This window comes from Gambusia affinis, linkage group LG22 (assembly GCF_019740435.1).
Source record: "Gambusia affinis linkage group LG22, SWU_Gaff_1.0, whole genome shotgun sequence".
NCBI classification, from domain to species: Eukaryota; Metazoa; Chordata; class Actinopteri; order Cyprinodontiformes; family Poeciliidae; genus Gambusia; species Gambusia affinis.
Genome location: NC_057889.1, coordinates 7,076,397 through 7,198,292, shown reverse-complemented (window position 1 = coordinate 7,198,292; position 121,896 = coordinate 7,076,397). Strand labels below are relative to the sequence as shown.

Genomic DNA, 121,896 nt, shown 5'->3' with positions numbered 1-121,896 from the left:
TCCTTTAGGCCATATAACTGAGCAAATTAGTGATGATGCTTACCCTGTTTTTACCAGTGATATTCAGCTGTGCTGCTCATTTAAGCCACATGAGGTTCACAAACTGTCCTCTTTGTTTAACCAGTTAACAAACATTAAGTAGTGGTTGAATAATCTACTTACAGATAAAGCCAGATTTTGACACCGGACAGTGGCATGTATAACAATAAACAGCAATTGAGTGACTCAGACTCAAAAAAATGTACATTTGATTAAGCTTTTTGTCTAGAACATAATTTAAAATACATTGTAAAAACATCTCAAAACTTATATTAAGGGTGTCAACTAGTGAACCTGAATGACATGTTTACTTGCTCCTACAAGAAGGGCCTTGCTTGTCTTCAAGCTGTCAAAAACTCTGCTGCAAGAGTGCTGGCTTGCTCACAAAGATGAACTTGTATAACTTCTATTTTAAAGTTACTACACTGGTTCCCAATCCGATCTAGGTGTCAATTAAAATTTTTAGTCTTAACTCTTCAGAGCTATGAGGAGGAGACTAGATCCTATCCTATTTACCAACCAGTTTACCCAATTTAGATGAATGGAATGTCTATAGAATAAGTCATGCTTGAAGTTACATATATAGCAGTAGAACCTACACAAGTGGGAAAGAATTGATAAATGTATAGTTCTATCCTATCCATCAATCTATTTCTGCATCTGCCTAATCTTTTCAGTAGTCAAGAGACACAGGACAGGTCATCAGTCCATCACTGGGCAAGATGGATTGCATAGGGAAAAACATATTGGACCAGAGGGAAAAATGTGTTTGTTTCTCAAGTTTATTTGATTTGTGGTTATCAAAGACAATGCCCAAGAAATTAAGTTATGAAAAAAGCCTTCATGGTGGAGAGGTTTGATATGACATAGCACTTTAAAAAAACAACAACATATGTTTATTTTAAATCTTAAAACAGCAAAGTAAAAAAGAGGAAAACAAACGACAAGGGTGGAGGCAGAAAAAATGCCTAAAAAGGACATAATCGTCATTGGAGTGCTTCTTTTTGGTGAGCCTCGGGACGGCTCGTGTATCGGTGCACCATGAGTTTATCACTCTTCATACAACCTAATCATTGTTTGTTATCGCTAGCAGTGGAGTGACAGGTGTTCGTGGTTTGATCTAAGTGCTAAGGGCCGATCAGAGTCCCCACTGCCGCTACCCGAACACTGTTCACTCAGATATACAAAAAACAATAACCAGGCACATGGTCATGACATGGCCCCTTAGACTTAAACCTCACACACAGGCACACATGATCACACACATCCTTCTGTGCTTTTCACTCTCTCTCTCACACACGCACACACACACTGTACAGTATACAATGCACAAGCCCCAGACGCACAAAATTAAGACTGTTAAAAACACTCAATAAAAGCACAACATGGTTTCAGTAAAATTAATTGCACGTGATGACATGAAATGGAGGAAGCACGGTGAGATGACGAGAAGCATGGCAAGAAGAGGATACATTCAGTAAACAAAAGACAAAGAAAAATACATGAGGAAAAACAAGGCAAGATTAGAATCAAAACCACTGGAAAGAATTAAATAAAAATCAAAACACATAATTTGATTTTTTTTGTTTTGTTTCTTCAGTCATTGATTCGAAGCTCGTACTGGGGCGTGCCAGGCTTACAGTAGTCCCAGTTTCATTTCAGGACGGACAGCTCAGCCCGCTTGCGTGGAGATCTTAATTGTTTTTTCTTTCTTTGTTTTAAAAATCAATGTTCACGTCTACGTATCTCTACAAACCCGACGTCAACACGTCAGGTGGGGGGCACTGGGGAGAGGGAGCAGTGGTAGGGTGCAAGTCTTCCATGACCTGATGTATGCACAGGCATTTACAAAAGTGCACGCCCTCACACACGCATTCGCAGATACACACACTCGCGCACACACATACAGAGTGCATTTTGTTCCTATCACCCCTGGGTGCAGGCTTTTTCTTTTCTTCTCAGCTTAGCGCAGCATGTACGCCTCTTTCTTCTGTACAAAAAAAGGCAGCCTCCTTCCCTGGAACCGGAGACTACATGTTTCTCCATACTCTTTTTTTGCTTCCTACTATCTTCTTTTTACTTGTTTTGAGAGTTGAGCAGTTTGTCTGCCTCGGGGTACAGTGGGTACTTCACCGTCTCAATTTTCTCCTTGACCTTGTAGGAGGGGTAGAGGCCTGTGCGTCCCAGCTTGCGGTTGATGCCTTTGGAGTATCCGTCCCAGTGGTTGCCGGCCACGCCGATCACGTCGCCAGGCTCCAGCGGAATGTCCTCGCTGTTGCGTGGCTGGTGCGGGTAGATGGCGATCTGATTGTGGGCGTTCTGACCTCCGAAATAGTAGATGTCATCTAGGGAGTAGAAATAAGAGGAGGCGTCCGGATGGAGTGTCTGCATGATCTCATAGGCTACACGGCAAACCTGACAAAAAAAGAAAAAAAAAAAAAAACACAAGCAAGGATTATTTTTACAGTGTAAAAAGGTGCTTTTAAAAAATAGTTAAATAGTGACCTGCAAAATAATTAATACTTTTTAAACTTTTCCACATTTTGTCACAATACAACAACGAGCTTTAATAAATTAATACCGAACTGCTTAGCACCACAATACATTAAAAATCTGCTGTTGTTGTATCAACCTACCAGACCCCTCAGGTCTTCTGGTTCTGGTCATCTCCAGAACCAGAACCAAATGAGGAGAACCAGCATTCAGCTTCTATGCACCACAAATCTGGAACATACTTCCAGAAAACTGCAAAACAGCTGAAACACTGACTTCCTTTAAATCTTGACTAAAAACCCACCGGTTTAGAGTTGTATTTGAAACGTAAAATCAAAATCAAATCAAATTTTATTTGTATTGCACATTTCAGCAGCAAGGCATTTCAAAGTGCTTTACATCAAATCAAACACAAAACACAATGCAACATAGAATCAACAATCAGAACACCAAGTCAGATTCCATCAATAAATTTGTAATTGATTACGTTTCAAATACAACTCTAAACAAGTGGGCTTTTAGTTCAGATTTAAAGGAAGTCAGCGTTTCGGCTGTTTTACAGTTTTCTGGAAGTTTGTTCCAGATTTGTGGTACATAGATGCTAAATGCTGCTTCTCCTCATTTGGTTCTGGTTCTGGGGATGCAGAGCAGACCAGATTTTTGATTTTGATTTGATTTACTCCACGCCATTGTTCGATGCTTGGATGGGTTCATAGTCACCTGGTGACATCGTAATGTAGAGCTGTGTATCATCTGTGTACTTATGGTAACTTATCTGATTTGTCATAAAGGATTATGTAAATATTAAATAGAAACACCACCAGGACTGAACCCCACATGTGACTTCTAAATTTTAGTTAATCTCAATAATTTCTGCGAACTGCTGTTGTGGTTGTAACATGACAAAGGGTGAAAAAGGTCAAGTGGTATGAATACTTTAGCAAAGCACTGTATAGTGCAGTCATGGCAACGTGGAGTCTCCATTTCTTTCTATAGAGTAGAGGGATAACATACAATGAGCTAAGCACCTTACTCTGTGAGATCTTTGATGTAGGTTTATAAACCAGGATTATACGCTGGCATCAAGGAGCCTTCACTTTATTTTTAGGATTGGAATAAGGCCTTTGCACTTCACATACAAATTTGCAATAAACACGACTTAGGAAGCCAAAATAATCAAAGGGGTGATGCGACATCAAAGCTGTAGTAAATGGGGTAATTGTTTCTGCTCTTTGAAACGTGAGGGAAAATAGGACAATGATGTTGTTGAAAATCACGAGTGTCTTTAATGAAGTCGTTCCAGTTTGGCTTGTGACAAAGTAGAAAACATCCACTGTTGCTATTTTTCACAGCTGTAAAATATTTTCTGTCAGCAGAAGTTATCAGAAAACAAAATGCACATCAGATTACTTTTTCAGTGTAAAAATTAATGCATATGATTTTCAAAATCATACATTTCTGGGCAATTTGCTCTCTAAAGCTGCAAAAAAAATTGCTACCTATCAACCAAATTTATTGTTTTTCATATTACACGACTTTCAATTAAATTTTTAATAAACTCCATTAAGAAATGCTATATAATAGCATGCACAGTTATTTTTCAAGCCAAGAGTCAACTGCTGAGAGCAAACCTGTGAGGAGAACGTGCAGACCAGGAAGTCCGTCTGAGACAGGAAGTGGATGTCCAGAATGACGCCTCTCAGTGAGTTCTCGGTGTAACGGTTGTGAAGGCCCGCTGACCACGAGATGGAGTTATCGCTGATGAACTCATAGTCTGGATACCTGAGGGCAGAAACAAACAAATTAAGATGAAGAGTGCTTTTTAAGATGGTTTAGCCTACTTGATGTCATCAGTCAGGTTGTGTTTAAGTGATTTCTTGATTTTACAGGAATGGGTGTTGCTATTTTACTGAAAACTTTTGAAACTTAGTCACTTAAGCCACCCACAATTATACAAGTGGGGCAATCATATTTTCACTCAGTGTTGTAGGTAGTTTTATCTCTAATAAAAAGCGATCATCATCAAAAAACACATTTTTATATTCATCCAACCTATCTTTGAAAATTTGAAGTGTGACAAAAAAAAGCAACAAAAAAAACAAAACAGATATGTAAGGGAGAATACTTTTTCACTGCACTTTAGCTGTGATTACAAAGACACAAAGACTCACTTTGTCTTAGCTTCCTGCAGCAAGGAGGGATCGTCTGTGGCCAAATAAACCCGCTTCTTGTCAAGATTGACGCGTCTGGCTAGAAGCTGGAATTGTTCCTCCACGTGCTTCATGTACTCCTCTATTGGATGGAAGGCTGCCTCTGTGCCCACCTTATCCGTCCTCCTAACATGGACCCTGCAAAATCAAAAACACACATGAATGGGTGTTGCTATTTTACTGAAAACACTTGAAACTTAGTCACTTAAGCCACCCACAATTACACAAGTGGGGCAACCATATTTTCACTCAGTGGTGAGCACTGCAGGTCACAGATAATTTCGACGAAGTCATTGATACTTTGATGTTTTTTCAAAAGAAAAACAAAAAGTCAAACATGTGAATTAATATTTTAAATTTAGTAAGTTAAATAAAGTTGTTTGTTGTATAATGCGTCCACTCTGAAAAGAATTGCCCAAAAAAGATTATTAAAAGAAAAAGGTTAATGATTGATCTTGCCAGCTCATCAGCACTGCACTTCTACCTTGGATTCCAAACTAAAGTGCCAAAACAGCAGGTTGCTTTTCATGCCAAAATACAATCAAATAATTAAGTTTTGTCATCGATTTCTCCTTTTATTTAATATAATGTGCTGATTCCTGAAGTAGAATTAAAACTTTTGAAAAATTTTGTTTTATACTGCCTGTCTACAAAAACCTGTATTGTTTCTTTTTTTCTAGTACATTGTGATAATTACAGTTGAGTTCAACACAAATACTTATTGTGGTACAATACAAAGAAGTCCTCACGCTATAAAGAGTAATGTTTTGGTGCAATTATTTTTAGGCATAAATCTATTTTAATTTTTAATACAAAAAGTGAGACATGGTAAAAGAGATTTTGCTTGTAAGAACCTTTTTTTTTTAAAAAAAATATTAGTCAAGGTGATGGAAGATTTGTGCGACAGCAGTCACATTATTTGTTGAATGGAAAAAATTATAAATGATTTCATTAACAACTAAAATAAACAAATACTACTAACAATACTTTTTATAACAAATTTATGTCCGATCATGATTTCTTGGTTAATGTCAAGTTGTCATAACAAAGACATTTTGAATAATGTCAACTTTGTATTAAAAGTGTCATAATTTACCGAATGACACTTTATGACAACAGTCTTAAATTTTAATGAAGACTTCCTCATGTTCATGGCAGGTGTTATGTCATGTTTATGACGGTGTCATGACCGTCTTATTCACAACCCGTCAAATAAAGTGTTACCAAAAGGACTAAGGCACCATAACATTAATGCTTTAAGCTTCCTTTCCTGGAATCTTTTTTTTTTTTAATTCTCCAGCTGTTTTAATTAAATAAAAACCCACTGAAGTTACCCACTATAAATGATTTTATTTTTGCAGTAGGAGAGCTATAGGAGAAAAACAAAGATATGAGGAAACTGTGGCAAAGCAGGGAATTATAGTAGAAATCATAGGGAGATTCAAAGACAAAGGAAAGAAAAGAAATAATGAGCCCAGTTGTCATTCTTTTTAGCATCCTGTTCAATGCTTCCAGGGAAGAAGGAGAAAAACAGAGAAATCATGGTCACAGATTTACATGTGAGGATAAGAGCGCAGCTTGAAAACATAAAAAGACAAGAACTCCCTCTCTGGCACAGAAACATCCCTTAAAGTGATGGAGGATGAAACAAAATTTCTTTCTATCCTGAATTATTCAATGACGAAACCAGCTGCCACTAAATCTGCATTGTGACATTTAGATTCGGGGAGCAAATGAAATTTCCAAATCTGAGAGATCTCCCATTTAAGTCGGAAAACCGAGCAAGCATTTTCACATTTAACCCTATACGAGCTGTCCAACCTTTCCATCAACCAAGTATTTGTACAGACATCTAGAGTTAGGAAACTCGCAGAGCAGTGACGCAAAAAAAATATTTTACCAACCAGCAGAGTGAATGGGAAAGACATTCTAGTAGCTAACTGGGGCTAATTGGGGCCTGTTCTCTTAATTTTGAAACAAGTTGTGATTTTCTTGGTATCATTTTCCAGTTTGACCACCCAACACTGTCCTGGATTAGTCTGGCGAGAAGATTATTTGAAAGTGGAGATGGAGATTTGGAGGTAGTTGTCCTTCCTAATTAAAAACCACTTTGTGAAATGCAGCAGGGAAACAGCTCCACTACGTGACGCAGTAAGGGCCATGTTTTTCGGTTTTAAAGACTCCTTGTATCTTAGCGTTCTGACACATGTTCCCTTTCAATATTTTTTTTTTTACTTTTCCAGACCAGATTTTGCTGGCAGATTTTCAAATGTTTTGGACATTTAAGACCGATTTAGATTTTCCTTGACATTGCTTAAAGTTTTGTAGTTTAAAGTAGTAGTATTGAACACTATTTATTTTACAGTTTGTGATCTTTGATACTTTTTCTGAAAAAAAAGTGGAGTCTTAATGTTTTGTTTGCTGGCATCTAAGCCAGACCTAGTTTTCAAACGAAAGATGCAGCTGAATAAATAAAGAGCACTAAAATGGCTCTTACTTGATTCCTCAGTGTGCTTTTAGCTTTGGGTTTCCAGTCAGTAACTCAAGAAACAAAATAGTGATGGATGAAAGATTAAACTACAGTTGTGCTGTGGAAAGTATAAGAAAAATGATGTCATTACAATAACTAATATAAAACACACAATGTTTGTAGAAAACTTGATTTTCAGAAGCTATAAGGCCTGGGTGGAAGAAAGTCTGAAATCTCCAACATTTTCCAAACTTTTCGAGAACTGGAAGGGAATACTTTCTTGACACAATAAACATTCTTGCTATTGGGGCCAAATAGTTCAATCTTTGTCTTCTCTGGCCGAAAGCAGTTTCTTCAGAAGCCAGTCATCTTTTACATGCAACTAGCAGCAACTTTCTCTTTAAAGCATGGTCTACATTTTTGGCCAGCAGCCTCTTGGCTTATGGCAAAGTTAAACATTCTTTACTGAAGACAATGACAATGATGTTCAATAGGTTTCCAGCAAGCAAACACTTGCACGTTTCCCCTCTGGGAACAGCAAAATCCATCCACTGGGTCAACGATCCATTGGAACATCTTGTGTGAGGAAATCCTCAGAGGGGCAAAGAATTGTTGTCTTTTATCTGTTTGGGTTTTTTTTTTCCAACTGTTTAACAGATCGCAAAGACTTCTTTTGCTGTGTTGCATCCACAGCGGTTAAAAAAAAAAACTCAGGCAAAAGCACAAAAAAGTGCCTCAAAGGTTCAAAGAAAAAGAATAAACAAGCTGTTCCTAATTTCTTCTTCTGGCAGGAGATCAATCAGTGCCTGTTCAAGGATGCTCTGATTTATTTACGTGGCAAACACAAGCCAGAGAATGGAGGTGAGAACAGAAGGTTGAGTGGGTGACACGGATGTTGGAGTGTTTCATTTGGTCTCTCTGTCTGTGATCGGACAGAGGTCCTGACATCAGGCTTTGTGAGGAGCCCTCCCTCCTGCTCACCTCCTTCTTTCATGTCTGCATTTCTTTGTTCCTGTGAAACCTTTTTTTTTTCCAGCCCTGTTCTCCGTCTGTCAGAGCAACAGAGGCCATAGTGACGCACCGCGCAGCTTTCGGCTACTCCGCTCCCCCTCTGCTTTCTCCTTCGAACACAACGGCTCTCTTCCACTCCGCCACTACAGTGATTCAATTCATCCCCGTCTATTCATACAGTATTGGCAAGGCAGGGCGATGCTCACGGTGGGCGTAAAAGCATACATTAATGGCATCAAACACGCCCACACAAGGCACAGCAAGTGCTGATTCTGGCAGACTGTGACAATAGCACATAGACTGAATAAATTATTTGTTGGAGACTGACCTCGGGGCTCTGGCTGTCGATCAGAAGCCAGCAGAGGGGACAACAGAAACTCAGGGAAACTTGGCTTTCCATACCGCAGCCTCCATTAGAGTTCCCGTCTTTAGAAAAACAGCTCATAATTACATACACACGAGCAATAAACTCATTGCTTATGCAACATGTGCTTTGACATCAAAACATGCCAGAGCTGTTATTAAGACGCTTCCTCATTGCGTAAAATTATAGATAATGGGGAATTAAAAGAGCAGCCAAAGTAAAGTGTTTTAATAAGCTGTCAAGGTTGCAAGGAGTCGAAAGAGGAGCAGCAATGATTGGACAATTGTAGCACTTCCAACACATATTCTCAGTCTGAGACGGCACAAGTCAATTCAAATGCCCCACTGCTTTCAACTGAATTGGCATATGGCGACTTGAAAGGAGGGAAAACATGATTCAGAATATGCCAGCACAGGGAGCCATCAAGCCTGCAGTGATGCACCTGATTTTGCCATGTTTGTTCCAGTCATGTTTTTGAGATTTTTATTTAATCTGTTTCCCCCGGGAAGTTGAGCTCACAGTTTTTGTGAAATTATTGTTATTTGTGTGTGTTCATTTCACAAATAAACTCAAGATGTTCTGGAAAAAAAGAAAAGAAAAAAAAAGAATCACAATTCTGTTTTATCATCCAAGTCAAAATATTAACAGTTTTGTGGAAATGATATCTGTAGGGGAAGGGGAATTGCTGAAATTGCTCATCTTATTTCATTGCAAATCAGACTTCTGACTTGGAAAGTTGGAGTTACCATACCAACCTTAAGTTTATATGTATTATGGCTGTCATGCAGAGAAAACATAGCTAAAAGCATATTTCTTTGGTTTTTGTTTTTTCTTTCGATGCAGACAGTTGGGAGCAGTATCTTATTATCAGCTTCTGTTGCAACTAGCTGTTAGCAGAAGAAGTCAAAAACGTTTTATGAGCCGTAGCAGCCAGCCACCATCAGCTAATCACATAATCTATGACGTCTGCCCTTATTATCTATTCAAATCATAATTATTAGTCAACATATTTTGTATGTATTTCTTAAGAATTTCTTTAACAATTTGCAATTGTTGTACCAACGTATATGAGGAGAGTGGGCAAGTTGCAGTCATGATGACACTTAATAAGTCATTTGTTCATTAAGGAGGATTGCCTCCAGTTGTGTTTAGCTCCAGCTATTGACTTGTTGTGTATGAACTTCAGTTTAGGAACAGACATGGAAAATAAAACAGCTGCTTCACTACCAAATGAGCCACGTACACCAGACTAGGAGGCGTGTTTGTATGCTAACGTTTTATTTCACACCCCATAATAAAGGTGCAATGAATCATGAACATCAACACCTAATGGGCCATATGAAAAGGCAGAGCCATCCTGAGTTTTTTTAAGCTACTAAATGAACTCTATGAAGTAAGAAATGTTTCTCACATGTTTTCTTAAATAAATATACTGTATATGGAAACTTCTGGACCCATGTTTGATAGACTTCCTCAGTCCCTGCAAGCTGAAGTACAAATTTTGTACAGCTGACCAAATAAATCTTACTTATTCTGTTCTAATCAGATTTAATTGTGCAGATGATAGTAGTTAAATGAATTGAATGCAGAAGCTCCTCTTTATTACAACGGAAAGTAATTTTGAAAAAGATTTGTGGATAGATTAATAAATGGAAAAAGTACATAATGATTAGACAATTAGGTGGTCATAAGTGGAGGATTATGCGTAGCTTCGAAAAACAAACAAGATTGAAACAATTACTAACTGGAACCAGAACCTCAAACAAACATAGGGGCCATCTTATTTCTGACTGCCTGTGTTTCCGTCTAGTGGCAGACAACATGATGTTTTATGCGAGTTAAATATTCAGACATAGAAGCTTCATTTGTTCTCTTTTTACACCAGCATACAAAATTAGAATCTAAATAATGGATTCAAACAAGAAAACTCAGAAGGCGAGATATTTTTATTTAAATCTGCAGCTCCAATCACACTGAACACACCAAACTGATGAACACACAGAGAAATCTTACCTGCTCGTAACCACACTGGGCACAGGGAGAATGCAAGCGTGTTTTTGACTGAAACAGCACTTTCTCCCTGGGTATTTTGGCTAGCATTACACTGCACCAAATTGTTGCACGTTGGATCTGTGCTGACGGAAGCTCCTAGTTTATGGCTGCAGCTCGGGTCTAAAGGGAGCGGCCCAGAGAGAGTGATGGCGATGTCTGGGACTTGTGTGAGTCAGCTGAAAGACTTTGGGGGCAAAATGTCGTCCTATATCTCTCGACACCCTCTCCATCAAACCAAGCCTGTCCTCCTGTTGCCTGATCTTCACATTGCTTCTGTGGTTTACTTTGAGTTCAACCTTTACATCCTCCACATTGTTTTTAGATGCACACCTGCTTTTTCTTGCAGCGTGACCTCAGTGCGAAGTGGCACTACTGAAAGCCAAATAACGAAAGATAGAAGCTTTATTCTACACCCAAATGATTTCTTTTAGTAACCCCTCTTCAGGTGACATGGATAGAAAAAAGGAGGGCTATGTGTTGTGTGTTAGGAGTTGTACAAAGGAAAGCACGAAGCACAGTGATAGTAATGTGGAAAACTGCGAGAGTTAGAGGAATATAGGTACAACATGATGCCTGGGGAACATAAGAGAGACTGTGGAAAATATTTGAACAACCCTGAAGGAAAGTGAACAACTGAAGACAGAGGAACGATCACAAATGAGGAGATGTGAGGGACAGGGTTTGGTCGGAGAGGATGGGAGACCAAACCCCCTTTATGTCTTCATCTAAGGGCACAGATAAAGACATAAAGCAGCAACATGAAAGTAAAACAAGACAGTTAAGATAAGACACAGGTAAACCTTTTAAAAAACATTCTACACTAAGTCTAAGCATTTGTTTTAAATATCTTCCTCAAACAAACAGACAGAGTTAGTCTTATGGGATTCTGCAGAAACTTAAAACTACCTGAAAGGACCTGAAAGTCACCCGAAAGACTTCCCAGTGTCTGACAGTTAACCAGTCATCATGCTTATTGCCTTCTTAAGGTAAATCCCGTACCATCTGCAACACGCTTCAATGTGTGCTAGAAAAACTGCAAAGTCTTTCTGATTTCAGATTTAAAATGCTGCTAAAGAAAAATATCATGACTGGAGAAAACGTTAGCTGACAGAATATAAGAGTCGGTTGCCGCAGCCTGATGGGGATTTGCTGAAACGTAAACAAGTAAACAGCTAAAAAATGTACAAGCTGTTTAAGAGAGTGCTGCTCTCAAAATTGGTCTGCAGTATTTTGATAGGGAGCTCTTCAAGTTCACAGTCCATCATATAACTTTTGATGGACTATGAACAACAAGTGAGTTGGAGCTCACTCGCTGAACTGGACCAAGTAAGTTTAAAACAGTGGTGAACTCCTGTAGACAGCCCAGTCCAAACAGAGCAGTAATGAGACATATAAAATAAACCCTACTATGTAGTATTATCTGAACTTTTTATCTAAATTTAATGTGTGTAGTTTCATAAAAGTGATATCCAGACAATTAGTCAACATAATTTGCAATATGGAAATGCATGTAAACTGTGCAAAACCTATTTATAAGTAAGATAATTTTTTTTATTTGATTATATATTATACATAATACCACTATCAACCAAACATATTCGATGATTTATTGATCCACAGATTTTACTAACCTTTTGATAAAAAAAAAGAAAAAAAGATTAAATTAAAACGAAAATATTACATGTGTAGATTATAGGATTTCCTGTGTAATATTATATGAATGAATAACTTTCCAAAAAGAATAATCTTCTAATCTAATTTAAAATACAATAAAATAAAAATAGATATCTTCACACAGTCTGATATTTTTGGACTATTTTTGTGTTTTATGTTTTTATTAAGAAATGAAGATCTTTCAAACTAATGCCCAGCGTTTTAAACTCAGAATTAATTTAAACAAACAAAAAAAAATAAAAGGTTTATTCCATAAACAGTAGACTTTAGTAAAGAATACCACTCTTTTGTTGTGTCTTGCTATAAACAGACTTATCTGTGGGCTGAATTTAGTACAAAAGAGCACATACTGCATGTATTTGAAACTATATTTAGCTATGAAAAAAAAGTATTTGATAGAACATAATTGCGTGTGTGGGATCATTTCAAAATAAACAACAAATACACAGATATAGATCTTTTTGTGTTGAATATTTTCTGGATTATAGAGGTCATTGAAACAAAGTGAGACTACTTTGATTAGATGAATAATGCTTAATAATAGCACAAATTGATAAATGCACTGTGATGCTCTGGCTTTTCGAAACATTGGTTGACAGCGAAGGAAATGAAGCAAACAGTTCGCCTTAATTAACAGCCGCCATTGAAGATAAAAGAACAGATGCCAGGCCACTGCATCTAATAAAAAGTGTAGTTTCCTTGTCTCGTCCAATTTCACTTAATTTGAAACAGCCTCTAGCATTTAATTCTGCAAGGTCTTAGATAAACTGAAGGAGCTGATTTGATATGAGGTCACTGAGGGCAACAGCAAAAACAAGAAATGATCAAACAAGCTGCTTTTAAAAGATAAATAAATAAAAACCTCTGAGTGATGAGTACAGAGTGATGAAATTTCTTTAAACTAGTTGATTTGCATGAGCATAAGCTGAGAATACTCCGGCAATGCAGCAATACAAAGCAAAACCCTATAATGAGTAACATTTCTGTTTCTCTCCTCTAATAGTAAAGGAATTCTACTGTAAAGGAATACCATAGTAACTGACACTTTTGTAACCACTGAATTAAAGCAAGGCCGCAAACATAAAAAAGAGAGAGCTAAGTGTCCTTACCCGATGATGGGATGTTTGAAGCCCAGCTTGGCGGTGGTCTGCTGGATCTCCTTTTCCAGCCACGCCTGAGGGCGAACAAGATACTTGACGAACTGCGACACCCACCACACAGACGGGTCGCCATGCAGACGCTGCAGGCGCGGGGCCAGGTCCTCCGGGATTGCCAGAGGTAAGTAGGGGGGCCGAGGGTGTAGACTGTCCACAATGGGCAACTCCACAACTTGAACATCCTTATCATGAGCCTCCCCTAGATGGGAAAACATACAAAATAATTGATAAGGCTAAAGAAAATCAATGTTTTTGGACCCATAAAGGTGACCTATGACATCTGACGCTAAGATATTAGCAATGCCAACAATGACCAATCTTATCCACCAATCAGCCATTGTCCAGTCACACTTTTTAAAGTTCCCATTGAACTGCTGTTCAAAGAAGAGGCACGTCATCAGCTCTGTGAAACCTTATAACTCAGCCGTTTCATTTTCATTACTTAGACTTATAATTTTAACATCCTTCCAGAAGTCCAAAGTTATATGATGGACTGTGAACTTGGAAAAAAAAAAAAAAATAAATCTGGATTTTTGGATAATGTACATAAATGTTGGGTAACATTATCATTTTCAGATGATTTGGGTATGAAATTTTCTGTTTTGTTAAAAGGCAGCTGTAGTCAAATTTAAAGAGATGAGCAAGTTGCCCATTAGGGAAACTCCAGAGGAAAAAAAAAAGTTACACAAAAACAGCTGAAACACTGTTTATCACATTTTATGATGTTTTGCAGCAACATTTGATCCTAATTTTGTCTTCAAACAGTTAACTAGAACAGAACTGAGTTACATTACAAGCCGATTTATGGAGTCGCATTGGTGAGTACACAATACTATGGAATAGTGCTGCATTATCTTACTCCTCTTTAAAGCCACAAATTCATCAATTTTATTCCCTTTTAGAAACGGACTGGGACTTGGTGGCTGCAAATGTCTAATTTTGGAGAACTATTTGGTGTCATGGACAGAAAAACATCTTTTAAGTTTAAAACATCAAAATCTTTGGTAATCTTTAAATAGTTGTCATAATGAGGTTTTAGAGTTATAAATGTTTTTAATTTGTCATAACTAGCAGAAATGGTTAAAAATAATTAACCATGTAACCATAATCAGGTTTCATGACTTTCACCTGCCCTTTCTCAAAGGCTACAATTACCTTTCAGTCCACTTAAATAGGAAAAGGAAGTGGTGGTTTGTGGACCAACACTGGATGATCCAAAGGTTGAGTCCTGCTTGGAAGCAGCCCCAAGAAGAAGGGTTGACAAGAGCTGATTATGAAGGTCAGTCCTCTGGACCTCACAACTGCCTGAACTGCCAGACCTCCCTGACCATCAAGGCCAACTGTGCACCCAAATACATAAATGCAGAAGCTGTGCACCTGCGTGTCAGAACAAAGGTTACAAGCATGTACAAGCCTGCAAACTGCATGTATCTACACACACTAATTTATAAAAATGTGCACATGTGGGAAAAAACAAGTCTTGTGAACTACAATGAATGTGGTCAGACATTGATAAGTTGTGTTGGTTCAAATAAAAATGGCAACAAACAGAAATTGCATTCACACTCTCAAACTCACACAAAGAGCTCCAGCTAATCACATCTCCCCAGAAGGGATGTGCCTGGCAGACACAACCTTCACTCCATTTCAGTCTTAAACCCCGAGCTAGGTTTGCTGGCATGTGTGTGTGTGTGTGTGTGTATGTGTATAAAACCCTTGAATTATGTAAAAAGACAAGTTTTGAGGCCTGTGCTCTGTCAGACTAAAGTGACTTTCGTAACTGCCATACACAGGCTCTAGCACAGCTGCAAACACAGCCTCCATAAGACGCTTCCAAATAAATGGCATAATGACTCGTTAAAAAAGGCCTTTCACAGAAAAAGAGTAACTTAAAAAATATGCTAAAAACAACTTGAAGAAAAAAGGCTTGGATTTGTGTGTGTGCGCCGGAGTATGAACTGAATATAAATTAGAACAAGCATTAAATATTGAACAGAAAAAATATTCCCAGGCTCGTCTTTGCTTATATAACAACATTGGCATGATTCATAGAAGGGGGAACGGGCATATTTTGATGCCTGCTTTCCTTGGCACAGATGTAGAGATATGAAGTATGTCTGCTTTTCACTGCTACTTAATTAGATCACAAAGCCTCTCTCAAGTATGTCTTAACTGCACAACCTCGGCATATGTTTTCTGAAACAGCCTCTTCCGATGCATATGGATCTGAACTAAAAGAAAAGTTCCTGTATGGTATTTGGAGTCTAAGATGTGTACTGGCCCTAATACATTTTTCATAAGAGACTATGAAACTGGAGAACCCAGAGTGACACCATCAAGACACAAAGTGCTGAGCTTCTCCATTCATAATACATTTGAGACAGAATTTTTGATCTTTGAGATCTCTTGTTTCAGCCTTTGCATGTCAGGGAACATTATGTTTCGCCTTCTGCTCTCAGCATCACGCACAATGCAGAAATATTTTCACAAAGAAGTGCACTTTCTTGGACAAATTATCTTTTTGGTCAGCCAGTCACAGTTTTAAAGATAAACTGGGTTTCTATATGTGAATTTGAACTTAGCCAGAGAAGGAACATCTAGTTGTTCTAATCTGTGCTTCAAAGATGCAGAAATATGCAGAAATAAGGCAACAGGACTAGATCTGGGCATTAACATTTATTATTAGATCACCAAACTCCCAGCATTGTGCTATTCAAGTTTCTATATTTTCGTCATGGCTTCTAACAAACATTAATAGGACAAAGGAATGGAAAACACTCCATCGGCATTGTCATCTATCACCCAGAAGCAAACACTATATTGTAGAAAACCTCTAATAAAATCCGTATTTCCTCTAAAGAAGCTTAATTTGGGTAAGATTTGTTTCTGACTGGAAATAGGAAGGAGTCTCTCAAAACCTAATTAAACATTGTATTAAAGCAATCAAACAACAAAGTTTTTATTACAATTCCTTAAAGCAATGGAATGTTAAATGTTTATACCCTTTTGAACAATTAAAGGAAAAATCAGTACTGACATCATCATAATAAAAGTTTTGTATTGGCTAATTATGGTCAATTGAAATGATTACCTTAAAAATATGTGTACCAGATTAATGGAATTTTTTTTTTTTGTCTAGTCAGTTGACAATTCAAAGCAAGTTTTCTTTACAGCTTATAGTAATTTCAGAAGAGATTTGGTAACATGACTCCAAATGGTGAGATATATCTGTAAAAATAGCTACTTTCCCCATTATGAGTTATGTCTTCCGAGCCAAGAGAGCTAAACGAGCATCATAAACAGAATAGATGAAAATAGAGTGGCCCACAAAGTTCACACGGTCTGTAAACAAAAAGACACACAATAATTTTCGACCATTTATCTCCAGTACCGTACAAGGTTTAAGCAAATGGGTATGAAATGGTTTGTTTACAGGTTAGACATTATTGTCGGAGGGGATGAAATGGTATTGCATAGGGTGTGAAATGGAGGAATAAACTGGGGACGGGGGCAAACTGCCCTGCAGCTTCAACCTGTTTTTCTTTTAAAAAGATTAAAGAATATAAAAGTGTAGTTATCAAAATGAAAAGGCCTGGAGGAAGTACCTCTTCACAGCATGAATGCAAAGTAGTATTCCAAAAGCTGTCAAATGAGGATAGTTGTGCTTTTCCCCTTAAAAATGCCTCAATATTTCAAATAGTGTTGCGGCAATCAATGAGCCGATGAAAGAAAATCACCAGCCCTCCCTTTCATCGGCTGTGACTGGTGATGTGTTCTGTGGGTCAAATAATTCTTCCTTGTAGTCATTAAATGCATCAAAACTGAAAACTTGTTTTTGTTTTATTTGTTTCCATCAGTCAGGCAAACAGCATGATTTGTAGCACAATTTCATTAGAGGCAAATGTTTGGGACATATTCTTCAATGCTTCAATGCATACATTGGGATTTAATTCACTTAATTTATAGCGCTGCTTTACAACAAATAACCTCTCAAGGCATTTAACAAAACAGAATCAAGACATCACAATCAATATGCAGAAATGTAGACGATTCAATTCGACTTTAAGTCAGCTGCATGCATTCCAAAGTGGCATAAATTAGAAAAGTTTCGTTTGTTGATCCAGTTAGTCATTGAGTCACTGACTTGCAGCAATCTGGTGATTCTTTCATTTCTGTTAGATTCAAGGAACCTTAAGGACTTTTCTTCTTTTAGGTCAGTATGTATTTTTGATTTAATTCTCGAATTAAAACTAGTTGGCCAAAGTAGGAATCAGAAATTTTACTCTATTAAATAAGATCAAATAAATTTATGTTAAGGCAGAGAGTTTTTACTTCAGGGCTTTAAATATTGCATAAATAATATTTTTTAAGTGTTCATACTATTATACACTGCTCAAGCTTTCATGAACCACAATCATTTTCCAACTGTCCAACAGAATTAGTAGTTTATATACATCTGAAGATGTTCTTGAGGTGTATATCCCTAAACAGGCCTTTAGATTTCATTTTTCAAAAGCTCTGACTCGTATCCGTCTTACAGAAATTGACACACTGACACATGCAGCCAAAGCAACTTGCTTTGTTCATTGTGAGATAATGATTGGATGGTCAAGTGACAAGCCAAACACTGAAATGAATGCAGGGCATCTCCAGTGACTCATCTGGGCTCAACAACTTTAAAGTATGATACTTCCAACTCATTTTTAAAACTGAAAAAGTATTTTGGATTTAGGATGAAGACGTCAAAGAACATATGCGGTTCTATTTATAACATGTAGCACTCCATTATCCTGGATGGCTGAGGATCTGCACCAACCTTTCTAAAGACAATAAAATGAAGCAAACTCATTTTTGTATTTGACCAGCCCATCACTAATCTATATGTCCTTGTCCAGCGGTTAGGTTTTCATTTGGAATTATATTATTTTCCACTTTTTTTTAGCCCACAAGCCATTTAACCTCTGCGGTGGAGCAAATCTGACTTGAGGGTTATGTTTGTGTGAATGTGCATTTCTTGAAATTTTTTGTTTTCCCTCCTTCCTCCATTTCGCATTTGCAAGAAGAAAATCAGAGGCTCCAATAATAGCTCCATCGCTATCTTTGTCTTTATATTCTCCTCCTCCCCTAAAGCAATATGTTTTCTTGACAGAAATACCATGTCACAGACACACATAGCATGCATCTTCTTTTGGTCTGTAAGCGTCTCAGATCCCAAGAGAAGCACTTAAAAGAGAGCAGGCTATCCATGTTATGATTTGTGGAGAAATTGGAATTTTGCTGGTTTGAGGTATTAGGCTCCAGAAAAGTTCACTCCCTATGTAAGCATAAACAACATGAAAAACAACATTAAAGGCACATTTTATATAAATACAAAGGAAAGGTTGTGTTTTGGTTTCAGTAATACAGCATAGAATAAATTCTATAACCTACAAGTCACAGAAACAAACCAATAATGACAGTTTTTACATTAAAAAGCCTGTATTTATAGTGTTATCCTATATATTCAAACACTAATCCATCATTGTGAATCTCTTGTTGGGCGTGAATTATATTATATGGCACATATGGGTTTTAAAATGTAGCTTTTAATACACCACACTCACATACGCACATAAATGGGAAGACGGGAAATGCATTAAAAAGCAAAAAAGGACATATGAAAGGCAAGAAAATATGAGAGAAAAGGCAATGGGAGAGCAGGAGATAAGAAGAGGCAGCCCAGGAGAGCACAAGTCAAATGAAGCAATATGATAAAAATATAGAGCTGAAAGAATTCAAAGATGAGCGCAGAGAAGCTATGAGAGAGAAAATAATTGAGGTAAAAGGCCGCACTAAATGCTTAAGATCATAAGTGGACTCTGTAAATTAGTGCTTTGAATTTGTTCGGCGTATTGAAATAAATATACATGTAAAAATGTGTAACAACGGAAACTTGTAAAATATTATGTTACAAAAACAAACTTGTATTTTGTCAGGACTCTCTGTGATAAGCCAGCGCAACATAGAGCAGAACTGTGAGGTGAATAAAATGTATAATTTTTAACCTTTTTCACACTTATAAAACAGAAAATGTAGCAAGTATTTGTGTTCAAGTCCCTTTATTGTGACAGTGTTAAATAAACCAAGTGCCACCAATTGCCCCAGATGTCACAAAACTAAAAAATCCACAGAAACCTAAAATTCTTCCAGAACTTATTTGGAAAATAGCCTGAGTTTAATCAGAAGGGATGAATTTACTTTAATCGAAATTATTTCATTGTAACTGTTAGTATCTTCAGGGTTGTTAACCTTCTTCAAGTTGAACCTTTGACAATGTTCCGAGTCTTTTGCAGTCAAAGTATGAAAGCGCTGAGGCCTTTTCAGAACAGCTGTAGTTATACTGATATTAAATTCCACAAAGCTGAACTTTATTTACCAGCTAGATTACTTATATTTGTAAAACAATTTAGAAATCATGCAACCTTTTCCTTCCACATATGGTACTTTGTGACTATTTGTCACAAAATCTCAATAAAATGACATGAATACTTTTGAGAAACACTGTATTATAATGAGGACTGAAATTGAGTGCAGAACTAGAGGTAATTTATTAAGTTTTTATTTCCATGTGTTCATTTCTTTTGTCGTGGCTTATAGAGCGGGAAAATCCCACTCACACAAACACCATTTACTGTTCCTCAGCCAACACGGGCAGTGAAGCAGAACAGAGAAACAAAATCTTATAAACCCATTTCTATCCTGGGGAACTCTATTGGCACGCCCACTCCTGCCTGTAAAAGTTTAAAGCTTTTACTGCTGCTACAGCATTTCTCTGGAACATACACAGAGAGACCTGAGCGATATACACTGAACACATGAAGGTGTTGTAAGTGCTGGACAGAGCTGCAGGCCTTTAGCAAAAAATAAAACCTATGGCTAGTTTAAGGTTATTTTTTGTTTTTTTGCAAAATGAAAAAGTGATGGTCAGTGGTTGCATAAAAGCTACAGATATGCTGCAAATATAAAAGCGACAAGACACCAGTGTGCAATATGGGCTGGGAGATATTTGCGAGAAGTTGATAAAAAGCTGTGTCTTCTTTTCAAAGTTCAAATTTACTACTTTCTAAAAATGGGAGCGAATGATAATAAATATGATTCAAGTAAACTACCAGCATCTGTCTGAGTCACTAACCGCAACAGACAACCAAACAACCATCACGACTGAAACAGTAATGATATCTCTGCTTTTTACTCAGCGGGATGCAACCTCACTGCTCAGCATGCACACAAGTCCATATACAGCTTGTGCAACAGAGGCATGTTTTTCTGTCATCTCGCCTCCCTGTGGCCCCTCGGTTGGTGCATAAACTACTTTTTTGCGTCAGACACTCTCATGAGACCTAAAATGAAATGAATAAAAAGCAATTAAATAGGAAAGATAAAAGCATAGAGCTCGCCTTCTTTGCAGAAAATAAAATTAAATTACAAGCATGTCAGTGACAGAGGGATGCGAACGTCTGGGATTAGCAGCTAATTTAAAGGTGAAAATAAATTCATAAGCATTTTAAGTAACGGTGCAAAAAAAGTTGAGTGAGCATCCCGGTTACTACGGAAACTTGATGACCCCAAGATGTCTCTCTTTTCTGCAGCTCTCCAACTCTGAACTTTAGAGTTTTTTCATCTACTGTATGTTTTCACTGTGAGCGGTGACAAGACAAGACTTGAGTCCTTGTCCAGTTTTGTTTTTGCTCGTTTTAAAAACTGTTTACAGTAGCCATTTTCTTTAGGCCATTTCATGACTCTTTAAGATCTAAACACATCTACCTTCCTTGAATGGGATGTATGGTTGTCTTCACCAATTTGAAGAGAAGAGTGGGACAACGCTCCTACAGTAAAATACTAATTTACTTTTAACCCATCTTTAGCTGGGGTGTTAATAATGGTGCAGAGCACTGTACATCAACCATGAAATTGCAGAACCCCCAACATAACAAAACCTAATTTAACGCATATAACTTTATGCTTCTTGTGCTGTTTATTAAATGGATTTTTTTTGTTTACAGTAAAGACTTATTTGAATAAAAGACATGATGTTTTAATGGTGGAGAACAAGGAAATTAAAAACTTTGATGAATTTTTAACCTTCACCAAACACAAATAGGAGTCCTGCCAACAACACAAGGCCGTGCTGACATGACTGGGCTGCTGCATGTATGAGCGAGAGGGAGAAATGTAACAAGGAACCTCAGTTTAAAAATATATTGTGCTCAGAACCTGCATTAATGGACATTTACTTAGACCAATACTAAAAAAAACTCGTAATAGAAACATGACAAATTTAAAGGTACATACCAGACACATACCAGTGATATGTGTCTGATATACCAGACACATATCACTGACTGCATGTTCATAATTTATTAGAGAAGAAATATGTGAAAAAGTAGTTTCAAGTAAAAAAAAAAAACACTGTCTCAATACTCCGGATGACATTAACTATTGATGTCAAAATGGATTTTTGGCAGAAATATGTTTACGTTGCCCAGCAGCAGCTTTTAATGTGAAAATATAAGAGCCATCAGTGAATTTGTGCTCCAGTCCAGGGACTGCAACTGAGAAAAACACGCAGAATTAAAACTTCATAAGCCTGCTATGATTGGTGGAATTTATTTCTGCTAAACCTGTGCTGAAATGGATATGAATGTAGGGAAAGGATTAATCGACTCAGTTGAAAACTGCAAGCATAAACAAGACAGAAGGGCAGCAGTTGTGTTTACAGGAAATACATCCCAAATTATTTGTTTTTGGGTTTTTCTGCAATAAAGCCATTACAAAGTAACCTCATCCTGCGTTGCAGCAACAATCAAACTTTACTTTTACGTGAGAACAATAGGTCAGGAACATTTTTTAGATGGAGCTATTCCAAAAAAGATAATTAGGTAACTTATCATAATTACTGCTGTCAGGGCCAATGGTAGAGCAGAGGTGGCCCAAGGTTAAATGGGGCCCTAGGCAAATTATTATGTAGCAGAGGTGGGACCAAGTCACTCTTTTGCAAGTCTCATGTCTTTGTCCTCAAGTCTCAAATAAAGACGGTCAAGTCAAGTCAAGACAGGCAAAAGTCGAGTGAAGTCTCAAGTCAGGAGCTTGGAATTTCAAGTCCTTCTGAGTCCTTTTTTTAAACAATGTTCCAATTATGCTAAATGTAAATAATATACCATGTGGTCTTTTTAAAATCCAACATGCAACGCACTCATTGCACATGAAGCACAGTGGTTTTGAATTTAGATGTGATGGTAAAATAAATATCTGTCAGTCCAAGTGGGGTTAAATCTACAGCCAATTTCACATCTCAGTATTGATAAAAATATGTTGCCTGAATCAAACTTGCCAGAATCACTAACCAAGACACAAAATAATGTGCTGCATTACCATCCAGAAACACTCAGAACTACCCCACAGCACCACGTTCAGGATCCTTTTCAAACAAAAGTATTTTCAAGTAAACAGCTTCAAGCCATTGATGTGAAAGTCAAAGTCAAGTCTCAAGTCTTGATTTTAATGACTCAAGTCCCCAACTTTGTTATTTAGGGGCCTTTCTCCCTGTTAAGAACATCACTACCACTAACAGCATTTCACTTCATATATATATTTGGTGGAATTTTTAGAAACACTTTGAAGATGTTTAATGGACCAAGCTGGAATGCAATCAGTGATAATTGGTTATTATTTGCTGAGATGAATTTGAAGCTCAATCACAAAGATTAAACTCATAGCATCAGACTGTAGCTATGGCAACACAACAATCAACCTATGAATATAATTTTTTTTGTGCTTTAGGAAGTAAACTTGCTAATCCATTGAATCTTAAATTTAAATGTTAAACAATTGTCAAATTTTTCTACAATGAAACCAATAAATCAAATTCAATTATACATAAATACTCTCATTCTCAAGAAACGTGTGAAAACCCAAGGACTTAGCAGCTGCTTAGTTCACTTTGCCGTTAGCGCTGCGCTAGTGCTAACTGCAGCTCATGGTGCGACCGTGTCACTGGAGATGTACCCACCTGACCAGTGTCCAGTGGAAGCCCCGGACCGGTCAGTGCATGTGTTGCTGACGGGTAGAAAGACGGTCTCCCAGCCGCCGGGGGCGTAGCGCCAGTTGTGCGACTCCAGGATGAGCGTGCGCTGAGTGCCGTACGCGATCATGAAGCAGTAGACGACGTGGTGGAGCTGGCAGCCGTAACCGCAGCCCTTGTTGATGTTACACACCAGCTTTCTCGCCTTACTGCAATCTGGGGGATTCTGGGAGAAAAAGGAGAAAGTGTTTCAACATTTTTTTATAGCTCAATTTTCACCTTGAGTTTCTTAGAAGACTGATCTCTGACACGCAATAACACACGGCTCATATTGTTTTATTAGTTTTCATTGGCAGTCTCGTACTGAACTCTGAATTTTATGTTGCCCACTCATGATTTTCCCCTAGTTTGTCTTTTAAAAATACCTCTTCCATTTGTCTCTTTATTCAATCATTCTGCTTTACTGAAAAAGGAGAAAGAGGCTAAACTTTTTATTTTGTTGTAATCAAAAAGCCCCTTTTATTTAAAGACATGCAAATTGGTCAATGCTGTCTTTCTTCAACAAAAAAGCAATTCCAGGGATAATTTTCCATCAAAGTGTGTTGAAGATCCCAAAAGGAAAGAACGAAGGAATAAAGCAAGAAGGATTGGGGGAACGGAAGGGAAAAATGAAGGAAGGAAGTCATCTAAAATTGAACGACAAAAAAATTGAAGATGAAGAACGCAAGATAAAAAGATTTGAGGGGTGAAAGAACGAATGAAAGGAATCAAAAGAAAAAAGAAAGAAGAACGAAAGGATAGATGGATGGACAGACAGATTGATGAACAGCAAGATAGATCAATGAATGGATGAAAAGACAGATAGAGAGATTAACGGGTCTGCATTTTTCTTAACCAAAAATGGGAAATTGAGTGTCAGAGGAGATCCGCATATTTCTTCCCACTCTGTTGTACTTTTTTGTCTTTGTTAATCCCAGTCTGGAGAATACCTCAATCAAATTCCAGACTTCAAATCTGTGTAGGAACCCACATATCCACTAGAGTTATTCATTCCTGAAGAATATAGAGCTATTTAATCTATATTTGGCTTTTGTTTGGGTGATATTCAATAAAAGATAGAGTGCTCTTTAGCAGCTGTTGTGGAAAATTACTGATTGCTTTCAAAATAGGCTGAATGCCACTGACAGACACTGACTAATTTCCAGGTCTAGTCGTTTCCGGTGATTTGTTAACAAGAAAAAATAAAAAAATAAAGAACAGTGCCAGCTCTATCCTTTAATCTTTTCATTGTTGCTTTTGTTTTCTCTTATTCACTTTTTCAGTGCTGCTTTTACTTCGCTGTCGTTCTCTTAAGCTAATTCTTAAGCCATCCCTCTGCTCTCTCGGCTTCCTATCTTTTAATGTCCTTTGTTTCTTCCTCCTTCCCATTTCTCGATGCTCTCTCTCTCAATTCATCAGCTCAAAAATTAGCTGCAATGTTATGCAGTTTGAAGGGAAGAATACCGAATAAGAGGGGCTTGGAGAGGGAACAATAAACTGTCTATTTTACGTACAGAACAAGTGGAACGCAACAGATTGATGCACGCTATGTCACTGACGAGTTGCCGCGCGGGTTGTGATCCACTCGGCAGCCGATCCGAGCGACTGGAAGCCAACCGGCTTCCTAAACAGCAATTATTTGCTGATGGGAGTGTTTTCCTCATTAGGCTGCTGCAGCTGTGGATAGTTCAGAGTAATCAGGCCGCCCAACACCCACCGGCTAACGCTGCCTATCACACGCTAGCAGGAGAAGTAAAGGGGAAAACAGGAGAGGAAAAAAAGAGAGGAAAAATAAGGAGAGATTAAAGTTTTAAAAAGGATGGTATTTAAAAAGAAGCAAATTGGCAAAAGAGGACAGGAAGCTGGCCAAAACTGATTAACGCTTCTCTTTCTCAATAACTCAAAGTGTCCCTTTTTGCCGTGTCCCGCAAAAAGGGACACGGCAACCCACACAGGTATTTCCTTCTATTTCCAGAATCCCAGTTCACCATAAGCCCCATGGGTGTAAAATAACCCACTAAAATCTACAGTCAGTGGCATCTGATTACAAACGACCTTCTCAAAGCTTGCTTTCTCTATAGAGAGGCATGCGTGAGGTCATTTTATGGTACGAGTCGTGCCGAGACGAAGCCGCCGTCACTGGAACCTGGTGTTGTTAATGGTGGAGCTGGAATGGCTCAGAGGATAATGACGCCAGCTGTGTGCACGGGCAGCGTACTGTAGGTTAAGTACCTCTTTAAATGTTCTTCTCACATATTAACATCCAGGGTCAGTAGCAGAGCGCTTCGGGTTCGGGCAGACCACAGAGTCATTGTTGGTTAAGGAGTGATGGCTGAAACCAACTGAATATGACAGAATAATAACCCCAGGTAATTATCCACAGTGCTCCCCCTATCCACTCACTTCAAGATGCTTAAAGTGAATGTAGGATGTTTTCTGTGCTCCCACTGACAAAAGGCCTTGAGTAGTAAAAGAACGGTTCACCACTGCTGGTATATTCATATCAGGCTCTGTATTCTTATTGGTGTTATTTTAAAAATAAAAAATAACACCAGTAGTGCAACAGTGACAGATTTCACCAAAGTTTTAATGAGCAATATAAAAAAATTAAAAAAATTCAAATACAAAAATCTTAATGACATTGAACCTATTTTGTTGACAGTTTATGGGCAATTGATTTTTTTCAGCAACAGAAAGTCGATGTGGTTTTAGTCTGATGCTCATTAGAAAGTTCCTCATTTTTAAAGTCAATTTCAAAATACAAAGTAAAATGTTAAATACGCATATTCCTACAGTGGATTGAATAGACCAAAAGATGACTTTATACATAGATGAGAACAATAATTAACAAATAGATGAATTGATCACAATCATAATCATCATGAGACATTTAGATTTTAGAAAAAAAGCACCATATGTGTAAGAACATCCTACTTTCCAACTAACAAAGTTAAATGTTATACCACACATATAACAAAGTTATATGGTATAACATGTCTGGTATAACAAAGCTATACCAGAACTATATTTCTGGTTCAGATATTAACTGAACCAGAAATATAGTCCAAGGGCTGGACAGAAAAGAGTGAAACAGCAGCTAAAACCCAACACTTCACTTGTTATGGTTTACTAATATGCTCCTGTTTTTTCCCCTCCATCATCTCTAACAAGAAAAAATTGTCACCATTTTTATAAGTGATGACAGAAATGTTTAAGAGCACCTTATTAATTTGATCTGGAGAAAATACGTCCAACTTCATTCTGCAAAGAAACATTTTTTTTTTCCGTCTCCAGTCATTTGTACATCTCTCTGACTGTGGTAAAAAAAAGCTTTTTAATAACCACATTAATACAGAACTGAAACACTGCAAGAATAATCACCAGCCGCCTGCTCATGTAGTTCTGCTTCTACGGTGCAGTGTGTGCGTATACAACTTTTTAAAGGTAATAAATACAGAGAAAATGTGAACCAATTATTTTGTTTATAAGTAAAAATATCCTAATAAGTTCCAGGGCTATTCAAAAACCACCCAGAGCTGAAGCTGGTCTAACAAAACCTAATTCCATTGAGCTTTTAGTGGCTAATTTAGATCACCCCTGATGGCCAAAAATGATACCAATCAAAGTCTTAACAATTAAGATAAAGGTTGCTGTACATGTTGTAAGATGTGTAAATGAAGAAGAAAAAAAACATTCAATAGTTTTAAAACATTAAACTGTTAATTTAATTAGAAATGGTACAAAACCAACAGGTCGAGTGCAACAACCTTTCTGCTTTTATGAGCAATTTACACTTAATCACATTGTTTTAAATAGACCTTCTACAAGTTTAGAGACTGGTGTGCTTGTTTAAATTAAATTTAGCGCTAGGACAAGCTTCAGTTTTTGGCTCTGGTTTGTACACAATGACCCTCTGCTAAACCCACCTGGTTTATTTTGGAAGCTGTGCAAATCTGCTAACGTAAACAGGATGTCAAATACATGAGAAAGATGAAAAGAATGAGGTCAGTTTTCAAAATAGAATCCGGCACTATGTACCATGTGCCCAAATGTAACAATAACTGGTTGGTCAAGGGCTTTTATGCTATTATGTTTATTAGAGGTCTGACATCGGAAGATCCCAGGATGCTGCATGACACCACAGAAAGCTGCTTTAATAAAAGCCGAGGAGACAAGGTGTTACAATTAACAAAAAGAAGGTGTTTGGGGCGTGAAAAGCAAGTTATCAAGTTATTAGATACCACAGTCATTTTACCCAAATGCCCTCAATTTGACAAAAAACAGCCAATACATTGTTTCCTTTTATGTTGATGGTTTCTGTTTCTTGCTATAACAATCTCTAGCTCCTTTTCTAAATGCTTTTTTTTTTTTTCTTTCCCCGCCAGGGGGTCTTTTGTGGGCTCTAGTGTCCCTTATATGACAGTAGGCTGACAGGAAAGGGGGAAGGGGAGGGAGGAAGACATGCAGCAAATCTCAGCCGGGTCCGGGAATCGAACCCGTGACGGCCGAGGACTCAAGGCCTCCAAAAATGTGGGCTGCGCTATCCCCTACGCCACCACAGCACGCCCCTCCTTTTCTAAATGCTTTAAACATTTTTCTGATCACACTTTTTATACTGAGAAAAAAGAAAGGAAACATGTCAGCTGAATTTCACAGTAATCCACTTTCCTTGTGTATTTATCCTTTTCTCTTTTCTGAGTAACATATACTGAGCCACATCTTAACAGCATTTACGATGGCCAAACCACATTTTTACTTCAGATGTCTACACCAAGTACAAATTCCAGAGATTTTCAGACTAAAATTTACAGCTTTTGCAGTCTTCTGTTTACAGCTCAAAATAAATAAAAAAAAAATATATAAAAAAAAGTTAACCATAAGCTTGTAGCAATGACTTCTACAGCCGATAGTGGAATGAAGGAAAACCCTCAGAGGGACTGAGAGGAAGACACGAGGAAGAAGGGCAGGTAGAAAACAATGAAGACAAGGATGTAGGGACATTAAAACAGCAAGGGAGAAGGACAAAGAACGAGAGAAGAACATATGAAAAGGATGATAGGACACAGGGGAAATAAACATGAGGAAGGGCAAAAGAGAGGGAATTAAGAACTAAATAAGGAAAGACACAGGTAAGATAAGAGGGGTTGTCATAAAGGAGGGAAGGAAGAACACAAGAAAGATGACAAGGAATAAGGTGAAGCAGTAAGAAAAGATATCCACTAGGAAGAACTGAAACAAAAGAAGGCAGCAATAAAAGACACAAGGATGAAAGAAAATAAATGTAGGACAGAGGTTAAAGTCCTGAAATCCTAATATTTTTCCATCCTCTGATAAACCTTTCCCTATTTTTCCAAAGTGTAAAAGAGCAAAATTGAATTCCATGATTTCCAGACAGCACTGAAACCATACTCATAACCTGTTTTAATTCTCTTTTTAAATCAAAATAAATATTTTTTTCAAAACGTTCTTGCAACACTTCACTGGTTGTCATCATGTAATCATGTATTCTTCGAACTAAGCAATGACAAAAGCTCCGACTATGGCATGATGCCATGAGAACTGTGTCGCTGATGAGAAAGCACAACAAAGCTGTGATTTGACTCATTGTTACCGGGCGCATTTTGTCTGTGATGAATTATCGCTGGGAAAATAACCACGGAGGCAATGAAGATACAAAAAATAAACAAGACAGTAATAAATATCAGAGTAAAAAAAAAAAAACAACAAAAAAAAACAAACAACTGAGCTCCATCTGAAGAAGCTGTGGCTGCTGGATGAAGCGAGTGGACAGATGGAGTTAGTTATGGGAGGAAAGAAAAGGAAAGCTGATGCAGGTGGCAGCGACAGCAGTGTAAGAAGGAGGAGCCTGTCTGTCTCTGTGCACATATAGATGTACGGAACTGCATGAGCGAGCCAAACACGCACACACACACGCGCGCGGACACGCACACACATGTGTGTATACAGGCTATCGCTTTGCATTTAAGCACGAGCATCAATCTTATGGCTCAACTTCAATAACAGTTGCTTGTAGGTGCGGGTGAATCCGTCTGTGCGGGACGGCGTGCACATGAGGGTGTGTGTGATGAATTAGTGATGGCAGCTGGTAGAGCAGTGTGATCCCTCAGCAGTGGTGACAGCAGCTGTTAGTGGTGCCGTCTCCGCCCAGCCAGACTGACTGGGTCCTCTTCATCAAACACACCGGCTCATTAATGCTGCAGGACCCGCTGCCGCAACGCACCGCCTCGTTCGAAGAGCCTGCGGCGGCAGAGTCGGCGAAGAGAAGCGGGGCTGCTCGGGCCAGGGAATGAGTCCTGAATATCATATATGTATACTGAATGCGTGTGTGTGTGTGTGTGTGTGTGTTTTTTTAACATGCAGCAACATGGCTGACTGGGCATGGGAGTATTTGCCTTTAAACTGCATAGACATTTCAGTGTGTGCATGTCTGCAGATGTGTCATTCCAACTGTCTTTCGGAATGTGAGCGTGTGTGCGCGTTTGACTCGAAAACGCTGACAAATAACAAGAATCCCGCTTGTCAGTTCCCACAGCTGAAATTGGCTGCTTTCATTCTTTTTACCTGCTACTTGTGGAAACTGACGCTGGCAGATAAAGATGGTGCAAATGAGACAAAAGAAAAAAAAAAAAGCGGAAAAATGCGTATGCGTACCCGTCCATGTGAGGCAGACACTTGGATGAATGCTAACAATGTAGCTTTGTCTAAATGTATCTGCGCGGAGGAGAATACGGGCCAGCTGGCCTGAGCAGCAGGTGTGTCTGTAGGTACCTGTAGGTAGGTGATTCTGTTCTGGACCAGATCTGACAGGTCTTTAGCCTCCTTTATTCTCCATTCGCCAACTCCATCTGCCTGGCTGAGGTAGTATAAATCTGTCATGATGGATCTGTAGAAACAATCACACATTTTCAATCAATGAGATCACTTTGTAAACCAACATCCGAATATAAACACAGTCTGAATAAAGATGATTTTTTTTCTATAAAACATGTCATGCTTATTTTGCTTTCTAGGATAAACACACAACCCAAAATTTTCAGTATGACTTTAGTAATTAAGTTAGTACAATCTAAACAGATTAAAAAGCATATGGCCTTTTATTCTGGATAGGCAAACAGTATAGGTACCTGTATTTGTTTTTATTAAGTAAAGTGTATTCTCAACAAGAACTATTGAACAAAGAAATGCCCCCATCTTAATCTAATACTTTGTTAATTCCTGATCTATAGCTCTGGCTACAGAAAATGTAAAGAAAAAGACAGAACACATTTCATGTAAAATTGCACACAAAAACAAAATGAAGAGAAAAGGAGGCTGCTTGCTACTAGTTACCAGATGGTAAGTGTCACCAGAATATTGCTGAAGGGTAATAGTTTAGGTAGCAGTGAGGTTAAAGGTGAAAAGCTAAATGCAACTGTGTTGTGGATACAATCAAAAGTTACAAACAAACATGATGAGTTATGTAACCACCAGGGCAGGAGAACGCTGCATCCACATACAGGTCTGTTTATCAAGCTTGTTGTTTATTTGAGCATCTGATTACTTTGAGAGTAGTGTTTGTGCTGGTGTAGATTACCAAATGCAAATATAAACTGTGAAATTGCAGTTCAGAAACAGATAAACAGATGGCAATACCTGCTTCAGTAACCGGTGTACGTATCGGTATGAAAACAGCCATGAGCTCGACTTTCATTATGATAAGCAGCCATGTGGAGCTGCTTTGTTCCTGGATTTTATTTCAAATCTAACTTTTCGCCAATGGAGCATGTTTCGTGTGAATGAAGGTGATAGACGATCTTAGCCACAAGCTCTCATTCGCTGGTGTTTAATCACCCAGCGCACAAACACTGCACCCTGGTGAGGCCGTGGGAAGTTAAACAGAAAGAAATAAAAAAATAAAAAAATAGAGTTACAAGCAGAGGGCTAGCTGTCTGGAGGGAAACATTGCTAAATTTACTTGGTGTTATTATTAACTAATAAATATTAACACACTCTTTCTACATAAACTGCACAATACGGCTTTAGAACTGGCAACTTTATGGGGTGAAACCACCTTTTCCCCTGCAGCTGTTTTACATCTCACTGTAACGGAACAATTTTATTAAGTCCAGAGCTCCACTTTACAAGATAATTTTGACCTTTGAGAAATTACTAGCCCTAGAAATAATCACTCTGGTGTAAAGTTCCAATATCTTTGAACTGTTTTCTCACAATAAGTACAGTAAGGCCTCTGTATGAATAAATCACAGGAACAATAGTCTGCCTGTGCAAGCAGCTTACTCGCATGCTCTGCTGCTTGCTGTTCTCTGAACCTGACAACAGCAGAGGCAAAATAAAAAAGACTTATACCTACTGCATGGGGGGAAATACCTCGCTTTGGTCTTGTAGCATTATGTAGAGCTTACCCAATAGGTCACAGTGCTGTTTTTCACAAGCAGAGTTTCAAAGGTGCAAAGTTCCACTATTTGCAAGACTAAGTGAACTGAACGGAGACATTCAGTGCATTTAGTTAGAGGAATGTGAGACATGGAAAATTAGTTATGAAAAGTGTGTTTTTCTTGTTATGTTTTTCGTTTTTGTTTTGAAAAGCAACTTGTCTGGAACCTCAAATAAAATATTTTGTTTTTTACTTTCAGAACAAAGCAATTTCAAATCATTTACTGAAGTCCTACTGTAAAGAATGTGACTTATAATTACAATAACTATTGCAAATGTATCTCAGTATCGGTGTACGCAATATTAACATTGCCAAAAACTGCTTGGATTGCAATAAATATGAAATTATTGTAGAAATGTCAGGCTATCTGGGGTCTGTGGTTGCCATAAACCCATTGGCTTCTGTGATTAGCATAATAAATATAAACATGTGTTTGTTTATTATAAACTATATTGTTTATGCACAAACATTAAGCATTGGATGTCTCTCTATTATCCATATTATCAACAACGAACATGTAACAGCATGACATGACTGAGAATTAGACTAACATTTTATAACATTCAGCTGGACCAAAAGGAGATCAGAACCAAATAAATCAAAACAGAGTGTAATGCAAAGGTTTCAGGAAAAAAAACCAATTTGTGAGCTTAACTTTTAAGCCAGACCTTAATATACCTGATATAAAAATACATATAATCTATTGGTTTTTTTAAAATCTTGCATAAAGTCGGGTTAAACCTTTACTGTTAGCAAGGATTACTACTTTTCCTATTCGTTAAAAGCCAGGATCATGAGCAGAAGACATTTTTAGCAAATATGTGTATTGCTTTCTTCAAATTGAAATAAATAAATAAATAAATAAATAAAATTCTGTAATGAAGATTACAATATCCTTTAAAAAATAAGGCGAGCTTCAGATATGTTGATATATTTCAAGGCCTTCAAATCATTCCTGGTTTTGAACATTTCAAGACTCAATTCCTACATGATATTTATAGATTTGGAGACAACCTATGCATCTATGATGCTGATTGACAACAACAGCTTCTCCCTGGCTCCTGAGCTGTATTTTGGATTAAGTCTGCCATCTACATCCCACTGACAGCAAATCCGAGTGCATGTCACACACTGCCTAACGTCGTGGCCATCCACTCTCAGACATGCCCGAGACTTCTGATATATGCAGCTAAGGGCAAACACATCACACACTCAGACACACCCATGCAAGCTTAATTTATTACTCACTTCTCGACCCAAATCAGTCACATCCTGTGCGACGGAGAACTCTTATACATGTATTCAGCAGCGCATGTAAATACACCCACACACACACACACACACAGCAGAAGAAATGCACTGTCTCATTTCAGCAGTGTGCCATTGTGAAGAGTGTCTTTCTAAGCTAACTTAGACAGTATCATCACTCATTGTAACATTCTGAAGCAGCAGGCACGGTGTGTGTGTGTGCGTGTGTGTGGTGTGTAAATGGATCTAAAAAATTTTCGCACAAGGGAACCATCACAAGCCCAGTGTGGTAAGGAGCACACCTGGCTGGCCGCAAAACGGAGCAAGAAGGAATCAGCCGACGAGCCCTGTGGGATCTGGCTCCGAGACCGAGAACGTATACGCAGCATTGAAGCTGAGTTTGTGACCACAAATATTTATGACCACAACATAAATATTTGTGGTCATTCATATGTGCAGCGTGGAGGCCACTCATACACTTTGGTTGTGCATTTCTATGCAAGGTTAGGACCGGACATGCAAATACAGAGTTTCAGGTTGCGATTACAGCAAGACTATAAGCAGATCATGTGAGAGAAAACAGACAGGAAAGGTGGGGGACGAAAGGCATTGTCCTAAAGTTAAACATATGACTTTCATATGGCATTTCTCATACTGTTTATTGTTTCTTTTATAATAAAATTTAGATTCATCATTGCTTCAATAAATTAAAAACTAAACTAACAGCATCATTTTTAGAATTTTCTCCTTTGTTTGTTTAGCAAGAACACCATAAACATCAGTAAATTCGAAAGTATGACTTTGATGTGGTTCAGTGATATAAGTCACACTTCTTTACGTAAGTAAGTTTCAAATGTTGATTAAATGTTTGATGCAATATATAATTTCTGGCTCATGTGGTCACCAAAATCAGAGAAGCAATATTTTTTTTAACCATAATTTTTACTGGTATCACAATAGATAAAATATCGCAATATTGCACAAATCTACTTTCACAAACAGAAGCAAGTTCTTAAGCTGCTTAGCAAGCTTGAAATACTACCCTGCTATTTTTGGGCCTCACAGTAACAAGAAATAAACTTTTTATCGATACAATTTACGGCACACTTCTTCAATAAATAAGTGGCGTGAGATAACACACATTCTGTCAGCCACAAATTTTAATTTATTTTAATCGGTTTTAAAAATAAAAACCGATTACAGTTTCCTTCTGTGACAGGCCAACAAAAGGAAGTGCCTGATTACGGAGTGGATTGAACTTTTGCAGAAGCAGCTCCAAGTCTGTTAGGTGTGTCTAAACCAGTTCCAGACTTCTTCAAAAGTCTGAAAAACACTCAATCTCTGTCAGGTTGGATAAAAACAGAGTCAGAGAGCAGCAGCTTTCAAATCAGAAAAAATTGTGTAGTCGTCCCAGGCTGGTCCTGATTTTATTTAGGAGCATCAGAGTAAAAAGGGTTGAATAGTAATGAATACTAATTTTTTCAGATTTTGACTGTAGAAAAATTTCTGCAAACCATTTATCTTCTTCCTTCCACTTCACAGTGATGTTTCATAATCATTAAAAATAAAATATATAACGATTTTTGGCTGAAACAAAGTAAATGTGAAGCTCTTCAAAGTATGAAAAGTTTTTAGGCTTCAGTATAAAATTGCTTTCTTGTAGACAATTTGAACTAAACTGGTTCAGTTACAAACTGAAGTCTTTTTCTTATAATGGTATTACAGCTCTTAGATCCCAAGGTTTGTTTTAATTAACACTCCAAATGCTAAGTGACGGTTAGCATACAGCTAAGGAATCTCTACGAACACAGAATCACTACACATTACTTCTATCAGATTTACATATGTTTCTCTGCTTTCCAGCTGTGAACATCAACATTATTTCCATATCCGAAAAGAAGAATGAGCCCAAAAAGCGGCTCGTAATGAAACAACTGATTCCGCTGGAAAAGCAGGAAAATCCTTTCATACTTCAATTTTAGAGCTCCATTTCTATTTTACTCAGGAAAACACTCCAGACCAAGGCTGTACTCAGAACACAGCATGCCCTATCCTGAGCAGAATGTAAAAGAAGAAGTTTAACATTTCTTCTTTTTACTGCTTTCAATTCTCCCATTTATATTGGTCATGACTTCCTTATCACCCATAAGTTAATCAAAAAAAGAGGGAGACATGGTAAGTAAATACAAAAAGGATATTTTGCCACATCAGCTTGTCTGTGTGTATGTGGTGGTTAATCTCTTTTTTGGAAAGCTACTTAGGCAGCGATGCCTGAGACAATAGGTCCTGCAAACTGCCTCAGGAAGGATTACATCTAGGAATATGACACCTACTTTTCCTTCTGCAGCTAATTTCAGGTGACTCAGAGGGCGTGTTCAGGATTTTTGTCCTTTGTTATTCTGAAAGGAGCACATGCTGCTGAGCAGTCTTAGAGCTGCCAGGATCCAAATCAAGTCCTAACAGAGAAGAAGCAATTTTGGCTGATGTTTTTTTTTTTAATTATTATTATTATTATTATTATGAATGTGGGAAGGGGTTTTTTTGTCTTTAAATAAAACAGAAACAGAAACTGGTGTTTGGGAGGGTAGTTTTTAAGAAAGATAATACTGTTTAAAAGATATTCGAATTTGGAAAATTTGAGTATTTTCATGTATTTCCTTAAAAATTTTAGCAAAACTGTATCCATCTGGTAATAAGTGACTTTCCTGCAGGAAAACAAAAGCTTCAGATAAAAATATATGTAATGCAAATATATTGATATAAATAATTCATAGTTCCCTTGAAAAGACATGGTTATCCCCCAATGTTTTTCTTTCCACAAAGTACTTTAACAATAAATTTTGTTCCATAGAGCTTTGGGATTAATGAGTGTCTCTGCTGGCACGTTTAAGCTATCTTAAGTGTTTAGCTAAAGATAATTTATTTAGGAAAATAAATTATTAGGTTTTCTGTTTATAAAGCAAAACACTGCAAACTTTCTATCTGCATCCATCAAACTGGCTTCATTCACCTGTAGATTTATTCTATAATATATTTTTTTGTGTTTTTCTACTGCTTATTTTGAGTCATGAATAACTGAACTATAGAGGGGGCTCTCTTCACATCATGCAGAGGACATTGTCAGAGTAACTGCAAGTTACTTTATGGAAAAAAGATTTATATTTTAGATTAATTAAATGCTATGTTCTGCTATTAATCATTTTCTTGTGATGGCTTTTTTACTTTCAGACATTTTTAAGCCTTTTATTATCCAATAACCTGTTAATACAGGGACACAAGTCCATATCAGGCTGCTAGTCCCACAAAGTCATTTTGTTCTTGGTGGCTGTGACAAGAAAAAGCCATGTTTTTTCACACTGGAAAAACTCGTATCGTACATTAGAGTCTAAAACTCAATTAAATCAGACTTGTTTCTCTAGTTTCAAGGACAACACAATGGCTATTGTATATTCCTATAGACCTACTTGATGCATCTTATCAGGATGCTATTTGAGACAAAAAACAGGGCAACACTTTCAACATTTATTGCTAACAAATAGCTAAAAAATATGCCATCTTTTGCTGCACTTACACCAAGGAGGATTATAGAGGAGTGTTTGTAAACGCTGCCCTCAGGGCTCACTGTCCTGCTTGTTTTAGGTGTTTTCTTGCTGCCACACATGTAACTAAAATGCAAACAGACTTCTTTGTGATGAAGAAGAAGCACATCTAACACAGGGCTGATAAATACTGTTTAATCGGCGAATGGAAAGTTTAAGCCCGTTCTTTGCAAAACAGCTCAAGCTCAGTTAGACTGAGTCAAGTTAATCCATGAATAACAGTTTTCAAGCTTTTGCAAAGATTATTAGCTAAACATCTATCCTTGTAGAATTTGTAGAAACAAACTTTGTAGTGCTCTCTTGCACAATGACAAAATAAATTCTGATTCTGATTGTCACAAGTCTTTTTCAGACTTTTCTTTCAGTACTGCTCAAGAAAAGCACCTCAAGAGCATGATGCTGCTACTACTGTTCTCCACGGTGGGGTTGGTAGCTTCAAGGTGGTGCGTAATGTTGGATTAACCAACAGCAATATAAAATAAGAAATTTGTGGAATGAACTGCTACAAGGAGCATGGGCCTCCTGTGTGTCTCATTAATGTTTTCAATCTTTCAAATTAGAAATAAATAAAACAAACCAAACAATTTGAGAAACACAAACCTAGAGAATTGTATATTGCTTGAGGGAACTACGTGCAAACTGAGCTTAAAAGGAATAAAGAAGTTCCGACTTCCCTAACTCAGAGGCTGCTGCACATGCTCACCTCTCCTGATGTCCCAGGTCCTGCAGGAGTGTGTCAGCATATTTCTGCCTCTCGCTGTTTTCCACATTGGAAAGCCTCTTCACCTCGCTCCGCACAAAGTACCAGAACTCCTTGACGCCGTTCTCCACCTTCCTGCGCAGCTCCTCCTGCGTGGGGCCAGGCCCTGCCGGGAAAGTAGGGAGGAGAGAACGCCGGGGTTTTATAACACTTTGAAGCGGCCGGTGCGATCAAAGAGAATGAACCAATAACGCAGACTCAAATGCAGACTGAAGAAATGAAATACGTTCTCAAAAGATTCTGATTATAGTGGATAAATAACCTCTCGCCAGTAAACGTGCCGATGGGAACACTGACCCCAGGTTACTTTGACCTCGTTAGGAAGCACTTGATCACTGCTTTTGTGCATAATCTCTCTCATGTTTTTCACACACAGGAAATTTATACCCCTTTTGAGCCCAGACAATGTGGAGCAGCCAACAAGGGTACTGCATGTGCCTGCCCTGGTTTCTGTTGAGAGAAACAGAATGGAAAAGAACAGAGCAACGCGGAGAACAGCCTCAAGCAGCAGAAGTTGGAGGTGGTGGAGATGGTAAAGCTCTTCTTTTTTTTTTTTTAAACCTTCTATCTCAGACACTCTCCTCACTTTAGCCACTGTGCTTGTGGAAAAAGCTGGAGGGTATTTTTAGCTTTTTCTCCCCCTGCAGCATGATGGAAAAACTGACCCTCCACTGCCCTCTACGCTCACATGTCCTTTTTTATTTTCTTCCCGTCTCTTTTCTTCCCTCTCAGTCTCTTATTTTGCCGGCGGGGGGATTCACACTGCTCCCACTTCATTCACACGTTTCCCCCATTCACCTGACAGCTTTCCTGCCCCTTTGACCACTGCTTAGAGTAGCAAGTACACACATATAACCCGGCCCCATTGACGCTGTGGCTCCACCGTCATCATTGTTGTCGTCAGGCTGCAGCAGGTTGAACACTGGCCTGAACTGACATCATCCCTGCAGGCAAAACCTCACACAAGCAGCTGAGAGGTTTCACACCATATCTAGATTCATATCGTGAGCCCACACACACTTACAATACGCTCAATATGCTCCAACTTTGTGCCAAACCCCATCTTGCAGCCGATTTGAGTGAGCCTATTTTAAGTTTCATTATTCTGCACATTTCTGGACTTTCTCTACATTTATACTTTTCAACCCTTGTCGAAGGTTTAAATGAAAGACTTCAGAATGAATTTAAGGTAGATATTATTGGAAATGGAACCAGCAAGCACTACAGACAAATGGGTTAACAGGCAGACTAACAGACAAATGAGTGGGTTGATGATATAGAGCAAGGTGAGATGAATGGTTGAACACAGAGTGGAGATAGAAACAGACGGATGGATGGGAATTTGAGACTACAAGAAAAGGATTGAAGTCTAGAATAAATACCTGTCTAGATTCAATTTTCCCCCCCATCATATTTTTCCAAACCTGGAAAATACTGACACTTTCCAAGGTTTTCCAGACTGCAAAACACCTTCCTACTTACCATCTCCAGTTAGTTTCTGGAAGCTGTGAATCTTCTGCTTGGCTCTGGTCAGCTGGTCCTCCAAGGAGCGGAGCCTTCCTGCCGCCAGCGACCCGGCTTCTGCTTGACCCTCTGGTATCCTGGAAGGCCCAAAAAGACATCAGGTGGATTAGGAAATTAATAGCAGGAAGAGGAGGCAGGAACATGTCAAAAACTCTGAGCCTAATAGTCCAATGCATGACGGAATAACAAAATAATATTTTTAGGAATGCTCAGTTATTCTCTGAATAACTCTAGATGGATTCCGCAAGGCATCCACTTGCAGACTATTTTAGTCAAAAAAGTTTCTTCTAATTGTCAGTTGTGACTCAGGAGGTAGGCGAAGCGGTAAGAATATCCTGTGGTACGTCTGATTCGAGACGTCTCTTGCTTGGGTGACTCTGGTCTCATCTTTCAATTTAAAAGTTGCTGAGAAAACTGAGCTGCGGAGGCTTACATCTCACAATGTTCACCACTGAAACTTCCAAAAATGTAATTTGTTAAAATGCCAGTGTAGACCCCCAAAGTTGTGGTCCCGTGTATTAATTTTGAGCTCAAGGTTGTGCTCAGAATACAAACCGGAAAAATCCACGTTTGTTGGGTTCCACCTCTCATCTGCTTCCAAACTTATCCATGAACTACGTCCTGAGAATCTGCTGGATATCCTGTGAACTGAATGGCAATTTACAGAAAAATTCTATGATTACGTGGAATAATAGGAAAATATAAAAAGCAATTATAAACCCGGAGTTATATTCAGCTGCGACACAGCGAAGCACCTGATGAGCTCGTATAGTTGAAATTACAATAAAAAGTATTTCAACTTTTTCTTAATTCCGTTTTACAAGAGTGATGACTAAATTTAACAAATCTAAGATACTGCGGGGGAAAATAAGTATTTGATCTGCTGATTTTTTTTAATGTCTGCTCATCTACAAATTGACAAATTACATTTTTTATGATAGCTACAATTTGATAAGTCTGTTTCTTATGATGGTTCGATTTCAATGTGTGCAAAAAATCTGAAAAACACTCAAAACTTAAAATTAATTTGCGAGTCATTGACATTAACACATAGGTAATTCCAAAAACAGAAGACAGAATACTAGCAACGCTCCCATTTTGCAGATAGAAACCGACCAACCAACTGAGCAAGACAAATTCTGACAACCAAGCAAACAATCAGCGAATCAGCCACACAAACAACTAACCCTACAGAACCAAAAACCATGTTAGAATCCGAAACATCAAACAATAAATCAACAAATCAGCCATTTAACCAACCAAACAAACAACAAACAATAAGACAATCAACCCAACAAACTAAAAATCTCACAAAAAACAAACCACCAATAAATCACTCGAAAAAAGATGCTCTTGACCTCAAAATATGCGTAGAACTTGTTTACAAAATTAATTTCTGTCATACAGATGTTTCCCACGTGGACAAGACAAAACCTTTGCATGAGCCTGAGATGGGTTACAAAAGGAATCAGGAATCTTGTTGAAAATGTGACACTTGTTGGTGGGAATATTGGGAAATTATAAGATGATCAGCTGCTCTCAGTCTAGAATTTACGTTACCCAACACATGCTTATTGGCTATTATCAGAAACAATTGATGTCTGAACGCACTTCAAAATAATGACCCAGTGGCTAAAATTGTTTAATCTACTTGTGAAACAAGTCAAAATGCAGAAAGTTTTTGATTGAATAAAAATTATTGCAAATCTAAATCTACCAGGATTCTAATAAATTAATTTCTAACTTAAGCTCATTTCACCAGCTTTTTTCTTTGTCCATGCTGTCATTACTGTCATAACAAAGTATGCAGGAATCATTCTGAAAATAAAACTTAAGTGAGGCCAGGACAGGATATGTTGTTGCTGAACCATTCAGATGCACGTCTAAAGCTCTGAACTCTGAACACAAACAGGGAAGCTTCCAAATGAGATTCATTTCATCTAACATTTTTGCAACACAGGAAAAAGATGCCCAGGAATAATCTGAAAAACTGAAAGTGACGCATGAAATGCTCACATTCTAAGACTCAGTCGTTACAAGAGTGCAACAGCTTTCCATCTGGTCTTTTTTCATCACCATAGTGCTAAAACAAATAGGAAAACTACTTTTATCACAGATGCCGTATAAAATCACTGCTCCAAGCCCACGAGTGTGATGAGTGGGATCATCTCAGGCTCTTGCACATCACAGACATCTGTGATAAAAAAAAGGAATAAATAAAGAAAAAAGGAACAAATAAAGAAAAAAAAAAACATACCGCAGTCTTCAAATTCACAAGTGCAGAAAGCTGTTTTTCATTACCGCAGAAAGCTTGTTTGGACAGACGCTCAGTTCAATTAACCTAATGTACAGTAATAAACTATTTTCATTTGCATATATCTAAATTTATCTGTAGAACTGTTGCATATTTTAAGTGTTTAGTGAATTATCTCTGGTTGATGAATGCAAATTTGAATTTGCATTTTTCCAGCTCCCTCAGTTAACCGTAACTACCACACACACACACACGCACACACACGCACACACACACATGCACTGACAACACAACTGAGCACTTTGACATCCTTAGAGCACCAAGTTTATATCAGTCAAGGGGAAGAAAAATGGAACTAACATGGTAGAAAATCCGCAGTTTTTTTTTTCAGCATTGTATTTGCATATACCCCTGAGCAATAGACATAATAAATCATCAAGGCATGCAAACTCAATTTGCTCCTTCAGTAAAGAACATCAGTCGCCTGCAGGCATAGAGATGAGACTTTTAAAGTTGCAACGGCCCCTCTTGCCACAAAACTCTCCCTTCAATGTGCGAGTCTGGTCCCTCAGAAGCTCTTGCCTCCCACTTCACCGACTACTAACTGAGCAATCTACTTCAAGGGGATCCAAAGCTGTAGGAAAAAGAGAAGAATACTCTACTCAGACATTGTGTAAACCAATGATGGACAATGGTCAACCTTTCATACTTTCCAAGAATAGAGTTTGGCCTTATTGGATTCAGATTTCCTGTCATTATTAGATCTATGGTGTGTCTGTTACAAGACCCTGAGACGGATCATTGAAATAAAACCCTGTGACATTTACTCTCCTCTATTACCTTTTGTACAATATTCAGTGGTGTTTCCCCATAGGCCACACCTTAACATGCTGGTTACACCTCAGTACAAAAAGGAAGACTTGCTTCATTACTTCCCAGGGGTTCTAACTGCTGCTAAAACTGTGACATAAAACAACTTGATATCTTCTTGAACAAGGCAGAAGAAATAGGCCATTCGAGCACAGGCTAATTAGTGCGAACATCATTTATGAGGGTTATATAGAATACAAATTGCCAGTGAACTTGTCATAGCCTCACTCAAGGAAAACACACCCAGGACAAGATCTGTCAATATAAAATATATCCAAACACCGAGCTGAATCAAAACTAACATTTTGATTCAATGTTCTGGCATGTTGTTCTCAGATATGCCAGAAAAGGCAAACAGAGAACAACAACAACAAAAAAAGACTACTGAACCTGAAGGAGAAATTAGGCAAGGCAGCTGGATTCAACAACATCTAAATAAAACAACACAGGAAAGGTAAGAGATGAAAAGAAAACTCAGAGTTAGGAGAAGCTGCACGCAAACATGTGGAAGGATACAGGGGAATAAAAGACGAGCTCTGAAAGCAGGGGGAGAATGAGGCCTGCTGCCTCTAAGCACTGCGTCGGGAAGCATGTAAGGTTCAAATATTTTACTTGAGCTCAGGTGGTGAAACCACTGGCTCCCACTTCTACACCCAGTGTTCACAGAGTTCACAAGGTAATCAGAGCCAAGGGACTACGTTTGAACAGCGGGGGAACCACGTGGCAAAACTGCACCTATATTCCTGTAGAAAGACTTAATATAGTCAGGCTGACTTCAAAAGGAAACTTATGTGCTGACCTGAAAATTCATACATATGGATGGAGATGTGAAGCATTCTCTGAGGTCTAGATGAAAGAAGGCTACATGGACACCCTTTGGCTTTGTACAAAGAACCAACTAGCCTGTGTTTAAACGGGTATACCCATGCATGATTCCATTGTGATGCACTTTGCATTTTAACTGCACCCTAGACACAGGTTCTTCTGATTTACCCACAAACCAATCTATAGGTGTCATTTGGTAGCGTGCGCTTCTCCACATCCTGCATAGCGCGGTATTTGAGGTTCTCTTGATCTCACAGAACTTTCTAATGTGCAAATACAAGGTCTACAGTTCTGTATTTAAAAAGGCATATTCTTAAATCATTAAATTTTGATGCACTTTGCATTTAAACAGATCTTTTAACAAATATTTTCCAAATTGTTCATATACTGGCTTATGAACAATTTGGAGGAGTGTTCTTCCCTATATGTGTGACTCTTTTCAAAGGAAAAACTTTGCATATTCAGCTCTATGTGCAAGGTGTAAGAATAATGGTGAACAAAAATTATGGATTGTTCATTTTTAGCTGCATGTAAGTATATGTTTGTAGCTGCCAAAGCAGTGCTGAGACACACTATGAAAGCAGCTGGATAGTCAACAGTGGTAGAAAAATATTCAGGAAGCAGCCACTCTGGCGTGTGGGTGTGACGAGGTTGCAGCCTCAGCATCCAGCCAGCATCGCTAGTTCTCTATAAAATTTCCCGATAACCAATTCATACCTTTGCATTCAGGCTACACATCGTGCCTGAGCTAACACTGCTTCTAGCATAGTCCTCCACTGATATCCAGCCACCATGAAGAATCAATTCCAACTCAATCTTAAATTCATGTCTAAAACAAGAAAAAAACCTTCCTTACACAAAACCGGAGTGTCCTGTTTTTTTGATGCACCCCAAAACTTCTCTGTAATACTTCCAAAGAGAGTGGGCTTAGTTCAGTGTAAATAGGGCCTCAGAAAACTGTTTTTCATCATTTCTTGATAACTGGGTGCCTTTGCTTGTACCTCACACCACTTGATTCTAATAAGTCAAGTGTAGGGAAATGGGTGGAAAAATCTTGTTTCACTATGAAAACTTAAATTGGTTTTGAAGCCTAAAGAACAGTTCAGACAGTGGCTTTGTTTTACTTCACTACGCTATCATATGTCAAATTAATTTCAGTTTTTTCTTGCTTTCATGTCTACGGATTCAAATGTTAACATTCCAAGTAAACTGATTCTGTATACTGCATTCCTGCCTCACATGTCCACATCTTTAGCTCGCCAGCTCCGCTCTGAGCTCTACTTGACAGAGACGTCCCGACCACAGACAGTCCTAACAATGAGGCTTATGTGTGCCTGAGCACGCCCTGCGAACCGATGGGAGTTCAGGTCCTGAAGTGGCGCCAGTTTCTGCACAAGGTCAATCCTCGCTCCAACCTTTACTTGAGAAGACAGTGACCTCATCACACTAAGTTACACAAATGAGTTTTTCATGGTTAAAATTTACATTCTTATTTGACGTGAAAGATGGAGACCCAAATGAGGCAGATGTATTCGGAAATGGTAGGTTTTAAGAGCAACTGTAGACAAAATGAAACTGAGAAAAACACCAGGACACATAAGGAGGAGAGTAATTGAGGTCTAATGGTCAGTAACCTATACCATTAAAAGACAATTCCGCTGAAGCATGTATAAACAATTTGTTAGAGATGCACTTTTCTCTCTTTCAGTGTACATAAATCTGAGTCACATGGCCCCATGTGTGCAAATAATTCCTTGCATCCATTCTAACTCGCAGAACACATTACACGGGGTTTAGAGATCTGCGTCGACTGTAACAGTGCTACGCCACGCATAAATCTCCTTTACCGGCTTGTTTCTGACATTATTGCACAACAGCAAACATTCTGCTGGCCCCGAGGTAAGCTGAAATAACAAATAAAACAGATTAGGGCAATGACTGTGGTCTCTGCAACTCCTCTCATCCCTTCAGATGTCATTTTTCATTTTCTCCTTGCTGCTCTTTACTTAGTGAGGTCCTAACGCCATCCATCATTCTCTCGATTCCCCTTTCCTCCTATACATCCCCCACATCCTCCTCCATTCCATCCTTGCATCCCCTCTGTTGGCATGCCAGAGGAGGATGGAAAAGAGGGACATTGATCAGGTCCTCATCACTCACCCCAGCTGTCACTCTTACCCCCATGCTCCCTCTGGTGTCGCACCATCAGGCTGGCGCGTGTCATCGTCTCTGCGGGAGCAGTGGCTCTGTGCCCGGGGTGACTGACAGCTGCAGAGAGGGCGGAGCCAGACAGGCCGAGCAACTCAACCTCATGCTCACCTCTCATTAATGCTGCCGGGTGATTGGTGGGTTGGCACACCGCCTGTCACTCCCATCACTCAAGAGTGGCCTGATTCATTGGACTGCATCTGTAGGTCAGCCAGGTGAATTTAATTTGAATCCAAGCATTGATGGACGCTGATTAACCAGACATGACTGTCCTAAGAATTGTGCATGAGGACAAGATAGGATAAAACGAAACAGATTTAATCTGTTTCTGCTTATTCGTCACACTTACATGTTTCAGATCATGAAATAAATTGTATAGTCAGACAAAAAAAGGAAAAAAAAAGAACGGAGTAAACCCAAAAACTTGAACCAAAAACTTTTCAAATTATTATTATATCATTAAGCAGTTGGACTTATCCATGAAACTATTTACCCTCATTGTTAAATCACAGGCTTCATTTACTGATACAGTTAATCTCACATTTTGGTAAACTGAGTGAAATATCCGTAGCCTCACTCTTCTGCCAAATTTTTAAAATATCTCCTTAAGAAACCGTATCTGACAGCATGAAGTAAGCTACAGGATCTTCAAAAGCAACTCACCATGTTCTGGTATAAAGAAAGAGGAAGAGTTACCAGGACAACATCACTGCTGACCAATAAAGATAAAAAAGTCAATCCCGGATTAGCTAAAGCAGATGTTGATGAATCTGAAAACCTTCAGAAAAATATCCAGGGAAAGTTTTAAAAAATATTTTTGTGTGCATTCCAAAAAATAATATCCACAGAAATAAATAATAGCAGCATTGTGATGATCTGATACTGATTTTCTGCTTCAGGAACTGAACCATTTACCCTAACTGAGTGCGAGCTAAGAGCCATTAGTTTTTAAACTTTAATTCAAGCACACTTTGGTGATGTGAAAGGATAATGACTTGAAGCACACCAGCAGGTGTTACCCTGAATGATTTTTTTTTTTTTTTTAAAGAAAGTTTTGGGGTAAAGTCTGGATGTAGATCTGATTTAAATACTGTCGTTAGACCTTAAGAAAGCCGTTCATGCTTGAAAACCATCCAAGATGCCAGAACTCTGTCAGAATTCTGCAAAGATTAGTTGGCCAAACTACCTCCACAGCGATGTAAAAGGCTCCCTGCCATCGCTTTAATGGCAGCTGTTGCCACCAAGGGGGGAACAGTTTTCCCGTTTAAGGTGTAATTACTTTTTGATAAATGACATTGCTTTTCTTCACATAAAAAAAAAAATAAAAATCATCATTTCAAAACTGCATTTTTCAGTTCAATAAAATGCATTTATTGAACTGAAAGTGTGACCAAAAAGGAAAAACAGAAGAAATCTGTCGAGTTGCCATAAAATTCTTGTCCTGTCAGTGATTTATCAAATTATCTAACTGAAAAACCAACTTGGTGGTAAAAAGAAAATAAAACTAATAAAACATTAGAATTCTGTCAGATATATAATGACTGCACCATGCAGCCTGATAATGCCTAACTCATCTATCTCTTGGTGCTGTGGAGTAATGACACTAAACAAGTTGAATTGTACTCAGATCTATAAATCAGTTTGAATGCAATGAGTTTTTCACAGTGCAAGAACTCAACATGATATGTAATAATGTCACTTTTATGGGCTTAAATTTCTCTGAGGCCATTCGTAAAAAATGAGCACACTTGATGTGACAGTTAGGCGCTTTGGATGAATTTGTCTTTTATCATCACATGTCGGCAGGATGCTTGCCTAGAATCGACTCTGCTCCTTGTACGAGGCACAGAGATTCGTGTTCTCATTCCAAATTAGCGGAACGAGTGAGCTGCCGAATTAGGTGATCATTGAACTGGAGAGTTGTTACACAGTCGGCCGTTCTGTGACATTCCACTGTCAGCAGTTTGCTGGTGGAGGTGGAGGACGGAGGTGAAGGAGGTTTGAAAAGGCGGAAAATAAGGAGGAGTAGATGCGGAGAGGAGCCGGCGGCAGGGATGATGGACAGCTCACCAGCAACTCCTTTATTTTTTAAGCCAATAATACATGTTTAACAGACACTAATAAGGTTCATGCAATATTTTGCAAAAGTATTCAAACTCCTATTTTTATTTTAGTGGGAAAATAGTAGTGCAAAAAAAAAAAAAAAATCTAAGTAAATTGAGTCCTGATTTTTTGACAGTCCACTGTCACTACTTGCTTGTTGGGGATGAGTGGATTCAATAAAATCTGCTGGATATTCTTAGATAAATCAGTTTGAATAATAAACTAAACTTTACTGCATTGTTTGATAGTTAGGATCAAACCATTAGGCAGTCATTTAGTCATATAAATGATAACTGTTTAACTAAAGTGATAACTGTTGCTACATAAAAAAAAAAAAAAAAAAAAATTCTACATAAGTTTGAAAAATGTCCACATTTAAAAACATAAAAAAAAGCAGAGATCAACTACACACAAAGAAAACAATGTCTGTCCTTATAAACTGACAGGCAAAGCAAGGAAAGCACTAATTACCCCATGTTAACCACCAGATTGATGAAGATGAATCTGTTGACAGGGTAGATATTAGATGTTCTATCCAAAATTCTATCCTTTATTAAAGATATTTTATGCAGACTATAACATTGAACTCCAGAGTCTAGATGCACAAAGTGCTATTTAATAAATGCTGGTTGGAGTGTCACACTGCAGAGATACTTTTCTACGGCAGAAATGGAGATGTTGCTCAGAGTTGATGGGAAGATAAACACAATCCTGGGAGACAAACAATTACAGGATTCAAGTAGCTGGAGCTAGAGCTGGAACTACAACTGCAAGCAGTTATGAATGGGCACCAAGACTGACCCAGCTAGTCCGCCCCTGACCCCGCCCCTTCCCATGCACTCTCCTCTCTCCCTCCTGTCAGCGCCGAGGCTTTTTGAACATCAACTGAATTGGGAACTTGCAGGGATAGCTTTGACTCTTGAAAGGTTTGGCCAAAACAACACATTTTGCCCGTGGGTGGTATTAAAATCCCATCCGCATCAATTCTACTCCTGCTAAGCCCCTCCCAGTCCTCCGCCAGCAGAGCAAACATCATCTGGGTAGATGACTTTACAATTGGGATTTATTAAAGCATTTTCATATGCTACAGTGGCTCAGACGGTGTGTTTGAGGACGATTTTATCTAAATCCAGTTGAGAATGGCAGGACTTTAAATTTATGCTCACAGATGCACTCTTTTCAATCTGACAGAGCTTGAGCTATTGCATAAGGAGTAATGGGAAAACATTTCAGTTTCTAGATTTTCAAAGAGGGCCAGGCCATTCACCAAAGACTCGCAGCTGTATTTGCACAAAAATAGTTCTAACAAGTATATTGACTCAGGCAGACTGGAAACAAATATGCACAACAATTTTCAGATTTTTAATTTTCCTCTTTCACAAACATTCACTGCTTTCTGTTGCTCTCCCACATAAAATCGAAATTACACACATTGAGGTCTGTGGTACTGAAGTTAAACAATGTGAAAAAGTTCAAGGGTTATGAACAGCCTAACCCCAAGCTTAAAAATATAGAAGTGAATAGAGGCCAGAATAAGCCCTTTTGCTGTAGATAGCTCATAAAGCTTAACCTCAGCAAACCAGCAGTTTCCTTTTGGCTTTTCTTCTGTGATACTTAGCTGAAGCTTAGTGGGACTTGACAAGGCAATGCTGCACTGCCCCAGTAAACAACTGCCGAGTCCTCAGTCCCAGATCAACATCCTGAACTCAATAACAAGCTGCGAGCACGCAGTGTGTCAGGGACCCATCTGGACATCGACTGAAAGCTGCACTTGTTTTTATTTTCTTTTTCTTTTTTTGATGCTGTGAATTCCACCTTTGTTTGTGAGCCAATTCTGAATAATTGCAAAAGCAGGGGATTTAATCAAGGACCAGCTGTCTGAAGTAATGCATGTGTTTGTTTTTTTTATGTTTGTGTGCACCGATGAGGTCCTCGCATCAAAGTGAATCAGAATATCACAGAGGAACAGCTATGGCAACATCTGAAGCTTTCCCTTAAAACTACAAACCCATACACACACACACACACACACACACACACGCACGCACCCACACACGCAAGAACACGCCAACTGCATCTTTCATAGAAGGCGGCAAGCTCACACACATCCACGTCTAGATCTGAGGTTTGAGTGTTTTGAAAAACGCTGTCAGCATGCGGTGATAAGAGCAGAACCATCTGCCTCACTGTTCCAAATAGCTTGAAAGTGTGAAAGATGCTGTGCGGTTAATGGACTTGCACAATATGCTATTGTCTTTTAAAATAACAAAATCTGGTGAGACGTGTGACACGTTATCCATCTGTCACACTCAGCATCTATCACACCACTGATTAGCTGCTACAATCGTGGACGTCTGATGAAGTTTCATCACAAGACTTGGACTGCTCTGGGTTTTTAAAAAAAATCTTGTGATTGGACTGAAAGTGAGGCGACCGCATGTGGTGGTTGCAGGACTTTAACAGGTGCATTATGTTCACTGTTGAGTGCTTTATTTTACTCTAAACTTCACCTCATCAGCTTTAGTACAAACAAAATCCTGGGGAATTGTGTGGTTTTGGAAAAGCATTTCAACTATTTACAGAGCAGCCAGTGGTAAGACAACGTCCTGCAAATGTCCTCCACTGGATGATTTGCACAGATGCTGTGAAAGCCTCAACTGGACATTTATAAATATAGTGCTTTTACAGACTTTTACCATAGTTTTTTCAACAATGTTTCTATTCTAATGTTTTACATATTAGGGCTAAAAAAGGAGGCAATGTGGAAAAGCTAAATGTAGAAAACTAAATAGACCCAAATTTCAATTCCTCAGTCTCTACAGCTATGCATCAGGTAATTTTTAGCCATTTAGTCATAAATAGTCAATAGTCATATCTGAGCAACCAATCTAGAGTTGTAATTTGTAAGTCTACTTCTAATGGTACTGGCATAAATTTTGAACATTAGACAGACTTATGTTTCTATTCTGTTCAGTTATTATGCATATAGAGCAGCTTTCTCTACCTGTTGTCTAGCTATGTTTGTTAGCATGAATGTTGCCCACTACACAAGTAGCTAACCCATTACTTTAATAGCAGTAGCCAGTGTAAAACACGGATATCTATAAAAAAAATTTATTTAGTACAGTAAGCATGTATAGTAACTAGTTTGACTACCAACATGGTAGCTAGTTCAGTTGTTGCTTTTGTTTTTTAAATGTATTATTTAAAGCATCTCACCACCAAGCAGTGTTGTCTGCGGGTGGGGTAAGTCTGCAAAGAAAACATCTTAATTCAATTAATTTGCAGATTATATTATAAAAAGGACATGATTAATAAAGTATATGTCTGAAAGCAAACAACAGCAACAATTAGAAACTAAAAATGACTCTGTATGTAGTGTTGAAGATCTATAAGTCTGAACATTTTGTTACCTGAGAGATTCTGCCATGCGCCGCAGGTCTTCATTCTGCTGCTTAAGCCGCTCAAGCTTGGCCAAAATCTTGGAGAGTTCCCTGCTGGACCTCTCCGGATGCTCGCTGTCTCTCACCAAGTGGCCACCGATGTAGAAGAGGAGCGTGCCCCAGGCTAGCAGCACCAGGGTAATCCACCGCCAAGAGCCTGCCCAGGGCCTCATGCTTCCACCACGCCCACCGAAAATGTCTTGTGGTGTGCCCGTCCGCCCGTCAATCCACCAGCCGGCCTGCCTGCCTGCCTGGATGCGCACGCAAGCTGTGTGCTCCGTCACCAGAAATGCCACAGCGCTAATCTTGGCACAGGCATCTTTGCAAGGATGACAAATGGCAGATAAGTGGAAGATGTGCGCCTCTGTGGCTCAGGATTATCTATGAAAAGGCAAACGGTGCTTCTCCAGTGATCAGCCAGTCTTTCCTGTGTGCTAAAGCATGACGGCCCGATTAGTGGCTTCACCTCTCCCCCGGCTCCGTGCTGACCAGCTTATCCAAGAGTACTGCGCTGTGTCCGTCCAGTCCCACTGGATTCTTTTATTCAAGTTGCATTCTGCAGAAACAAAGAAAGAAAAAAGGAGTTAGCCGGGTTACGTGTGGTTAACTCTGATATGCAAACAACCTCTTTAAATATTTTTTGATTTGCAAATATGTCCTGAGGCAAACAGAAGCACTTTTAGGATTGGCGAAAAGCAACTATACAACCAGAGTGGAAAGTGGAAAGCCTGAGACAGACAGCAGAGGATAGAGCAGCCCTGGATGCTGCTGACTGGTCCCGACAGAAACCTGTCTCAGCAGCCCACAGGATTGATCAGCATGACACTGCAATTTGCATTTACACAGTGATGTGCAGTCCCTAAGCTGAGCTGCACTTCTGTAGAGACAGGACACGGATGTTCCACTTTCTGCGTCTAGCCTGTTCGCGCATTATGTACACGCTTGTACACATTCACAATGATATACACAAGCAAGGATACTAAAAGAGTCAGTTTCTTTTTTTTTATTCAGTCCAGTCACCACATATTCACCCATCTTCTCCTTCAAGGGTTGTGCTTTAACCCTCAGTTAGAGCACAACCTTTGCTAAATTATTCAAAAAAGAATTAGAGATGCTTTTTCTGGATGATCTCTGGTTTTCTGATCTGCAAATTCACACGATAACAACAAGTAAAAGAAGGGAATGTATTGTAGGATCCTTGATAGATATGGGAGTTATGAGTCCTAAAGCATTAAATATAAAATCAATGCCTCTATTTTTCTAGAATTGCGCCACTAATGGCAGCACCAGGTGGGAGTAGCTTTGTTACATTAGTTCTGATTTGTTCTCTTTGTAGACTTTTGTGCATAATTGTTTTGCTTGAGGCAATGAATGTTTCACCAATTATTCCCTCTGGTTTTGGATGCTGTGCAGTGCGAAGGATTTTTTGCTGTTACTGTTTTACTTACAGACAGTTGCTGTAATGAGTAATCGTGGCAACAAGGTGCTGTTTTCAAAACTAAAACCAACTGATTAGTTTCACAAAAACTCAAATAATACCTGAAGAACCCAAATTCTTGGAGGCTTTTTGGATGCAGAGCAGGACCAAAGAGTAGAGAAAAGGAGGAAGTTGACGCCTTCTCTTTCATCCATCAAAATGGCCAAGGATCATAACCACAACTCAAACGTCTTTCTGTTAATATGGCCAGACAGAGATTTAAAGAGGAGCGGCAAAAGCAAATGAGGTGGATTAGCAATGCTTTCCAACAACTAATGATGCCATGCAGGATATGTTACTATGAAATATTGTCTTTGCTGAAGGAAAAGCATGACAGTCATAAAACATATAGCTAGTCTTCAGTCAGAAGCTTCTTCAGATTTATTTTATTCTTGGGATAAAATAAAAATTTTTTAATTGAATTGAATCTTTACACATTTCCCTAAGTTTTAGCTTATTGTTAACAAACCACCAATTGGTTAATGCATTAAGAGAAGGAAAACCGTGATAGTTTAGAATTTTGATACATTTAATTAACTTTTGTTTTTTTGTATTTTGTCAATGATCATTAATTCGAGACTTATCAAGTAAAAACTGTCCAATTATAGTCACTGTCCCACATTTGGAGTAAAAACCCAACAAAAAGTTTTCCTAATAAGCTCTGTGACAGATTGAACCCTTTACAAGGTGATTCAGTGCACTACTAGAGAAGAGGAATAACTAGAAAAAAACAACAACCCTGGATCAGCTCTTTCCTTCATCCCCAAGCAGCAGAGAAGATGGGGATGGATGCGTGCTGAGTTTATGAAGCAGCCTTCGCTGTCAACTCCCAAACAAAGCCCTGCCATGTCACTGAGACCAGACCTGTGACAGGACGAAGACTGGCAGACATGTGCATGCGTGTGCAAGTCATCTACATGTGTGCCATCATAACAGCAAGCTGGAATGATGCCAAACATCCTAGATGTTCCATGAGTGGCACTGGTTGGGATGTGCTTGATTGGCATGCTGCAGCCTCTCTTGTGTTTCCATCTGGGCTGTAGAAACTGAGTAAAAATGTTCCTGCTGGGTTCCTGTGGCAGCGAGGAAACGAGTTAGCGGTGGCTCATGTTTACAGCAGTGATAAAGTTGATATGTAGGACATAAACGGTGGCATGCTGTAATATTTTAGGGAGTGTTCAGGCAACGGGGGCACAAACTTCACAGTAAAGCAGAGAGGTGCAGATGAATCCTCTGCACTTCTGACTGAACAATGTAGGAAAACTGAAATCTGTGAAGTAGTTAGCAACAGTTACGGTTCTGCCTAACCTGGGCTGGCATGCGAGACGCTTCTTTTTATGCATACAGCATAATAAAGTGCTGAGCTGTGTTTTATTATGGAAAATAAGAGGTGCGTGAGGATAGCACTCTGCTAGATAATGCATGATTGGGACTTCACTAAAAGCCCGGCTTATGAACCTTTGCCTCCGTGTTTGAAGAACCATAAATGGGGTTGAGTGCATCAGACTAAAACCAGATACATGTGAAACTTCTCAATGTTTAAATCAAATTTGACAAGATTTTGAGATTAATTTTAACCTACTTGTGAAGCTCATACTAATAAGTGAAAACAGACACTAAAGAGTTCAATGGAGGGGTATTGATGTCACAGAATATATTGTGCATAAAGGTATTTACTCTCAAGGCAAGTTGAAAATATAGTCACTGCATTAGGAGACAAAAAGGATCTTTTTTTCATACGCAACTGTTTTCGCACTAGAGGCAAACAGGACCTAATTATTCAACCACTTCACTGGAGAGCTTATTGTTGCTAGGTAACAAATAACTACTTCAGTGGCGTCTAATATCAGCTTCTTTTTCTTTCCATGGTTTTATAATGTTGGCAAGTTCAAACTCCTTGATTCCGATTCTTCAGGGAAATGGAGCAGTTAATGACGAGGTCGGTGTTCCAATAACTCTTAAACTGAAAGATCTGGGACTGCCAGTGGACCGATGTATCCCACAAGCCTCTACGTGACGATGACATTAAATGCTGTCAACCTTAAATGTCATAAAAGTCATAAGCAGAGACCCAGCCAGCGCCAAAAAAATAGCACTACTTTGTAAAGTTTTGTTATCTTCCTTTACAACTATCTTTCATCTTGTCTTTTTGTTTTAGTAATTAAAGTATTTCTACTTCAGCTTTAGTTTCTAAGAGATGACACGTTTTCTGTTGCTATGGCATTGTGGCCTACAGTTTAAAAATAAGTAAACGAGGGCTTGAATAAAAAAGTTAAAGTTTCTTAATCAACATCTTGTGATCTGGCAGCCTGCTTGCTGTGATGCAATGGGAAAGTAGGTGTTCTTGAATGTTCTTTAATTGCAGCTCTGCTTATATTCATATTTCCATTGTGTGTAATGTTGTAACCAGTTGTAAAAAAAAAAAATTAAATAAAAAAAATGATTAAGAAGAAATGAGATTAGCAGTGTAAAAAACAAAAACAAAAAAGAAAACGTAATATTTTGTGGCGACTTAAGTTTTGGGAAAACAAGCAATTTGTTTCCTTGAAGCAGAAACCTTACATTTTTATTTTTAGTCATATGTTCCATTGATAAATACCCTGTGAAAATGATCAAACATAGCTTGTGACTTTCACCAGAGTCTGTGAATTTACATTCACACGCAACAAATTTTTAATTCCTTAAAAAGTAATTTTCTTCTTGGAGATATTGAGTTTCTGCAAAACTGCAAAAATTAGCAAGTTACTGTTTAACTTTCAGTGAGCATTTGCTTGGAGAGGCATTAAGGCTACACAGCAAGCATAGAACTTGTGCATAAGCATAACTATTGTTGGGCTAGTTACAAAGTCTAAATCTAGTGTCAGAAAAGATTAGCTACCATAACTATGTAAATGACTCTATATTACAATGTCACCAGGCGACTCTGAACCCATCCAAGCATTAAACAGATGCTTAGAACAAATCAATATGTGGATGTGCCATAACGTTCTCCAGCTACCAATAAACTTGATTGATTGATATTTTATCCTTCAAAATCTTTCGACTGAGCATTTAATGACACCATGTGGCATGTATTAATATAATACCACTAGAATGGTAATTTATTTGGCCAAATAAAACATCCTAGTGTTTAGAGCTGGCAGGGTGGTTAGGTCATGGAGGAACTACTACTACAAAACAGCAGACCTCAAGCAATTTCTTATGAAATCCTTTTAGCAGTGACAGAAGTAATGATTTTTCCCCCAGTAGCTGGATAAACTGCTCATTATCTGAGTCCTCTGTTTGCCGTGAACCCAAAGGAGAAAGACATAAACACTTTTTAATTATTTGTTTACTGTCACAATTCATATAGTTATCGCAACATTCATCAGCGTTATCGAATGTCACTTGTTTCTAAAATACCGTGCGGCTCTAAATCCTGCCCACCAGTAAAATGAAAATCATAACCGACATTCCTGACACAGCATATCTAGACAGTCTATATTGCCAATTTCAGTCAAAAACTGTATAAGTAGATGGAATAATGTAATGACGTTGCTTGAGTTTACAAAGAGAGCAGCAAAAATATGACCATGACCACGTTCAATACGATTCTGGTAAATAAACATACTCTGCTCTGACTGTGTGAAACCTGCAGGTTTGCATGTTGATTCAGTGTCTAAATGAAAGCCCTTTGTGCCAATTGAACATTAGGACAATTATCAAATCCAGTCAGTGGCTTCAGAAAATGAGCAGAAAGGGTTCTATAGTTCCTTTTCATCACGCCTTTCAGCTCGGCTGTGGCTTTGATGTAGTGGCACAGGAGAGGAAAAACACATTATAAAGTCTCAGATAGCCTGGTTTTTATAATTAAAAGAATGAAGTGATGTCTATTGAGTCCTCTGTCCACAGAAAGTAACCCGATTAAAGAGAAAATGTTGCTCTGCTATGATACTCCGCTACAATTTGTTCCACTGATGAAAATCTGCCAGAGTAATATTCCACTGAAGATTTGAGCAATTTCAGAACCCTCTCACATCTGCCCTTCAGTCAAACGAACAGAAGGGTATACATTATTAATGGAAATGATAATAATGGCATTTAAATAAATAAGAGTTTCCCCACTGTGGGACAATTATGTAAGTTGGACAGTGTGACAGGCTTGCTGACTGAGGGATTTTTAGAAAAGTTTTCTCCTTTATTCGCTTAAATCCTCAGCCTCAAAGTAAAGTGGAGACATGAATGCAGCTCTTAGCAGTAATGGGCAGGATGAGCTATGTGTCCCCTTAAACATATAGCCTTCCTACTTTGTAAATAGATATGATAAGTGGGCCTGTGATGTTCATTTACACAACTTTTGTCTGCACCTGCTACACCCGAGCTTACCAAAGCTCTCTCTTCACCTTGAATTTTCGATAACATTTTGTTCCCTTTATGGTCTGAGCTGCTGAGGTATGAGTGACCCCGTAGGACGGACTATTGGCACCATCACAAAATGTAGCTGAGCAGGAGCAACTTGAAGAGGCCTGGGGGTCAGTAAGACCGACCTGCTTTTGGGTCTGTTGGTGATTTTTTTTGCGTGTGACTGAGGCCATGGTAGGGGTCATTTATCTGCAGCCCCCGGTCTCCAGACAATAAGAACAGCGATGAGGTTCGCTACTGAATTATGCATGCAGCTCAGCTTACGGCGGCTTCTTTTATACCAACACAGCTCTGAGGACAATGTGGAGATTGTTACCCATATTGGACATTTTATAAAGAAGTGTCTAAATGATATAAAAATGCCTCTTAAAACATTCTGAATCGTGTATACACAGTATGTACTCACTTCTCCTTTCTGCTTGTTCAGAGGATTATATATAAACTCTGTGCGTTGCTACTGGCAACCCCAAGGGGTTATGTAGCATGATGTGATGCATGTCATGGCATATAACATGGTGGAGGAGAGGTATGATGTGCTTGAAAAACAGGTGGGATCTGGAAATGAAGGCGGAACAGTCTTGGGGAAGAAAGATTAAAGAAAGCGGAAAAGCTTTTTCACACAATCTTACACATATAAGCGATACTTAAATATTTATATGGAATATAAAACCCAATGTGAGCCCCGAATGGGGAGCAGATGGGTTTTTGCTGATAACATCAAAGTATTCCAAACAATTTTGATTTTTCCAGTGCAGCACATCACCGGTTTGAGACATTTGATGGTCCTTATCAGTTTATGAGGTACAATGCGGGGGCATTTCTGTTTGGAATACAGAGACAAAACATTAACAACAAAAATGCCAACTCTGGCGGCAGTTTTTATCTATAATATATCCTGTAATGGTCTTTGCTGAGCAGGCGTTTATTTTTTTATTTTTTTGACAAACACACATGTCTGTTGCCATTAAGCTACAGTGATTACTTATAGTCTCATAACTGGCAGCAAAATCTCCACAATCCCTCCTGGCATAAATCTTTAGTTCAGCAACCTTCTGTTCTTGGAATATTCATTCTAATTAAGTAGTTTTCGATACACAATGGTGACAACTTTTCAACTGAGTCCAAGACAGTTTGAGTTATATTTTATAAAATACTAAAGTCAAAAAGGGATCTTAATAAATAGATGGAGGGGAAAAAGAGTAATGCAGGACAGTTGTGAGCCCTGCCATCCTGATTTAATATATTAATGCATATTTAATATATTTTAGCAAAGTATGCTATGTTATGTTTGTCTACTGGTTCCACCAATGGAAAGCCTCCACTTGGACTACACTGTGGTGTTCAGTCGTTCTAGAGCGGCAGGTGTGGTGCTGAAATCTGAGAGGTCATGGCTGAACTTAAATCATATATATCAAACATTTTCTGAATTAAAAACCTTAATGCTCTCAGATAATGTTCATTTCATGAGATTTTTTAGTTGCTTCTATTAGCTGTTTGAATATGTGTGAATGTTGCTTATTAATTCACTGTTGAATAGACTATGCTGTTTAGTTGATTGTCTCTTGTTGATCCTACTAAGAGACAAGATGAACCTCTGAGTTGATTGTGAATAATTCATAGCTTAAAAGAAAATTGCAAATATAAAAATAAACATTTCAACCCACATTATGCTTTTTAGCAGAATATGAACTTGACTGGTTTATAAATATTATTCTACATTTAACAAAGCTTATAATTCCAAACAAATCAATGTTGGGTTTTTTTTCACATTTTTGCTTCCATCAGAGACCAAAATGTTATCAGAGTGCAACTTTTTAGTAAATATGAATGCAAGAAAATGTGTGACTCACTTAGCAACAGAACGTCACCCCTCCCAGCGCTGCCTTACAATACTGGTTCTGTGCCAAGATGCAGAGGCACCCACAGCTTTTTGGGATGCCACCGGTGTTTTACATGCAAGTGTGAGCCACACAGAGAAAAAGTGTGTGTGTGTGTGTGTGTGTGTGTGTGTGTGTGTGTGTGCGTGCGTGTGCGTGGGAGTGGGAGAGGCAAAAGGCTGGCTACAGCTGACTGCATCCTCAGACATTCAGGCATCCACCCTCACACATCGGAGAGCGGTAAATATTTCATGAGCTGCTGTTTACTTCACAACATTTCTAAGCCGAATGTGCAGTAGTCCATTAACTTAAGCTAAAAGGCGGAGAGAAAGCCGGGCATGAGGACAAGCATGGGGGAAATTGGAGAAAATAGATTGATGGAAAGCCGGGGGACTAAAGGGCACGGCGGCCAAATAAATGCAATGAATTTTAATATACACATATGGAGGGAGAGACCCACAGCAAACGTATTATAAACCATGGTCATGTCCTCAGTGGGAGTTTATTATGCAGCCATTTTATAATTGCGCGCAAAATTACAGTACACATAGCTTACATTTACAGACTGATTAAAATATTGCATTATTTTATTTCTTTCCATGTCACAATGTAGGATGTGATGAATTAAGTCATTTGTTGACTTAATTTATCAAGTCAACAAATGACTTGATGAATTAACCATTTCCCAGATGGTTTGCTGGGAAATCTGGAATACGACAGTAACTCAATAATTCAAAACCTCAAAGTAAACATGCTATTGTATACATTTTTCAGTTCTATTCAATTTAGTAAAATCAGCAACAACTGCCCATTTTCAGTTTCAAAGCTCTTTGTCAAGAGAGTTTATATCCCTCAGCTGTGTACAATCAATTTTATAAATCAATATTCGTTTTAAATAGGACCTTAATCTGATAAGGTTTCAGATAAAGCTCTTGATTATTTTTAACTTATTTTTAAACTCTTAAACTCAGGATTTAACATTTTGTTTGAGTATTGCCTGGGATGTTTTATCAACCAAAATCCTGGCAAGCTAATTTAAGGGTCCAATTTTTAGAAGCCACAGTCTATATTTTGTGGAAGCTTGTAAAACTTATCATAAGCCTTCCACTTTATGTTATTGATCAAACAAATAAAGGTATTCTCTATAACAGTGTTTTCTAGACGCTTTGCCGCCATATAATAACTGAAACTGCATTGAAGTATTTTAAAACCCCAAATAGAAAGTCATATAAAAATGGAGGGGAAACATGACAGCAGAGTAAAAACATCAGGTGAAGAATGACAGTTCTAGTCAGGCATTCTTTTTTGTTATTTGTTTAGACTTTCTTATTCTTCAATTGGAAGAGACAATGAATGACCATTCAGGGCATCCATAGTTTTTTATGCAGTGGTAAAAAAAGACTCTACCAAGTTAAGTATGTAGGGCAATGTTCAATGACATGGACCCAAGAGCTGCACTGCTTGGCCAGCCAGCAAATTCTTCAAACATACCCAAATGATTTAGTGGCCCACTTAAACAACTGACCCAAAATGTATTTGCAAAAAAAAGAAAAAGCAACAAATGGGCTCAAAAGGAGACGGATGTCTTTACGTTCCAGTGGAAAAAGGGGGTTAAACGATTTAAACAAACAAAACACAAATTCAACTGCGTTACTGTGATATTTATCTGCAATTTGGAAAAAAAAAAATTTCATTTATTTACATTTCTTACTAGTATACATGAGTAACTGCAAGCTATTTATTTATATATATATATATTCCTTTATTTAAAATAAAAAAGTCATCTTGAGAAAAAACAATCGTTGAAATAAAAGGTAATTTGACAAGTTTCGTGTGAAGTGCATTGGCTGATAAACCAGAGTAATGTAAGCCTGGGAGATCATTTAAATGTTACCATTTAACTTCTAATCAAATAAGGATGAGCAAAAGTCAATTATTTCCTCTCTCCTTTCAAGAGGTATCCACAGAGACGGTATTTCATTTTTATGAACGAACTGTGTGTGCTTTTGCTTTCACTAAAGCACTTAAGCTGCTCCACTTCATTGCAACTTTGGGATTAAGTCTCCTCAAAGTGGCTAAAGGTTTCGGAGAAGTTCTACCGGTGCCATCACTTGGCCCACTCCAGCTTGGCGCTCAGAGTCCCAGCCAATCGCCCAGCCTCTTCTTCAAGGTTATCTTAGTGGAAAATTCGCTGACAGCAGGATACACATGGACTCACGTCCCCAGGGTGACACTAAGATTGGTACTCATGCATACATGCACCCACATACACCTCACTGGCCAAGTGGTGGGGGTGTGATGTGGCTCATTTGTGCCAACAGTGTATGCAAACAGGTTTTAATTGCCACAGAGGGACATAATTAGCAATGAAAAGCACCTATCACTCCTCTGCTTTATTACTTTTTATGTCCATATAAAACCATGGAGTTGGGAGGGGATCACACCTGCCAACCCAATCTGTCTCCTGACGAGAGAAGGTGGATCTCAGGGCCGAGCCACGGTCAAGGGCGGCGTTGTAAGTCCTCCGTGTCAGGGAAGGTGATGAACTGGCTCTGCAATGGAGCGTGCGTTTGTACAGAGCAGCAGTCAAAGACATCCAAGCAGCTGCATGTACCAGGCCTCCAGCGAGAGCCAAGGACCTTGGGTGTCGGTGTCTATGTGGTGATGGGCGGTTTGCAGAGAAATTCCAAAACGATCATTTACTCTACGCTCAGCGCTGTTAAGAAATCCTGTGCGTGAGCCCAACTGCAGGCTGCGAAGAACCTTGACCATCGTGACGTGAGAGCAAAAAGAATAAACTCAGGGTCAGACTTACCCCTCTACCTCGAGCAGTATTGCTGCTGGGATTCACACACATTTACTGTCTGTTCCAGTTTCTGTTCCACATAATGAGTCCCAAAGATGACTGACCTTTCACAGCCCGGGGTGCCAGGGACCGGCTAAAGAGAGGGGAGGGTGAACGGGTTTTCAGTGACCCCATGCAGAGGATGCCAGTCTTCATTTGGTCATTTTAAACAGGCTTCCTAGACATTTTTCATAAGAGTCCAGACCAGAAAACTTCTAGACTTCTCAGTTGTTTTTAGATGCATTTAAAATTACATGGCAAAACATTTACTGGAAATGCCTGTTATATTGACCAAGCTTTAAAAACAGAACCAGCAAGTAGAGTGGAAGGAATACGGTGATGGATGAATGTGGAGACAGATGATCAAATATACTTAAGTCAATAAAATAGGAAGTAAAATAAACGTTTTGTAAACAAAATTACATCCGAGCTGAAAAACATGAATATGCGATGAACTGAATGCACTTCAATTGCAGTACAAAAGAAACAGAAAAAGAAAGGAATACCAAAGCAAAAAGTAAGCATAGAGAGTAATGAGAGAGAGAGTGGTAGGGGAAACATTATAGATGATCCCTGATTTTATACCCTGAATATGCACGGATGTGTAATGCAACTCAGTGGATCTTGTGAACATTCACATTGTTCATATTACAATCAGAATAAAGCTGCAAAAGTGGTGAGACCAAATACTGATGATTGTCATTTCTAGAATTTGTCTGCAGTCTGCAGTGAATGCAAGCAGTAAAAGCTAAAGAGTCCAAAAATATTCATAATTACTAGTTTCTTAGTTTATAGTTACGGTTGTAGCTTCTAAATGATGCAAACATTCGTTATTTTCCCCTCGCTGTGAACTGCAGCAGAAACCATCCTTTGCGGTATTTTTTATTTCTGTCTCTTTACGACCCTCGTTGAAGGTTTAGTTGGCCCTGATGGATTTAAAATGGCAGAATGGAAGAAAGATAGATGCTGTCAGTTTGAGGTGTGCCAAAGTTGACACAAGCCTGGCATAATGCAAGGTGGTTTCATGGTAATGTCATCAATTCCAAGAAGAAAGGACAAGACTACAAATGAGGTGCTTCTGGCTTAGACGCATTGACGTCTTTGGGAGGAAATAACGCAGAGATGTTACACAGCCTCCAGACGATTTCACAAGCAGGGTAGAGTCAGGGTACATCTATGTAAACCAATGCACGGACTTCACTTTCACCCTTTGAAAAATACAACATTTGAAGCTCCGGATCAGTATTTATAGGATCTTTACATACAGAATTAAATATATATAACATGTAATATATTATTAAAAATGTGATAATATATCCATAACACCAACATTAATTTCACCATCGGCACTTCCTACTTGTACAATGAAAATCAAAAATTTAATGAAACTGATATTTTTTACTAGATAAAAACTGTCACATTTATATTCAGCTCCCATGAGTGACCATCAACTTACGCTATCCTTGCTCAGGCAGCTACATTAAGTGCAGTTTTGTTATAGTTGTTTTAGTGCTGTACTATTTTCATGAAGAGTTTGAACTGAAAAGTCCTCTTTGAGATGTTTTGTATATTAAACCTCATCTTCATGATTCTCTTTGTTCTCAAGTGTTTTCTGAAGTCAGATCTTTACTGATATTAGGTGACTTCTGAATTATTTTGGTTTTGCTTGATTTAATTTAGGGGTATCAGAGTAATCCCACGAGAAAAAAAAAAATCCAATAAAACACAATAAAGTGGTAGCACTATGACAAGATGTGAAAACGTTTTAAGGTGTGTGAATAGCTTAGCAAGTAAAAGACAATAGAGAAAGGGAAAAACAATTGGAAAAGTAGGAAACGCACTGCAGTGAGAACGAACGGAGAATAAATGTGTCTGGGGTTGAAACAGGCGGTTAGGGAACACCAGCCACAGAGGGAGACGGTGAGGAAAAATTGCTGTGATCTTCTCTTGCAATCTCCCAATAAAAGCAAGGATTGACGAGAACAGGGGGGCCTGGCAGTCTCATGTGCAATAAGTTACATTTCCAGCACAATAAGCAGCACGCCCCACCGCTGAACATTTCATACCTCGCATCTTCTGCGGCCGAATTTACGGCCGGCGGTTAACTCCCATTATGCCCTGGCTCAGGGCAAACGTAACACCACCTTGCAACAATTCAAAGCTCTCTCTCTGAGGCTTGAGTCATAAAGCAAAGACGACCGGGGCTGGAAAAAGAAAAGATGAAGAGGAGAGAGCTTTGGCAGGCGAGACGCGAGCAGCTGTGGAAGAGGAAGGCTAAAAACAGGGAAGAGGGCAAAGGACACAGCTCAAGCGTGTAGAGGCAGACAAAAGAAGAGAAACAGCTCTAGAGACATACAGACGTGGAAAATAATAAAGAGGCAAGGAAGGAAAAGAGGAGACGAGACATGTGGTAATGAAAAAAAACATGAGATGCAATAGAGATTTATCACTACGCTACATAAACTCCCATCATTTTCCCCTTAATGGATGACTAATATGCTGACCTTAAGTCTAATCAGTGAAGAACTCCTGTGCTCTGTTCAGCCTTAAAGCTTTCACCTTGACAGGAAAAATAAAAATTAGCTGGCACCTGTCCCAGGCAGCTGATTACAAGATAACCTTCCTGGAATGTGCATAAACAAAATCTTTCTGCAATGAAAAAACAAAGCAGTTTCATGCATTTTGAAATGTTACCAGATAAAAAGAACGTTTGACCGAAAAAGACAAGATTGTTGAAGTTTAATCTATTTTGGGACGCAGAGTCGAGCAGAAGTCGGGACGTCACCAGCAAGCAAAACGTTTCAGGGGCTCTGCATTTTCTGTCAGCTTCATTCTTTCTTTCTCGTTTCTTAAGATATCCAAGTGATATGGAACAAAAATAAAGCATCGGCTCCGCCTGCAACCACTGGTCTGTCTGCATTGTGCTTCTGACATGCTGCCAACCTCCATAAATAACAAGCAGACTGTGAAATTAATAATTGACAAGTGTAGATGAGAGATTTTGTTGCCTTGCCCTTATATGAACACCTGTGGGTGTTCTTCCATCTTCCACTTTATTTTGCTCCCTTGCTTCCTCTTAACTCCATTTCCTCTTCTTCATCCTTACTGAATTTGGTTAGAGGTTGGCATTTAAACCCCAACCCAGTGGGACCTGAAGGGAACAGCTTTGGGTAAGCCTGTAATAAATTTTCTAATTTAATCAATTTGGGTCTGGGTCACTTGAAAATATTTAAACAGTCTTACTTTAATTTAACAATGAGAAATTCTGAAATTTATGAGCACAAACGCCTTGGATGTACACGGTCTTGTAATCCTGCAACTCTTTCACATTTTGTCACATTATAGCCGTACATTTTATTAGGACTCCATGTACAAGACAGGCAGCGCATATTTTTGAAGTGAAAGGAAACAGATGATTTTGAAAATTTTTTATGGACCAAAATAATCTGAAAAGTGCCATTCGTATTCAGGAAGGGTGACCAAACGACTTCTTCTGCCCAGACATGTCCGCTTGTGCTTTAATCGACTGGTGTGCTGCACAAAATACAAAAAATTTCCTTTTTTGACATCTACTGGGAGCTGCTGCCTGGTGGGTGGTTCAGAACGAACAGCGACCGAGTGCGTGGTGGATGGAGCAGAGAGGCAAGCAGATATGAAATACAACGGGCTGCAGTCCAGCTCCACAGCTGATGTTGACAAAGTGCAAATATAGCTTTACGTACAAGATGGAAAACAAATGTCCTTCATAGCATCAAAGTTGAAACAAAGGGAGCGACACAGTGAACCACAGCAGCAGATAGCTGATGTGTCTCTGTTCTCATCCCATAGGTCACATGGACACAAAAACTATAAAAAGGTTCTGCAAAAAGAGGATCAATCTATTAAATTGACTGAGGATGAAAGCAAAAACTAAAGAATGCAGTGTCTTTGTGAGACTGATGCTTTTTAGTTTTATTATTACATGAAATGTAATTTCAGATTTTTGTGTAATTTTGGTCCAGGTTGACTTAAAAAGTGAGCTATCATTATTACAAGTTCATTTTCTACTCCTGACTTACTCTCTGAAAATCAGGAGTAATTATCAGAGATGTATCAATATGAAGATTTTGGCCAATATTGATAGCCTGTAGTTATACTGCTGTTATTGAAATATTTACCAATATGATATATATTCCTAGACATATTTATCTAAACTTTCAACACTATGTCAGTTACTTTGTCATTTACAGTGTTAAAGGTATGAACTACTCATTTAGCCTTCTGTTAAAAAAACTCCCGAGGCTTTGCAGACAGCACAATTTACAGCAGTGGAGCATTTTCAGATCCAGCCCAGAAAAATCCAAACTTTATATCATCATCATCATCATCATCATCATCATCATCATCACAATCCCTTATTTGACTCACCCTAGCTTTAGGTACAAAAAGATCTACCCACACTGTTTCTTGAATAGGCTTAATGAAGTTGGAAAAATTTTCACAGTTACTTTTTGTATTCACTTAGAAAATAAAATTCTATACCTAATATCGCATCTCAGTTTTAACTGATTTTATGATTGTTCACTGATAACTGAGATATACTGGGCCTAACACACATTTCTCTTCATTACATTGTTCCACCAGTCCCTGGGTTCTTTATTGTCTCAATCACTAAAATCAACATCAGCTGTGGGCATCTGTCATGGTGAGTGAAAGTCTATTCAAAATGTCAAATAGAGTAAATGCACGGCACCTACAAAGGTGATGCTTTGGAACAGTGCTTTTGATTGCAACATTCCAGACACTTAATGTTGGAGGTAATCCATATTTTTGAGAAATTGGCTTGTTTTCATCCATGCGTTGCATGGTCTAAAAAAGGCCACAAGTTCAATTTGTGTTTGAGAGAATATTCTTCTACATGAGCTGTGAATCTCTCCAGCTCCTCCAGAGGTACAATCAACCTCTGGTGTTTTTCTCTGATGAAGGTTATGTTGTTAGTTCTTTACCAAACCTCTGCAGCTTCCATGAAGCTCGGTGGTTTTTACATATGAACATGTCAAAAAAGAGTGAATTACAAAGAACTGTAGTAACATCTGGTGGACTGAATCAAAAGGAGTTCAATTCTTGCTTATTTCAGAACATTTCCAAGGTATACAGTTCTTCGCTTCAGAAGCAAATGTTTACCAGTACTGTTTATTCATTTTCTTTCATCTTTGTTAAAGAGTTCCGCCTTTTTTCTGCTCTCGCTGCATCAGTCTGAATGCATCATAAGCCGTATTGACAGACCGCCACGTCCCCGTCAGGTTGCGTTTTCTGCTTCAGGTCCGTACTCGTGCGTATGCATGACTTCACCTCCGTCTCTTCCACTCCGCCTCTACGTCTGGAATTGTTGTGGGTCTGCTCAGCCCATCAGCTTCCACTTGGATGACTCTTTCCACTCGATGTGACCTGTTTGTAAGTTGTTAGTAGTTAATGCATATATTATTTAACCGATTCCTTCTTGTGCTGATCCTTTTTTTTTTTTTTTTTGTGAATGTAGGGATGATTTGCTTTGACTAGTTCAAGAAGAGTTTATTCTGGTGTTGTAGCAAAACAATCCTGTCATCAAACTAAAGCATTTCTGCTTGACTGGAGATACTAATCAGATTCACTATGTTCAGCCTTGACTTTCATGAACTGCTTATATCATTGGCTGTTAGTGTAATGAAACTGACAATTACAGGCCGCGGTAGACATTCCCTCTGCGGCTTTTCAAAACCAGCTCCTGTTATTTTCCGGCGTATTCACTCGTGCTTGGCCCCAAATAGCTCAACTCTGCATTCCGCAGCTGGACACGAACGAAAGGAAGAGTCAATAAGGGGAAGAAAATCCTTGGCTCACCTGAAGAAGATGAAGCTGTTTACTAGTGGATAAAAGGAAGCAATTCCCCGTTGCCTTCACTGGCCCCTGAGAAACCTGCCACCATCCTTCTACCTTCCATCACGGATCTGTCGTTAAAAATCAAAGTTTGCAAACCGCAAACGAGAAAACAGGAGGTTTGACGAGTGCGGCTGACGCAATCACGGTTACAAACAAAATTCCTTACGTACGGACAAGAACAAAAATACATTTACGCGTTAGTGCAAATAGATGGATGTTTCTAGTCCTCCCCTCCATCCGGAGCAGGCACCACAGAGGCCTTATTAGTACACAGGAAAGCCAGAGCAGAAGTTTGCACAACGTGACTTGGTAAAAGCTGAAAGTGAGGAGAGAAAGACCAAACATTTCTTCCACTGCTGGCGGAACACAGCAATCCAGCTGGGAGCAGCTGCATCCTTGCTTCAACACGCTGGCGCCCTTACAGTTGGGAGGATCAGTCAAGGGACATCCTGCAGGGGACAGATGGACTCCTTCATGATGCTTTGGGATGTTAACGGTCAACTCGTTTTGCATCAGACGCCATGCCGCCATTTTTATCCTTATATTCTGATATTAAATCATACAAAATTCTTTCTGTTTTTTCTCAGTTAGAATCACTGAATTTATTCTTTGACTTTAACTTTACAGATCATTTTATTGCCACTTTGTAGTTTGAATTGTATTCTCAGGCTTGTAGGCTTCCCCCTTTTTTACTCTAAAAACAATCAGAAACAATAAGGGTAATTTAATCAACTTGTGAGTAATATCTCAACAAAATGTTAATGCGACAAAATCTCTTGAGCCTACATGGCTTCTACTTTGAAGTATTACCTAAAATATATCCAGATAAATTATCTGTTAAACAGATTTTTATTTGAAAAATAAAACAGTGTGTCAAATAAGAACATCTTTGAGGACTTGTATTTGTTCGAACCACTTTTATACATGTTATCCAAAATTCCAGCTGGTTTTCATGTTTGTTTGAGCTGTTGCGTTAAATACACCCAAAGTGTTGTGTCAATTTAACCTAGTAAATGCTTTAAAATCTTTTAAGCCAAGACATCATCATCATTCCCAAACTAGTAAAGGCATAAGACTCTGAATGTATATAAACTTCTAAGTTTAAAGAAAGCAAAATAAAAGTTCTATAAAAGGTTTTTTTGGCAAATAGAAAAAAAAAAATGTGTTCATCCTAACTGGCTGAAACAGAAAAAAAAAAAATCATCTTATTTAATGTCAGACAAAAGAAAAGGATGATGTGTGCTTTTAAATGGCACACATAAGAATCTGGTTCGAACTTTTACATGTGCATCATGTCCAGTGTGAACTGTCAATCTATCATGTTCCAGGTTTGTCGGTAACAAACTGATTGTGTTTCCCCTCCCTCCAACTTCCTTGCAGCTACTATTCTCTGACTGTGTAAGCAGCTGCTGTGCACAGCTGTCATGTGTTGGATGAAAGTAGAGTGACTGACACTCATTGTTCAAGATTGAATATGCATTTTTCCCTCCAGGACTGACGCATGCCAAATGAAGGACATTTTCTCAAATTGATGACATCTATTTATAACAAGAGCTATCCCGTTTCGCTCTTGTGGAGATCCAGTGACCATTTCTTTTCTGTTTTAGAGTCTGCTGTACTAACTGTCTGATGGCGTCACAGGAAGAATTCAACACTCGAAGAGCACAAGAAGCTGAACGAATCAAGAAAGATTAAATCAAAATAACCACCACCCCTTCTGCACAGATTATGCAAAACTACAAATGCAGGCTTATATGTGGAGGTCAATCTTGAGAGACCAAGGTTACATCCCGATTTGATCAATATTGGCGAGGCAATTGTGTTTAAGCACTGCAGTCAGCAAGAGTCTGGAGAAGGCTGAGCTAAGCTAATCTCCTTTTCTGCATAAGAAATTGGTCTTTCCAAAAAGCCCTGACAAATTTGTGAGAAAGAGGGAAAGAATGGATGTTGGCCGTGGCCGATGAGTGGACGCCCGAGCCAAAAGCATGCTTCGCCATGAGGAATTGAGGAGTTCACTATCTTCAGACCCACTAAATAAGTCTGCACCGTCTGTGTTCCTGTCTACCAAGTGCTGGGCCCTGACTCGGGACAACCGCCCCGCCGCAGCTCATCAATGCCAGCCAAGCCGAAAAACAAAATCCTTCCTCAAAAGCTGATCCTCCCCTAAAGCGGTATCAGCAGCTTCTTGTTCAGCTCAACAAACCAAAGCAGCCACTTCCGACTGCATTTGGTCCCGTCTTCCTCAAATGAAGCATGATTTATGTTAAATACACTAAATATACTAAGTGCATTTCAATTTTAAGCACCATATGAATTATTTCCATTGCTCCCCATGCATTATTTTGGTACACAGTATTTAGCCATAGGCTATGTAGCAAAATACTGCAGCTTTAAACAATTGTGGTTTGAATTGTAGTGCTCCTACATTTAAAATTGTTTTATTGAGACATAGACCTAGATATTAGAATGTGTGCATGTGTGTGTTGCCCTATGATGGACTGGCCAACTGGGATAATAGATATTAGAAGCAAATGATTATTTTAACTGTAATAACCAAACCAAACCAAAATCAAAAACACCTTTTGAAAAAAAAATCCTGACACAAAGGATCATAATTCATGCATGAAAGGGTTAAAGAGAAACTTCTCTCACATATTTCTGTGGTTCTATTATAAGCATCATTTTACAAGAACCAACTTCCTCTATTTTTTTCACACGGAATTCCACGTTAGCATGATCTGGGAGCACTTAGTATGGTGTGGTCACATTTCGAAAAAGTCATTATCTTTAATTTTTTTTAGGTTCAGGCTGACATGGGTCTATTACAATCACCAAGAAGGTTTTCGGTGCAACTTCATCTCTGATAAATCCAGAAAAAGCATGCGGCATGCGAGATAAGCCGGGTCAGCTATAATGAACACGCACTTCTAGTCATAACATGCCAGAGGCAGAGTTTGTGTTTATAGTATTGCATTGTGTCAAGAGATAAACGTAAGATCCTTACGACTGGTAAGGGAAATTCTTCCCTGCAGAGATTTCTGTTGCAACGTTCCCCCGATGCAAACAATTCCTTGACTCAGAAATTCAAATCACGTCCCTTTAAATTCAGAATCCCAGAGAAACACAAACCCTAAATGGCAATTTCTGCGCAAATTATGCATTGATCCCGGTGCTGCTGAGTAAGCCAGCTATTATGACAGGTTTAAACAAGAGAGGTACTTCCTTGACCTCGTCTGTATGCCTGTTGATAATGGCCCGGTTTGGTCTCGGTCTGTCCAAAGGTAAAAAAAGATATATAAATTCATCCTGCTCTACAATCTTTCCTTTCCTCCCCAGTCTGTTGGATCTGATCCTCCCAGTGTGTCCTCCATGCTGTCTGCTTCTGTTCCCCTTCCTGTCGGTAAGCTGAGGGCCAGCAGAGGGGAACGTGCTGCCAGCATCTTGGCCTGGTTGCCTGGCTCCCCACAGCCTTGTCATTACTGCTGGCTAACAAGCAGAGAGCAAGGGACGTCTGCGGCTGCTCTTCCCCTTAACTAACAAAGAGAAAGACCTCATGGGTAACTGTGGGAGATGCTGCAGCGCAAAGGCACAAGCTCCTGCTGGACACATAATGGGGCTTTCTCATTACAGGCTGTCTCCTACGGAAAAAAAAAAATAAAAAATGTTGTTCACGCTGGGTTACAGGTCCTTTCAACTAAGCTCTGTGGGACTGCAGGGGTAGAAAGGAACGAACATTATCTGCACGACCTGTCACATGCCACTGCTTTGAGTTATCTGATGCCGCGGTATATGTGCGGCCTGTTTTTCTGTCAGATGCTAAAAATGTTTATGCACTTCCTTAATGTCATTTTTGCCGGTAATGGGGACGGGGAGGCAGAAACGGGGCAGGACTCACACAGCCCAGGAATTCTTCCATAAATATAGATATAACCAAGCACAGACATGCGCTGAGCTTTCTTTGAAGCGCACAAACCTGCAGCGTATGCAGGCTCTCCCCTGAAGTTGGCAGGCGGTTACAGTGACGAGGAGTGGGTATTAATGATTTGTATACAGATAAATCCTCCTTTAACCACTCGCTAGACGCTCGGCCTCACCAGATTTCGGCTGAGAGTCCAGACTAAAGTAGGGTGTATTTTGGCAGGGCTCCTGTTGACATTTCATTGAGTCGGCTCAATATCACATCTTTGCTCAGGTGCAAAAAGTCTCCCACTCTTTTACAGACTAACGAGTCGGGCGTCATTTAACCTGATCGTGCAAATTTACAGAAGTATTCTAAGACAGAGCAAAGAACCTACTGCGCTTGAAAACATTCATAACGTCTGGTAAGTTTTGTTTGTTTAAACTGCTTCAGCTGTTCAGTCGAAAGCAGCGCCTAAGTTGGTAGCTGTCTCCCAACAGTGGGCAAAATATGTAACAAAGGATTGTAAACCCTAATGCAATTCTGTGCAACAGTCCTGTGGTACGTGCTGCTTTTGTCAGGAATACAATGCCTTTTTGTTGGCTGTGTAAGAGAGGACTGTTATGATCATTTCTCGGGCTGAACTTGGTGGTGGGTTTGCACAGAGTTGTGTTTTTGTTCAGCATAATAGAAACACTGCTACACTGTATTACAATAATAAGCTTTTAGATGTCATTTTGTAGACAAAAATAAGAGAAGCTTTGCAAATGTATTCAGCTTATGAGGGTTGACTTTATTAAGGTCGCTGACTGCACCAGTGCAAATCATCATGATCACTGCTACTGCTGCTTTGTTGCTTTCAAATCTCCAAATTGTTTCTCACAAAAAAAAATTGTTCCATCTAAAGCATTCATTATATCTTCACTCTGCAGGAGCCCAGGGTTGCATGCGTCATAAAGCAGCAGTGTGTTACCAGATGCCATGACAACCCCTGTAGGACCTAATATTCAGATTTGCAGCAAACTAATACAACAGTAACACTTTGAATTAAATATTTACCTTTCGCTATACTGACAGATAGCTTTATTAAGACATTCCTTATGAATATTGTGCAGAAAGTTTAAGTTATGCTGTGTTTAAAGAAACCCTTCATGTGAGAAGTAGATGATGTCACATTGTACCAAGCCCCAGATGTCCATGAATGCTTCTCTATGTGGATAATAAAGGGGGAGTTCCCTCTTAGAAATGAATTTTAATACAATACAATGAATGTCAGTGCATGTTGTCTGAGAAACTCTAATAAGAACTAATAATTTGGATTCCTGCAATTTTATCCTCAGATTTGCCATTTTCAAACATTGTTCCAATTTTTAGAATGATATGGGAACTGCTAATTCCCTAATTGATTAATGGATTAATGGAAGGAAAAGAGAAGTCTGGAAACACAAATACTTTTTCATCCTCTCTTCTGTTTTTCTGGCATATTTTAATCAAATTCAGTTAATTCTGAAAATCTAGAAAGTTCAAGCACTATGTACATCTGTCTCTCTTTCTCTATGTATATTTAGCGCTTGAACTGTTTCTAGAAGCAGTAGAGACCCAAATGAAAGTACAAAAACATGCAAAAATTGACATTTGCTTAATAGGTTCACTTTAAAATCAACTGCCGGTGAAAATTCCTACCACGGTTTCATTTACAGCTTAATTTTCATGCCAAGTTTGTTTTAAATAATTTTATCTATTACTAACTTTAACACTTGAATCAATAGCAGCCATAGTGACAACACAGAGGCAATCTGATGAACAAAAATTGTTGATCATAAACCTAACGAAATTCCTTTTCTCCCCTGACAAAAAGACAATCATTAAGTCTCAAAGGAAATAGCTCCGCCACTCTTCACCAGTATTGCAAACAATCATGGCAATACAAACATTTGAAACATCAATTAAAATGTTTCCCCAAAAGCATAAATCCCAAAGCTACCATATGACACACACACACACACGTCTGCACACACAAAATAAGAGCTACACACATATTACTTGAGTTTTTAATTTCTACAGAAGGGATGCTAGCATACCCCTTGATCCTTCAAAGGCTCACAGATGATCCACAGCAGACGTGTTGCCACCTAACCATCCGGACAAGCCCTATGTGCACTCGGGTCACACAGCTGATCTCTGAAGAGTTACACACAGAGGCCCCAGCAGGGCCGCTCTGAGACCAGTTCTCTGACCTTTGGTAATCAGTCTCTGAGGGCTGAGGGGCCGTAGGGAAGTTTATGGCAGGAGCATGCCATCTTGTAAATGGGCCTGCGCTCCCCTTGGGACCGACTCATGCACGCTGCAACCTCGCAGCACCTTTTCTTCCTCCTCCACCACAATGAATTGAGGTGACGCTGTTGCCAAGGTAACTTGGGAAAGAAAGAAGGTGGGGATGAGGCGAAGTGGTACAGATGTGATGGTTTGTTATTGGTCCACGCAGTTGAGAAAGTATGATGAAGGGTTCTGGGAAGTACTGGGGTTTTGCTCAAAGGAGAGCAGAGAGCAGAATCAAAGCTATATTTTCAGACAAATTGCAAATACATCAGTATGCCCGCGTGTGCGTGTATAGGTGTGTGTATGTCTGTAAGCATGTCTAAGCAGAGTAGTGCTTGGTGAAGCTTAACCGACTCCGTGGAATGTAAACTAAGCACTGCAGCACCCGGCTCCTGCCTGCCCTCAGTCACACTCCCCATTGGGAACCAGCATGCTGCTGGTTGCCACCCCCTCGAATCCCCTCCACGTCTCCACCTCTCTGCATCCAGCATGCAGAGCCAAACACACCTTTAAAACCTGCAGCTTCCAAGGAGTCTACATTGTGTCTATCTCCAATTATGTATGAATAAGTTCAAGTGAAAAAAGTAAGCAATCACTTACCGCACAGGATAACTTTCCATCAATGTTATAGTCCCAGAGCAGCAGTTATCTCCCTGCGACCACCCCAGGAAAGGTTCAGTGCTTTAATCTAATCTGATGACAAATGATTCGATTATCTTGGCTACTGATTAACCCTTTCCACCTGCGTTTTGCTCACCTATAGCTGAGCAGGGCTCATTACTTCCACCATCCTCTCCCTGGAAGTGGCTTGACAAATGCCAGAATTGGCTGCATGTGTCACAGGCTTGATGCATCGTGTGACTGAATGTGTGTGTAACAATGGCTTCCCTGCACCCGTGGCTCACCGACCATCTGCAGCCCACTGTGGGACACAAGATGAAGCCGGCTGAGTCACCCATTACCCAAAATTAGACCCATCCTTCCACTATTCAAGACGAGGAGCTGCAGGCAATGTCACGCACTTGAAGCCATTACATAAAAAAAACAGGTTTTAAACGGATTTTGCTCAGCAAATACTATTATGCCCTGAGATTAGAAATATGACATATTTTTATTTATTTTTTTTTTTAAATCTGAGGAAGAAAATGGGCGTGGATGGAGAATCATATTAGGAACATTCTGCACCAATGTCATGAAGTTCTTCTCTGGTAGAGAGCAGCAAGTAGCAGCCACAACCCTGAAGATAACAAGTGAATAATGATAAAATATCTAAAGATGCAAAAACATCACACAGTTAACTAATCAAGGTACCAGATATTAATAAAACTATTACTACAAGACAACATTGTTTTCTCTTAGTAGAGGAATAAGCCATTAATTTAAAACAAAAAGCATGCAGACGGTCGGATCATATAGTGGAAGTATTTTGCTGCAGGAGAGACTGATGCACTTTACATAATAGATGGCCTCATCAGGTGACAATATGCAGAACATTAAGATAAAACAGGACAGCTCTATCTTACTTTGAGATTTCCAGGTTATTTTCTAAATCCAAGAAAAACTAGAAGTTTCAGAGCTTTGAATAAAATCCCTTCTTAGGAGGCTGCAGTAATGTTGAGCCGTGCTGATTAAAGGCCTTATTTTGGTAATCAGCTGTCCAGCATGTGGGCCAATTTATCCAAACAACATACTTGGTTCAAACCGCATGAAGTTGCCACTTTGTTCATAAAACAGAATCTGATCTACTCCTGTTTTGTTTTTTGTCACACCTTTCACTATTTTCTTCAGTTAACAATTGCAATCTGATGCCAAAAAACTGCTGCCTAGCAACTAAATATTCACCCTGCGGAAATCACGTCAAATTTTCAGGGGGAAAAAAGCCTTCTTTGTAATGTGAAGTTACCAAATCTCAGTTGTGCACCTGCAGTGGCATGCATATGAAAAGAGGAGCAAACCCTCAGTCAAAATTACAAAGCTACACACCTGCAGAGATGCTGCATGTTTTCCAAGGCAGCTGTTTTGATACAACCGTTGTTAAAAACCAGAAAAAATTCTTTTTTTTTCTGTTGAAGTTAGCGTTGATTTGTCGAAGCCATTATTGCTATATTAAATCATAGTACTGTGCAAAACTATTTACTCCTCCCTTTTTGTTTGTGTTACCCCGAAACGTTTTTTTTTTTTTTTCTGTGTTTTATTTTTGGTAAACACAAAGTAGTGCATGAATGTGAGGTAGAAGGAACAGGTCTTTAAAACTTTCTAAAATGTGGTGTGGATGTGTATTCAGGCTTTCCCAGTCAATATATTGTGCAACCTCTATTTACTGCAATTACTGTTGCAAGTTTTTTGGGTTGTGCCTCCACAAGCTTTGCACTTTTGGATAAAGTTTTATAACCTAAGACTGCTTTAAAGTTCTGCATAACATCCCTGACTCTCAGTGGTGTGGCGAGTTCCTTGGTCTTCAGTACTTGTTCATGAATGTTCTTCAAAAAAACTAGGCCTTCACTGTACAGCTGTATTCATCATGGAACAAAATGGCACGCAACGCATCTGAAAAATCTGAAAGCCTTCTATCATATTCTTTCCGCTTCCCAATTATCCACATTGCATTGATTTATCATTTAAAATCCCAATAAAGACGTTGAACGTTTGTGGTTGTTGTGACAGAAAATATGAAACGTTGAAGAAATATGAATAGTTTTACAAAACACTGTGGCTGGTATATATTTTTAAACTTCTTACTGATCGACTGAAATCTCTGATTAGAACTGTTTAATGTGCCTACTGAATGTCTCTTTTTTTCCCCCGCTGAATGCTTTTGCAGCCTCTTAAGAGGGATGAACATTAAAATGAAAGTTAGAGTCATATATTTCCCTTGACTTGTAGTATTCTAGCTCAAATTGATCCAGCAGTGAACATATTTCTTACCCAGAAGACTGAGCGTGTGCCTGTGGCTAGCTGGCAGTGAGGGCTGAACTCTGTGCTCGCAGTAATATCTCTGTTTATTCAGAACAACAAAGGCTCTCTGTCATAAATACCAAATGGTGGAGGCTTTGCAACGAGCACAGCCAACAATGTGGTCGTGCATCATTTCTAGTTAGGTATCTGTCTGATCACAGTTGTAATGTGCTTCCAGCTACAGATGCAATTTAGCAAATTTATTTGGGAATACATTTTGTGCCTTTGCAGCCTTAGATCTTATACTTTTGTGATGTTTTCTTTTTTGGCTTCTTTATGTGCCTGTTGATAATAATAATAATAATAATAATAATAATAATAATAATAATAACAACAACAACAACAACATGGGAGGCATGATTTACTTTAATTATGAGTCCAAGGAAGAGGAGCTACACCCTAACTGTAAAACATAATGAAGTTAAATCACTTCTCTCATGTGCTTTTATGATTTATTCAGTAACCACTCTAATGAAAGATGTTTTAAGTAATACATGTGCAAGACAACAAAGAAGAAGCAAATAACAAGGATTCCTAATTTGAGGCTATAAATCATTCAGTTGAGGGATTTAATTACCAGTTAAAAGCAAACAAATGAGAAAATCAGGAAATTGCAATTGAGAAATCATATGCTAAAAATTTTATACAATAATTATGGTCTTTGAAAAAAGATGAATACAATTTTTTTTAGGAAAATGAACCTTTTAAAATCTAGAGGAAGACTAAATCCGGAGCAATTTTAGCTCTAAGCTGCCAATGTCACACATCTGCCGACGTACAGAATCAGTCTCTCTCTACACGTCTGTTGGGATCTTCTTAAAATCCCGTCTTTTCAGGAACATTGATTGAGCAACCTCTGCAAAGAGATTTAATGAAGCATCGGAGAGTTCTGAGGCTTACAGGGGATGCTCTCACACATCCTCCTCTGTGGCAGTGTATTCTGGCAAGTAAGGGAATAAGAGTAGCAACACAGACAACTACAAGGGCTTGTTCTTTTTTATAATTAATGATGTTCTTTTGAGACCTAAAAAAACCAAAACTGAACCTACTTATCTGATGTGGGCTATACGCATGGCTGCTTATTAGGAACGTGCCATTTCCAATCTCATGCTAGAAAAGGAAACAGAGCGACAGGTTCAGAGTTAAGCAGGTTAACGCTGAACAACAAGAAACAAATAAGTGCAGCTCAGTAAGCTGCAGCACTAAAGACGTACTTTATTTGACTTAACTAAAATATGTGTAACTTTTTGTTATACATCTATTACATATAAAGTGACATATTTCAAACTTTTACAGCTGATAAAAAAAATAATAATAATTATTCGGCTTTTCTGAAAATTGTAATACTGCATGAATGTTGCCGTACACAAAACTATGACCATCCACAATACAGTAAATACTCAGTGGGGTTCCTTTTTCATTCATTTTTGCATTAATGCAGTTTGGCAACCCAAGTTACTTTTATAGCAGTGTCCAGATCGTCTCCAGTGGAAATGACTAAATTTTCTCTGGGGTTCAGGTTAGGTCAGTTTAAATTGGTACTTTTGGCACTGCAGGTACTTGTTAAGTCTAAACCTTTTAAATAAGCCATTTAAATTAGGGTCATACTTTGCATTCTGATTGTTAATATTTTTTCTTCACAGAGACATTATAATCCATTCTATTTCTGCTTTCAATTTTTTCAATATTCACAATCAATATTGGTTTCAGTTGTGTTTTGTTTTGGGTATTAAAAATATCTTCCAGTTCCTGTGTCAAAGGTTCTTTATACAATTACTATTTATTAGCTTTAGAGAGGGAAAAATCAAATTATTCTGCCATTACCAATAAATTGCTTGAAAAACAGCAATATTATCATTTACCACAATAATTATTGGGACAATTTATCATCCAGCAAAATGTGTTATTGTGACAGACCTTGTCAAGTCCTCCTGTGGAAGCGTCACATTGGATCTGAAACAACCTGAATTAACAACCTGAATAAACAACCTCAATTTTAAAATGAAATAAAAATGTACTTTTACCTAAACAGTGGACTTTAGACCACAGAGTGCCAATACAGTCTTTTTTTTCCCCTTAGTTTGTTTGAAACACATTAAGTGTCACTTTCTAAAACTCTCGCATGTGAGATAGCAACATTCTGTATTGAAAATATTTTTTTTTATTGGTGTTGAAATTACATGGTCTGAGAAACAGCTTGGGTTTTAGTTAGCTGTAAGCTATGATAATCAAAATGACTTATTTTACAATTTCATGTTGCAGGAGATGCTATTAAATTCTCGTTGCAGTTTAATGCACCAAAGGTTATATGAGTATGTCAGCAAAATAAAGCCACTGACAGCCGGGTAAATAAATTCACATAGTGCATTCTCACGCTTATGCAAATACTTTTTTATGAGTTCACACTTGTCTTAATTTGACAAGCGCAACTCAGTCTTGACTTGCTTTGGATGCAAAATGGTAATTACTCCTAAACCGTGCAGCAATAATGAACTCGTTAGCATGCTCAGCCCCCTAGAATTCATTACCCCGTCTCCGCGTTGCACTCCTGATGGAGCAAAACCTGTTTTCATTCCCCTAACCGCTCAAAGGGATGCACTTTGAAGCAGACACCGAGTCACGCGGCTCCATTTGTCGCCGCATGTCCAGCAGCCAATACTCATGCAGTTTCCTCAGATGTATCAGCTCATCTAATGAGATTGATCAGTCTTGTCCCTGACTGCAACTGTCTCATGTGATTAGCGTAGCACGAGGATGGTGAGGGGAAAGAAAATCTGGTACAACTTAATTAGGCAGGAGACCGTGAGGGAAGGAGAGTTTCCAACCAACAAGCAGGGCCCAGTGTTGAACGTTTACGTGAACATAAGCTATCAGAATAATTAGATTTATTGAACATCTTTTTTTAATGTAAAAAAAAAAACGTTAGGAGGCAGCTATTTGACTTGTGTGGGAACTACTGAAACAGAGAGGAAGTCTCAAGGGAATGTAGCAGTCGCTTCAAAGGACAAGTGCACCGTAATTTATGGCTTTGCTATTAGTTTGGATTTTCTGTCATAATATATCTTTCTAAATGTCTGTCATGCCGTTTCTGTGTTTTACTCCAGTTTATTCATGTTAATAATGCCATTTCAATCACACACTTCAGAATTTTTTATTTTATGCTTGCAAATTTGTGTTTGACTAAAACTTAAAAATGAGACTTTAAAAGGAACACCTGGCTGTTTTCACACTCATATTTAAAAGAATTGTAAAAGTGTTTTTCTTCATTGCTTTGTTATATTTTAAGCACAGCCTTTTGAGGATCTACACACATAATTGGTTCACACTAAACAAACCAGTGACAGTGGCCTTAAATTACTTCTTGTAAAGTAACTTCTAATTTTATAGAATCAAGTGCAAAAGTTCTTTATTGTTTCTTCTGTAATTATACAGAGCAATAAGACAAGAGACTACTGGGTAAATTACAAAAAAATATATATATTTTTTTTTTTTTCTGGAATTTTTTTTCTTTCCCTTTACATTTCCTCTGAAACACAGGTTTTGCATCTTAGTTCGTCTTGTCCTGCCTGGGCGGTTTCAGACAGTGATTCTTGATCTTTTTAACATTTGTTATGATGAGTGAGATGCCAACCAGAGAGATGTTATTATACAAGGTCAGCAAACTGAGATATTTCTGATGCCTGGAATACAAGCCTCAAATCTCCTTCAAGTTGAAGAGGAGATGTTGCTGATGCAGAAAAGAGGCGAGACGGAGAGCTTACAGGAAGCGGCAACCCAGTTATTATGGGCAACCTGAGATTTTCAGCAGACAAAGTAGATAAGACAGACGAGGGGTGTAAAGATTTATTCAGCTCAAAAGAACTCTGCAAAATGAGATTTTTGCCACTTGGTTAACTAACAATACTAATTTTCTCAGTTTTATAAATCCCAAATGGGGTAGAATATAATAATTTAAAATTCTATCTGAAAAGAATCTCTATTTGATAGGGTTTAACTTTATTTTAACTCTGAGAAATTGCTAGATTCCTAAAAAAAATAAAAATAAAAAAAAGGACAGGAAGGATTTTTCTGTCATTAGCTGCTACATGTAAAGATATTTTCAAACATACTCCCTATCTTTCCTACTTCAAAATAAAAGTCTCAGACAAAGATACACAATATCTAGAGCTTTTCATTATCTTATTGTTTATTACAGGACTTATTTCACATGACAAAGACAAGCTCTTTGCAGTATCTCTGTATGGCAAAGTCTCGTAGTAAAATTATAGCTGGCAAGCTGTGAAAGGCATAGCTGTTAAGTAGCAGGCCACAGACTGACTAATGGAGTAGATAGCCTGACTAATTAACCAGTTAATAATGGCTTATTATGGTCTTGTTACTCTATAAAGACCAGAATGGTAAAAACATATAATGTTCTGTGCAATAAGCACTATAGAAACACTAAGTGGGTGTTTAATACTCTTAAAACAGCAGTAAATAAATGTTCTAGTTAGTGCAACATGTATTGCGAGATAGCATCAAGCTAATCTGGACTTTAATCTCCTGCTTCTTCACAATGCAAGTAAAAAAAGAACAAAAACAAAAGCATGTAACATACATGCAGCTCGTCTTCAAAATCTGTACCTTCAGTAACCCCACTGATACTCAAGGTTACTTCTTGTAAAGAAGTAACCTTTTCTTTAACATACCTACTTTTCTACACTTCCTGTTCAGCAACAACTGTGTGCAACAATTAGACATCAAGAATTGCTAACATAGCTTTTAATCCTGTTAATATAGAAGCCAACAATTGTCCCAGTAAGCTGAAAAAACGCATGCAAAATACAAAATACTTTATAAAACTATGTTAAAGAGAAAACATCTTAGTATATATGCAAGAAAATAAGTTGTATAATTGAGCCATCATTGAACAAGATCACAAACAATGAAAAAGTGAAATTTGATTTTTTTTTCCCCCCCCTTAGCTTAAGCCAGCTGTTTACAAAGCGCCACATGTATAATCTTGACTTTGCACTCTGCCGCACTCTTAATGTCTTTACTGCCAGTTAGGTCAAGGACGGATCAGGGAGACGCAGCTTCAGACAGCGATTGTCCTCTATCTACGAAAAATGTTTGTTGGGGCTCTGCCTGTTTGTTCACCGTTTGACTCAATCACGCCACGAAATGGGCTTAGAGTCAATGCACATATTGCTGATTACACTTCAGATGGCTGTCAGGAAGTAAACATTTGAATGACAGCACAAACAGAACACTGTGACAGACACTGCACTAAGCTTTGCCAAGTCTCGCAGTAAATTGTGAGGATCACATACTGAAACACGTGGAACCTGCCAGCTCTTTGTGGAGGCGGATATTGAAATGAAATCGGTTACACCTAGCGTAGGCAATTTATGACAATACACCAATTCTAACATTGCACTTGCTTTGACTCTGCATACAAGCGTTGGGTAAATAGCCAATCAGTGAAACAGAATGCAGCTTGTTTGTAGCATAATTTCACACCTGGGAGTGAGAAGGCACTTTTTTCTATTCCGATTTCAGTGTATTTGCTGACAGCTCGACCAATTTTTTACGATTGAAGTGTTTAATGGAAACAGCTGGATTGCAAGTGAGTTAATGTAATGGGCTTTGCATGTTGAGCAGAAGTGGCGCTAAGCTCTTGCTATCACATAGTCGTCAATGGGTCATACCAGCCGTTCCATCACTCTCAGTGGCCTGCTATCTACTTTTTTCCTTTCCTTTCTAAGCACCCATCAATTGAGGCGGTGAAGCCATCAGTGCCCACGCTTAGCCTGCCTGTATCATTGCTTGGATGGATGTATGCATGTGAAAGAGCATCAGTTTTTAAGGGTGCTCGTATGTGTGGAGCACCTTGATTGGACTCTGCAGCCGAGAGTGGAGCATTAATGAAGACTGTCTGTCAGAGCCCAAGTTCTCTTTGCACATATGTGACTCATCGGTTTGGGCAAAGACTCAAAGATCAGTGCAGCCTGATTTAAATGGGTTGTCCTTTCCACTCTGCTGACTTAAGGGTCTTAAAACTAGTATCTAAACCTTCTTCCTAATGATTCTTATACTAACCTGCCCATGGTTTCTACAGTTGTGTTGGTCATTTTCAAGTACAAATGTGAATTAGAAAACCAGAAATGCATCCAGAAATTTGGGTCAAGAACTATTTTTAAGGGATTTAGGATGTTAGTACAGATGCATGGCTCATGCTGACAAAATCTGAGTCAAACATTTTCAAAGAGAAAAAGACAATTGGCCAAAATAGTAAGCAAAAATGTTGTGTTAAGAACAATGGAAAGCTGTATTTTCTACACGCAGCATGGCGACATATTTATTGGGACTGTTGCCTTCCATTAAGTAAGTATTGCTTTAACAGTCTCTCAAATATTAAATTGGACGGCTACAATTTACATTGAATTTTATACAAAAATGTTGAAAAAAGGTAAACTTCAAAATTTTCAATATCTCATTTTATATATATACACATACTCTTTACTTTTTATATAGATATAAAGATACATTTGGTGAAATGCGCATGAGCACCAATAGTGCAATAATTTGCACTATTTCTATAGTGCAAATAGAAAAGGCATTTGCACTATGATCCAGTGTTTGTCCATCTCTGTTTGTCCTATTTTACAGACCCACAGCTGGTTTCTGCAGTACACCAATAAAACCAAGGATGTAGCAGAAAATATGGTGTTTGCAAATGTTTTATGGGTTTAGCCCACATGCTAAATGCAACTACTGTGGGCCTATAGATAAGATAATGCCAATATTAACTTCTGGCTCATTTTTACTACCAATGTAGAACTGAAAGTAGTTATGAAACGCACATGTAGGCCGTGGTGCATTACTGCCTTTTTAGCATTATATAAAGGGCTCATTTGGGGACAGTGCAGCAAAGTTTGAAAACTTGGAACACCAGTTTTACTTAAAAAGTATGCCACTCTTGAGTTTTTTGTTTGTTTGCCATCATTATACATCTTTTTCTACTCCAGGAAGGAGTAAGAGCTAATGTCGCAAAATGTAGCAACCACTCCCCCCTGGAATAAGGCAAGGCAAGGCAGGGCAGTTTATTTGTATAAAACGTTTTAAGCAACATGGCACTTTAAAGAGCTTATGTGATTAGAAAAAAATATGTGAAAGTACAATAAACAAGAAAAAACATTATATTGCAGAGGGGGAAGGATGGGAAAAATTATGACAGTTTGAAAGAGATTATTGTTTATGATGTTTCAGTTGTTATTAGTCACAGGAAACTAACTTGATTTAAAGGAAATTAATGTTTCGGAATCAGTGCAGTTTTGAAAGACTTTAGAGAGGTGTTATGTGTTATATCATTTTGTCACACTGTTTAAAGGAAACTAGTTGTTTTTTTTTTGTTTTGTTTTTTTTAAATCAATCAATAATGAGGCAACATTTAAGTGAAAGAGTCCGTTCAGGTCAATTTGAATACATAATTAACTTACACTCCTCTCTAATCAGAATCTACAGTAATAGCTCAGACTCCAGAAGCAGCCAGCCACATAATGTCAACCTGCGTTACATCCTTCCACTCCACATTAGCGAAGAGCACTTATTATGGACATGCAAGGTTACAGCAGATTCCAGCTTTTGTCCTCACTGACATTTTTTTTTTATTTAATGAGCCTGGGGGATTGGATTGACTTGATTTGCATGTGCTTGTTACAGAGCTGCACACTGTCACCGCTCAAACCCACACACTCCCGAGTATAGGGACATTTTTGATTCCATTTTTCGCTTGGCTTCTCTGTCAGTTTACGCAAGCAGAAAGGGCCATGACTCAATTTTCCACCGAGGAGGATTCTGGGGGACTTTTCATTTGTGAGCACTTTTTACATCGAGGCTGGGCTTTCTGCCGTTCAAACATGGCTGTGTGCGTGAGCGCCGTTTGAAGCAAGAGTTTGCCGGAGAAGTGCTAACTCTTTTGTGAGGGGTTGGGGGAAAATGGCTCTGAAGAGAATAGTGCTGATGTGGTCTATTACACGGACAACAACCAAAGAATACCAAGTGGATTGCAAGATATGGATGAAAATCCCTGAAAAACTCTGAATTCAGATAAAGTTTGGCTGTGATCACATCACAGAGAGATGAAATATATCAAACCCCCTCCGTCTTCTAAAAAAGGCTTGAATAAAAGCGACTCATACTGTACTGTGCGATTAAAATCACCTGCGGCAGAGATGTATCTCATTTTGATTATATCGGCGCTATTTTTGAGCGAGAGACAGGTCAGCGGTGGAGTCACGGACTTTGAACGCCTTTAGCTCTCTGCGAAAGGCCTGGATGGATGAGAATGGCAGGGCCAGTGTGACAGGGAGAGCAGAAACAGGGGTGGGAGGGGACTGATAACCCTGCAGCGAGGTTGGAAGCAAACAGGGAGAGAGGAAGGTTATGGAGAAGAGAGGAGGTGAGGGGTATGCAAGGAGAGATTGAAAGGGAGGGGAGGACAGCAGGAGAGATGATCATGATAGGAACAACAAATGGGAGCTTATTTATACACACCACAGAGGAATTCACCAGGGGAAGTAAGGAGGAATGTATTAACAGCAAGAGGAGCGCGGTGAGAATGAGGCATGTTAATGAAAAGGAGCGCCGCTGAGACACAGAGCGAATGGGAATATGCCTTTGAATTGCTGAACCTTGTTTCAATAATAACTGTAAGGGGAGATGATGGGAACAGAATTAGAACCAAGAACAAGGAGGCTCAAATAAAGTTAAAAAATGGCAATCACGTCAGAGAGGCACAGTGAGACGGACGGCTCTCATTTCCTTAACAACAAGCCCGGGTTAGCTGCTTCGCATTGTGGCCAAAGAAGGAAGTGGTTGGATCCCCATCAGAAAACTCACGGTGAATCCACAGTGCTGAATGGATGGGAAACATGCATGACTGCATTTCAAAACAAAAGCGGAACAGCCATCTGTAGACTTTTGTTGAATAATTTAAGGAGCAGAGATTAAAAAAAAACATTTCTGTTGCAGAAGCCTCCTGCACAGATGAATCTAAAGAGGTTTTTTTTTTTTTTTTCTGGCCTTATTAGAAAAATACAGCACAAGAAACTGGTATCTCCAAGGGAAAAATGGTTTCTTTCAGCCCAGTTTTTCTAAAAGTTCCCAAGGAATCCTCTAAAATCTCTAGTTTTTAATATATTCAATCAGAATAATAATTCAAAGGAAAAACACGACTGCAATTGTTGGCTTAGTACCCAATTTTCTTTAACCACCACACGAAAGGAAATAAAAATATTTTTCAAAGCTCACTGTAAGAGAACTACAGCAAAGGGTGAAATCTTTGCTATCAGATCCCAATCATTTATTTGGCAGGTGTGCCAGTATTTATTTTGTGTCTTACGTGCAGTTTGTTAAACAGCCCTACTTTAAAGTACCACTAAACATGCCCATCAGTAATTCCAATAAAGAATCTGTAATGTTCTGTAATCTGTTGTTTCTTTTGCAATAAAGAATTTAAATTATTTTAAGATGCCAAAGGTGTTGAGACCACCGCAAAGTTCTTTCATGCAAATCAAATGTGAAGTACATTGTAAAAAAACAAAAAACAAAACAAAAAAACTAATTGAGCCTTCTGGAACATTGGCAACAAAATAAACCTTTTAAACAAAGCCTGATCTTTTTCGGCTTTACCATTTGTTTTAGATCCAAAACAACAACCTAATTAGGAATTGTTTGTTTGATATTCCACACGTACACAATAATTTTCATCTGCGTGCTTTTTGGAGGAGAAAGGGGCTTAGGGATAGGGTTGATGAAGGATGCGGGATGTGTTGTGTGAGCCAAAAGGTACGGTCGTGACAACAAGGCCATCTGGAAGGCCAGTGGGAACCGAGGACTTGACAGAGAGAGCAGGCTGCCACCTCATTCTCACACCTGAGCTTACACAGGAGACGCAGAGGAGTTGACGACACATTAGAACTAACCCAAGAGTCCCGGTTTTTAACATTACTGCATATCTACGAGCTATTTTTGTTTGTAAATCAGATCATATGAAAGAAATGGGGAGAGAAGGTGAAGAAGTATGAGAGACAGTGACAGATGGAGAGAAAATGAGGTTCTGAGAGTGTGACAGATCGTACCAAAGGAGGTGCATTTTACCAGAACGAATTCACATAAAATAACTGTTTTGCATTCTTAGGCCAACACAAAGTCAAGGGTAAATATGACGGAAGGAAAATATCAAAGTGAAGCAGAGGGAAAGCCTAGTAAAAGAGAATCTTCCCAAATGTTTTCTCCTTTTGCACTCAAAGATGAACATGATTCAGTGCAGGTTCAAATTTATCATATCAAGATATCATATCAAGACTTACTTTTAACAAAATACTTACAACAAAATATAGCCAGGCAAAGAGTTAACAGAGCCAAATTACATTTGTTTACATTTCTAATCAAGTTTTAAGAACAACTGACATTCCATAAATGGGCTGACATATTTATTATGTCTTGAATGTGGTCTCAGATATTTTTTATTTTTTTGCCAACTACAAAAAGTGGAGATGTGCCTCTACTCATTCCTATCAGCCACAGATAGGGATGAGCCACTTTCCCCTGGATTCACACTGTAGTTTCAATGAAGAAACATCAGATTGTCAGCTAAGAACTCTTAGCATTTTTTGTCAATAAAAGCATCAACAAACTTGTACTTCAAAGTTCTTTTTCCAAGCTTTTAAAGAGGAGATTTATGAATTTAGATTCATAATCTTTGGAAAAGAAAGAAGACCTTAAAGAAAATTGTACATTTTTATTGGCCTTTGAAAACCTTATCAGTTTTCTTTTTATGGCAACACTATGACAAAGTGATTGCTACTAAAAAACCAGTTAATGAATGAAAAAGGAGGAAAAGAAGCTAGGACTGTGTCCTAAAAATTAAAGTACAAAGACATGCAGTATCCTTTCATTCATGAACAAGTATAATCTTGTCATCCCTTCATTTTCAGCTGGATTCAAAACCACTACCTCCATAAAGAAAGCTGCAGCATTTTCGACAACATTTTTTATTTTACATCTAATTTTAAATTAAAACAAGTTCGCAGAAGTTTGTTTGAGTGAGTTTTGGTGAGAAATCGTTATTGGCTGGTAAGTGATAAGTGGTAAGTCTTTAGACTTAATGAAATTTCTGTGATTTGCTGTAAGTAACAACATGTAACATGATTACTGAATGAAGGTTCAGCTTTGATGATGTTTCCAGAGCTGTTAGAATTAAACCAGAATATAGAGGGCAAAATCATTGTGAATTCAGACACCCCAATAAATATCAAATATAATTAATATTACAGTACAATATGGATAACAACCAGCTAATGTCCGCTCAGGTCAATGGAGTAAAATAGGATCAATTGGGAACACTTACTAGGGCCTAACACAGCCATGGAGGATGACATGCCTTTCTTGTACTGTGAATATTATCTTCAGGGAATGCAGGAAATATTAGAACTTAAAATAAGGATAACAAAGCAATAGATATTGTGTTTGGTTCATTTACATAAATTACCATCAAAAGTTTAAACCAACTAGTGCTTGCTTAAAATGTTCTAATTTTTATTCTTTTTTTTTATACCCTGCAGTGGAGCTTTTTAGTAATTAGCCCTTTTTTATTTTACTTAAAAAAGCAAACACTTTCACCTCCAAGGTCAACAATCAACCAATGAAGTAATTCATAAGACTGTTGTTCTTTTTTTTTTTTGTCTTGTGCTGCCAGGAAACGGAACACATACTGGAACTGATTATTTTGCGCAGAAGGAAATGAAGTTGAAATACATTCCTGAAGGCTTCAGGCGACATCCAAATTGCCTATTTTCTCTGATTCCCAGGCTCATCAATGTTTAATTGGAAGGTGAAGCCAATTCATGATCATTTTCCCATAAATACTGTTTGTTCCCTGAATTTTGAGGGAAACATTCAGGGAACATGGTTCATGCAAGCAAACTGCATTCTGAATTCTCAGTCACGAATCCAACAAAAGGGCGTGCTGTGGTGGTGTAGGGGATGGCGCGACCCACGTTTGGAGGCCTTGAGTCCTCGACGCGGCCGTCGTAGGTTCGATTCCCTGACCCGTCGCATGTCTTCCACCCTCTCCTTCCCCCTTTCCAGTCAGCCTACTTTCTAATAAGGGACACTAGAGCCCACAAAAGACCCCCTGGAGGGGAGGGGGGAAAAAAGAATCCAACAAAAATAATACAAAGGTGTTTACATTAGAATAAATTGAGGGACTTTCTATTCAAGTTTAAGGAAAATCTAATTATCTGCTTAATTTTCCAACTATCAACAAGTGATTTCACATTTCCAGCTTGCAAGAGTTAAATAATGCTGTCCAAAAACCTCACAAAGCAGGAATTGCACACAAACTTGTTTGCTGCTGCAATCTGTTTAAAGGTTTCTTCTTCTTCTGCCAAGTACAACTTGATGTTATTACACCACAGCCCCAAGCCTGGTCAGAGCTGGTCTGAAACAGTTTCCTCTTGAAATGCAGTGTGCATACTAGGTCAGCGTGGATGCTTACACAATCATGTCGAAAAATGCAACCATACACACACATGTAAGCACACACACACTGTGTGTGGCCTTTTGGCTGTATAACCATTCTCCCTGCTTTCAGTAATAAATGTTTGTTTGCTGGATCCGTGCTAGCCAGCAGCATTAACCTGACGCATCCAGGCATAGCCTGCGCTGGACACGCCCTCTGCAGGCAAAGAGAGCCTTGTGTTGCCAGAGATATAGTGCAACAAATCTATACTGCACAAAGAAAGCAAGGGTTCGGAGGGGGTTATCTAGCTACAGTACATCATAGACTCTGATAAACACTAGGGGTCGGGATGCGGGTCAACATACAATTTGGTTACTCTGACAACTCTGATTCATTGCGTACCAGTACGTGGCCCTAGCCGTCACCTGAGTAAAGTAGTGGGTTGGAGAGAGGGGTACGGGGGCAAAAGGGGGAAAAAAAACTGTCAGGGAGCTTAGAACAAACAGAAGAGTACTTTACAGCATGAGATGCAAGCAGATAAAAAAGATCAGAGAGAGTCTGGTTTATCAGAATACAAAAAAGTAGGAGAAGAAGTGTATTCCGTGCAGGGAGAAGAGAAGGGAAGTGATGAGCTGTACAGAGGGGTAGAGGTGCATGCAAAGAAAATAAAAAAAATTAAAATATACATCCTGACTTCTGGCAGGAATCTAGTGCCTTTAATGACATAGTCCGAGATGTGGATTACTTTGAGTTTTTGGGAACTATGCTAAGTGAACTGGTGGTGTTGGTAGAGGAACACAAGCAATAAGAGGCAGAGTGCTTGTGTTTTGTATTAACTATAATTGGGTATAGCAGTTCTTAGGGTTTTCAGAAGGAGCTGGGAACATTGTGGCATCTATGATAACTTTCCATGTTAATTTATCAAAAAACTTTGCTTCTGAATGAAAATGAGGTAGCTAGCTCACAGAAAATAGAAAAACAAAGTAAAAGCTACATTAATAAAAAAACAAACAAACACTTTCCGTGTTTTTATTAAACTTTCTTTTTTAATGGCATATTAAAAACTAATTATTATTAAAACATCTTTATTAGTAGGACAGAAATCAAACCCTTCCTTAATTAGTTGACCAGCTTTTTGCATGTCTTCACTGGTATTTTGATAATAGATCTCAAAGTTATCGTTTGGCCTAAGCCAGGTCTCTGTATGGGTAACAATAAAAAACAATATTACATATTACTTCTAACATTAAAATACTCTGCAACTTATCGCTCCAATGTCCTATTGGCTAATATAGTCAAAGACAACATTAACAATACAAACAAGCCAAACAAGTTGACTCCCAAAAAGTTGCTAGATTATGGAAGAGAGATGTAAACACTGTGTGTGAGGATCCCAGAACTCCTGAGAGATATTTCTTCAAGACAATCACATTTACTAGAGAATTTTCATCACATATTGTAGATGTGTATGATTAGGACAACTACTGACATATGAAGCCTTTATTGCCACCCTGTGGCAATGCTATGTAGTTTATTACTTTTAAGCAAGTTAATCAAAAGCTGGCTGCTCCATTTTTTTGTTAGAAATTTTCCCATATTTTTGATTTCTTTTTCACTGAGTGCAAAATAGACTACTGAGGGGAGTTTGGGACTTAATAAAGGAAAAATATGGTCTCTGTTTTAATTAACAGTTCAATTATAACACGGCTAATGGCTTACTAAATATAATAGGTTTATAATTCAGAAACTATGATTAATCACCTGATTATCACTTTGCGAAACTGCAAGAAGTTTCAGTACAGGCAATTAGCCAAGCATTGCGAAGTAATAACAGTCCTTCAACTTTTCCACCATTTTGTTTCATGACATTTACTTGTGATTTTCTTTGTGTAATGGACAAACACAAATGAATTTGGGAAAAGAAAGGAAAATGATGCATGGTTTTCAAATCTGTTAATGTAAAAAAAAAATGGAAAGAAAGTCGATCATATCTAGCCAGGCCTCATTAGTGAGTACTTTAATATTTCTGTACTATTATTACTATGGCTGTCTTTTAAGGGTCATACTCATTTTGAAAGGTGAACTCCCACCATAATTTAAAGTCTTTTGCAGCCTCTAGCATTTCTTCTCATCTTTATCCATCTTCCTCTCTACTTTTACCAGCTTCCTTTTAATGCTTAAGAATGTTCTTTCTATATTATGATGGAGCCACCACCATATTTAAAAGTGATCATTTGTCTTTGTAGTGCTAAATTTTAAAAGCATACTGTAAGCATTCTTTCTGTCTTGTCTTCTTCTTTTAAACATTAAAAAGATTTTTAACTGCCTTCGCATAAAAGCCAAATTAGTTTTGTTGGGTTCACAGCTAATATTTGTATTGTCCCAGCTTTAGTCCCAGTACCTGGACAGTCCCCATGCTACACACAGGTGGAGGCTGAAGTGAAGTGATTAGGTTCTATGGATTTTACTTAAGGCTAAGGGTGAGCATTGCCACTGGATGAGCACATTTTAAAGCCATTTCAAAAACCATGCTTTATTTCTGCTTCTAGTTTTTAACAATGTATTACATTGTGTTGGTCTACCGCAAAAGAATTGTAATTGAATCCACTTCATGGGTGTGATACAAGGTACAAAACTATGAACTGATGGTAATTTTTGCAGAGCAATGAAAATGTGTATAATTGCATTGTTGCCTCTATGAGTGCATTTTGTGCACCGATGTGCACTAGAAAGAGCCAATTTGTGAGATGAGTTTTATTTCATTCGTAGGTAAAAAGTTTACTAATCAGATTTGATGAAAATGTACATTTCAGGGATTTGTGATTTGTAAGCGGATGATCCTGACACTCGGCAGGGCTTCATGTTTGCGAAACAACTGTTTGAAAATGCAAAACTAGCTAAACTCAACTAATTACACAGCATTGTGTTAAGCAGTTCTTGAACTGAAGAAAATATATGTGTGCGTTTGGGGGTGTGTTTGTGTGGGCATGGGCCCAGTGAGGCAGAAACAGTGCCAGCAGCTTTTGAGGAGGGAGCATGTGTCCAGCATCCACCAATGTTGTGCTAGGTCACAGATGTCACCTGGTCCCTGCCTCACACCACTCTCCCTCCCCAAACACCTCCGCTCCAACTGTTTGTGCGCAGCTCCACAAGGAAGCACAGACACAAAAACAACATGTTTTGAATGTTTAGATCTTCTACTATTGAAAACGCGACCACAAAACAAGAACATTCAAGAGAATTCACAAAGCAGTCACTACAGAAAACCAAAATACTACAAAAAATGCTATCCAGAGCTCCAGGCAATATCAGGTGGCTATGATTTTGCCAAGCACTTACAGTGCATGCTACACTAAATTAAACATTGGCCTTAAACACATCTTATCAGCCTGAATAAAAAGCCTAGCAATGGATACTTAGATAATGTCAGCTGCAGGAAGATGCGTGAAACCACAATCACTGAATAAATGGAACAAAGATCACTGTATGTACGGGTTTGTGTCTGTGTGGTGAGAGCATAAAGGCTCTGCTAATCGCTCAAAGAAGCTCCCCAGCCATCATGTGGTCATCTTTCAGAGAGGGCCTGAAATTCCTTTTGCATGCTTCGCCACTTGTTTGCTCGAGAAGCCAGAGTTGGTTCGCCGCAAGAAACCACCATGCAGATTGTTGATGCATCATTTTCCTTCTCTCTCTCTGTCTCTCTGAAATGTGCCCACCCACACATCCCTGATATTTCTTTTCTGTAGAGTCTTTAAATTACCACGCATATTAGTGAAGCACTGGGAAGACTGCTTTTTATTCTTCTTCTTAATATTGTGTGCTTTCGAGGTCAGTGGCTGCCCCCGCTCCCCACTGTTTGTCTTTACTTTCTCATTCACTCCCCCGCCTCAGTCCCCAACCCCCCGCAGCTTGGAGGACACAAGTGGTTACACCCAGTGTCCCAGCGGAGCACCGCTTTGCTCTGACAAGATCAGCATAGGACGGCACAGCACACTCCTGTTCCATGCCTGCCTCCATTCCCTTCAACTGCCACCAGCCACCCACTTGCTGCCAATTGTGACTCATTTCTAATGACACCAACCAGGGCACTTACGTGTGCTAGTTCAGTACCATTAGGTAAAAGTCATACTGTCACAATTTCTGTTACTTATTTAGACTACTTCCAGGTTTTATGTTACACTTGAACCACAATTAATATAAAATTTTCAACTTTAAAGAATTAGTTGTCTTTGCGCAAACAACATGACTGAAATAATTAGGAGTGCATTCACACCAGCTCTGTGTGGCCTGCTATGTTAAGACATTGGTTCATTTGCCTGGAAAGGAACCAATGTGTTTCTGGTGTGAAGTGCCTTAAGCGTCATTCAGTCAATATGACACAAAAAGTGCTATTTAAATTCAGTCAATGTACATTAGAAAGAATGCTTTCAATGTGTCACTTTTTTAAAAGGAAGAATATTTGGCAGATCAATTTCAGACTAACTTTAAAACAAATTTTTTTCAGCATCATAAGCAATTTGAACTCAGGCGGTTGGCACTACTGCCTCTTTCCTAAAAAGAAATGTCCTTTCTTAGTTAGTTAAAATGTGTATTTTAACTAACTAAAAAGTAATTTTAGTTTGTTAAATGGCAGTAGTGGGACTTTTACAATCTGACAACCTGGATTGAAATTATCACAGTTTTTACAATATCACATATAAAATAAAATAAAAAACTAATTGAATAAATTTTATCAGATGATTTTTAACTGCTGCATAATGTTAGTAGGAGCAACAGAGGATGCTCAATTCGTTTTCATTCACTGACTGTCCAAAATTGTCTTTCCTGTAAAAATTAAGAACAATCTCAGTTTGTAGGAATGACATTCTCCTTTTTAATTCCGATTGTTTGAAACCTTTTCATTCATTGACATTGGTAAACAGTCCATGTCTAAATGCCAGACCAAAGCTTGATGGCATATGTCTACTACACTTTAAAAGGTAATTTTCTTATCAAGTTTTGATTACCCAAGGCATGTTTACTATTCATAATAATAAGAATCATCCAAGGGCACAATGGAAAGTTAGGCCAAGTTCTTGAGGAGAGGGCATGAGCACAACATGAGGGCCCGAGCTACTAATCCCAGTTAAGACAAGCCCGACAGGCAGGCCGACACAAAGGAGCTTGGTCCAGTGTTGGTGGAATTAAAGCAAAGCCTCCTCTCTGTTGTTATGTTAATCCACAAGACAATGATTATCTGTGGGGTAACGTTGCCACAGTGTTAAACGTGGCTCAAGAGTGCCTCAATTAGGACGAACAGAGGGAGTGATACTGCTATGATTGAGAAAGGCGTTTTGTTATTTCACTTGAGTAGATAGATCGGCTTTTAAACGGAGGGCTGAGTTTACACATGAAGCCTGACTACTCCCAAGAGCTAGGCTCAATAATGCCTATAAAATTAGTTCTCAGAAGATCAGGTCTATCGGTATCTAAATGACTCCGTAACATGGTATTAACGTGAAATGACATTGAGTAAGTATGCCATATGGAGTTGCATTGCGCCTCATTGATCTTGCAATGTGACGGCAAAGCAGTTCAGATAGCTTTCCAGCTTTATTTTCTTTGTTTCAAAATAGAAAGTTTCAATGCAGCCATAAAAGTGAATCCATCAAAAGTAATCCTTTATTATCTTCCAAAATCAGAGTTGAAAAAATGTTCTTGGAAGGTATTTAAAGCTCCACATTAACTTGATATGCCGACTTTAATTTGTAGAGTTGTGACAGATCAAAAAAACAGCCACACAAAGACATGTTTCTGTTTCTCTCATGCAGCGTGTCACGTAGCTGTTCTACAGATGCATATTACCAATGTGGTAGCATGTCTGGCATCACGAGTGTCTTCTCAATCCTCGTCAAAACTGGCTCAGGGGCGACTGACGCAGACAGGATCCGTCCCACTGGCTCGGCCTAACTCCATGCTGTTTTCTCAACCCTCTGTCATGCTTTCCCTGCTGCTTGAGTGAACGATGTTGCATCATGTTTTTTGGACTGCGGTCAGGCACTTGCTATGGCTTTCCTTCCTCCTCTCCTCCAATCTGTCTTACAGCTCCAACAACATAATGGGTCTTGGACAGCTGTGTCATCACACTGAGGCCTATTAGGGGCCTTATATCTGACTGGCATGTTGTTATTGCTCTTCAAGACAAAAGCTAAAACTGAGGACAGGGTCTGCCAAACTGGTCTTTCAAAGTCCTTCATGCACCGATGGCACTGGCAATAAGACAATGTCAGATTGTGCAATGAAAGTATGAAAAGAGGAACAATAGGAGATGGCAAAATCCCCGAGGCTACATGGCAGAAGTGTCAGATGGATATGGCCTTGTGTTGGTTTACTGAGGTTCTTGCCATAGGTGAATACCACTCTTATAAATGCTGAGAGACATTTACTAGCCTGCAGAGGCAGCAAAATGCACTATTTTAAAGAGTGCTGACATGGGAAAGCAAGTTAGTGACAGGAAACTTAACCAAAAAAAAATATCTTGCAAGGATTTTTGTTCACTTGTTAGTTCTTTCTAGGTATACTTGCAATGTAACTGGGAGTGTGGTGAAACATCGAGTACAACAACAGATAAACTAAAAATGCCCTAATACAATAAAGGTTTCATGCAAATATACACTAATGAATCAGCCAAAGATCAAAACGGGCTATATTTTCTTTCATTGCTTCTGATCATCAGGGCTAAAAGAAATATTAGATGATTTGATGAAGACACAGTGGATCCCCGTCTTTTCATGGTCAAGTATTTGTGGATTTTTCTGTTGAACTTAACTAACTTATTCATATAATATTTGCCTATTTACAGTTTTTTTTCCCGCAACCAGAATATTCTCAAGCACATGAAAATTGGGAAGTTGAAATTCCAAGGTTAAATACTGTATCCCCAAAAGTAGAGATAAGAAAAACCTCCAAGACGGTTTCCACTGTGAGTATCAATGAATATTAAGGTATATCCGGCATTTGGACTGTTAAAATAGGTAGTTATAAACATTTTAGTTATTTGTCAAGAATTTGCAGATTTCAGGGTTTGGTGAGCGGTTGTAGTCCCCAACTCCCACAAACACCAGAGGTCCACTGTATTGATTACAGCTCAAACACAATTTCCTGATACAGTTCTTTCTTAACCAATACACAATGTCCCTGCCTTTCTCTCCATGAGCTCCAGCATCTCAAAAACTGAAAATATACATATGGTGTGGGCTTCAAGGGGGTTATAGTTCACCCAACTAGGAAAATGTATGAGTGACTTGTGGAGTGTGAATGGACGACACTTGAAATATAATATTCTACCAAATACTGCATGTAAAAAATGACTGTCTGTAATGGTGTTAAGCAACATGTACTTTGGGTCACTTTATTTAGTTGAAAATAAGATAAAGGCTTTGGTGCATAAGTAGGGCTGCACAGTGGCGCAGTTGGTAGCACTGCTGCCTTGCAGCAAGAAGGGCCTGAGTTCGATTCCCGGCCCGGGTTCTTTCTGCATGTTCTCCCTGTGCATGCGTGGGTTCTCTCCGGTTACTCCGGCTTCCTCCCACAGTCCCAAAACAAGACAGTTAGGTTAATTGGTATCTCTAAATTCTCCCTAGGTGTGAGTGTGTGTGTGCATGGTTGTTTGTCCTGTCTGTCTCAGGGCTGGAGATAGGGTACAAGGGTTCAATAATCTAATTTGTTCACATATTTCAGGGGGTTTTATCATTTTCAAAATCTATAATGATCACAATGTTTATGTTTTCAAACATATAAGGACAGGTTTCAAAAATCTAATTAAATTTTAACAAATCCCCGCTCAATGTAGAATTAATTAAATACCACACAGAAATATCATTTTAAGAATGCAAAACAATCTGAAACATAAAACCCCGATATAAAAAGTACACAGGGAAAACAACTGACCCAAAGGGAAAATAAGAAAGATCCTTTTCCATTCTACAAAGTATCAAACTATGCCAATACTAATCTACAAATGCTAGTAAAAAATGTGCTACATAACTGACTTAAGTTTCAGAGACACCAGAGAGCATATAATCTTGTATTATAATAAATAACAAGCTTAATGTAGAAGGAGATTATACATTGTAGATGAATGATCAACGCTGAAGCACTGGTATGAAGAACAATTTTACAGGCAACACAAACAATTTAAATTCTTAATCATTAACTGGGAAGCTGCAGCTATGCAAAATATTAAAAACAGAGGGATTACATATGAAAAGAAGAATCAGATATCAACACAAAGTAACAATACTAATTGTACATCTCAATTTACTTTCAACATAGCATCTGATAATGGAAGCAGCCCACTTTTTCACTTCTGCAAATATTTATTTTGGGGGTGATGTGGAACAGAAAATTCAATTGTTTCTTGCACATGAAAAACTGCTGTCATCCCGCGTTGCCTGCTTTGTCTCGAGAGTAATGCATGTTGCTTTCCATAAAGCACGCGCATTGCTTAGACTGACTGCCTCTGCAACCAATAAATAACTTCCATCTGCACTGGCACAAGGAGAGGATTTTTATTGACAATGCAGCATAAAATAAAAGAAGAGCATCTATATTGCATTGGCTGCAACATAAGCATTATAAATTCATTTTATAATTTAATCAATAACCAAAGCATTGGAAATGAGACTTTCCTGGCCAACAGAAAATACCCAGGAATACCATTAAGCGATCATAAACTGAACATCACAGTGAGGTCTAATAAGAGATATTACAACTGTATTCTAGGGGGGGAACGCTCCTGGAAATGTTTCAAGATACATCTATTAGGTTAATATAACAATAAATCCTTTCTTTAAATGCACTGCAATTACAATAACTGTCAAAACATGCTGATGTGACGCGTTCTCCCTGCTTTGTAGATCTAGTTGCTCTGTGCTTTAGTATTTTGCTGAGCCGACCGTATGAAAGCCTGAAGTAAAGCTTGCTCACTGTGGGAATCGCAGCTGCTCCTTGACATGTCGGTTGTCCTTGGGTTGCAGAATGATTGTAAAAATAGCATGCAGCAGCCAAGGGTAATGAACTCAAACTGATAGAAAGCGATAAAACAAGTGAATATATTACCTGCGCTGAGTCACATTAACAGTGACAAAATGGTCGGGGTTTTTTGGGGGGTTTTTACTGTCGGATCATTACGAAAGTCTGTTTGTGTTGCTCCTGACTACCAGCAAATAAAATGTGAAAGTTGAGGAAAGTTTCTGAATTTTAAATCAGCTGTAAAGAAACCTAGCAGAGAAAGAATTGTAAAAAATATGAACATAAAATCCACTTTTCATCATTTTCTCCATAAAGAAGGCCATGCTGCTCACTATAGTAAAAGGGGGAAAAAAGTATTTCAAGGATAACGGGAATCATTTTTGTCTATTTTAATTTACAACAAAAGGCCTAAGATGTTAGGATCAAGGATTACATTCAGTCTCTTATGGCTATAACGAATCCATGTACCTTTAACAGGCGACTACTTAAAATTCCACTCCTCTTCCTTCTCTGCATTATCAGCTGAATCTTTTGCTGATGACCCCAATTAAATCCCCCTCACTCCATTGTGCAGTGATATGAAAAAAATAAAGCAACTAAGACACATGTCCTCAATATGTACCAAACAATGCATTTCAACTTTCATTGGTATATTTACAATTTTGTTGTTCCTGTTTTTCATCATATTTGGCTTGAGTTAGTGATTTCCTATATTTCCCAGAGTGCTTTTTAACAAGCGCTATAAAAAGAAAAGCAAACAGAAGAGGTTGTTTCTTGCAATATTAGCATCTTAGTTCGACCTGTAAAAGGAAAAGATGGTAAGATGGCAGATATTCCTGGAATCCAGACAAAAAAAGCTGCATTTGAGTTTTTGAAGGCGACAGCATAGTTTAATACTTCTATGTATGTCTTTGTCAAAATCAGTTTCTATGGTGATCAGCCTTTAAATATGGCACTTGCAAAAACTCCGGGCTGGCTGGTAGTACAGCCAAATGCATGGATGGACAGACGGGTGGATGTACATCTTTTATTAATAAAGCAACTTATTTTCAAAGCTCATTTACTCAGCAAGTAAACAACAGATCTAGGAAATCACTCCAACACCGATATTTTTCCACCTTCTACTTTCTCTTTATTATTCCAGTCCTTGAAAACAGAAACCTTTCCTTTCTTCAGATTGTGAACGTTTACTGTTCATCTTACACACCACCCCCTTGAGTTTTACCTAGTATTTGTTGGCATTTTTTTCCATTGTGAGTAAGTGTGCCATCAGTGCCTGACTGCCGATTTTGCTGTTTCTTCACAGTTTGACTGCTGTCTGATTACCGCCCCGCTGACTTCCAGAGCACCACGCTGTGCCAGGTGACAGGACTCCTGCAGCTGAAATCCAATCAGGCCAATCCTCTCCGATCCCTTGCAAACCATTTCAGCCAACGCCTGCAAGCCGCCACACCATCAGCAGCTCACACTGCAAATGCCACATGCCCTTACAATGAACTTATTGAGAGATATAGAGCAGCAAACCATCCACATTAATCACCTACCTCTTGTGAACTTGGCAAAGACATATGGGAGGGAGGAAGAGGTTAGGTGTTAAGTAACACTGGATCGCTTCCAGCTTTACAAAGCAAGTAACCTTGCTTTATGACCTCTCAGAGCAGGTCACAGAGATTAATTGACCCCTTCAAGATCAATAGTTCAACAGTAATCACAATGTTGCCTTACTAATGCAAACAAGCCCTCCAGGAAGGAGGACTAACAGGAGTGAAACTTCTAGCTCCCCACCTGTGAGCAAGATAATGTTCACCTTTCATCACATTCCAGTGCCCACTTTCCAGGGCCTGGGGATGAACCCTCTGTGGACACGTGAAGAGGTCACACACAGGGCACTCGATACTGGTTAGCACTAAATCAGATATTCCTGGCCAAACAGAAAACATTCAGAGTGTGTGTGTGTGTGTGTGTGCGGCGATGGAGCAGCTGCTGGGAAATTTTGACTCGGCTTTGAAAGCAGAATAATCCCAAATTTTTCCCCATGCAGAGGCAGGCCTGTCACACAACCTTTTCTACCCGGGTGTGGGAACTGCACCAGTTCTGTCACATGAGCTCATAGTCGTGCTCTTTTCTGCCTTCTGCATGTCGCTGTGGGCCTGAGCACTCTGAGTTCCAGTTGGGGCTATTGTCACTGTGATCCTAATGTCCAGCGTCTGGTTCTTCAGCTATTCTGTTGTGTTTTAGAAATGATCTGAGTGTTTGTGCCTGAAGCGAGGAAGCCATCTCAATCTCCTCCTCTATCTGCTTTTTCCAAACTCCTAAACCGTTGTCCTGCGTATCCTTTGATGCTATCCGAGTGGGTTGTGCGTTCAACACACTCCAGTTCAGGGGAAGAGCTCTTGAAGACCAAAGCGTACTCAGATCTAGCTTTAGGTAAGGCGCTGTGTGGTGCCACTTCCTAAAACCCAGAAAACACAGTATCTTCTCGGGCAGCTGAGAATTTTTCACAGCGTCTCTGAATCCCTCCAGCCCTCCGTGCTCGCTCTGATCCCGTCCTCAGCTGTGGACTCACAGCGGCTAAAAGGCACTTTGATGGGCCCAGGGTACTGAGCACCAGGGGAATCTGCAAGGATGTGGGAGGTTTTGAGGGAAGATGGGGGGGGAGAGGACGGAGGGGGCTGTTTGTGTCCCACTGTGAATCCCTGAGCAACTTCTGATGAGCTAAAAGTTCCCACTGTGTGTCATACCCATTTGAATTCAGCTGTTAAGGACGAAAAAGAGCTGGAAACCTTCGTTTGTTCTGATGCAGTTGATCACACTCACAGAACTACACACACAAAAGTTTTACCGTAATGTAGCAAGTAGTATTTATGAAATGACAAATTAACACAATAATGAGAGTGATTGTTGTGTTTTTTTCTTTTTACAAATAATCTGAATAGTATGTCATCCATGTGTATTCAGCTTCCTGTATCAACAGTTTTTCATTGCTATTTTAGCTAAAATTATTTGGCCATGTAGAAATTTATGAACTTTTTTTTTTTTTTGCAAAATAGCTCTAGCTCAGTCAAATTGAATCAGAGCATTTGGGAACATAGGTTTTCAAATATTCACAATGATTCTCAACTTCAGCTCTAAAAACTGAGTTGGCAATTCTAAGATGTGAAAATATGTAATTCTAAATTATTCAATTGTAGCTTTAGCTGTATGTTTAGGGTCCCTGATATGCCAGAAGGTCAAGCTTTCTGAAGTTTAAAATACTTCCAGAGCCTCTTGAAGGGTTTCTACCAGGATTGGCCAGTATGGAGGCTCAATCAATCTTCCTGTGAGCTTTGAGAAGTGTCCCTGTCCCTGCTGAAGAAAGGCATCCACACTGCATGATGTAGCCACCACAGTGTTTCACAGCGGGGATCTTTCTATTTCTGGATGACGGATTGAAGTGTGCTTTGGAGAAGTCCAGACCTTGGGATATTATTTAATAGCTTAACCACAGTCCTTTTTCAAACTGGGCTTTTTTATTCCCTAATGTGCTCCAACAAAACTCTAAAGCCCTAACAGAACAGCTGTATTTTTAGTGGGACTCCATTACACACAGATGCCAATTAGTTGCACTGGATTTTATAGTGTGAGTGAAGAGAGCCGAATATTGGCCAAAAGCTAGCCACTGTCCTGCAACATTTGGATGCATATCTACTCTGACACACCTAACTCAAAAGGCTACCTCCTTGGCATGACAGAAAGGTTTTAAAGAACTAGCCATTATAATTTGTGTAATTCAGGAAGCAAATAGTATCCAAAGATAAAAAGACAGTATCTCACTGGGACTGGAGGTGCTAATCCTTGCTCAATCCCTTAAAATCTCCATGAAGTTAATGGTTGTAGCATGACACAATATGAAAAAAACTGAAGAGGTATGAATATTTGCAAGGAGTAATTCAGGAGGAGAGAGAAATGTATGCAAAACCACAGGACATCAAGGAACTACAGAGTTATGTGCTTCTTACCTATACCAAGAAAATAAGAGGGAATGGAAGTACATGATACCCATTTCTGGACAGCACCAAGAGCCAAGAAGACTCACTTCCCAGGCATGGCTGCTGTAGCAATAACAGCCCATAGCAAAACCAAACAAACATAAGTCTGCTTAATGTGAGGATAGAAATACACATTTTTTCTAATGTTATCTTGGGTGGAGGTTTTTTTCTCTCCTGCTGCGCAACCTCCCTGCAGGGCCAAACAGAGCCAGGGCAGCAGACCATCTGAGGCAGCTTTCAGGTCAAGCCCCTGCACTGGTAACAACTGAAACAAAGGCAGGCCACATTCTAAGCTGAACTATGACCCAAATCTAACATCGTAACATCTTTGATACCCAACAAAAGATAGCTCTATGTTATATAAATCCACTGTATAGAAAAAAATATACAACCTAATGCCACAAAGCTGTTGAGTAGAGCTACTATTGTTCGTCTCAAACGGAACTATTCCAAACTTCTCAGTGAGACAGGAAGATAAACAGCAAGAGCCTTGTGGGGCCTTACTCTTTCACCTGCTGAAGAATGCTATCAGCCTGGATCAGTCTAGCTTGTTCAAGCTGAGCTTCAGCAGCCTCTCGGTCCGGTCCTCGCCACCATTCTCCATGGAAACCTGTCTCACACTCACCCTGTGATTGGCTCACACAATCACCAGACAGACACTCTGTCTTACAATACAGATAATAATGGCCCTCCGCAAAGGATGACAGCGGGGGAAGACTGATGGAGGAACAGCTTTTTCCTACAGACTTTGCCCTTTAGCCACATTCTGAAAATGTATAAAAGAAATTCAGTGCCTACATACATACCATATAGATGCTGTTCTCTTAAGTCTTCACCATAGAACTGGGAGAAAAACAAGTACTGATCATGTCAAAATTTTTTGTATTATATATTTTCAATATGTTTACTGGCATGAAATTAACATTAAGAGTGGTTAAAAGCCCATGTAATTGATACATACATAGAAACCTCTAATGACACTTCCACTAGAGTGCACCTATCTGACAAATCTTTAAAAATCCTGACCTGCCGATTCCAATTTTGGTCAATACAGATTTTTTATTTGGACTAAAATATTTGCTATCAAAAGTTGTAACCGTGGGGTGACTTTTTTTAACTGTGCACACTCAGACCTAAGTGATGTGGACTTTGAAGCCTTTTTAAAGTTTCCTGCAGAACATTTAAACAAACCAATATAACATTGGGAGAGTATCGTCTTATGAGATAGAAGCAAAACTGAATTCTTTAAATGAAATTGGACACACCATGTTTGTAAGAGAAACATGAAAACCAGCATATCAACTGTGAAGTTGGGAACTGGGAATATTTTGGTGTGGGGTTCCTTTCTAGCATATGGTACTAAAGTGGTTTCGTGTAGTGACAAGATAAATGTAGTTGGGACATTCTTAACCAGCTTAACAATATAAACTGTCAATACCAACAAAGGCTTTTCTCCTTAGTGTTGAAAACATTTCACGAAGCATTTTCAGTATTTATTTTCTGTGCCATTCCACCTTATTACACAAAACCTAATTTATTTACTGTTTTGTTTTGATTCTTTGTACGTTTATGTAACTCGGATAGTGAATTTTGTGTCAATAGCCCCATTAAAATACATTTATTGTGGAAAATACTGACATGCTCAATTGTTATTATTGCCATTGTACACATTATTAGATTAGTAATTGGTTTCAAAAGATGGCAGAGAAAAAATAAAGCCAACATGAAAGGCAAATATTGCACAAAATATCAAGGAATTGCAAACGAACATTTTCTTCACATAACACATCCATAATCCCATGGATATTTATTCCCCATATTTAACAAAGGCCTCTTTTCAATAGTTTGTGCTTGGTTCAGATATAGTGTAGCCTAAAACTGAGGTTCCCTGCACTGAGATGAACAATTCCAACAAAAAAATGCTTCGCTATGAACATGCTTCCTTTGGTCACTCCGTCAACACAAATTACTACAAGGATTTTAAGGTCTTGCATAGAGTTTTTACTTCCCTGTTGTTTACGCTCAAAGTATGAGGAACTCCACTTCAAAAATATTTCTTGAAAATAAATCTTGCTTCATTCAGGCTCCCCCCATAACCCCATCCCCATCATCAACCTACTGATGTTTTTGGAGGGGAAAAACCAAGGATATATCTGGAACAACAAAAGCAGGGAAGAGGATGTATACACAGCATGCTGAAGCCAATATCAAGCATTATACACACACTGTACACTGAGCCAAAACACTGTGATGCTTGAAATTAGAATGGCTTTTCATGCAAACATGGGTGCTAGCTGTGCAGGTGACGGGGCTGCTGCTGCAAACAGAAGTGAAATGAAAAACAAATCCGGGTGCTATTTTAAATAAAACTCCACTTGGCAAGGAGTTGCTGCACAAAAAGAAAAAGCCAAACAAACACAGAAAGGCTCCTTACCATGTGACAAATGCCAACATTTTATACACAGGTTAAATTATCACAGGAGTCACCGCCAATTTTTGCTCAGTACAGCGCGCCTAACGGCTTTGGCAGAGCAACACTAATGTGTTTAATGAAGTCATTAGTCAAAAAATGAAGACAGACAGTGGTGTGAGGTATTAGATGTGGGGCCATAAAGGGCAGAAAGAGAGAAAATGAAATACAGGAAACGGAGCCTACCAGTACTTCTCAAAATACTTTACATATGCATGTGACTAGGTGTAAACATGACAGGAAAGGTGCCAGCGTGCTGAAGTCATTTGTTTGAAAAGTCAAAGCTGGTTTACGCTAAAAAAAATTTTAAAAAGCTTCAAAGCCTTTCTTGAAAATATTAAGAATCATTCTGACTGCCCTTGCTATTATTTGATTTAATCATCAAAAATTGCACAACCTTGAATTAACCACTCCAATGTAATTATTTGCAGTTGGCAGATATGAATACCTAAGTTCAGCGCAAAAAAAAAAAAAAAAATGTAAAAATTAAAAATGGCACGACAGCCCTGATCAAAGCAAATTGTAGTCGAACAGCGAGTCGCTTTTGCTTAACGTAAAATAATTGGCCACTGACAGTTGAAAGCAGTTTAAATTTAGGCAGACATCTATCGGAGGCAGGCCTGGTCGCTGCCGCCGGAGTACAAGACTCGCGTCCCCCTGCCATCACCGCTTCCAACTATGGCACAAAGTGCTGTCGTCGCAATATATACGGCTGTTTACTTATTCATGAATGGATTAGGGCAACTAACTCAATCAATCTGCTCTGCCAGTAACCAAGGCAGGCTTTATAAGATAACATTAATGATGAATTAGTTGTCCATAGGAGTTGAGTTTCCTTCCGCCTTATCAGTAGCTGCAATTCAAGTAGGAATGTTGGTGCAAATGGATTAGGAGTCTGGAAATATTACGGCACTTATTGTCAAAACAGTTTGCTGTCATGTAAGGAAGATCCAAAGAGTCTTATAAAATAAACAACAGAGATGATAAAGAATACTGGAATTTTTCTATGTCTTGTTGGCAGGACAACTCCACAAATATGGGGAAGAGTGAAACCGTCCCAAAAGGACAAAAACCAGAAAAATGAAGTCAAAATAGGTTTAGATTATATAATATATTAAAATGACATAGTCAAAGTCCAGATTTTGAGCTAATTGAGAATCTGCTGCAAGACTTGACAATTAGTTTGCAGATTCTCTACATCCAAACTGACTGAAACAACAAGGACAAAAAATCTTCCTCTGGAGCTGTAAGGCTGGGGAAGACCCCATAACTTGCTTGTTATATTACATTAAAACCCAGTAAAATGCAGTGCAGTTTGTGGTGGTAACAATAAATTATGTAAAAGTGAACAGGTCACAAATATTTACATGCAATGTATTGGATGGTTGCAGTTTCCAAAGAAACTGCACGCTAAACGTGTATGTGCTAAACACCATCCACGTTTAGCACATCATTGTTTGTGCATGACGTCTGCCCGCCTCTGTAATCATACAGCTTTGTAAAGTTGTGTGAAACAGACGTCACCCTATCACTATCCTGGTGTAATGCCAGACCGTTTCGTCTTACTCACCGTATCAGAGGCCTTATTAAACCACACCTAAAGATACTGAAAACAAACTCCTGCCTGGCTCTGGTGATTATTACCCTGCACATCTCTCATCCTGGCCGCGGCAGCCATGCGATGATGCTGACCAAACTGGCAGCTGCACTCACAACAAAACAAGACGACACAAGAAGATGCACAACTAATTGTGTCATGCGGGTTCTTTTCCAGGTTGTGGGTCACATGTGTTTCACTCTTCTTTCTTTTTTTGTTTGTTTGTTTCTTTTACGGTATTATCTCATGCAGGCGTCACACCATCACAGACATACTTATACTTAAGCTAAGTGCCTTCTAGCTCTAACTGTACCTGAAAGAAAAGCTGTCAAATAAATGATTAATTCATCTACCACACTGAATGAACGGTCTCACAACTGAAACCAAGGTAACAACACCGGTCCTACTTGCTTTGCTCACTAATAAACAAAGCATGGCACGGAGCACCGGCTAGCATCCTCACATCCCCAACAGAAGACGCACAAACACATCCGAGCAGCGGCGCTCAGATAACGGTAACAGGGATTGCTCTCTGCCGTGACCGCTATTTGGCTACCCTGATCTCATCAGCCGCGACGCAGTCAACAGGCCGGGAAATGTAAGCTGAAGCACTGCCTCCTTTTACAGCGTTTGCGTTCAAAATGAAAGCGATAGTTCCCTTCCTACCTTTGTCTGACGCGTCAGCTTCCAGAGGCATGCGACCGGAGGGACGGCGGGGAGGCTGCCGGAGGCTGGGTTTGATGCGAGTCTTATTGCTCCAGAAAACTGAGCAGAAAGGCTGCAGCGGAAACAGGAACTGGAGGAGCTTGGGTCTCTGAATACGGCAGTCCAGTCTGCTCGGTGGGGATCTACTGAATGGCCGGTGTCAACACAGAGCGGGGAGGAGGGAAACCACAACATCCGGTGAAGAATTTTAAAAATAAAAGTCTTTGTAATTTCATCTTTGAGTGGCATTCCAATAAGTTAACAAGTCAGTTTATTTACATGGCGCCAACTTAAAGACATATAATCTTTACAAAAAGCGTCAATTTATCTCCAGAAATATGGAACCCAATTCTGTCCAAATTCCAGATCATTTCATAAAATCGTATTCTGAAATTCAGATCCAGTAAGATAAAGTGCGGTTCAATCCAAGTTACTCTACAGGACAATTAGAATTAGACCCAGTCTGAGGCAAAGAAACAAGCAAGCAGAAGTGAGCGAACTTCTCACACTAACACAAGATCTAAATCTCCAACTTCCCATTTGTAATCAGATGACTTTTTGAGGGGAACCAGATGCTTAATCATGTACAGATAGCAACTTTGAAATTAAGGAAGTATAGATATTAAGGAAGTAGGCTATAGCCAAGCGGTAGGTCTAAATTTATTGCAAAGTAGTCACTAAATGCGGTGTGCAGAAAAGAAAAGCAATTAAATAAATTTCACTGATACATGAATTTTATTGTTTCTGCGGCAGACTAGAAGTTTGAAATTGACTAAGTTTCTGTCTGGGTTAATCACCACAGTATTTCAAATACAGGTGAATAATGCAAAATCACTACTGGATGTCATTCAAACTCTTACCACTAAATGGGAACAAAGGGCCATAAATGTGATGCTTAGTGTTGGTAGAAGATGCACACACAGGCACCTGGGCTGCATTTAGAAATCAAGAAACAGCTTGAGGCAATTTCACAACCACATAGAGTAACAGAGGTTGCATAGAAAGTAACCAACAAACCCAGTAACTATGCTCATACAATAGAGAATCTTCATACTTTTGTGGTTTTGTTAAAGGGATGGTGTCATACTTTCCAAGCACATAGTGTAATTTCATGATGACATGATATAAAGCTCAAAAAAGTTTGTTTTACATGATACCCCTCCCCTTCACCCTCTCTTTAAGATGTGTTTGATACACATCTTAACAGAAGTTAACATAGCTACTTGATTGTGCTTTAAAATGGCATCATGTGCATGATAAATACATAATACCACCCCTTTAGAAGAAATAGTTCACTTCATAATTTGATATCAACCCTCCCCTATGGCAGCATATTTTGATCCTGTTAATTTCACAATTTCTTGAAATCTTATTTTATGCACACTGTATTTGCAACTAAATTCTAATTAGAAACATAAATATTCTGATATTTCCAAAGTTGCACAGCAGACATGGATGCCAACCTGAATAAACCAAAGCAGTAAATTGACCTCCAAAACATGTTTTCTGCTTTAATAAATCATGTGAAATGACTGTGAGCAATTGGTTTAATGTTTGACTTATGATTAAATGAAAAAGTAAGGGTGTTAAATGCACAACAGCTTAAACAATTTCAGAGATATTTAGTGGTTGGTGTTTTGAATTTGTGGCTGGTTGCATCAAGTCTCTGACTTTGCTTCTCCCATGCAAGCATGTGGCAACAGTGGAAAGGAACCTCTACTATTTAAATGGATTAGGCCTTCCACAGTAAATGAATTGTGAGTCGGCATGCACCATGACCAACTGTTAAAAGGATACAGCAGTCACTTTTCTTTGTTATAAGAAAATACGATACACGTAATTAGTAGCAGATACAGCTGTTAGTGGTGGACAATGTTTTGAGAAACATGGTTAAAGAGACTAATGCTACTCCAGTAGATCCATCTGTAGAATACAAAAGACATAAGTTATAGTAAAGGGTTGTCTTCAATGGCTTTTTACAGGAAGGAGACAAGGCTAAGCATGGGCCAAGAGTAAATTAAGAGAACAAAATGATAATGACAGCAATAACTATAAATAATGCATAAATGCAGTAAAAGGTGAAAGTACCAGGGTGAGAGAAAGAGGGCAATGTCCCCCTCACTATTTTACAATGTTTACACAATCATTTAAAACAGAAATATCAAACATTGTGGCTAAAACATTCTACCCTTAATTAATATTAGACTTATTAGTTATATTTAGTTGATGTTATTTAGTCATTTCATAATGTGTTTAAGTTCACATCCTAAAGAATTTCTGGCCTTTATTGTTCAAAATGATTGATGGGTTTGTACTTAGAAAATATGGTGTTTAGAAAAACATATATTTCATAAAAAGAGCAATTCTCTTTTTGACCCCCAAAAATCTCAGTTGCTCTGGCTTCTGCCCCAGTAATCCCTGCTAATCTCTGGCTAGATAAAAATGAAGCACAAATTTCTCCCATCAGTTTCCTCAGTCTTCATATACAGAACTCACCTTCATCCTTGTTTTCAAAGTGCCTCCAACTCCCACCAGAAGCTTGGGTGATTTATTTTGAAGGCATAGCAAATTAATTTCCTGCATGCGTGTGGCTGATGCAGGTTGGCTTGATTTTGGCTGCTGCGGATCCTGGTGTGAGTGGGTTGGAATGGAAGCTGCAGTGCGCGCACCAGTGTCAGGTTGTTGTACTGCATTCACTCAGACTCACATAGTGAAGGAGATGATGCCAGCTGGAGTCACTCCCTTCTCCTCTGGAGCCATGCAGTGTAATGCAAAGTGATCATTCCTCATTTATATCGATATTGCCTATTACTTCCCAAGAGGTGTGCTCAGTCTCAGCCTCATCTTTTTAGATTACAGTTTGCAAATTAGGAATCTAAGACAAACTTGAAATCCACGTTTATATCATTCATGGAAATCCAAGTTTGGAATGTGAGAGGAATTTACACTAAACAAAGAAATTTTATATTATACCAAGAATTGAATAGTATGACTAAATTTAACAAAAATAAAATGAAGCATATTTGAAATACTGGTAAATACATTAAGATTTATTTACACACACACACACATATATATATATATATATATATACACGCACACACACACTTACATATATATATATATATATATATATATATATATATATATATATATATATATATATATATATATATATATATATATATATATATATATATAATTTGAGGATTATTGGAGAGTTTACATTGATTTTCCAAACTGAACTATTCACTTGATTTTATTTAAGGTTTAAAAATACTGAATTTTCCTAAAATGAAATTTAAAATTTGAAACTGCTTTGAATAAACTAATACATAAACATTTACTTCACAATTCTGAGGAACAACCTGTTAGATTGCGTTCATCTCCTGACTCCTGAGCTCTGGTTTAGATACTGTTTAAGAAATAATTGGCATTCCTTGTTGGCAACTCTATTAAATTTCCACATAGCTTCACGGAGCAACTCTAAAGCGATGCAAAACAATTACACAGAGCCACAAAATGGCACAAAGTGAAGCACACAACCACAAGAAAAATTTAAATAGCAGAAAATGTGCAAAGCAATTAAAATGAGATAGTGAACTAACTCAAATGGACTGCAAACTCTTACACACAAAATAAATATGCAAATCAAGACAGAACTGACTAAAGGGAGATGCTAAATGAATACAAATAGATACAAACCCCATCGCAAATGCGGAGGGAAGTACTCTTAAACACAAAAGGACAGCAGGGAGATGGCGCATGATGCAAAACTGCAGCAAATAGATGCAAAATGGCTGCAAACATCAAAACAAACAAAAAACTGAAACAGAGACACAGTAAAGGAACTGAAATGCTGACAAAATAATCAAGTGAACATGCAAAAATGACAGCTCAAAGGTAAATGAATAAAGAACAGATGAAAATGTAAAAAAAATATTGAGCTGGTTATCAAGGGATCAAGCAAACACTTCATAGAACAATTAAAACGGAGTAGAAACATATGCAAATGTTAAAATAAGGATCATTTCAGTTAAAAGCCAGTAAATCGGAAACTTGTATAGCTAACAAGTTGATAAATCTCCTGAAGGAAAGGTTCAAGGATCAAGTGCAAAAAAATTAAGAATACAGATTCTTTATTTTGGACCAGGTCCATGTTTAAAATCAAACTTGAAGGATGAGCTCGCCTGCTGGAAATCTGCTTATCTGTATTTTTCCTTGATTCAGTTTCCACCTCTGCACTCTCAACTTTTGGAAGAAAGTTTAGTCTTTTTCTACTTGATGGTGATGCAAAAATCTACCCATTTACATTTATTAAAAGCAAACCTGGGCGGACAGGGTTCTGGATCAGTCATCAGTTACACGGCTGGTGCCGTAAAGGTTACACTTCATCAAATTCTGCTCTATGCAAATACCTGCTTATTCAGTGATTCGGTCTAATCATTCAGGTTAAATGACATTCATTTTTTATTGAGGTGGGTCAGCTTTGTAAAGCAGAGGTTCATTAACTTGAAACATACTCAATAGAGACATTCTCTCTCTCTCTCTTTCTTTCTCTCTCTCTCTCTCACACACACACACACACACCTTTCATGTTGCTAAATGATGCCTTCCTGAAGCACAGAGGAATGTGAGCACAGTTTCTAATGTTTTGTAGGCATAACTATTTCTTTTTAAACTCATGAATTTACCCCAGTTGGGGTCAAGTTGGTTTGCAAAGGAAAGACAAAACCACATGCATACATCTTCTTTTAGTACTGGATGCTGTGAAACAGTAAACAAGCTTTCAGGTTGCAATTTGTTGCCTCTAAATGTGTAATTTACCACAACACTCCATGAACCACTGCATGCTGTTTTCCTACCCCCATTTTCTGTCTCCCATGAGAATTAAGCCACTAAATCAAATTCATAATACCCACAGGCTTTTTATTTGTTGCCTCTATTTCATGAATTTTTGAAAAATATGCAGTGTGCCTCTGAGAGGTTTCTCTCTCCTGTGGCAAGGAGCTGAATCACAATAACAACCCTCGCCTACATTTGTTATACACATATTTTCCGTCTTAGCTATTTTAAGGACTAATGCTGGCAAAACACCGCCATCATGTGGTATAACAGGAAATGCACATTTCTACACAGACTTCTAGGCCTGATTCACAGGCCTAGATGTCTTTGAAACAAGCCTGCTTTGGTCCAAATAATAATATAATATAATATAATATAATATAATATAATATAATATAATATAATATAATATAATATAATATAATATAATATAATATAATATAATATAATATAATATAATATAATATAATATAATATAATATAATATAATATAATATAATATAATATAATATAATATAATATAATATAATATAATATAATATAATATAATAGAATAGAATAGAATAGAATAGAATAGAATAGAATAGAATAGAATAGAATAGAAAATGTAGTGTGCATGTGTATTTGTGGATGACAAGAAACAACAGATTATCTAAAAGAAATTAGAAAAATGTGCTGACAACAGCAGAGATGTACACATTTATTTTGTTTGTCAAGAGCAGTGATGGTTACAAAGTCTTCTAGAAGGGATGATCTGCGATAACGCTCCTTTGTGCACCTAGCATGCAGTTGCTGAGTTTGTTAAGTTGCAACCTTTTTGGGTGGTTTGTGCTTTTTATACAAAACACAAACACAAGCCAAAAACTGTTGCTACAAATACAACATTCAGTCTGTTTATTGGTTAGATGTGTCTGGGGAAGGAGTACCAAAAAAAAAATGTAAATACAGGAAGCAGATGCTTTGTTGCGAGTTATTAGAAAACATGCAAACTGAATTGAATGGTTCAGGTCAGTTCATTTCAGTAAGCTGTTTTATCTGTTTCCATTGCAAATGAAGAAATTCAACTGACTCTTACTGCACCATTCCTGGACCCCCTTCAAACATTCATTCATTCTCGAAAGCAGCTTATCATTGCAAGGTGGTAAGGAGAGGAGACAAGGCGCTTCTGACTGTTAGGGTTGATCATTGGGTGAGAGGCAAAGGACAGGACCCAGGACAAGTCTCCAGTTCACCATAGAGCAACACAGGATGAACAACCACATCCTCACCTCTGAGGACAATTTAGAGACAGCAATTAACTTAAAGGGGCAGTATTACGTTAAGTTGACTTTTTTGAGCTTCATATTGTGTTTAATGTTTTTCCCCTCATCAACTTCATTTGGAGGGCTGCACAGTGGCGCAGTTGGTAGAGCTGTTGCCTTGCAGCAAGAAGGTCCTGGGTTCGATTCCCAGCCGGGGATCTTTCTGCATGGAGTTTGCATGTTCTCCCTGTGCATGCGTGGGTTCTCTCCGGGTTCTCCGGCTTCCTCCCACAGTCCAAAAACATGACTGTCAGGTTAATTGGTTTCTCTAAATTCTCCCTAGGTGTGAGTGTGTGTGTGCATGGTTGTTTGTCTTGTATGTCTTTGTGTTGCCCTGTGACCTGTCCAGGGTGAACCCCGCCTCTCGCCCGGGACGCAGCTGGAGATAGGCACCAGCAACCCTCCTGACCCCATTAGGGATGAAGGGTGTTCAGAAAATGGATGGATGGATGGAACTTCATTTGGAGTTTTGCCTTGCATCTTTCATGTATGTTTGAGAAATACTTTAATCTCCAACGGCAACCGTTCATGCTTAGTGGGACCCAGTACTGCCTTTGAGCGGCAGCTCCTCCTTGATGCTGCGATTTTTAAGCTTCCGAGGTTCTGCCTCTAATAGCAGCCTATACCTGCTACTCCCTCCCTCAGCTCCTTCAGACTAGCCAGAAGCAATTAGCAAGCACCTGGTGGAACTGTGCGTTAGCTGAGGTAATATGCTACTAACTATAGTGCTGCAAGACAACAGAATAGCACTGCTGCCTTGCAGTGTAGCCCAGTTGAGATTCTAGTTTAAAGAAAAAAACTTGTGTAAAATAGAAATGTATGCATTTCCTGGAAGATCTTGTCAGAACAATAAACCATTGATCCACATTATTTGACAAACAAAAGCAACAATTAGAGGTTACAATCACAGCTGCAACTCTTTTAGGAGTCTTTAGTAGCTAGCCCCTTAAAAAAATCTAACAAACTCATGATTGATTAAACATAAAGTGGTGTGTGAGCATTGGCTTTCAAGTTTGCCATATATTCTTAATTGAATTTAGGTGTGGACTTTGACTGAGAAACTGAAAAAGATGGACAGGTTTTAATCTAAACCATTCCACTGAAGCTCTGGCTTTATTCTGAGGGGTTTTTTGGCATCTCCCCCAGTGTTGGTTCTTTTGTCCCTAACAGGTTTTCTTCCAAGATTGCCCTGCATTTAGCCCTGTCCATTTTCCATTAGCCAGGATCCTCCTGGCTTTTGGAGAACAGTATCCCAATCATTATGTTTCACAGACGGGATGGTGTGGTCAGTGGACTTTACCATTTTATTTTCCAATTCTGTTTTCATCTCGACACAACTTTAACCCTGACCATTCTGGTATGTTTGTTGATCTTCATGATGCTGTTTGTTCACTAACGTTCTCTCACAAATCTTTGAGACTGTCACAGACAAGCTAAATTCAAACCGTAATGAAATTAAATTGCAGTAAAAGACACATTTGACCTTTTCATTTATTGTAAATCCAGATTAGTTAGTCTTGGAGTCTGAGACCAGGATTTTTGCTGTTTGAAAATAATCTCAAAGGCATATAATTTGTTTTTGAGTTAAATTTTTTATAGCTTTTAAACCGTTATTTTTCTTAGATTGGTTGGTTATCGTCATAGGAAATGCAGTCAGACCTTGAAGCAGACCTTGAAGCAGAAGAAGTGTAGAAGTATGGTTGTACAACTGTGTTCTGTTTGTAGCCATTTTCATATAAAGAGCAAGTACCAACACTGAGTTGGGGGCTAATTTGCATGAAATAAACCGAGTTTTAAAACAGCAGATTCTGAAATAAGATCAAAATAGGCAGAACTGAGCAGAAAAAATCTGACCGGAGAATGATGTCATGAAAAACAAAAATGTAATAAACATGTTTTGCATAACACATAGACCCATCCTAGGTTGTCTTAAAGGAAACACAATAAGTCCAGTTTGACATTTTTGTAAAATATTTAAAACCTACTTGAATTTAAATCCAATTGACCATTTTTTGTCCTCTCTGTGTATCTCACCTGTACCACTATACTAGCCTTTGAGTGTCTGCCCCCCTCTTCCTTCTTTCACATCTGATCACAGTCTTTGCATGTCATTGGCTGCCTTGTGTGCCTATCGAATTCAAGCTGTATGACTTGATTCATAGCTATTTAGGAGTATCAGCCATATACAGAGTTCAGCCCTCCACATATGGAGAGAGTGTTTGCAGGGATGACTCATTCACCAAATGACACGTTACTGATGCAGATCTAAAGCTGTTTCATACATTCATAAAACTATACTAAATGAGAAAAGCAAGACAGTTTTGTTCTGTGGGTAAAATAATAACTCACTTAAAACCTTTTAACAGAACATCACTGCAATTATCCTCAAATGTCACATTGCCGAACAGCACATTTGAAACATTTAAAATGAGTAATGATCTTTAAAGATTTTAGATTTTTAAAAATGAAACATGTATTCTAAAGATTTTTCCCTTGCAGGTCATAATTATGATCTGAGTTTTACTTAAAATAATTGGCTCCCAATACATTAAAGGCCGTATTACCCTATAGTAATACTTGTACTGTCTTAAAAGGTGTAGGAAGAATCTAAAATTGTCTCATATTGATGTAATCAGCTGCGACAGACTGGCGACCTGTCCAGGGTGAACCCGCCTCTTGCCCGGAACATTAGCTGGGGATAGGCACCAGCAACCATCCCGACCCCATTAGGGACCAAGGGTGAATAGATAATGGATGGATGGATGGATGGATGATGTAATCAGATGGATTAGTATGGGGCTGTTGCTATTTATAGCTCTCTCTATCCCTTGAACTTTTCCACCTTTCTAATATAAATTCTTGAACAAAGTGATTGTCATAGTGTACCTGCCAAATGCAGGCACAATGCAGAAATTAAATTGCTTGTGCAGAAAATTCTGAGACGTTTTCTTTATCTCAAACACTAGATGGCAGTGTAGGATCACACTGGTATTAATATCCTCATGACTCTGTGCAGCTTGGCAAATACAATCCACAGCAGAATCCACTAATGGTGCTTTTTGTTAAGGATTTGTGTGAAACTCTGTGCGTTAGTCGATATGAAATCAGTATTATGTGCACTCTGCATTCCCTCGTTGACATTTCTGTTTAACGCCACCCACATCTCTTTGCCACCAGGCTAACTGCTGGGATATGTAAATCCGTCAGGTGATTGAACTCATCGAGAAGCAAATGTGACAGTCTCCCATTGGATAAATTTGGATAAAAATTGTGATTACAGGAGGTCCAGTCAAGGCTGTCTTTGCAAAAACAGGTGTGATAGTTCTTTGTAGCAAAGGGAGCTCAGCCCCGACACAACAGCTTTCCCTGCATCATCGCCATCATTTTCATCCTCCTTTCATCCTTTTCCAAATCAGCTAGAAATTTCATGATGGCATCAGCTGCAACTAAAACAAAGATGAAAGGGTTTCTGGGGTACAGAGGTAACAAGGATACTCAACATGGAAAAACAAAACTAAAACCTCAGATAAAAGACAGTCATCTTGCATCTCGTCTACCTACTTACACACTTAATGACTCATCAGGATCAACAGTATTGACCTTTTGCAACACCCAGCCCATGATGTGTGTGCTGGATTAGCAGCAGGATTTTGACTTGTTGTGATGACCAGGTCTCCAGTCCTTGGTGTCGCCCTATGCCTATGGCTGCTAAATGTCATCGAGAATGGAAGAAGAGAGCAGCGATCTGCACTCAGGCTGTAAACAAATCCCTTTTTCTCAACCACACTCCTCATCAGGGGTCACTTGACAAGAGTTTGAGCAATTGCAGTGTTTACTTTTTCCTTCAGACCCTTCTTTTATAATGACTGACAAGAGAAATAAAAATATAGATGTTGTACAGAAAAGAAACATGCTTTGAGGACAGAGTTACTCCTGAGGGGCGACTAGATATAAACAATGTCTTATGTCTGGAGATGAAGCAGCAATTGGTAACATGCTAGTAATATGTCAATACATACAGTCTCTCTCAAAAGTACACACAGCCTTGAGAAAACAATGAGACTTTGATGAATCATCTCAAAACGTTTTCCAGATATGGCATATATCCTGTACAGTTGACAAAAAAAAACAAAAAAAAAACTAGAGGAAGAAATATAACATGCATCCTTTACGTGAGGCCATAGTTTTCAGCAACACTAGGGGTACTGCATGCGTTTTCCAACAAGAACTGACTGTCTTCTACTTGTGACAACTACATACTGTGTTCTCTATTTCTGTACTGAGGAGTAGGATTGCAAGACTGAATACTTTGTTCCAAAGAAAATATCCAGAGATGTATAAAATTTTCTAAAACCATGTGGGTGAAAGAGTTGTGATCTGATGAAGCACACCTACATTTTTGAGCCCCAATTCCAAAAAAGTATGTTAAGCACAAAAACAACACAGCACATTGTCAACAGTCCATAGCCATCATTGATATCTGGAACTGGAGATGCATTTCTTCAGATAAAACTAAAATTGTTGAAATCAGACATGATTTTAAAAATACCAGTTGGCTTAGGTGAAAACATTTAGGTGTCTTCAAGAAGGCTAAATAAAAAAGTTTCTGAACATCCAAGCACACACATTTCAGGGATTTTTCTATTGCATCCAGCCAGGACTGAAAGAATAAATAAAAAAAATTAAAAACTAACATATTGGACCCAGCATCTGGTGCATAGGTCCTCCACCCTGGTCCTCAATGTCCACTGTCCTGCATGTTTTAAGTGTTTCCCTGTTGCTACACACCTTGGTCACATGAATAACTCCTGGCTTCTGCAGCAATTGCAAGCATACAAAGGAGGTACTGGGATCATAATCATTTGAATCAGCTGTGCTGGAGTGAGAAAACATCAATAATATGTAGTACATCTGCACTCTAGGGGTTGGGGTTGGGGTCTACTGGTTTAGGGTGTACATTTTGAAATGTTCATCCTCCAAAGCATTTCTATTTCTTTTGTGTGTTTTGTACTTTTACTTCTCAACACATAGACAAGTTTATGGATTGCAGAGCAAGGAACCTGCACCGGTATTCTAGAAAGTGATGAGGGTTTCTAGTGTTTATGACAGGATATTTTATGAACCCTGTACTGTGAAGCTGACATCTGCTTCCATATTGTTGTACTTGTGTCACCGCATGATTGATGGCGGCACCTGTGTTTACTGTCAGAAGCAGGTTTAAATGGCTCCAAGTCTTTCATTTGTAGCAGTGCCTGGCATTTACAGATAATGAAGGGCATAATCGGTGCAACCATGAAACTCATCAGTAGTTACACTCAGCTTGAAAAGGCCAGTCATTTGAATGGAAAGTAAAATAAAGACTCAAGGTCAAGATCTACAGGTAAGAGGGGGATTTCTTTTCAATTCAAACACTGCACTCAGCAGCTGGGCTTGCCTCTGCAGAAAAAAAAAAAAATCCTTGTCATCTTTATAACATGACCACTCTAAAGCCCAGTCTTGTACAAAGCAAGTCAAGAAGGAATTTCAATTGAATTGTGATAGTTGTGATTGTTGCAGATCTGCTGCAGTGATGGGCCTGGCAAAGTCACTGTTCTAATCTGTGAGATTGTTGGTTTTCTAGAAAATCTCTTGCTGCATTTGGCAGATGCAGTGGTGATACATGGATAGCAAATGGTAGATATTTTTTTAAATTTTGCTTGCACTGCATGTGGGTAGCTTTGTCAGTACTCCCTACTTCAGCTTGGACTATGTGAATATATTCAAAATCACACAAAGAGGGGTTGATAGGTACTTCTTTTTATACTCTTATAAAAAAGGAAATTTATTACAAGAAAAAGGAAAAATATTTGGTCAGAAACTAGTTTCAAAATGTCAGTTTTTGACTGGAGTAACCTTTTGCAGAAACAATGGTCCTTTGGAGGCTGTGTTTCACTATTTTCTTGTTTCAGAACTGTTTTTTCTGAGCCATATCTTCCCAAAATTGACAATGATTGAGAAATGAAAACTAAACTGTGGCAAAAAAGAATCAAGCAAATAAAAAAGTAATTCACTGTACCTAAAGGCACAATTGAAAACACACACTCTTTCATAGACAATAGCAACATCAATAGATTTTGGGGTCAAGTTGGGAGTGCTGTTCTTTACTTTGCACATTGCTCAAAGCCCTGCTGTTTAAATGAACACATAAAAATCAAGTAAAACTTTAGATCTCAGATCATCATATAGACTTTAAAGAAAAACTCAGATCAAATCACAACACTTTCAAATCACAACACTTTTGACAACAAGTGTTGTGATTTGATGTGTTATCAAGCTTGATGTGTTATCAAGCTTTAATTTTATGATGATTTAATTAACTTATTGACTGGTTTCAAACTGTTTTCAATGCAGTTTGTTATTAAATTTGAAGATTATGTCTTTAGAAAAAAATGGAGTTGATGTATCGATAAGATGTCATCGGCCCATGATTTATTCCCTTTGTTCAAATACAATTTTCACACCTTTACAAACTCACATTTTCTTTGTCTGGCTCATTTTTGAAGTATGAATAACAAATTTCACCATGGATTCAAGGAAGACATTTCAACAGTAGGCAGACTTTAATTTTGGGACCTTCTAAAACCACAAACTGAGTAAGTGGGTGTATGGATACCCAATTACAACAAGGACAGTTCAAAGATTTTTCCATAGCCATTATCCTTTTTATAATAGAAATATATTTAAATCAAGTCCCATTATTTTCCATACTTCACAGGAACCATGATTCTTGTGAAAGATGTTGAATAGGAGAACAGAATCTATCCAGACTCCTGAGTCAGACAATACTGCTTCTCAACAATGTTAACAATGGCAGCTATTCGAATGTATATCGTTTGAAAGCTTTGTGCAATCGTGTTTCTTTTCAAGCTTGAAAAAAGCACATCTTTGACATTGTATTTAAAAGCACAAGATCCATATTGTGCATTAGAGATTTCTTTATGCTACATTTCTGAGCTTTTGCCAAAGCTACACGTGGAGAAAATAAGAAATGGTTTGAAAGAGTATTTCTAAACCTGAAGAAATACTAGAAGCCTACACATCTTTTAAAGGAATCTACAGTCTAATCCTAATAGAAAATGAAACTGATTTCTAGAGGGTAATTATTGGCCTTTTTTAATTTACCTGAACTTGGAAGGAATCCTTTGTGAAAAGGAACAAGGTTGAAGGTTATTTAAGTTCTAGCATCTTAATCGCTGCACCAAAACATTTGAGGTTGCATCACTTAAACTGAGAACCTGTGAATGAAACAATGTAATACAATGTGGATACTAAAGTCTTAAAGATTCACAATTACCATATTTAAATTTTAATATTAAAAAAAGGGTAAAACATGTTATAATAATCTTTGTTTCTTGTTGGTCCACTGTTCCAGTAGCTGCTGGTGGGTGTTTACCAGGGAACACACCATTTAATTACAAACTGAAAAAGCACAGATTGCACAATATGTTTAGAAATGTTTTCTATTAAGAAAGCTGACCTCAGGATACAATTAAAGTCACCAATCTGCTCCCACAATGTGAAAAACCTAATAGTTGTTACATGTTTTTACGTCCTTTGGTACTGCAGAATTGAAAATCAGAAAAAAAATTATTTTAAACCTGCGTTTATCATATTCTCCCCCTCCCAAGTCTAAACAAGAATCCAGCAGTGCTGCAGCCCCCCTCACCCCCGATAAACTTTAGGGGGGAAAAAAAGATTTTTCTCTGGTAGAGAATGCAAAGAACAAAGATTAGCCCACTCTCCAAAAAATCCCCCCCATGGCTTATCACACAGTCCATTCAGGCATCACTGAACACACCAAATTTAACAACGCCAAGGAAAAAACAAACCTATCAGTTTCAGACAGGAAGAAGGAGTATCCACGTTTTTCATTTCTCCCTGCTATCGGGCTTCTTTTAATGATAAGAAACCGACAGAGACAAGCGCGGATGCAGTGATGGCCGTGCAGGCTTCAGTCTGTTAACCAGCAGGATGGGACAAAGGGCTCCTCTTCCTGCTGATAGCTATGCTAAAGATGATGCAAGAACAGAATAATGACAGGCAAATCACAGCCGTGCACCTTTACAAAGGCAGATACAGCTCCTCGCAATAGTATCCATACTCACTGAATTTTTCAATAGTTTGTCAAGTTAAAGCCAAATCCTTCCAAGTACTTTATTGACGTTTTATGTGATAGTCCAACACAAAGTTGCAAATGACAAAAATTTAATTACCTTCACACTTCAACAAAATGCTTGGAAAGATGTGTGTTGTTAATAAAGATGCACACATACAATGTGTATTATTAATGTATATTGTAAATTTTTTTATGATTTTTGTAATAACATGATAATATACTATGGAAACACAAGAAAATTTTTTAGAACAATAAAGTTTTTATGATATAATATGGTTTTACTTTTTTTTTTTCCTAGGACAGCAGCTCTGTAATTTTCAATAAATGTCTAAATTAGTAATTTTTTTAAGGAAGTAGCATTTTTTTCTGTTTTCATGTTTCAGTGTATAGCCAAATGTTTTTACAAAAAAAAAAAAAAAAATTCAGGTTTCATCCTGGTATGAAAATTCAAAATAAAAACTGCATTAAACATATAAATATGCGCCAATTCATATTGTTGTGAATTGGTGCTACATAAATAAACTGAATTGAAAACATCTTAATTATAAAAATATTGCATTTCTTCAATTATTACTTTTGTCCAAAGTTATTAAGAGCCTTTGTGAAAGTTGTAGATCCCTGGACTCAGGGGAAAAGAATAAAAATTTTGAGTGAAATAAAAATATAAAGTACATTGACATGTGCTGGTTATAACAGCTTCTAAAGCTTTTAGAAGGTTACTTTAGAAAGACACTTGGTGTGGGTTTC

The 121,896-nt window shown here is 38.6% G+C and overlaps 1 protein-coding gene across 2 annotated transcripts; it reads right to left on the bottom strand.

Annotated features, from left to right (window-relative positions):
• Positions 1-803: 803 nt before the first annotated feature.
• fut8b (fucosyltransferase 8b (alpha (1,6) fucosyltransferase)) lies at positions 804-107,238 on the bottom strand. 2 transcript variants are annotated; one of them, XM_044107233.1, is made up of 11 exons: positions 106,810-107,238; positions 50,829-51,414; positions 50,635-50,667; positions 39,114-39,232; positions 37,575-37,737; positions 30,359-30,473; positions 23,519-23,756; positions 13,423-13,669; positions 4,704-4,880; positions 4,164-4,314; positions 804-2,454 (listed from the first exon to the last, which is right to left on the bottom strand). In XM_044107233.1, exons 2-11 carry the CDS (start codon positions 51,029-51,031, stop codon positions 2,116-2,118), a joined length of 1,785 nt encoding a protein of 594 aa, XP_043963168.1. In that variant the 5' UTR covers positions 51,032-51,414; positions 106,810-107,238; the 3' UTR covers positions 804-2,115. The 2 variants fall into 2 exon arrangements, with proteins under 2 accessions (XP_043963168.1, XP_043963170.1); XM_044107235.1 differs by lacking the exon at positions 50,635-50,667 and having other exon boundaries at positions 106,810-107,234.
• Positions 107,239-121,896: the final 14,658 nt, after the last annotated feature.

Excerpts from the sequence above, each read along its gene's own strand:
- fut8b (XM_044107233.1), bottom strand. The coding sequence starts at position 51,031 with ATGAGGCCCTGGGCAGGCTCTTGGCGGTGGATTACCCTGGTGCTGCTA. Across the intron at positions 37,738-39,113 it reads CCAGAAACTAACTGGAGATG|GGCCTGGCCCCACGCAGGAG; the intron begins GTAAGTAGGAAG and ends CTTTCCCGGCAG. Across the intron at positions 13,670-23,518 it reads TTCCACTGGACACTGGTCAG|GGGAGGCTCATGATAAGGAT; the intron begins GTGGGTACATCT and ends TTTCCCATCTAG.